This window comes from Toxotes jaculatrix, chromosome 5 (genome assembly GCF_017976425.1).
Source record: "Toxotes jaculatrix isolate fToxJac2 chromosome 5, fToxJac2.pri, whole genome shotgun sequence".
In the NCBI taxonomy this organism is placed as follows: domain Eukaryota; kingdom Metazoa; phylum Chordata; class Actinopteri; family Toxotidae; genus Toxotes; species Toxotes jaculatrix.
This window is the reverse complement of record NC_054398.1, coordinates 4,329,183-4,452,256: the sequence shown is the minus strand read 5'-3', so window position 1 is coordinate 4,452,256 and position 123,074 is coordinate 4,329,183. Positions and strand designations below refer to the sequence as shown.

The following is a 123,074-nucleotide window of genomic DNA, read 5'->3' as shown; positions in this document are numbered from 1 at the left end:
AGGTCAAAAAATTTTTTGACTTTTTTTGTCCGATTTTGACGCCTTACTATACGATGACGTTTTTTTTATCACATTTTGAGGTCAAAAAAATGTTTTGACTTTTTTTGTCCTATTTTGACGCCTTACTATACTATGACGTTTTTTATGACATTTTGAGGTCAAAAATTTTTTTGACTTTTTTTGTCCGATTTTGACGCCTTATTATACAATGATGTTTTTTATGACATTTTAAGGTCAAAAATTTTTTTTGACTTTTTTGTCTGATTTTGACGCCTTACCCCCCCATGACGTTTTTTATGACATTTTGAGGTCCAAAAAAATTTTGACTTTTTTTGTCATTTTTTAACGCCTTACTACACTATGACGTTTTTTTATGACATTTTGAGGTCAAAAAATTTTTTGACTTTTTTTGTCCGATTTTGACGCCTTACCCCCGCATGACGTTTTTTATGACATTTTGAGGTCAAAATTTTTTTTGACTTTTTTTGTCCGATTTTGACGCCTTACTATACTATGACGTTTTTTATGACATTTTGATGTCAAAAAAAATTTTGACTTTTTTTGTCCGATTTTGACGCCTTACTATACTATGACGTTTTTTATGACATTTGGAGGTCAAAAATTTTTTTGACTTTTTTAGTCCAATTTTGACGCCTTACTATACTATGACGTTTTTTATGACATTTAGAGGTCAAAATTTTTTTTTTGACTTTTTTTGTCCGATTTTGATGCCTTACCCCCCCATGACGTTTTTTATGACATTTTGAGGTCAAAAATTTTTTTGACTTTTTTTGTCCGATTTTGACGCCTTACTATACTATGACGTTTTTTATGACATTTTGAGGTCAAAAATTTTTTTGACTTTTTTTGTCCGATTTTGACGCCTTACTATACTATGACGTTTTTTTTAATCACATTTTGAGGTCAAAAAAATGTTTTGACTTTTTTTGTCATTTTTTAACGCCTTACTACACTATGACGTTTTTTATGACATTTTGAGGTCAAAAATTTTTTTTACTTTTTTTGTCCGATTATGACGCCTTACTATAGTATTACGTTTTTTATGACATTTTGAGGTCAAAAAAATTTTTGACTGTTTTTTTCCGATTTTGATGCCTTACTATACTATGACGTTTTTTATGACATTTTGAGGTCAAAAATTTTTTTGACTTTTTTTGTCCGCTTTTGACGCCTTATTATACAATGATGTTTTTTATGACATTTTAAGGTCAAAAATTTTTTTTGACTTTTTTGTCTGATTTTGACGCCTTACCCCCCCATGACGTTTTTTATGACATTTTGAGGTCAAAAAATTTTTTGACTTTTTTTGTCCGATTTTGACGCCTTACTATACTATGACGTTTTTTTATCACATTTTGAGGTCAAAAAATTTTTTTGACTTTTTTTGTCCGATTTTGACGCCTTACTATACTATGACGTTTTTTATGACATTTTGAGGTCAAAAATTTTTTTTGACTTTTTTTGTCCGATTTTGACGCCTTACTATACTATGACGTTTTTTATGACATTTTGAGGTCAAAAATTTTTTTGACTTTTTTAGTCCGATTTTGACGCCTTACTATACTATGACGTTTTTTATGACATTTTGAGGTCCAAAAAAATTTAGACTTTTTTTGTCCGATTTTGACGCCTTACCCCCCCATGACGTTTTTTATGACATTTTGAGGTCAAAAAAAATTTTGACTTTTTTTGTCCGATTTTGACGCCTTACCCCCGCATGACGTTTTTTATGACATTTTGAGGTCAAAATTTTTTTTTACTTTTTTTGTCCGATTTTGACGCCTTACTATACTATTACGTTTTTTATGACATTTTGAGGTCAAAAAAATTTTTTGACTTTTTTCGTCCGATTTTGACGCCTTACTATACTATGACGTTTTTTATGACATTTTGAGGTCAAACATTTTTTTGACTTTTTTTGTCCGATTTTGACGCCTTACTATACTATGACGTTTTTTTTATCACATTTTGAGGTCAAAAAAATGTTTAGACTTTTTTTGTCATTTTTTAACGCCTTACTACACTATGACGTTTTTTATGACATTTTGAGGTCAAAAATTTTTTTGACTTTTTTTGTCCGATTATGACGTCTTACTATAGTATTACGTTTTTTATGACATTTTGAGGTCAAAAAAATTTTTGACTGTTTTTTTCCGATTTTGATGCCTTACTATACTATGACGTTTTTTATGACATTTTGAGGTCAAAAATTTTTTTGACTTTTTTTGTCCGCTTTTGACGCCTTATCATACAATGATGTTTTTTATGACATTTTAAGGTCAAAAATTTTTTTTGACTTTTTTGTCTGATTTTGACGCCTTACCCCCCCATGACGTTTTTTATGACATTTTGAGGTCAAAAAATTTTTTGACTTTTTTTGTCCGATTTTGACGCCTTACTATACTATGACGTTTTTTTATCACATTTTGAGGTCAAAAAATTTTTTTGACTTTTTTTGTCCGATTTTGACGCCTTACTATACTATGACGTTTTTTATGACATTTTGAGGTCAAAAATTTTTTTGACTTTTTTTGTCCGATTTTGACGCCTTACTATACTATGACGTTTTTTATGACATTTTGAGGTCAAAAATTTTTTTGACTTTTTTTGTCCGATTTTGACGCCTTATTATACTATGATGTTTTTTATGACATTTTAAGGTCAAAAATTTTTTTTGACTTTTTTTTCTGATTTTGACGCCTTACCCCCCCATGACGTTTTTTATGACATTTTGAGGTCAAAAAATTTTTTGACTTTTTTTGTCCGATTTTGACACCTTACTATACTATGACGTTTTTTTATCACATTTTGAGGTCAAAAAATTTTTTTGACTTTTTTTGTCCGATTTTGACGCCTTACTATACTATGACGTTTTTTATGACATTTTGAGGTCAAAATTTTTTTTGACTTTTTTTGTCCGATTTTGACGCCTTACTATACTATGACGTTTTTTATGACATTTTGAGGTCCAAAAAAATTTTGACTTTTTTTGTCCGATTTTGACGCCTTACCCCCGCATGACGTTTTTTATGACATTTTGAGGTCAAAAATTTTTTTGACTTTTTTTGTCCGATTTTGACGCCTTACTATACGATGACGTTTTTTTTTATCACATTTTGAGGTCAAAAAAATGTTTTGACTTTTTTTGTCCTATTTTGACGCCTTACTATACTATGACGTTTTTTATGACATTTTGAGGTCAAAAATTTTTTTGACTTTTTTTGTCCGATTTTGACGCCTTACTATACTATGACGTTTTTTTTATCACATTTTGAGGTCAAAAAAATGTTTTGACTTTTTTTGTCATTTTTTAACGCCTTACTACACTATGACGTTTTTTATGACATTTTGAGGTCAAAAATTTTTTTTACTTTTTTTGTCCGATTATGACGCCTTACTATAGTATTACGTTTTTTATGACATTTTGAGGTCAAAAAAATTTTTGACTGTTTTTTTCCGATTTTGATGCCTTACTATACTATGACGTTTTTTATGACATTTTGAGGTCAAAAATTTTTTTGACTTTTTTTGTCCGCTTTTGACGCCTTATTATACAATGATGTTTTTATGACATTTTAAGGTCAAAAATTTTTTTTGACTTTTTTGTCTGATTTTGACGCCTTACCCCCCCATGACGTTTTTTATGACATTTTGAGGTCAAAAAATTTTTTGACTTTTTTTGTCCGATTTTGACGCCTTACTATACTATGACGTTTTTTTTATCACATTTTGAGGTCAAAAAATTTTTTTGACTTTTTTTGTCCGATTTTGACGCCTTACTATACTATGACGTTTTTTATGACATTTTGAGGTCAAAAATTTTTTTTGACTTTTTTTGTCCGATTTTGACGCCTTACTATACTATGACGTTTTTTATGACATTTTGAGGTCAAAAATTTTTTTGACTTTTTTAGTCCGATTTTGACGCCTTACTATACTATGACGTTTTTTATGACATTTTGAGGTCCAAAAAAATTTAGACTTTTTTTGTCCGATTTTGACGCCTTACCCCCCCATGACGTTTTTTATGACATTTTGAGGTCAAAAAAATTTTTGACTTTTTTTGTCCGATTTTGACGCCTTACCCCCGCATGACGTTTTTTATGACATTTTGAGGTCAAAATTTTTTTTTACTTTTTTTGTCCGATTTTGACGCCTTACTATACTATTACGTTTTTTATGACATTTTGAGGTCAAAAAAATTTTTTGACTTTTTTCGTCCGATTTTGACGCCTTACTATACTATGACGTTTTTTATGACATTTTGAGGTCAAAAATTTTTTTGACTTTTTTTGTCCGATTTTGACGCCTTACTATACTATGACGTTTTTTTTATCACATTTTGAGGTCAAAAAAATGTTTAGACTTTTTTTGTCATTTTTTAACGCCTTACTACACTATGACGTTTTTTATGACATTTTGAGGTCAAAAATTTTTTTGACTTTTTTTGTCCGATTATGACGTCTTACTATAGTATTACGTTTTTTATGACATTTTGAGGTCAAAAAAATTTTTGACTGTTTTTTTCCGATTTTGATGCCTTACTATACTATGACGTTTTTTATGACATTTTGAGGTCAAAAATTTTTTTGACTTTTTTTGTCCGCTTTTGACGCCTTATTATACAATGATGTTTTTTATGACATTTTAAGGTCAAAAATTTTTTTTGACTTTTTTGTCTGATTTTGACGCCTTACCCCCCCATGACGTTTTTTATGACATTTTGAGGTCAAAAAATTTTTTGACTTTTTTTGTCCGATTTTGACGCCTTACTATACTATGACGTTTTTTTATCACATTTTGAGGTCAAAAAATTTTTTTGACTTTTTTTGTCCGATTTTGACGCCTTACTATACTATGACGTTTTTTATGACATTTTGAGGTCAAAAATTTTTTTGACTTTTTTTGTCCGATTTTGACGCCTTACTATACTATGACGTTTTTTATGACATTTTGAGGTCCAAAAAAATTTTGACTTTTTTTGTCCGATTTTGACGCCTTACCCCCGCATGACGTTTTTTATGACATTTTGAGGTCAAAATTTTTTTTTACTTTTTTTGTCCGATTTTGACGCCTTACTATACTATTACGTTTTTTATGACATTTTGAGGTCAAAAAATTTTTTTGACTTTTTTCGTCCGATTTTGACGCCTTACTATACTATGACGTTTTTTATGACATTTTGAGGTCAAAAATTTTTTTGACTTTTTTTGTCCGATTTTGACGCCTTACTATACTATGACGTTTTTTTTTATCACATTTTGAGGTCAAAAAAAATGTTTTGACTTTTTTTGTCCGATTTTGACGCTTTACTAAACTATGACGTTTTTTATGACATTTTGAGGTCAAAAATTTTTTTGACTTTTTTTGTCCGATTTTGACGCCTTATTATACAATGATGTTTTTTATGACATTTTAAGGTCAAAAATTTTTTTTGACTTTTTTGTCTGATTTTGACGCCTTACCCCCCCATGACGTTTTTTATGACATTTTGAGGTCCAAAAAAATTTTGACTTTTTTTGTCATTTTTTAACGCCTTACTACACTATGACGTTTTTTATGACATTTTGAGGTCAAAAATTTTTTTTACTTTTTTTGTCCGATTATGACGCCTTACTATAGTATTACGTTTTTTATGACATTTTGAGGTCAAAAAAATTTTTGACTGTTTTTTTCCGATTTTGATGCCTTACTATACTATGACGTTTTTTATGACATTTTGAGGTCAAAAATTTTTTTGACTTTTTTTGTCCGCTTTTGACGCCTTATTATACAATGATGTTTTTTATGACATTTTAAGGTCAAAAAATTTTTTTGACTTTTTTTGACATTTTTTAACGCCTTACTACACTATGACGTTTTTTATGACATTTTGAGGTCAAAAATTTTTTTTGACTTTTTTTGTCCGATTTTGACGCCTTACTATACTATGACGTTTTTTTATCACATTTTGAGGTCAAAAAAATGTTTTGACTTTTTTTGTCCTATTTTGACGCCTTACTATACTATGACGTTTTTTATGACATTTTGAGGTCAAAAATTTTTTTGACTTTATTTGTCCGATTTTGACGCCTTACTATACTATGATGTTTTTTATGACATTTTAAGGTCAAAAATTTTTTTTGACTTTTTTGTCTGATTTTGACGCCTTACCCCCCCATGACGTTTTTTATGACATTTTGAGGTCAAAAAAATTGTTGACTTTTTTTGTCCGATTTTGACGCCTTACTATACTATGACGTTTTTTTATCACATTTTGAGGTCAAAAAATTTTTTTGACTTTTTTTGTCCGATTTTGACGCCTTACTATACTATGACGTTTTTTATGACATTTTGAGGTCAAAAATTTTTTTGACTTTTTTTGTCCGATTTTGACGCCTTACTATACTATGATGTTTTTTTATGACATTTTGAGGTCCAAAAAAATTTTGACATTTTTTGTCCGATTTTGACGCCTTACCCCCCATGACGTTTTTTATGACATTTTGAGGTCCAAAAAAATTTTGACTTTTTTATGTCATTTTTTAACGCCTTACTACACTATGACGTTTTTTATGACATTTTGAGGTCAAAAAATTTTTTGACTTTTTTTGTCCGATTTTGACGCCTTACTATACTATGACGTTTTTTTATGACATTTTGAGGTCAAAAATTTTTTTGACTTTTTTTGTCCGATTTTGACGCCTTACCCCCCATGACATTTTTTATGACATTTTGAGGTCAAAAAAATTTTTGAATTTTTTTGTCATTTTTTTGACGCCTTACTATAGTATGACGTTTTTTATGACATTTTGAGGTCAAAAGATTTTTGACTTTTTTTGTCCGATTTTGACGCCTTACTATACTATGACATTTTTTATGACATTTTGAGGTTAAAAAAAATTTTTACATTTTTTGTCCGATTTTGACGCCTTACTATACTATGACATTTTATATGACATTTTGAGGTTAAAAAAATTTTTGACTTCTTTTGGCCGATTTTGACGCCTTACCCCCCCATGACGTTTTTTATGACATTTTGAGGTCAAAAATTTTTTTGACTTTTTTCGTCCGATTTTGACGCCTTACTATACTATTACGTTTTTTATGACATTTTGAGGTCAAAAATTTTTTTGACTTTTTTCGTCCGATTTTGACGCCTTACTATACTATGACGTTTTTAATGACATTTTGAGGTCCAAAAAAATTTTGACTTTTTTTGTCATTTTTTAACGCCTTACTATAGTATGACGTTTTTTATGACATTTTGAGGTCAAAAAATTTTTTGACTTTTTTTGTCCGATTTTGACGCCTTACTATACTATGACGTTTTTTGTGACATTTTGAGGTCAAAAAAAATTTTGACTTTTTTTGTCATTTTTTTGACGCCTTACTATACTATGACATTTTATATGACATTTTGAGGTTAAAAAAAATTTTGACTTTTTTTGGCCGATTTTGACGCCTTACTATACTATGACGTTTTATATGACATTTTGAGGTCAAAAAAAATTTTGAAATTTTTTGTCATTTTTTGACGCCTTACTATAGTATGACGTTTTTTATGACATTTTGAGGTCAAAAATTTTTTGACTTTTTTTGTCCGATTTTGACGCCTTACTATACTATGACGTTTTTTATGACATTTTGAGGTCAAAAAATGTTTTGAATTTTTTTGTCATTTTCTGACGCCTTACTATAGTATTACGTTTTTTATGAAATTTTGAGGTCAAAAAAAATGTTGACTTTTTTTGGCCGATTTTGACGCCTTACCCCCCCATGACGTTTTTTATGACATTTTGAGGTCAAAAATTTTTTTGACTTTTTTCGTCCGATTTTGACGCCTTACTATACTATGACGTTTTTTATGACATTTTGAGGTCAAAAAAATTTTTGACTTTTTTTGGCCGATTTTGACGCCTTACCCCCCCATGACGTTTTTTATGACATTTTGAGGTCAAAAATTTTTTTGACTTTTTTCGTCCGATTTTGACGCCTTACTATACTATTACGTTTTTTATGACATTTTGAGGTCAAAAAAATTTTTGACTTTTTTCGTCCGATTTTGACGCCTTACTATACTATGACGTTTTTAATGACATTTTGAGGTCCAAAAAAATTTTGACTTTTTTTGTCATTTTTTAACGCCTTACTATAGTATGACGTTTTTTATGACATTTTGAGGTCAAAAAATTTTTTGACTTTTTTTGTCCGATTTTGACGCCTTACTATACTATGACGTTTTTTGTGACATTTTGAGGTCAAAAAAAATTTTGACTTTTTTTGTCATTTTTTTGACGCCTTACTATACTATGACATTTTATATGACATTTTGAGGTTAAAAAAAATTTTGACTTTTTTTGGCCGATTTTGACGCCTTACTATACTATGACGTTTTATATGACATTTTGAGGTCAAAAAAAATTTTGAAATTTTTGTCATTTTTTGACGCCTTACTATAGTATGACGTTTTTTATGACATTTTGAGGTCAAAAATTTTTTGACTTTTTTTGTCCGATTTTGACGCCTTACTATACTATGACGTTTTTTATGACATTTTGAGGTCAAAAAATGTTTTGAATTTTTTTGTCATTTTCTGACGCCTTACTATAGTATTACGTTTTTTATGAAATTTTGAGGTCAAAAAAAATGTTGACTTTTTTTGGCCGATTTTGACGCCTTACCCCCCCATGACGTTTTTTATGACATTTTGAGGTCAAAAATTTTTTTGACTTTTTTCGTCCGATTTTGACGCCTTACTATACTATTACGTTTTTTATGACATTTTGAGGTCAAAAAAAATTTTGACTTTTTTCGTCCGATTTTGACGCCTTACTATACTATGACATTTTTTATGACATTTTGAGGTCAAAAAAAATTTTGACTTTTTTTGTCCGATTTTGACGCCTTACTATACTATGACATTTTATATGACATTTTGAGGTTAAAAAAAATTTTGACTTTTTTTGGCCGATTTTGACGCCTTACTATACTATTACGTTTTTTATGACATTTTGAGGTCCAAAAAAATTTTGACTTTTTTTGTCCGATTTTGACGCCTTACTATACTATGACGTTTTTTATGACATTTTGAGGTCAAAAATTTTTTTGACTTTTTTTGTCCGATTTTGACGCCTTACTATACTATGACGTTTTTTATGACATTTTGAGGTCCAAAAAAATTTTGACTTTTTTTGTCCGATTTTGACGCCTTACCCCCCCCATGACGTTTTTTATGACATTTTGAGGTCAAAAATTTTTTTGACTTTTTTTGTCCGATTTTGACGCCTTACTATACTATGACGTTTTTTTATCACATTTTGAGGTCAAAAATTTTTTTTCACTTTTTTTGTCCGATTTTGACGCCTTACTATACTATGACGTTTTTTTATGACATTTTGAGGTCAAAAATTTTTTTGACTTTTTTTGTCCGATTTTGACGCCTTACTATACTATGATGTTTTTTTATGACATTTTGAGGTCCAAAAAAATTTTGACATTTTTTGTCCGATTTTGACGCCTTACCCCCCATGACGTTTTTTATGACATTTTGAGGTCCAAAAAAATTTTGACTTTTTTTTGTCATTTTTTAACGCCTTACTACACTATGACGTTTTTTATGACATTTTGAGGTCAAAAAATTTTTTGACTTTTTTTGTCATTTTCTGACGCCTTACTATACTATGACGTTTTTTATGACATTTTGAGGTCAAAAAATTTTTTGACTTTTTTTGTCATTTTCTGACGCCTTACTATACTATTACGTTTTTTATGACATTTTGAGGTCAAAAATTTTTTTGACTTTTTTTGTCCGATTTTGACGCCTTACCATACTATTACGTTTTTTATGACATTTTGAGGTAAAAATTTTTTTTTACTTTTTTCGTCCGATTTTGACGCCTTACTATACTATTACGTTTTTTATGACATTTTGAGGTCCAAAAAAATTTTGACTTTTTTTGTCCGATTTTGACGCCTTACTATACTATTACGTTTTTTATGACATTTTGAGGTCAAAAAATTTTTTTGACTTTTTTCGTCCGATTTTGACGCCTTACTATACTATGACGTTTTTTATGACATTTTGAGGTCAAAAATTTTTTTTGACTTTTTTTGTCCGATTTTGACGCCTTACTATACTATTACGTTTTTTTTTATCACATTTTGAGGTCAAAAAAATGTTTAGACTTTTTTTGTCATTTTTTAACGCCTTACTACACTATGACGTTTTTTATGACATTTTGAGGTCAAAAATTTTTTTGACTTTTTTTGTCCGATTTTGACGCCTTACTATACTATGATGTTTTTTTATGACATTTTGAGGTCCAAAAAAATTTTGACATTTTTTGTCCGATTTTGACGCCTTACCCCCCATGACGTTTTTTATGACATTTTGAGGTCCAAAAAAATTTTGACTTTTTTTTGTCATTTTTTAACGCCTTACTACACTATGACGTTTTTTATGACATTTTGAGGTCAAAAAATTTTTTGACTTTTTTTGTCCGATTTTGAAACCTTACTATACTATTACGTTTTTTATGACATTTTGAGGTCAAAAAATTTTTTGACTTTTTTTGTCATTTTCTGACGCCTTACTATACTATGACGTTTTTTATGACATTTTGAGGTCAAAAAATTTTTTGACTTTTTTTGTCATTTTCTGACGCCTTACTATACTATTACGTTTTTTATGACATTTTGAGGTCAAAAATTTTTTTGACTTTTTTTGTCCGATTTTGACGCCTTACCATACTATTACGTTTTTTATGACATTTTGAGGTCAAAATTTTTTTTTACTTTTTTCGTCCGATTTTGACGCCTTACTATACTATTACGTTTTTTATGACATTTTGAGGTCCAAAAAAATTTTGACTTTTTTTGTCCGATTTTGACGCCTTACTATACTATTACGTTTTTTATGACATTTTGAGGTCAAAAAAATTTTTTGACTTTTTTCGTCCGATTTTGACGCCTTACTATACTATGACGTTTTTTATGACATTTTGAGGTCAAAAATTTTTTTTGACTTTTTTTGTCCGATTTTGACGCCTTACTATACTATGACGTTTTTTTTTATCACATTTTGAGGTCCAAAAAAATTTTGACTTTTTTTGTCCGATTTTGACGCCTTACTATACTATGACGTTTTTTATGACATTTTGAGGTCAAAAATTTTTTTGACTTTTTTTGTCCGATTTTGACGCCTTACTATACTATGACGTTTTTTATGACATTTTGAGGTCCAAAAAAATTTTGACTTTTTTTGTCCGATTTTGACGCCTTACCCCCCCCATGACGTTTTTTATGACATTTTGAGGTCAAAAATTTTTTTGACTTTTTTTGTCCGATTTTGACGCCTTACTATACTATGACGTTTTTTTATCACATTTTGAGGTCAAAAATTTTTTTTCACTTTTTTTGTCCGATTTTGACGCCTTACTATACTATGACGTTTTTTTATGACATTTTGAGGTCAAAAATTTTTTTGACTTTTTTTGTCCGATTTTGACGCCTTACTATACTATGATGTTTTTTTATGACATTTTGAGGTCCAAAAAAATTTTGACATTTTTTGTCCGATTTTGACGCCTTACCCCCCATGACGTTTTTTATGACATTTTGAGGTCCAAAAAAATTTTGACTTTTTTTTGTCATTTTTTAACGCCTTACTACACTATGACGTTTTTTATGACATTTTGAGGTCAAAAAATTTTTTGACTTTTTTTGTCATTTTCTGACGCCTTACTATACTATGACGTTTTTTATGACATTTTGAGGTCAAAAAATTTTTTGACTTTTTTTGTCATTTTCTGACGCCTTACTATACTATTACGTTTTTTATGACATTTTGAGGTCAAAAATTTTTTTGACTTTTTTTGTCCGATTTTGACGCCTTACCATACTATTACGTTTTTTATGACATTTTGAGGTAAAAATTTTTTTTTACTTTTTTCGTCCGATTTTGACGCCTTACTATACTATTACGTTTTTTATGACATTTTGAGGTCCAAAAAAATTTTGACTTTTTTTGTCCGATTTTGACGCCTTACTATACTATTACGTTTTTTATGACATTTTGAGGTCAAAAAATTTTTTTGACTTTTTTCGTCCGATTTTGACGCCTTACTATACTATGACGTTTTTTATGACATTTTGAGGTCAAAAATTTTTTTTGACTTTTTTTGTCCGATTTTGACGCCTTACTATACTATTACGTTTTTTTTTATCACATTTTGAGGTCAAAAAAATGTTTAGACTTTTTTTGTCATTTTTTAACGCCTTACTACACTATGACGTTTTTTATGACATTTTGAGGTCAAAAATTTTTTTGACTTTTTTTGTCCGATTTTGACGCCTTACTATACTATGATGTTTTTTTATGACATTTTGAGGTCCAAAAAAATTTTGACATTTTTTGTCCGATTTTGACGCCTTACCCCCCATGACGTTTTTTATGACATTTTGAGGTCCAAAAAAATTTTGACTTTTTTTTGTCATTTTTTAACGCCTTACTACACTATGACGTTTTTTATGACATTTTGAGGTCAAAAAATTTTTTGACTTTTTTTGTCCGATTTTGAAACCTTACTATACTATTACGTTTTTTATGACATTTTGAGGTCAAAAAATTTTTTGACTTTTTTTGTCATTTTCTGACGCCTTACTATACTATGACGTTTTTTATGACATTTTGAGGTCAAAAAATTTTTTGACTTTTTTTGTCATTTTCTGACGCCTTACTATACTATTACGTTTTTTATGACATTTTGAGGTCAAAAATTTTTTTGACTTTTTTTGTCCGATTTTGACGCCTTACCATACTATTACGTTTTTTATGACATTTTGAGGTCAAAATTTTTTTTTACTTTTTTCGTCCGATTTTGACGCCTTACTATACTATTACGTTTTTTATGACATTTTGAGGTCCAAAAAAATTTTGACTTTTTTTGTCCGATTTTGACGCCTTACTATACTATTACGTTTTTTATGACATTTTGAGGTCAAAAAAATTTTTTGACTTTTTTCGTCCGATTTTGACGCCTTACTATACTATGACGTTTTTTATGACATTTTGAGGTCAAAAATTTTTTTTGACTTTTTTTGTCCGATTTTGACGCCTTACTATACTATTACGTTTTTTTTTATCACATTTTGAGGTCAAAAAAATGTTTAGACTTTTTTTGTCATTTTTTAACGCCTTACTACACTATGACGTTTTTTATGACATTTTGAGGTCAAAAATTTTTTTGACTTTTTTTGTCCGATTTTGACGCCTTACTATACTATGATGTTTTTTTATGACATTTTGAGGTCCAAAAAAATTTTGACATTTTTTGTCCGATTTTGACGCCTTACCCCCCATGACGTTTTTTATGACATTTTGAGGTCCAAAAAAATTTTGACTTTTTTTTGTCATTTTTTAACGCCTTACTACACTATGACGTTTTTTATGACATTTTGAGGTCAAAAAATTTTTTGACTTTTTTTGTCCGATTTTGAAACCTTACTATACTATTACGTTTTTTATGACATTTTGAGGTCAAAAAATTTTTTGACTTTTTTTGTCATTTTCTGACGCCTTACTATACTATGACGTTTTTTATGACATTTTGAGGTCAAAAAATTTTTTGACTTTTTTTGTCATTTTCTGACGCCTTACTATACTATTACGTTTTTTATGACATTTTGAGGTCAAAAATTTTTTTGACTTTTTTTGTCCGATTTTGACGCCTTACCATACTATTACGTTTTTTATGACATTTTGAGGTCAAAATTTTTTTTTACTTTTTTCGTCCGATTTTGACGCCTTACTATACTATTACGTTTTTTATGACATTTTGAGGTCCAAAAAAATTTTGACTTTTTTTGTCCGATTTTGACGCCTTACTATACTATTACGTTTTTTATGACATTTTGAGGTCAAAAAAATTTTTTGACTTTTTTCGTCCGATTTTGACGCCTTACTATACTATGACGTTTTTTATGACATTTTGAGGTCAAAAATTTTTTTTGACTTTTTTTGTCCGATTTTGACGCCTTACTATACTATGACGTTTTTTTTTATCACATTTTGAGGTCAAAAAAATGTTTAGACTTTTTTTGTCATTTTTTAACGCCTTACTACACTATGACGTTTTTTATGACATTTTGAGGTCAAAAAATTTTTTGACTTTTTTTGTCCGATTTTGAAACCTTACTATACTATTACGTTTTTTATGACATTTTGAGGTCAAAAATTTTTTTGACTTTTTTAGTCCGATTTTGACGCCTTACTATACTATGACGTTTTTTATGACATTTAGAGGTCAAAAAAAATTTTGACTTTTTTTGTCCGGTTTTGAGGCCTTACTATACTATGACGTTTTTTATGACATTTTGAGGTCCAAAAAAATGTTGACTTTTTTTGTCCGATTTTGACGCCTTACCCCCCCCATGACGTTTTTTATGACATTTTGAGGTCAAAAATTTTTTTGACTTTTTTTGTCCGATTTTGACACCTTACTATACTATGACGTTTTTTATGACATTTTGAGGTCCAAAAAAATTTTGACTTTTTTTGTCATTTTTTAACGCCTTACTATAGTATTACGTTTTTTATGACATTTTGAGGTCAAAAAAATTTTTGACTGTTTTTTTCCGATTTTGACGCCTTACTATACTATGACGTTTTTTATGACATTTTGAGGTCCAAAAATTTTTTTGACTTTTTTTGTCCGATTTTGACGCCTGACTATACTATGACGTTTTTTATGACATTTTGAGGTCCAAAAAAATTTTGACTTTTTTTGTCCGATTTTGACGCCTTACTATACTATGACATTTTTTATGACATTTTGAGGTCAAAAATTTTTTTGACTTTTTTTGTCCGATTTTGACGCCTTACCCCCATGACATTTTTTATGACATTTTGAGGTCAAAAAAAATTTTGAATTTTTTTGTCATTTTTTTGACGCCTTACTATAGTATGACGTTTTTTATGACATTTTGAGGTCAAAAGATTTTTGACTTTTTTTGTCCGATTTTGACGCCTTACTATACTATGACATTTTTTATGACATTTTGAGGTTAAAAAAAATTTTTACTTTTTTTGTCCGATTTTGACGCCTTACTATACTATGACATTTTATATGACATTTTGAGGTTAAAAAAATTTTTGACTTTTTTTGGCCGATTTTGACGCCTTACCCCCCCATGGCGTTTTTTATGACATTTTGAGGTCAAAAATTTTTTTGACTTTTTTCGTCCGATTTTGACGCCTTACTATACTATTACGTTTTTTATGACATTTTGAGGTCAAAAAAATTTTTGACTTTTTTCGTCCGATTTTGACGCCTTACTATACTATGACGTTTTTAATGACATTTTGAGGTCCAAAAAAATTTTGACTTTTTTTGTCATTTTTTAACGCCTTACTATAGTATGACGTTTTTTATGACATTTTGAGGTCAAAAAATTTTTTGACTTTTTTCGTCCGATTTTGACGCCTTACTATACTATGACGTTTTTTGTGACATTTTGAGGTCAAAAAAATTTTTGACTTTTTTTGTCATTTTTTTGACGCCTTACTATACTATGACATTTTATATGACATTTTGAGGTTAAAAAAAATTTTGACTTTTTTTGGCCGATTTTGACGCCTTACTATACTATGACGTTTTATATGACATTTTGAGGTCAAAAAAAATTTTGAAATTTTTTGTCATTTTTTGACGCCTTACTATAGTATGACGTTTTTTATGACATTTTGAGGTCAAAAATTTTTTGACTTTTTTTGTCCGATTTTGACGCCTTACTATACTATGACGTTTTTTATGACATTTTGAGGTCAAAAAATGTTTTGAATTTTTTTGTCATTTTCTGACGCCTTACTATAGTATTACGTTTTTTATGAAATTTTGAGGTCAAAAAAAATGTTGACTTTTTTTGGCCGATTTTGACGCCTTACCCCCCCATGACGTTTTTTATGACATTTTGAGGTCAAAAATTTTTTTGACTTTTTTCGTCCGATTTTGACGCCTTACTATACTATTACGTTTTTTATGACATTTTGAGGTCAAAAAAAATTTTGACTTTTTTCGTCCGATTTTGACGCCTTACTATACTATGACATTTTTTATGACATTTTGAGGTTAAAAAAAATTTTGACTTTTTTTGTCCGATTTTGACGCCTTACTATACTATGACATTTTATATGACATTTTGAGGTTAAAAAAAATTTTGACTTTTTTTGGCCGATTTTGACGCCTTACTATACTATGACGTTTTATATGACATTTTGAGGTCAAATAAAATTTTGAAATTTTTTGTCATTTTTTGACGCCTTACTATATTATGACGTTTTTTATGACATTTTGAGGTCAAAAATGTTTTGACTTTTTTTGTCCGATTTTGACGCCTTACTATACTATGACATTTTATATGACATTTTGAGGTTAAAAAAAATTTTGACTTTTTTTGGCCGATTTTGACGCCTTACTATACTATGACGTTTTATATGACATTTTGAGGTCAAAAAAAAATTTGAAATTTTTTGTCATTTTTTGACGCCTTACCCCCCCATGACATTTTTTATGACATTTTGAGGTTAAAAAAAATTTTTACTTTTTTTGTCCGATTTTGACGCCTTACTATACTATGACATTTTATATGACATTTTGAGGTTAAAAAAATTTTTGACTTTTTTTGGCCGATTTTGACGCCTTACCCCCCCATGACGTTTTTTATGACATTTTGAGGTCAAAAATTTTTTTGACTTTTTTCGTCCGATTTTGACGCCTTACTATACTATTACGTTTTTTATGACATTTTGAGGTCAAAAAAATTTTTGACTTTTTTCGTCCGATTTTGACGCCTTACTATACTATGACGTTTTTAATGACATTTTGAGGTCCAAAAAAATTTTGACTTTTTTTGTCATTTTTTAACGCCTTACTACACTATGACGTTTTTTATGACATTTTGAGGTCAAAAAATTTTTTGACTTTTTTTGTCCGATTTTGAAACCTTACTATACTATTACGTTTTTTATGACATTTTGAGGTCAAAAAATTTTTTGACTTTTTTTGTCATTTTCTGACGCCTTACTATACTATGACGTTTTTTATGACATTTTGAGGTCAAAAAATTTTTTGACTTTTTTTGTCATTTTCTGACGCCTTACTATACTATTACGTTTTTTATGACATTTTGAGGTCAAAAATTTTTTTGACTTTTTTTGTCCGATTTTGACGCCTTACCATACTATTACGTTTTTTATGACATTTTGAGGTCAAAATTTTTTTTTACTTTTTTCGTCCGATTTTGACGCCTTACTATACTATTACGTTTTTTATGACATTTTGAGGTCCAAAAAAATTTTGACTTTTTTTGTCCGATTTTGACGCCTTACTATACTATTACGTTTTTTATGACATTTTGAGGTCAAAAAAATTTTTTGACTTTTTTCGTCCGATTTTGACGCCTTACTATACTATGACGTTTTTTATGACATTTTGAGGTCAAAAATTTTTTTTGACTTTTTTTGTCCGATTTTGACGCCTTACTATACTATTACGTTTTTTTTTATCACATTTTGAGGTCAAAAAAATGTTTAGACTTTTTTTGTCATTTTTTAACGCCTTACTACACTATGACGTTTTTTATGACATTTTGAGGTCAAAAATTTTTTTGACTTTTTTTGTCCGATTTTGACGCCTTACTATACTATGATGTTTTTTTATGACATTTTGAGGTCCAAAAAAATTTTGACATTTTTTGTCCGATTTTGACGCCTTACCCCCCATGACGTTTTTTATGACATTTTGAGGTCAAAAAAAATTTTGAAATTTTTTGTCATTTTTTGACGCCTTACCCCCCCATGACGTTTTTTATGACATTTTGAGGTCAAAAATTTTTTTGACTTTTTTCGTCCGATTTTGACGCCTTACTATACTATTACGTTTTATATGACATTTTGAGGTTAAAAAAATTTTTGACTTTTTTCGTCCGATTTTGACGCCTTACTATACTATGACGTTTTTTATGACATTTTGAGGTCAAAAGATTTTTGACTTTTTTTGTCCGATTTTGACGCCTTACTATACTATGACATTTTTTATGACATTTTGAGGTCAAAAGATTTTTGACTTTTTTTGTCCGATTTTGACGCCTTACTATACTATGACGTTTTTTATGACATTTTGAGGTCAAAAGATTTTTGACTTTTTTTGTCCGATTTTGACGCCTTACTATACTATGACGTTTTTTATGACATTTTGAGGTTAAAAAAAATTTTGACTTTTTTTGTCCGATTTTGACGCCTTACTATACTATGACATTTTATATGACATTTTGAGGTTAAAAAATTTTTTGACTTTTTTTGGCCGATTTTGACGCCTTAATATACTATGACGTTTTATATGACATTTTGAGGTAAAAAAAAAATTTGAAATTTTTTGTCATTTTTTGACGCCTTACTATAGTATGACGTTTTTTATGACATTTTGAGGTCAAAAATTTTTTGACTTTTTTTGTCCGATTTTGACGCCTTACTATACTATGACATTTTATATGACATTTTGAGGTCAAAAAAATTTTTGACTTTTTTTGTCCGATTTTGACGCCTTACTATACTATGACGTTTTTTATGACATTTTGAGGTCAAAAAAGATTTTGACTTTTTTTGTCCGATTTTGACGCCTTACTATAGTATGACGTTTTTTATGACATTTTGAGGTCAAAAAATTTTTTGACTTTTTTTGTCCGATTTTGACGCCTTACTATACTATGACGTTTTTTATGACATTTTGAGGTCAAAAAATGTTTTGAATTTTTTTGTCATTTTCTGACGCCTTACTATAGTATTACGTTTTTTATGAAATTTTGAGGTCAAAAAAAATGTTGACTTTTTTTGGCCGATTTTGACGCCTTACCCCCCCATGACGTTTTTTATGACATTTTGAGGTCAAAAATTTATTTGACTTTTTTCGTCCGATTTTGACGCCTTACTATACTATTACGTTTTTTATGACATTTTGAGGTCAAAAAAAATTTTGAAATTTTTTGTCATTTTTTGACGCCTTACTATACTATGACGTTTTTAATGACATTTTGAGGTCAAAAAATTTTTTGACTTTTTTTGTCCGATTTTGACGCCTTACTATACTATGACGTTTTTTATGACATTTTGAGGTCAAAAATTTTTTTGACTTTTTTTGTCCGATTTTGACGCCTTACTATACTATGACGTTTTTTTATGACATTTTGAGGTCAAAAAATTTTTGACTTTTTTTGGTCGATTTTGACGCCTTACCCCCATGACGTTTTTTATGACATTTTGAGGTCAAAAAAATTTTTGACTTTTTTTGGCCGATTTTGCCACCTTACTATACTATGACGTTTTTTATGACATTTTGAGGTCAATAAAAATTTTGACTTTTTTTGTAATTTTTTGACACCTTACTATAGTATGACGTTTTTTATGACATTTTGAGGTCAAAAAATTTTTTGACTTTTTTTGTCCGATTTTGACGCCTTACTATACTATGACGTTTTTTATGACATTTTGAGGTCAAAAAAATTTTTGACTTTTTTTGGCCGATTTTGACGCCTTACTATACTATGACGTTTTTTATGACATTTTGAGGTCAAAAAAATTTTTGACTTTTTTTGTCATTTTTTTGACGCCTTACTATACTATGACATTTTATATGACATTTTGAGGTTAAAAAAAATTTTTGACTTTTTTTGGCCGATTTTGACGCCTTACTATACTATGACGTTTTATATGACATTTTGAGGTCAAAAAAAATTTTGAAATTTTTTGTCATTTTTTGACGCCTTACTATAGTATGACGTTTTTTATGACATTTTGAGGTCAAAAAATGTTTTGAATTTTTTTGTCATTTTCTGACGCCTTACTATAGTATTACGTTTTTTATGAAATTTTGAGGTCAAAAAAAATGTTGACTTTTTTTGGCCGATTTTGACGCCTTAACCCCCCATGACGTTTTTTATGACATTTTGAGGTCAAAAATTTTTTTGACTTTTTTCGTCCGATTTTGACGCCTTACTATACTATTACGTTTTTTATGACATTTTGAGGTCAAAAAAATTTTTGAAATTTTTTGTCATTTTTTGACGCCTTACTATACTATGACGTTTTTAATGACATTTTGAGGTCAAAAAATTTTTTTGACTTTTTTTGTCCGATTTTGACGCCTTACTATACTATGACGTTTTTTATGACATTTTGAGGTCAAAAATTTTTTGACTTTTTTTGTCCGATTTTGACGCCTTACTATACTATGACGTTTTTTATGAAATTTTGAGGTCAAAAAATTTTTTGACTTTTTTTGGTCGATTTTGACGCCTTACCCCCATGACGTTTTTTATGACATTTTGAGGTCAAAAAAATTTTTGACTTTTTTTGGCCGATTTTGCCGCCTTACTATACTATGACGTTTTTTATGACATTTTGAGGTCAATAAAAATTTTGACTTTTTTTGTAATTTTTTGACACCTTACTATAGTATGAAGTTTTTTATGACATTTTGAGGTCAAAAAATTTTTTGACTTTTTTTGTCCGATTTTGACGCCTTACTATACTATGACGTTTTTTATGACATTTTGAGGTCAAAAAATGTTTTGAATTTTTTTGTCATTTTCTGACGCCTTACTATAGTATTACGTTTTTTATGAAATTTTGAGGTCAAAAAAAATGTTGACTTTTTTTGGCCGATTTTGACGCTTTACCCCCCCATGACGTTTTTTATGACATTTTGAGGTCAAAAATTTTTTTGACTTTTTTCGTCCGATTTTGACGCCTTACTATACTATGACGTTTTTAATGACATTTTGAGGTCAAAAAAATTTTTTGACTTTGTTTGTCCGATTTTGACGCCTTACTATACTATGACGTTTTTTATGACATTTTGAGGTCAAAAATTTTTTGACTTTTTTTGGTCGATTTTGACGCCTTACTATACTATGACGTTTTTTATGACATTTTGAGGTCAAAAAAAATTTTGACTTTTTTTGTCATTTTTTTGACGCCTTACTATAGTATGATGTTTTTTATGACATTTTGAGGTCAAAAGATTTTTGACTTTTTTTGTCCGATTTTGACGCCTTACTATACTATGACATTTTTTATGACATTTTGAGGTTAAAAAAATTTTTGACTATTTTTGTCCGATTTTGACGCCTTACTATACTATGACATTTTATATGACATTTTGAGGTTAAAAAAAATTTTGACTTTTTTTGGCCGATTTTGACGCCTTACTATACTATGGCGTTTTATATGACATTTTGAGGTCAAAAAAAATTTTGAAATTTTTTGTCATTTTTTGACGCCTTACTATACTATGACGTTTTTTATGACATTTTGAGGTCAAAAAATGTTTTGAATTTTTTTGTCATTTTCTGACGCCTTACTATAGTATTACGTTTTTTATGAAATTTTGAGGTCAAAAAAAATGTTGACTTTTTTTGGCCGATTTTGACGCCTTACCCCCCCATGACGTTTTTTATGACATTTTGAGGTCAAAAATTTTTTTGACTTTTTTCGTCCGATTTTGACGCCTTACTATACTATGACGTTTTTAATGACATTTTGAGGTCAAAAAAATTTTTTGACTTTGTTTGTCCGATTTTGACGCCTTACTATACTATGACGTTTTTTATGACATTTTGAGGTCAAAAATTTTTTGACTTTTTTTGGCCGATTTTGACGCCTTACTATACTATGACGTTTTTTATGACATTTTGAGGTCAAAAAAAATTTTGACTTTTTTTGTCATTTTTTTGACGCCTTACTATAGTATGATGTTTTTTATGACATTTTGAGGTCAAAAGATTTTTGACTTTTTTTGTCCGATTTTGACGCCTTACTATACTATGACATTTTTTATGACATTTTGAGGTCAAAAGATTTTTGACTTTTTTTGTCCGATTTTGACGCCTTACTATACTATGACATTTTTTATGACATTTTGAGGTTAAAAAAAATTTTGACTTTTTTTGTCCGATTTTGACGCCTTACTATACTATGACATTTTATATGACATTTTGAGGTTAAAAAAAATTTTGACTTTTTTTGGCCGATTTTGACGCCTTACTATACTATGACGTTTTATATGACATTTTGAGGTCAAAAAAAATTTTGAAATTTTTTGTCATTTTTTGACGCCTTACTATAGTATGACGTTTTTTATGACATTTTGAGGTCAAAAATTTTTTGACTTTTTTTGTCCGATTTTGACGCCTTACTATACTATGACGTTTTTTATGACATTTTGAGGTCAAAAAATGTTTTGAATTTTTTTGTCATTTTCTGACGCCTTACTATAGTATTACGTTTTTTATGAAATTTTGAGGTCAAAAATTTTTTTGACTTTTTTCGTCCGATTTTGACGCCTTACTATACTATTACGTTTTTTATGACATTTTGAGGTCAAAAAAAATTTTGACTTTTTTCGTCCGATTTTGACGCCTTACTATACTATGACATTTTTTATGACATTTTGAGGTTAAAAAAAATTTTGACTTTTTTTGTCCGATTTTGACGCCTTACTATACTATGACATTTTATATGACATTTTGAGGTTAAAAAAAATTTTGACTTTTTTTGGCCGATTTTGACGCCTTACTATAGTATTACGTTTTTTATGAAATTTTGAGGTCAAAAAAAATGTTGACTTTTTTTGGCCGATTTTGACGCCTTAACCCCCCATGACGTTTTTTATGACATTTTGAGGTCAAAAATTTTTTTGACTTTTTTCGTCCGATTTTGACGCCTTACTATACTATTACGTTTTTTATGACATTTTGAGGTCAAAAAAAATTTGAAATTTTTTGTCATTTTTTGACGCCTTACTATACTATGACGTTTTTAATGACATTTTGAGGTCAAAAAATTTTTTTGACTTTTTTTGTCCGATTTTGACGCCTTACTATACTATGACGTTTTTTATGACATTTTGAGGTCAAAAATTTTTTGACTTTTTTTGTCCGATTTTGACGCCTTACTATACTATGACGTTTTTTATGACATTTTGAGGTCAAAAAATTTTTTGACTTTTTTTGGTCGATTTTGACGCCTTACCCCCATGACGTTTTTTATGACATTTTGAGGTCAAAAAAATTTTTGACTTTTTTTGGCCGATTTTGCCGCCTTACTATACTATGACGTTTTTTATGACATTTTGAGGTCAATAAAAATTTTGACTTTTTTTGTAATTTTTTGACACCTTACTATAGTATGAAGTTTTTTATGACATTTTGAGGTCAAAAAATTTTTTGACTTTTTTTGTCCGATTTTGACGCCTTACTATACTATGACGTTTTTTATGACATTTTGAGGTCAAAAAATGTTTTGAATTTTTTTGTCATTTTCTGACGCCTTACTATAGTATTACGTTTTTTATGAAATTTTGAGGTCAAAAAAAATGTTGACTTTTTTTGGCCGATTTTGACGCCTTACCCCCCCATGACGTTTTTTATGACATTTTGAGGTCAAAAATTTTTTTGACTTTTTTCGTCCGATTTTGACGCCTTACTATACTATGACGTTTTTAATGACATTTTGAGGTCAAAAAAATTTTTTGACTTTGTTTGTCCGATTTTGACGCCTTACTATACTATGACGTTTTTTTATGACATTTTGAGGTCAAAAATTTTTTGACTTTTTTTGGTCGATTTTGACGCCTTACTATACTATGACGTTTTTTATGACATTTTGAGGTCAAAAAAAATTTTGACTTTTTTTGTCATTTTTTTGACGCCTTACTATAGTATGATGTTTTTTATGACATTTTGAGGTCAAAAGATTTTTGACTTTTTTTGTCCGATTTTGACGCCTTACTATACTATGACGTTTTTTATGACATTTTGAGGTCAAAAATTTTTTTTGACTTTTTTTGTCATTTTTTGACGCCTTACTATACTATGACGTTTTCTATGACATTTTGAGGTCAAAAATTTTTTTGACTTTTTTTGTCATTTTCTGACGCCTTACTATAGTATTACGTTTTTTATGACATTTTGAGGTCCAAAAAAATTTTGACTTTTTTTTTATCATTTTTTAACGCCTTACTATAGTATGACGTTTTTTATGACATTTTGAGGTCAAAAAATTTTGACTTTTTTGTCATTTTTTAACGTCTTACTATAGTATGACGATTTTTATGACATTTTGAGGTCAATAAAAATTTTGACTTTTTTTGTCCGATTTTGATGCCTTACTATGCTATGACGTTTTTTATGACATTTTGAGGTTAAAAATTTTTTTGACTTTTTTTGTCCGATTTTGATGCCTTACTATACTATGACGTTTTTTATGACATTTTGAGGTTAAAATTTTTTTTGACTTTTTTTGTCCGATTTTGACGCCTTACTATACTATGACGTTTTTTATGACATTTTGAGGTTAAAAAAAATTTTGACTTTTTTTGGCCGATTTTGACGCCTTACTATACTATGACGTTTTTTATGACATTTTGAGGTCAAAAATTTTTTTGACTTTTTTTGTCCGATTTTGATGCCTTACTATACTATGACGTTTTTTATGACATTTTGAGGTTAAAAATTTTTTTGACTTTTTTTGTCCGATTTTGACGCCTTACTATACTATGACGTTTTTTATGACATTTTGAGGTTAAAAAAAATTTTGACTTTTTTTGGCCGATTTTGACGCCTTACTATACTATGACGTTTTTTATGACATTTTGAGGTCAAAAAAAATTTTGAATTTTTTTGTCCGATTTTGACGCCTTAATTTACTATTACGTTTTTTATGACATTTTGAGGTCAAAAAATGTTTTGAATTTTTTTGTCATTTTCTGACGCCTTACTATAGTATTACGTTTTTTATGAAATTTTGAGGTCAAAAAAAATGTTGACTTTTTTTGGCCGATTTTGACGCCTTACCCCCCCATGACGTTTTTTATGACATTTTGAGGTCAAAAATTTTTTTGACTTTTTTCGTCCGATTTTGACGCCTTACTATACTATGACGTTTTTAATGACATTTTGAGGTCAAAAAAATTTTTTGACTTTGTTTGTCCGATTTTGACGCCTTACTATACTATGACGTTTTTTATGACATTTTGAGGTCAAAAATTTTTTGACTTTTTTTGGTCGATTTTGACGCCTTACTATACTATGACGTTTTTTATGACATTTTGAGGTCAAAAAAAATTTTGACTTTTTTTGTCATTTTTTTGACGCCTTACTATAGTATGATGTTTTTTATGACATTTTGAGGTCAAAAGATTTTTGACTTTTTTTGTCCGATTTTGACGCCTTACTATACTATGACATTTTTTATGACATTTTGAGGTTAAAAAAAATTTTGACTTTTTTTGTCCGATTTTGACGCCTTACTATACTATGACATTTTATATGACATTTTGAGGTTAAAAAAAATTTTGACTTTTTTTGGCCGATTTTGACGCCTTACTATACTATGGCGTTTTATATGACATTTTGAGGTCAAAAAAAATTTTGAAATTTTTTGTCATTTTTTGACGCCTTACTATAGTATGACGTTTTTTATGACATTTTGAGGTCAAAAATTTTTTGACTTTTTTTGTCCGATTTTGACGCCTTACTATACTATGACGTTTTTTATGACATTTTGAGGTCAAAAAATGTTTTGAATTTTTTTGTCATTTTCTGACGCCTTACTATAGTATTACGTTTTTTATGAAATTTTGAGGTCAAAAAAAATGTTGACTTTTTTTGGCCGATTTTGACGCCTTACCCCCCCATGACGTTTTTTATGACATTTTGAGGTCAAAAATTTTTTTGACTTTTTTCGTCCGATTTTGACGCCTTACTATACTATGACGTTTTTACTGACATTTTGAGGTCAAAAAAATTTTTTGACTTTGTTTGTCCGATTTTGACGCCTTACTATACTATGACGTTTTTTATGACATTTTGAGGTCAAAAATTTTTTGACTTTTTTTGGCCGATTTTGACGCCTTACTATACTATGACGTTTTTTATGACATTTTGAGGTCAAAAAAAATTTTGACTTTTTTTGTCATTTTTTTGACGCCTTACTATAGTATGATGTTTTTTATGACATTTTGAGGTCAAAAGATTTTTGACTTTTTTTTGTCCGATTTTGACGCCTTACTATACTATGACATTTTTTATGACATTTTGAGGTCAAAAGATTTTTGACTTTTTTTGTCCGATTTTGACGCCTTACTATACTATGACATTTTTTATGACATTTTGAGGTTAAAAAAAATTTTGACTTTTTTTGTCCGATTTTGACGCCTTACTATACTATGACATTTTATATGACATTTTGAGGTTAAAAAAAATTTTGACTTTTTTTGGCCGATTTTGACGCCTTACTATACTATGACGTTTTATATGACATTTTGAGGTCAAAAAAAATTTTGAAATTTTTTGTCATTTTTTGACGCCTTACTATAGTATGACGTTTTTTATGACATTTTGAGGTCAAAAATTTTTTGACTTTTTTTGTCCGATTTTGACGCCTTACTATACTATGACGTTTTTTATGACATTTTGAGGTCAAAAAATGTTTTGAATTTTTTTGTCATTTTCTGACGCCTTACTATAGTATTACGTTTTTTATGAAATTTTGAGGTCAAAAATTTTTTTGACTTTTTTCGTCCGATTTTGACGCCTTACTATACTATTACGTTTTTTATGACATTTTGAGGTCAAAAAAAATTTTGACTTTTTTCGTCCGATTTTGACGCCTTACTATACTATGACATTTTTTATGACATTTTGAGGTTAAAAAAAATTTTGACTTTTTTTGTCCGATTTTGACGCCTTACTATACTATGACGTTTTTTATGACATTTTGAGGTCAAAAAATTTTTTGACTTTTTTTGGTCGATTTTGACGCCTTACCCCCCATGACGTTTTTTATGACATTTTGAGGTCAAAAAAATTTTTGACTTTTTTTGGCCGATTTTGCCGCCTTACTATACTATGACGTTTTTTATGACATTTTGAGGTCAATAAAAATTTTGACTTTTTTTGTCATTTTTTGACACCTTACTATAGTATGACGTTTTTTATGACATTTTGAGGTCAAAAAATTTTTTGACTTTTTTTGTCCGATTTTGACGCCTTACTATACTATGACGTTTTTTATGACATTTTGAGGTTAAAAATTTTTTTGACTTTTTTTGTCCGATTTTGACGCCTTACTATACTATGACGTTTTTTATGACATTTTGAGGTTAAAAAAATTTTTGACTTTTTTTGGCCGATTTTGACGCCTTACTATACTATGACGTTTTTTATGACATTTTGAGGTCAAAAAAAATTTTGAATTTTTTTGTCCGATTTTGACGCCTTAATTTACTATTACGTTTTTTATGACATTTTGAGGTCAAAAAAATTTTGACTTTTTTTGTCCGATTTTGACGCCTTACTATACTATGACGTTTTTTATGACATTTTGAGGTCAAAAAATTTTTTTGACTTTTTTTGTCCGATTTTGACACCTTACTATACTATGACGTTTTTTATGACATTTTGAGGTCAAAAATTTTTTGACTTTTTTTGGTCGATTTTGACGCCTTACTATACTATGACGTTTTTTATGACATTTTGAGGTCAAAAAAAATTTTGACTTTTTTTGTCATTTTTTTGACGCCTTACTATAGTATGATGTTTTTTATGACATTTTGAGGTCAAAAGATTTTTGACTTTTTTTGTCCGATTTTGACGCCTTACTATACTATGACGTTTTTTATGACATTTTGAGGTCAAAAATTTTTTTTGACTTTTTTTGTCATTTTTTGACGCCTTACTATACTATGACGTTTTCTATGACATTTTGAGGTCAAAAATTTTTTTGACTTTTTTTGTCATTTTCTGACGCCTTACTATAGTATTACGTTTTTTATGACATTTTGAGGTCCAAAAAAATTTTGACTTTTTTTTTATCATTTTTTAACGCCTTACTATAGTATGACGTTTTTTATGACATTTTGAGGTCAAAAAATTTTGACTTTTTTGTCATTTTTTAACGTCTTACTATAGTATGACGATTTTTATGACATTTTGAGGTCAATAAAAATTTTGACTTTTTTTGTCCGATTTTGATGCCTTACTATGCTATGACGTTTTTTATGACATTTTGAGGTTAAAAATTTTTTTGACTTTTTTTGTCCGATTTTGACGCCTTACTATACTATGACGTTTTTTATGACATTTTGAGGTTAAAAAAAATTTTGACTTTTTTTGGCCGATTTTGACGCCTTACTATACTATGACGTTTTTTATGACATTTTGAGGTCAAAAAAAATTTTGAATTTTTTTGTCCGATTTTGACGCCTTAATTTACTATTACGTTTTTTATGACATTTTGAGGTCAAAAAATGTTTTGAATTTTTTTGTCATTTTCTGACGCCTTACTATAGTATTACGTTTTTTATGAAATTTTGAGGTCAAAAAAAATGTTGACTTTTTTTGGCCGATTTTGACGCCTTACCCCCCCATGACGTTTTTTATGACATTTTGAGGTCAAAAATTTTTTTGACTTTTTTCGTCCGATTTTGACGCCTTACTATACTATGACGTTTTTAATGACATTTTGAGGTCAAAAAAATTTTTTGACTTTGTTTGTCCGATTTTGACGCCTTACTATACTATGACGTTTTTTATGACATTTTGAGGTCAAAAATTTTTTGACTTTTTTTGGTCGATTTTGACGCCTTACTATACTATGACGTTTTTTATGACATTTTGAGGTCAAAAAAAATTTTGACTTTTTTTGTCATTTTTTTGACGCCTTACTATAGTATGATGTTTTTTATGACATTTTGAGGTCAAAAGATTTTTGACTTTTTTTGTCCGATTTTGACGCCTTACTATACTATGACATTTTTTATGACATTTTGAGGTTAAAAAAAATTTTGACTTTTTTTGTCCGATTTTGACGCCTTACTATACTATGACATTTTATATGACATTTTGAGGTTAAAAAAAATTTTGACTTTTTTTGGCCGATTTTGACGCCTTACTATACTATGGCGTTTTATATGACATTTTGAGGTCAAAAAAAATTTTGAAATTTTTTGTCATTTTTTGACGCCTTACTATAGTATGACGTTTTTTATGACATTTTGAGGTCAAAAATTTTTTGACTTTTTTTGTCCGATTTTGACGCCTTACTATACTATGACGTTTTTTATGACATTTTGAGGTCAAAAAATGTTTTGAATTTTTTTGTCATTTTCTGACGCCTTACTATAGTATTACGTTTTTTATGAAATTTTGAGGTCAAAAAAAATGTTGACTTTTTTTGGCCGATTTTGACGCCTTACCCCCCCATGACGTTTTTTATGACATTTTGAGGTCAAAAATTTTTTTGACTTTTTTCGTCCGATTTTGACGCCTTACTATACTATGACGTTTTTACTGACATTTTGAGGTCAAAAAAATTTTTTGACTTTGTTTGTCCGATTTTGACGCCTTACTATACTATGACGTTTTTTATGACATTTTGAGGTCAAAAATTTTTTGACTTTTTTTGGCCGATTTTGACGCCTTACTATACTATGACGTTTTTTATGACATTTTGAGGTCAAAAAAAATTTTGACTTTTTTTGTCATTTTTTTGACGCCTTACTATAGTATGATGTTTTTTATGACATTTTGAGGTCAAAAGATTTTTGACTTTTTTTTGTCCGATTTTGACGCCTTACTATACTATGACATTTTTTATGACATTTTGAGGTCAAAAGATTTTTGACTTTTTTTGTCCGATTTTGACGCCTTACTATACTATGACATTTTTTATGACATTTTGAGGTTAAAAAAAATTTTGACTTTTTTTGTCCGATTTTGACGCCTTACTATACTATGACATTTTATATGACATTTTGAGGTTAAAAAAAATTTTGACTTTTTTTGGCCGATTTTGACGCCTTACTATACTATGACGTTTTATATGACATTTTGAGGTCAAAAAAAATTTTGAAATTTTTTGTCATTTTTTGACGCCTTACTATAGTATGACGTTTTTTATGACATTTTGAGGTCAAAAATTTTTTGACTTTTTTTGTCCGATTTTGACGCCTTACTATACTATGACGTTTTTTATGACATTTTGAGGTCAAAAAATGTTTTGAATTTTTTTGTCATTTTCTGACGCCTTACTATAGTATTACGTTTTTTATGAAATTTTGAGGTCAAAAATTTTTTTGACTTTTTTCGTCCGATTTTGACGCCTTACTATACTATTACGTTTTTTATGACATTTTGAGGTCAAAAAAAATTTTGACTTTTTTCGTCCGATTTTGACGCCTTACTATACTATGACATTTTTTATGACATTTTGAGGTTAAAAAAAATTTTGACTTTTTTTGTCCGATTTTGACGCCTTACTATACTATGACGTTTTTTATGACATTTTGAGGTCAAAAAATTTTTTGACTTTTTTTGGTCGATTTTGACGCCTTACCCCCCATGACGTTTTTTATGACATTTTGAGGTCAAAAAAATTTTTGACTTTTTTTGGCCGATTTTGCCGCCTTACTATACTATGACGTTTTTTATGACATTTTGAGGTCAATAAAAATTTTGACTTTTTTTGTCATTTTTTGACACCTTACTATAGTATGACGTTTTTTATGACATTTTGAGGTCAAAAAATTTTTTGACTTTTTTTGTCCGATTTTGACGCCTTACTATACTATGACGTTTTTTATGACATTTTGAGGTTAAAAATTTTTTTGACTTTTTTTGTCCGATTTTGACGCCTTACTATACTATGACGTTTTTTATGACATTTTGAGGTTAAAAAAATTTTTGACTTTTTTTGGCCGATTTTGACGCCTTACTATACTATGACGTTTTTTATGACATTTTGAGGTCAAAAAAAATTTTGAATTTTTTTGTCCGATTTTGACGCCTTAATTTACTATTACGTTTTTTATGACATTTTGAGGTCAAAAAAATTTTGACTTTTTTTGTCCGATTTTGACGCCTTACTATACTATGACGTTTTTTATGACATTTTGAGGTCAAAAAATTTTTTTGACTTTTTTTGTCCGATTTTGACACCTTACTATACTATGACGTTTTTTATGACATTTTGAGGTCAAAAATTTTTTGACTTTTTTTGGTCGATTTTGACGCCTTACTATACTATGACGTTTTTTATGACATTTTGAGGTCAAAAAAAATTTTGACTTTTTTTGTCATTTTTTTGACGCCTTACTATAGTATGATGTTTTTTATGACATTTTGAGGTCAAAAGATTTTTGACTTTTTTTGTCCGATTTTGACGCCTTACTATACTATGACGTTTTTTATGACATTTTGAGGTCAAAAATTTTTTTTGACTTTTTTTGTCATTTTTTGACGCCTTACTATACTATGACGTTTTCTATGACATTTTGAGGTCAAAAATTTTTTTGACTTTTTTTGTCATTTTCTGACGCCTTACTATAGTATTACGTTTTTTATGACATTTTGAGGTCCAAAAAAATTTTGACTTTTTTTTTATCATTTTTTAACGCCTTACTATAGTATGACGTTTTTTATGACATTTTGAGGTCAAAAAATTTTGACTTTTTTGTCATTTTTTAACGTCTTACTATAGTATGACGATTTTTATGACATTTTGAGGTCAATAAAAATTTTGACTTTTTTTGTCCGATTTTGATGCCTTACTATGCTATGACGTTTTTTATGACATTTTGAGGTTAAAAATTTTTTTGACTTTTTTTGTCCGATTTTGATGCCTTACTATACTATGACGTTTTTTATGACATTTTGAGGTTAAAAATTTTTTTGACTTTTTTTGTCCGATTTTGACGCCTTACTATACTATGACGTTTTTTATGACATTTTGAGGTTAAAAAAAATTTTGACTTTTTTTGGCCGATTTTGACGCCTTACTATACTATGACGTTTTTTATGACATTTTGAGGTCAAAAATTTTTTTGACTTTTTTTGTCCGATTTTGATGCCTTACTATACTATGACGTTTTTTATGACATTTTGAGGTTAAAAATTTTTTTGACTTTTTTTGTCCGATTTTGACGCCTTACTATACTATGACGTTTTTTATGACATTTTGAGGTTAAAAAAAATTTTGACTTTTTTTGGCCGATTTTGACGCCTTACTATACTATGACGTTTTTTATGACATTTTGAGGTCAAAAAAAATTTTGAATTTTTTTGTCCGATTTTGACGCCTTAATTTACTATTACGTTTTTTATGACATTTTGAGGTCAAAAAAATTTTGACTTTTTTTGTCCGATTTTGACGCCTTACTATACTATGACGTTTTTTATGACATTTTGAGGTCAAAAATTTTTTTGACTTTTTTTGTCCGATTTTGACGCCTTACTATACTATGACGTTTTTTATGACATTTTGAGGTCAAAAATTTTTTTTGACTTTTTTTGTCCGATTTTGACGCCTTACTATACTATAACGTTTTTTATGACATTTTGAGGTCCAAAAAAATTTTGACTTTTTTTTGTCATTTTTTTACGCCTTACTATAGTATGACGTTTTTTATGACATTTTGAGGTCAAAAATTTTTTTGACTTTTTTTGTCCGATTTTGACGCCTTACTATACTTTGACGTTTTTTATGACATTTTGAGGTCCAAAAAAATTTTGACTTTTTTTTTTATCATTTTTTAACGCCTTACTATAGTATGACGTTTTTTATGACATTTTGAGGTCAAAAAATTTTGACTTTTTTTGTCATTTTTTAACGCCTTACTATAGTATGACGTTTTTTATGACATTTTGAGGTCAAAATTTTTTTTGACTTTTTTCGTCCGATTTTGATGCCTTATTATACTATTACGTTTTTAATGACATTTTGAGGTCTAAAAAAATTTTGACTTTTTTTGTCCGATTTTGACGCCTTACTATACTATGACGTTTTTTATGACATTTTGAGGTCAAAAAATTTTTGGAATTTTTTTGGTCGATTTTGACGCCTTACCCCCCATGACGTTTTTTATGACATTTTGAGGTCAAAAAATTTTTTGACTTTTTTTGTCCGATTTTGACGCCTTACTATACTATGATGTTTTTTATGACATTTTAAGGTCAAAAATTTTTTTTGACTTTTTTTGTCTGATTTTGATGCCTTACTATACTATGACGTTTTTTATGACATTTTGAGGTCGAAAAAAATTTGATTTTTTTGGTCATTTTTTGACGCCTTACTATAGTATGACGTTTTTTATGACATTTTGAGGTCAACAAATTTTTTGACTTTTTTTGTCCGATTTTGACGCCTTACTATACTATGACATTTTTTATGACATTGTGAGGTTAAAAAAATTTTTGACTTTTTTTGGCCGATTTTGACGCCTTACTATACTATGACGTTTTTTATGACATTTTGATGTCAAAAAAAATTTTGAATTTTTTTGTCATTTTTTGACGCCTTACTATAGTATGACGTTTTTTATGACATTTTGAGGTCAAAAAATGTTTTGACTTTATTTGTCCGATTTTGACGCCTTACTATACTATGATGTTTTTTATGACATTTTAAGGTCAAAAATTTTTTTTTAACTTTTTTTGTCCGATTTTGACGCCTTACTATACTATGACATTTTTTATGACATTTTGAGGTCAACAAATTTTTTGACTTTTTTTGTCCGATTTTGACGCCTTACTATACTATGACATTTTTTATGACATTTTGAGGTTAAAAAAATTTTTGACTTTTTTTGGCTGATTTTGACGCCTTACCCCCTTATTATGTCTTGAATTCTTAAAATGGCCTTTAATGTAATAAATAAACCAGACGGGCAATGTGATTAAAGGAAAAATCAGAAAATATTTTATTTTCCCTCTCGAAGTTCAGATAAAGCAATCAAGTTTTAAAACACAAATAAAGCCATATAAAACCTGTCCTACAAATGAACTGGATAATTATTAACTGTGTCCAAACATCTGCACAAAATATTTCAAAAGCACATTTTACCAAAGATGAAGCAACATGCATGATGGAGCATCACGTCACCAGGATCTAAAGAGAGAAATAAGGAGTCCAAAAAAAAACAAAAAACAAAAGTGAAGCTATTTGTCAAAAAAAAAATCTCAAAAGAAAGCTTTCTTTGGTATGATCTATAAAAATGAATAAAGTCATTAAGTTTTCTGCTTTTTTACTGCTGAAAAAAAAGTTTTTAAATGGTCATGTCTATTTAGACAGTTGCACTGTTCAGATTTAAACAGCTGAGGGCTGGCTGGTTGATTCTGAGCCCCACATTTCTGTGAAAACACACAGTCTGGTGCCATTTTGTATCACACTAGAAAAGCACATTGTTGACTCATTATTCTTTAAACAACAGACAGAAGTTGTTATACACACTGAATGTACAGCATTTACTGTTTTAAATAAACATCCCGTGTCGCCATGCTGTGCCCTCCGGGGGCACAGATAGAGTTTCATCTGAAGGACCAGCTGTCCTCGTGTCTGTAAAATTCTGGGTCCTGCCCAGCAACTCACTCACAGTCAGACACTTGAATACACTGTGAACACTCACATACACATTTTTACAAATCTCAAAATTCAACATTCCTGGCTTTAATCTGGCATAAAGACCGTACATGTTAATAACAAAAAGAGGCAGCTCCATCTCTCCTGGAGTTTAACATCCGCTCGTCTTAACATCAAACTGAGCTGAAAGAAAATTGGCACTTTTGAACTGTTTATCCACCTCGAATGACGACAGATACACTGATGTAAACCGCAGAGACTATCAGAACGCAAACTGAGTATTTTCAGTCTGCACTCTGTTAGGAACACTGTGTGGCACAGGAGGCCATTTGAAAAGTAACTGGATCAGCCCCAGGCACTGCTGAAGGAGTAACATGGGCAGAAAGGTGGCTGCTGAGAAGGGACTCCAGTTGCAATGCTGCAGTGATAAGGTTCATACTGTGTCCCAGACCAGGGGCTGGATTCTCCAAGTCCAGATTTCTTGACGCAGTATGTACTTCTTGACATATAACCAACACGGCCTGACTCTTTTCAAACCTCCGTCCAGAGGACACACACATGATGTTCTTTGCGATCTTGGCATGATAGAAATATTTACACTGATTAACTGTATTTAACCCGGTGCTTTGTTTGCCAGTCTCACACTCTAAACCTGGGAATCATGCAGCTCACTGGAGTTTCTGATTGTCACACTTGGTCAGTCTCTTACAGGCAACATTTTAGTTTAAAATGTTAGCTGTGTTCATTGTAAGGCAAGTAAGTTTTTGAGGTGGAGCAGCAGGTTCAGCAGAACCTCAGGTTCATGAGCTCGTTTCTTCAGAGGACTGATCCCTTGAATCAGGGGTACTTGGTTTCTTTTTAACTTTCTCTGAGCCTTGTGGAGTCTTATTGTAAACCAACATGTTGTGTTGTGTTTCCATTTTGTTTCGTTTTTTTCCATCAACACACATGGTGTTCATCCTTGGGCAGTGACAAACATGATGAGTGCTTTTCTGTCCTTACAAAACATTTGCAAAGCTGATTTAAATATTTGTTTAAATATTTTAAACAGTTTAGATCCATGTTTACTGAGGGCCCACTCATCAAAACACTGCTCTTCAGCACAACTGGTGGTCAAAAGTTCCACACTGTACCTTTAAAATGCACTCGTTTCTTTTCCCGGACTTATTTTTATTATTGCTTCTAACGGATTGTAACAGCTTAGCTGTGTCCTAAATCCATACTACAGTACACACTGATTCTAAGCAGGTTTTGATTCTGTAGTGTGCTGACTACAGTGACAAAAAAAAGTATATTTAAAACTGTTTGTAAAATGCATCAAAGAAAATTAGAACTAATCCAGGAAAACCTCAGAAAAGGTTTTGCTGTCTCTCTGTGAGGGTGAACTGGCAGTGTCATTCTAAAGCTGCAGTCTGACCATCTTTGCCCTGTCAGTATTAATGATTAGATTTGTTGCCTTTTTGTATTATAGCTGCACAAATTAGAATATAGTCTCTACTATATATGCAGAATGGATTTGGGACACAACTCTTAGAAATGGACTGGATTTAAAGCTGAGCAGTCCATGAACTTCTTTACTGGTAGATTCAGTCAAAGGGAAAATAACACTGTAGCTTCTTTGTGCGTTCAGACATGTGGACATACAGTTAAAAATGTACCTGACTGAGTGCCCAGGAAGGTAACAGAATACTGGAGGGCTGTGCCTTTGGTTTGAGAACGATCTATGAGACTATAAATGCTCATAACCCACTCCAGGTAAACATGGCTCTATTATCTGTAATGTTTCCTATGTGGTTGAGGTTACAGTTAGGTCTCTGAAATAAAGCGTGGCAGAGTTTACAAATCCCACCTTTCACAGGGATTTTGTATCTGAGGAGGAATGAGAAGTATTCTGATCACAAACCATTCCTGTTTCTTTTCCATCCTCGTTTTATCTCTCTGATCTGTTGTAAAAGAGTTCTGAAGGATAAAGGAGAACTCTGCTTTCAGATGAGCAGTCCCTGAACAGACCTGCTGTACCCCAGACCCAGGTCGTCTGAGCCCACGTGCCTTTTCAGCTGTGTGGCTGCTGCCTGTGAGCTTCAGCAGGAACATGAGGTACAGTTGTGTCAGGGAGTATGACAGTTCAGATCCTGTGGTGATTGTGCTGGTTAGTCCTCTGAGTCCTTATTGTCAGAGTGAGGAGTGTACTTCAGTCGAAATGTCCCTGTCAAACACAACAGAGAGACATAGTTACTGTGCTGAAGCTTTGCAAAGGTCAAATAAGATGCTAACGTTTCAATTCGAGCTAAAGATCTGCTATTGATGCTGGAATTCTGTTTAAAAAAAAATCATCTGCATTAGACCCGATCACAAAAAAGAAGAAAGAAAATTAATCATTCAAATTTGTATTTTACATGTGAAGAGTTTTGTTTGATGTAATGCATAAGTGGAATATTGTTTAGTAATCATTTATTGCACTGCAATCAGTTTAACTGTTTTATGGACATTTTTTTTTCTAAGAACACTCTTCTGTCAAAAAATGGGTTATGAATAAAACCCAGTTGTGGTTATAATTTTATCATTTTCTTGATGTAAGAATTAAAAAAGTTGCAACTTTACAATCTTAAATGAATAGATGGGGCTAGTTTTCAGACCAATCGGAAGCAAAGCTGTGTGAAAAGTAAATAAGATGCAAACTCTTCCACTATATGTTGAACATTAGAGGTAAAAAAAAGTAAGAAATCAACATTTCTAATCTCAAAATTTGTGTTTAGGCACAAGTGTTTGTTGATCAGGTGTTTTTTGTGATCATTTAAATATACAACATAAAGACTTTTTTGTGTTGTGTTGCTTTTCTAACAATGGTAGTTCAATCCATCAGAGAATATTACCACTGATTGCCTCAGAGAAAACATGAGAGCAATAATAACAATCTGTTCAAAGCTCCCATGAGACACATTTTCATCTCTCAACACACAAATAACAGGAAATGCCTCTAATGTAACAGAGATCATTTTTCTCCAGAGACATCCTGGTAACAGAAATTCATTCATGGACACGTTTTCAGTGTTTAATTATGATCAATAATATTAATTACAATCATTGTCTATTGATTATAGTTAATCAATAGGAAACGTTACAGCAGCACACGTCATACTCAGTTACTCTTTATTTCACTAACCTTGCTGTGCTGAATCCATGGGCGGCTGTTTGCAGTCCTCTGCTCTGTGTCCATTGGCACCACAGTTATAACATGACAGGCTCCCTGCTGCCCGTTTCTGGCCTCCGTTTCCCATGATGCCATGCGGCTGGTAAAAGCCAAAGCCCTGCTGCTGGTCATGTGACATGGGACTGTGGCGATAGAGGGGCGGAGGCATCATCATCGGGTATGAGAAGGGCGTGGCGCCGGTGCCAGCGGTGCTGGATGAGGCTAACAGGGGGCTGAGATGGAGCAGAGGACCCAGGGTGAAGAGGGAAGGGCCGGCCGAGAACGGCTGCAGGTAGCCGGCCGCAGCGTACCCAGGCAACGCCCCGTAGGTGCCGCAGTTCCCCCGACAACCGCAGGAGCTGCAAACACACACAGACGGGGTGTGACCTGAACTTTGATCCAATGAGGAGGCAGAGGATGGGAAAGGGGAGGGACTGGAGGTAGGCTGGGGAGAGTAGTAAGTGTTGCCAGGTACTGCAGCCACAGGAACACTGCTGGAGGTTGCCATGGAAACAAAGCCACCTCCACCTCCACCACTGGAGCTCCCAGACTGTGAGCTGGACTTTGTGGAGGGACAGGAGGAGGACAAAGAAGTGAAGGAGGAGGAGGAAGAGGAAGGAGGAGGGTAAGAGTAGTATCCAGATGGAGAGGGGGATGAAGAGGATGAGAGGTGGAAGTGGAGGGGAGGGTGGGAGACGTGGTGGAGGCTGTTGGAGGTGGAGGTCAGAGCAGAACTGGTTTCTACCATCAAACCCATGGCACCTCCTGCCAGGCCTCGACAAACCACAGAGTCCTGGAGCGCAGAGGAGCCATCCACGTTCAGCCCAGGGAACAGGTTCTCCAGCCTCACCCCCATCCCCACACTGAGCCCCGGACTGAAGCCTGCAGCAGCAGCAGGGAGACCCGAGCCCAGCGGCTTAGTCCTGTCCTCCGTGCACAGCGGAGGGGGTCGGGGCTTGCGCGGGGAGGTCAGGATCCGTGCTGGGTTTGAGACCGGGGAAAGAAGGGTCTGGGGGTAGCTGGCCTGCGGGTGGTAGGGAGACTGCGGGAGACCGAAGGGGAGGTGGGATGAGCAGGAGGGAGGGAGAGGAGGAGCTGGATCAGTCTGGACGGGTAGGACCTGGGCTGTGGGGCGACTGGAGCCTGTGGGGCAGCTGGAGTTCAGGATGAAGAGGCAGGACCGGTCCTTATCTGGTCCCCCTCCTGCTGCATCTGGACCTGACACACCTGACACACCTGAAACACAGATGCAGGGTGATCTGTTGAAAAGCTGATGTGAATGTCTGTACTAGTGTAAAATTATTTGGTCTCAGAATTAGTAAACAGACAGAATGGAGCAATAAGAAAAATACTAACGCCCCTGTCAAGCTTCAAAAGTCATAATTTCCAAAATTTTCCAAAATTCATCTGGCTTCTTTGCGTTTTTCAGGCTTATCACTCTATAATAATTCAACAGTCCTGTTAGAAAACTTACGCCTGTGAATGTCTCTGCTCCTGTCGAAGGTGGAGTCACAGCAGAGCGGTGTCCGCGGTGAGCAGGAAGAGCTGGAGTAGCCCGAGGACGAGCTGCTGTCTGTGGAGACGGGGTGATGGTGCGGCACAGCATCCACCTCCACTCGCAGCTCTCCTGAAAACATATTTGGACTGTTAGGGTTTCACAATCATACAAATCCATACTTTCACACTGAGCGTCTGCTCGGGAGTAGGTCAGGGATTTAGTGCCTTGCTCAGAAAACAGCAAATCAACTTTGCTGAAAAAGATTTTGTCTGATTTTTCTCATATCTAAACAAGCAGCCTGAGACAAAGCAGCTTAGTTACCTCCAGTGGAGGTGGGGTGTGTTGAGGGTCCCATGTGACTGGAAGGTGTCACCCTGGCGATGCCGCTGCAGGACCGCTTCTCCATCTTCATCTCCCTGCTGAGGACACACACAGGGAGTTTGTACCAAACAGTAAATTAACAGGGTGGAAAAAGAGATGTTTGATGCATGTTGTGATTCATCTTGTTTAGTGTACTTCATGTTTTTGTAGAAGCAAATTTTACCATAAATATAGGGTGGCAGATGATTTTTATAAGCTTTATATACTTTTACAGTTATTAAAGACAATGTCCTGTAATGACCACCAGGTGGAGACACTGTCCACTCAAAAGGTTCTTCAGCATCTCAGTTGCTCCTTTAAACACATCTGCAAACCCAACACATGGAAAACCACTGCAGGAACTTTCCATTGTTTCTTGTTTTAGCACGCATACACACACTCACACACACACACATGCTCGCAAGCACACGTGTACGCACAGTGTTGTCACCTGTCTAATGGAAACCTGTTGATACTGGGGATGGAAACATGATCAAGAGATAATAAGAGCAGGTTCAGGTGTGTGTGTGTGTGTGTGTGTGGGCGTGCATGGACGTGTTTGGGTAATTTAGAGAGATGAAGCGTGAAAACACATTTGCTTGCACGTCCCTGTTTTTGTGTTTTTCCATGCGTTTGTGTTGGTTATCTCCTGCTTTAAGAACACGTTATCTCTCCAGCCCACCTACAGCTGGTTAACCATTGACACTGTAGGGACGGTTACTGCTCTGTATTTACTGTGGAAATCAGCAACCGATCAGTTTGTCTGTTAATCGTTAATAGGACAGAGCATCTGCTAACTTCACCACGCGCTGCCACACACATTTACACGGTAAAAAGGACCTGAAATGAATGCCAACACTTCTATTCTTGTTTTACAGATAAGAATTAGAGCTTATTCCTAAAGTTGCAACTTACACATCGCTCTGTATGTAGAGTTATGTAAAACCATCCACGCCAATACTGAAGTTAAAACTATTCTGATAATTTGAATGAAAAATCTATTATACAAGCAGAAAACAAATATTCCATTGGGAATTTACCTGCTGGTCAAGGTTTGAGTGGGTGCAGGGACAAATTTGTATGTGCAGAGCAATCACAACAGAGCAGTTTCTTTTCAAAGTACTTTGTGGCCCTCAGTTCAAAATCTGCTCTCAAGATTTTCTCCAGATGTTCTGGGAGATTCAGAGCACTTGAGAATGTGAGAGGATGTATGGTAATTCAGTCTAAAGTCCATTCAGGTGATCAGTGTCAGAAAAGCTGAAATGTGTATTCACATGATGTAGCAGTTTCCCCACTGATGTAATTTGGATCTATTAACAGTGGCTTATTGAACTGTGGGACTTTTCCACAATGAGGCGACACAGGAACTTTATTTTGTACAGTAATTTATAATTTATACCTTAGTTTCAGATAACAACACAGCTTTGCAGCCTCATCGCCACTTCTACTTTCTGGGGTAGTGAAAGGAAAAGTTCTTCAAACTTATTTGCTTTATCAAGAGTGAGGTGAGAAGATTGATACCACTCTCACAACTGGATGAAGCTAGAGCCAGGAGGTAGTTAGCTCAGCATACAGACTGGAAACAGGTGGAAACAGCTAGCCTTCATCTCCCCGAAGCTCAGATTTACACACACCAGCTCTTCTAAAGTGCTTACAGATTAATTAACATGTGGTTTTTGTTCATTTGATCCACACAAAATCAAATTGAACAAGAAAGATACAACATGTTAATTTAGTGATCTTTACAGGTGCTGACAGGCATATTTGTGAACTCTGGACAGAGCCATGCTAGATTTTTTACTTTACCTTGCTTCCATTCTTCAAGCTAAGCTAACCGCTTCCTGGCTCTAGATTCATATTTACTGTCCAAGCATGAGAGTCACATCAATCTTCCCACCTAACTCTCAGCAAGAAAGCAACTGAGCGCACGTCCCAAAATGTTTAAATTTGACATTGCAGAAAAATGTTCGCTCATCATTCTCTGCATGTTGCAGGTTATTTTTCATTAACATGACTCTGTGGATGGTGTGTGCCATCAACTCCTCAAAACTATGTTTTGAGGAGTTTCACACTGTTCACAACTGAGTGACACATCATCCTCCCAGCATAAAAACGGTTTCAGACAAAAAAAAAAAAAAGACTAAGAAAAACTGGATTCAAGATTTTTGCAGCTTACTCTACTGACTTTTGTAGCTCGAGCTGGGTCTTGAGTTTCTTCTTTGCTCCTTGGGTCAAGTCGTACTTGTTTAAGTCCTCCTCTGTCAGCGCTAAAAACTGGTTACACAGGAAAACAGAATCAGAATGTGTAGAGCAGTTCCATAGAAACACACATACAGGTTAAATCTGAATGAACTTTCACATGACAACAGCTGGAAATACAGGTTTAGTGGATGTAAACTTAATGTTTTCTTTAAGATGTCTTGCATGAACAAAAGACATGACAGAACCTGAAGCTGACCCACCTCCTCCATGGTGAGCTGTTTGAAGACGGGGTAATACTTATGGAGCCGAAGCTTGCGAAGCCAGTCCAGGATGCCGTTCTGTTCTGGAGTGTTGGGCTGAGACTGAGATGGTGGCTGGGTATGAGTCTGAGAACGGGACTGGGAGTATGAAACGGACTGGGAATGTGAGTGGGACGTTGGCTGGGAATGGGACAGGTGGAGGGACTGAGGCAGAGTACTGGACTGACTGCTGCTTTGTGGATGAAGGTGGTGTTGGGAGTGCTGCTGAGAGTACAAGTGCGGCTGACTGTGCTGGGGATGCGGCTGGGAGGAGCTATCACCTCCGCCTGCCATAGAGCTCTGGCTGGGCAGGGACGGCATGGGGGGAGGGAGGGAGGACAGCTGGGGGGAGTGTTGGGGAGGGGGAATGGAGGGAGGGAGAGGAGGAGGAAGAGGAGGTGGCAGGGAGGAGAGGTGAGGAGTGGAGCGAGTCAAGACAGAGCTGTGGGTGCTGACGACGGGCTGGACGCTGGCTACTCTGTACACTGCCCTGAGAGAGGAGGGACAATCAGAGGCGTCACAAATGATGATGATGATGAAGAGGAATGATATAAAATCAAACAGAGAGTGAAGGATCTTACCTGTTGGCTCCTCTGTACTGAACCATACAGTCAACATCTGTGAGAAAAACAAAGGACCTTCATCATTTTCACTTTCACCAAAATCCAGGTCGTCTTGCAGTCAGCATAAAAAATCCTGTGCATTGATTAATTCCCAACAATGTAAGTCCTATCATTTAATGCACAGTAACAAATTAAAAGAAAAAACCTGAATAACTGAGTAGAGAAACATAATATAGAGGGTACCCAGGCTCACTGAAAAGTATGAAGAGTATGAAAATGATGGGAATCACAGTCCGCAGAGCTCTGAAAGTTCAAAGTCCAGTATCATCCAACATATTCCAATCCTAAGAACCACAAATGTGTCATATGAAGAAGCGCACTGATTGGTCCGTGGGTCTGACGTGACAGTGAAAGAAGTGACCAGCTGCTGTGGAAACTATAATATTAATATTATTGCATAATTGCAATCTGGCAGATATGGTCAACTTGTGGAAAATGGAACAACGGAGGATCTAAAGTTATGTTTATTCATAAAATAAATATTTATAGATGTGTCTATGAATAAAAAACGAATCGCAGAAACACACCTACTTTTGTCTACATTTTCTTCATCAGCCAAAACGCTTCTCTTTTCTTCCTCTTTACTTATTTTGTCTTCCAAGTTTATCTTGGCTCCTTTAGCAAAACAGAGGTCCAAATATTTGTCCTCCACAGCTGGACAGTCGTGGTTATTCACACACCTTTATTTCTGAGTTATTTCTATCAGTCCCATTCTGAGACTGCAAGTTGCAGTACAATCAATATCACTTTTTCTTAATCCATTAATCAATTACTTCTATATATTAGAGACAGTTGAGATGTTGCACATCATATGTAGATGCTGTCTCCTCACAATGACACTGGAGTGAATATGTCCTGTTTGGTGAATACAACAAATTGGGGACATAGACATTAGATTCATCCTCTGCTTTAATGTTCTTAGACTTTCCTGAAGCCTTCGATATGGAGGCTACATTTTCAGTTTCAGGATTTCTATCAAAAACATAATTCAAGCTTTGGAAATAACTAGCAAAGTTCTTGTGCTCCACAAAGTCATACTGACTGGTGTGTAGGATCAGGAACTCCAAAAGAACTGCACCTGATGAGTCTGAGGACTGACAATAAAGCCACTGATAGTGTGAGGTATCTTTTGGTTTCCTCACACTCAAGCTTCAGAAATATCAAATGACAATAACATAAAGATGCAGACTGTATCAGTGTGATCTGCTGTGTGTGTATTGAAATGAGCCTATCGAACAGAAGCACAGCAGCAGTGACCCATGTGTTCAATGCAATCAATGTGATATTACAGCCTCATATTCAGCCCGTGGAGGATGGACTGTGATAGACTGTGGTGGAGGGAAGAGGTCTGTGTGATTGTGGTTACGCATTACAGCAGGGTTAGACACATTCATATTAGCCCTGCTTCCCTGGGGTCTCCTGTGAGTCTGGAACAATCACACACACACACACACACACACACACACACAGATACACAAAAAGGTACACTCAGAAACACACTGTACTGCACTGCTGGCTAAAAATACTCTCTGGGATGAAGTCACACTCATAGAATCGAGACACACACACACACACACACACACACACACCAACATGAGGTCACCACTCTCTAGGCTTCCCAACACAAACATGCCACGCTGAATTCCCACACCAGACTAAAATAGACCCCATCCGCTCCCTCCAACACCTCCAAAACACAAACTGAAAATCCTGCCTGCAGTCTCACCTCTCTCACTTCTTCACTACCACCAACCAGGATCCAGACTCAGGGCCTTGTCCTTTCCATTACCTCTTTTTTCCCTCCCCTCTCTCTCATCTCCAACACCAGAACCCAGACATGAAATCTTTTATCTTGCCCCTCTTGCCGTGTCCCTTCTTGGCACCTTCTCTCCCTGCATCTAAGAATAGGGATCTCCTGTTTTATATCCCTGGTGCCCTCTATAAAAACTCTCAGGCTTTATAGACTCACACTCATGACATCAGCATCACCCCTACTGCTCTACATTTTTTAAAAGAAAGAAACAGAAAAAAAAAATCCAAGTCCAAGAAAGAAGACATCATTGACTAAAAAAGAAAGTAAAGACTCACTAGAGCTGGAGGTGAACGGGCAGGTCGGGGCTACAGGAGCTGTGGGGGGAGAGGATGATAAGGGAGGGAAGGCGGAGGGGAGGGAGGAAGGACAGGTGGGTGAGAGAGGTCTGGTGGAGGTGAAGAACAGCTGGACGCTGTGGTGTTGGAGGACATGGCCAGGCAATGCTGTCAGACACCTGGGTGTGGGCAGAGAGACAGGACAGCGGGGAGTCAGACACACACAGGGAGGCCACAGACAGTCAACTGGATTTAAAAACTACAGGTAGAGATGCTTCAACTTATGAGAACGTATGAAAAGACTCCACATTACATCCACCTGCGATCATGGAGGTGGACTGAAGAATTAGCTTTGAGTATTACATATTAACAACAGACAAGAATATTGATTACCTCTACAATACTGTTTGTGGTGTAGATGTAGATTAATGCAGTACTATTCTCAGTTTTAGTAAAAGGCAAAACAGCAGTGTTTCACTGCGCTCTCAGGCTGAATGTTTAAAGACTGTTTCACCTCTGACTGTCAGTGATGTTGGGTGTGGGCTGAGGTGTTCTCTGTTGCCAGCAAGGTGGAAAGTTGGCACGTGAAAGGTGAAATGTATCAGTGCTGACACGATCAACTTCCAGTGAAATAATCAAAGCAAAAACAGGTCTTCTGTGAAAAAAGGTCACATTCTAATATGATCTAAGCTGTGGCGCTCCAAAATGGCAAAAAGAGGATGTTTGCATGTGAAAAAAACAACAAAACAACAACAAAAAACTATATATTTCACATTTCCCCTTAACCAAAATTCATCCATTGTTCATCAATTAGCCTTACTTTCCTCAGCGATGGCACACCACCAGAAGAAGCAACACCTGTCAATGGCAAAAGACAAACAGGTAGGCTTATGGGTCTCACCTGGGGTCCAGCTCTATGGACTGAGGGAGGAACTTCTCCATTCCTTCATCAGGAAATGCTTGTGACAGCTTAGAGAGAAAAGTCACATGTGTAAGACAGACGCGTACTAAACTGAGCACATTGTGTCACTACATAAAACCTGTCTAATCAAACAGCTTTGACAGTTTATATAATTAAAATTGGAAGTATTATTATTAATTCAGAATACATTCATTCATTCATAACTTTATAGACCCCAAACACTTGAGAAATGTCAACAGTAGAATGACGCCTGATAAGGCTTGAGATCATCTCTATCAGGGAAAGTGTGATTCCATGGTCCTGACCTGGGACAGCAGCTCCGTCACCTCCTGCTGAGTTCGGACGACAGATGACACAAAACCATCTGACCAGCTCACCTGGAGGAGCAGGGGAGAGTGGAGAGGAGGAGGGAAGAGAAGGAGCAGAAGTCAGGAGGTGATGAGTAGAGAAAGAAAGAAACAGGTGGAAGGAAAGGGTAAAAACATGAAGAGAAAGTCTGGAAAAGTGAGCATGTATGTGTCTGCATGTGTATGTGTATGTGTGCTGTTCACACTGTACTGACCTCGAACACGTATTCACTGGTGTCTTCAGACTTGTGTGTGCTGACTCCTCTCAGCACCACCTTCTCAATCCCCACTGAAAGAAGAGCAGCCTGTTTCACAACTTTACACAAAATCTGTTCACATAAATCTGTTCATATACCAACGAGCCAAACTCGATGTGAGACCTAGATGTGAGAGCTGCTTCTCTTTTCTTTTAATTTCCGCAGATGAAGATTTGAACCACCACAATAACTTGGAGATCTCTGGCTCTGCAAACTCATTGTCCATAACCATGAGTCACTGAACATTTCGTCCAACAAATGAGGCAAAAATCTTGCCAACAACTTTCCCATGTATGTACATACTGTACCTGGAGGACACACTGTACACTCTGATTTCCCGTCTGGACAGAAACTCTGTCCTGGCTGCGTTGCCAAAGCCCTCCCAACAGCTCCTACTGTACGGCTCATTCAAGATGCTGCTCTTCATCTGGGATTCAACTTCCTCAAACTCTGCTTTCTGTCCAGCCTCACCTGTGCACTACACACAGTCTGCCTGACTGCAGCTATTTGTATTTAAAACACTGGGGCTGGCATTCAAGACTACTGCAGTCAGGACCTCTTCATACTCATCCAGCACGAAACTCTGATGCAGAATCCTTGCTCTCGTGATCCCCCCACCCCTCACACTCACTCCCAGTCATTCAGTGTAAATTGAAAACATATATTAAATCCATCTCTCCTTTACTTGTATACCCACAATAACATTCTCTCTTCCACATTGCATGCAAGCTTGTCTGCCTCAGGTGGAGAGGCAGGTTGGGGCTGCTCCACTGGCATTAGAACCACGTCATTAGATAGAAAATGAGTTGAAATGGTGGGAACGCTTGGGTGTGTGTTTATGTGTGTGTGTGAGCAGAAGGCCTCCAGGTATCGATTTAGACGTATTAGACTTCACAGCTCTCTGTCTGAAACCACATCAGGCGTGCAGGGACAAGCAGCAGGGGAGGGGAAGACATGAGGAGACAGAGGAGATGAATAAAGAGAGGGATAGAGGAGGAAAGAGAGAGAGTGGTTACTTTCACTGCACACACACGCGTACATACACACACCCCTCACCACCTTGCTGTGTGCCTGTTGGGCAGCAGCTGTGGAAGGCTCTAAATGCAGTCTGTCATTCACAGTAATCTTGGCTGCCACACACACACACACACACACTCAGACAGTTTAAGAAGTCCAGCCGTGTGTGACGCTGTTGACGTGATCAAAAGAAGACGTTCAGTTATCTGAAGAGATAATACACTGATAAATACCACTCATGTTTCCTCTGTGACTTTATTACTTTACAGCTGCAGTTTACATGTGAAAGCATGTGGCTCATTCTGCCTGACCTGAGGTAGCAAGTGTAAACACACCCAGGGAAAACAGCAGGGCATGGCATATAAACTTAACTGTGTGTGTCTGTGAGAATGTGAATGTATGCTTCCCTGCATTCGTGTTTTATGCGTTTTGACACACTGAATACGTGTGTTGTGTGAGTATGTTTTGTGCTGGTGACAGCTATGTGGTGTGACCATGAGGTAGTGAGATAGTTGAGTATTGTGTTACAGACAGAGGCCCGGGGCCAAGACAATAACAGACTGGCTGGGGGGGAAACATGCCCAACCTTAAACCACATACTGTACTGTAAACCCTGAGACACCAGCCGATCACTGGGTCATTGATTTTAAATGGACGATGATGATTATAGGTTTCCTAGTTGATCAATTTGCCTAATGAAAACCAAGAATCCAGTGTGAGTGCGACTGTGACCTAGCATACAAACACACAAGTGTTTCCCTTTGCCTGTAGACCTCACCTCATTACTGTGTGGTTGTATACAGACAGTATTTAAAATTTTCCTCACTGTCCTGTCAGAGCTGCCAAACTTTAACCAAAGCATAAGTCTAATCAGCCAGAATAATCATCTGTGGAGTTTTAGGGCTTTTTCGTCCTATTCATGAGCAGTTGCACTAAACAACGATATTTGTATATAGACACTAAATTAGTTTGATGGATATACCAATGTGTATAAAGTTCCTTCAATCACTATTTTTACATCAACCGATTCAAATGTCTAGTAACAGTTATTCTAGCCACTAGTGGCTAAAAGTTAATTAATGCAACTTTAAAGGGTCAATTCACACAAAAAATACCTAAATAAAAAACAAGCTAAATGGCTGTCACTAATAGCATCTAGAAATGTAGACAGCTATGGTTTTATTTGCGCACAGTTTTAAATACACAGCTCTGAGATTTGTTCTACCAGTTAATACAACAGAAGGATTGAAGGGAGTTTCATTTGTGATATTCAAATCATCGATGAATAAAACTGAAGACCTTTTATGACAAAAATGAATGTTTATTTTTTCACTTAGCACAAGCACTAGATGCATGATGACTCTTATTCAATGTGTTGAGCTCAAATGTAGAGACAAATTTTAAAGTTTCATCACGACAGGGATGCTTGGTGATGAGTGCTCTGACGGATCACCCTGAACCTGAAACCACGTCTTTAAGTGACATGCACTACAGTTCTCACACACACACACACACACACACACACACACACACACACACACACACGCACACACACACACACACACACACACACACACACACACACCCCTAACCCTTAGGGCAGCATTCTTTAAGCTTAGTTGTAGTGTTCAGATGTGCCAGCATGCTACATCTTGCTCAACTGGGCTTAACTGGGTGTACAGCACAATGCCGATACGCACAGATGGAGAGTGGGGGTGAAACCATACGTGCATGCAAGAAGTAAGTAAGAGAGAGACAGTGAGATCAAGAAAAGTAGAAAGTCACAGAAAAGCACAGTGGAGAATATTTCTATTACGTAAGCCCATATGTATTGTAAATAGTGCTGGTTTGCTGTAAGTGTTCTTGTAGGAATTAAGCAACAAACTAGAAATGTAGTAGATACATGAAAACAGCACCTTCTGTAATATATATGCTCCAGTAGCTCACCTTTTCCTGTTTTCCCCTGGTGGGTTTTTGTTGGTGCTGCTGCATCCAGGCCTTGTCCAGCCGGTAAAGAAAGGGGCAGATGAGGAGGAGGTGGTGGAGGAGGGGGAGGAGGAGGAGGTGGGAGGTCTAGAAGAGGAGGGGTGAGGTCTTGGCTGACCGCTTGGTCTCCTCGTCCCATGGTGACCCCTGAACTCAGCCCTGACACTGTGCCGGCCTCTCTGCTCTGGCTCTGCAGTAGAGGGGCGAGAGATCATTTAGCAGCAGAGAGGTTAGAACCACAGAGCAAAGGTCGGGGTTTCTGGGGGTCAGAAAATGGTCTGAGCTCCATGGCTAAGAATGAATGTTATAAGTAACACTGTTAACACTGTGCTACACTACAGAGAAATACAACACCATAAAAATCTGCCTTTCAAATACAAATTTTACAAGGACACGACAAATCAAGTCGCCTGTCAATGACACCAGCTAAAGCGGTGATGAATAACTGTGTCAGAAAAACCAGCAGGGAGACTGTATGAACATTTACATGCTAAGTGGCTAATGTTACCTACTCAGCCTTAAGAAGGGCTTGTTTGCTCGCTGGAACATGTGTGGTACCAATATAACAGTGACCTCAAGGTGCAACCCTGAGGCAGAGCTATCCAATGGAAAGTTTGTCATTGTGTCATATTTATTATTCAATGTGAAATATGTCTCTGCACAGTGAACTCTGCTTCTGCAGAAACAGACCCACACTGCACCCCCCTCCCCACTTCTCAACCAGTTGCCTTCACAGTCACAAAAACCCACACAAGGCGACATTCAACAACCATCTAGATGAATGCAATGCTTAAGCTCTGTGCTGTCACTGTTTGAACGAATTCGAAGACTAAGCAAAGCACTCTCCAGGGCTGGCACAGTGCTAAAACAAAGTGAGGAGAAAGATCTGGCAGCGCAGAGCAAACCAATATTTAACCAGGCCCGTCGGCTGAGAGGGTGCTCTTATTTATAGCAACAACCTCGAGGAGCAGTTTTAGGGAGAAAGAGTTGACGTCCAAATGCACATTTAAACCTGGAGCTGCCTTTTACTGCTGAACGAACTGCTGCTTCATTTGAAACTGGGCTTGATATGTTTTGTTCAGGAGTACCTCTGCAACTGATCCCAGATCTCCAACCAAGCCTTTCTAACCTGGTTCAGGAAATGAAACTGGCAAACTATTATCACCCCCTAAAAATCAGATTTTAGTCACATAGGGAAAACTCCAACTTACAATACTCCTGTATTAGTAATTTTTCTAGATTTACTTGAACCTTTCAAGAATCCCAAGAGAATAGGAGAGATATTATTGCTTCTAAGAGGTTTTCCATTGAAGAGCTGCTCTTTGATTTGAAGAGATTACCACCAAAATTTGACACTGACCTCTTTGGGTTAACAATGTCAACATTATTTTTTTTTTTTGAGGGGAAACTTTAACTTTGATTTTTTTGTATGCAACTTGTATTAGTGAGGCTCTTTAAGACTGCACTAATCAATGTTTCAGTATGAACAATGGATCAAATGATTATGGACAATGTGAAAGGAGCTGCCCATAGTGACAAACTGCCGTTTCAGTGTCCTTCAGCTCATTGTTTTGGTTTAATTCCCTGCAACTTTAATTTTCTGGTTCACTCTCACTGCTCTAACCAGTCATTTCCAACCACAGCCAGCCGTTTTCTCAGAAAACCTCAGTACTTCACATGATGCATTCACATTTCTTTGTATACAGTAGAAGCCAAAAGAGCCAAAAAAGAGAGTGAATATTGGACTTACATTCGTCAGGTGTACAGAAATACTGATGCTAGATGTATAAACAGGCAACTGTTTGCTAACAATTTCGTCATATCAACTTTAATGGGTGGTAATATGGCAGCGTTGTGTTTACAGCTAGTGGCGCTGCAGCAGCCAAAAAACATCCATTAAAGAAGGTGTAAATAGAAAAGGATAAAAACAAAAAACTGCATAATTATTATAGTATAATTACCACAGATTTTTAAAAAATAAACTATTGTTCATGAAGTTAATGCATGTTTTACTGAAAGCAGGACATTAACGTGGAAATTCTGTACCACAAACTGTCAGTCTCTAACACAAACAACACAGTTTGTAAATCCCTAAAGCCCACAAGATTATGAAATATTACCCCAACCCAAAGCCAGTGCTATAAACAATTTGTCACTATAAAACAGTGTTTATACTTTTAATTGCATATTACCCCTGACATGTAAACAAAGCAGGGAATTCAGAGCCAGTGGACCTATTTGAGAAACATACTTCTGTCTGTCACGGAAATTCAACCACTGTAGTTCATCTGGAGTAGTTCATGTGATTTCAGTGAGATTTTATGTAAATGAGGGTAAAGGTTTAATCAATCATTTACTGTCTCCTCCGATGTAGTATGCTCTGTCTAATGTATGGAATGTGGACTGAGTGAGCATTTTCAGTCACTATACTACCTGTAATCCATTGCTGTGTTTAAAAGCAGCTGGTGGTAGATGTGTTGTGTTTCTGTATCTGCCCTTGTTTAATTTATGGTTATTAGTTGTACTTTTGGAATTCTCTAAGTCATACAGTTCAGCACGAAAATCCCTCCAAATTCTGATTTATAAAATTAAAAATAAAAAGATTACGTTGGCATTGTGAGCGTGCAGCTGTCTCTCCTTCTTAAGAGGGAAAACCCAATATGTGCTATTGCATAGAATCATACGCACACACACACGCAAGCAAGCACAGCACGAGGCAGTAGATCTGAAAACAATTAAGTGAGCTACTGCCACATCCGCACGTTACTCGCCCAAGCTGCCAACTCTCTGCTCTGTCTGCAGACTGTAAGTGAGGGGAAGGAGATTCTAACTCTGTAACACTGTAGGTGTATGAAGTAAAAACAGCACTCCTGAGAACAACGAAGGAATTAGTAAGAAGGATTACGAGGAAGAAACAGAAAAAAAAACAAAACAAGAAATGTGGAAATAAAATAAAGATACATTCCAGATATTTGTGAACCTCCCTGAACACTGCAACTGAAACAACTGAAACTATAAAAACCCAGACTGTGTGCTGACAGCAGCTCCTCCTCCCTCTCCTACAAAAGTCAGCTTAACTCTGCTGTTAATTCTGACACCGGCATTGTTTTTATAGATATATAAAGCACTCGTATAATAGGGTGATTATGCAGGTCTGCACAGGCCCCAACAGATGTGGCCAGCATATTATATGTGCTGCTCATACCACTGCAACTTCTGCTGCTAGATCCCGCTGGAGAAACCAAACTTCAACTGCTTTTCCTCTGGAGTGACTGTGCACCCAGCTGCTTTGTGTTAAAATAAGCTTATGCAAGTTGACTTAAAATCCTGGAGGAAGAACTGAGTGCAGCGACCGGTGCAGCACTGAGATGTGTCTTACGTGCTGTGGTAGAAAGTAACCAAGCACATTTACTCAACTGCACTTACATACAATTTTGAGGGACTTTAATGAGTATATTTACATCTTTATGCATCTACTCAAGGCCAGAAGGAAACATTGTACTTTTTATTCCACTGCATTTATCTTATAGTTATAGTTACTGGTGACTTTGAAGATTAAGCTCTTACATAGAAAACTATGTTTTGAATCTACGTATAAAGAATCGTTAAAAATAATACAAGGAGTAGTTAAAGATTAGCCCCACCTCGAGCTACAGCATTAAAATTCTGACTAAATGTTAAAAAAAAGACATACCTTTTGAAGGAAGATATAACACAATCTTTTTCTTACAAATAAAAAGTTAAACTGAGCAAAGCACTTGCTCCATTCCCTGCACAGGGGTTTGGCTGTTACAGCTTTACTTTATTCTGTTATGACCAGCAAACAAGAAATCCACAAGGCAAGACATGTTTGCTGTTTCCTGCTCATGGCTCCATTCCACTTCTTCTCAGTCAAATCGCCTGATGACGACTTTTTAAGCTCAAAAGATTTTCGGGAAATGAAGGAAAATTCAGTGGGCCATTATCCTGTAATGGCCACTTGTGGTCACAGTGGCAACTGTTTCCAAAGAAAGCTGCATTAATTGATTTAAACGGCCACTTGGGGCAGTATAACAAGTGTTGTGGAAAATGTGTTAGCAAACAAACTGCCCATTCACGCAGACACAGAGGAACATTCACTTTCCTTTACAGCTGTGTTTCTGATCACCTGACACAATCCTGTATTCCCTCTCATTTTAGCTCTGTTTTGGTTTTCACCAACTTCTGAGCCACTTTTCTGGCTGATTAGCTGTTAAATGCTCCACTATGTTCCCCAGCTAGTTGCCAACTTCATCTGTCTGCCATCTGGTGCTGGACAGGTAGTGCAAAATAGATTTATCAAGAGTTTGTTTTTTTTTTTTACACTTTGAAGTAGCTGTCTGATGTGTCTGATGAGAGCTGTGAGAGTGGACCAAAACACGGAAGTTAAGATAAAGCCAAAACAATAAGCTAAAAGACACTAAAACACTCTGTAGAGCCGAGAGATTGTAGAGACGGATAATCGTTTTTTGGGGGGGGTTTCTTACTACGAGTGATCCCTTTCACATTACTCATAGGGATTTGATTTATTGTAAATATAAAAATATGGATTAGTGCAGCTTTAAGTGAAGGTTTTGAATATTTCTTCCACCACTGATTATGTGAGACTTCACTGATGGCTACTACTGGACCAGTAGTCAAGGCTTTCATACTTATTTCTGTTACGCTGCCCCCAGCCTCCTAGCACTGTGGCTAACATAGACCTTACTGCAGTAGAGATACACACAGTTACAGCCTTCAGCTATTGTGCCAAATTTATCTACAGTAGGTGACAGTGGGTCCAGCTAAAAGCTGCTCTACTGTAGATAATGTCTGCGACTCCTCTGGTTTACAATGAAACCCTGTCATTCCCTTCAGAGGACTGAGGGAAGGAATGAGAGCCAGAGAGCGAGAGAGAGCGAGAGAGTAAGAGCATTTATAACTTCCTGGGGATTCACTGGAGACACACACACACACACACATGCATGCACTCACAGACACAGACACACACACACCACAGAGGGGTTGATTTCAGCATAGAGAAATGTGCTGACCTGCACTAAGCAGGAGCCAAGGGCAACAAAACACTAAATACAAACGCTCCTCTCTGAGCTGGGTACTTTCCCTTCAGTGCTCACACATGTTTAAACAGTGTGCCTGCTTTGCCTCTGTGTGAACACCGAAGTGTGTGTGTCTATTTCTTTTTTGAAAAATAGAAACAATTTAACCGGTGTTTTGTTTCTGTAACTTTGTTTTTCCATTTTTCTTTATCGCACTCACTCCGATAGTTTCTTTCTCTTCCAAATGTCTACGAGTCCTGATCCATGTCTACCTAGTCCTTCTTCAAATCCCTGCACAATGATCCCAGATCTTGCTGTAACAGATGGTTAATGAACCACTCATTTTCCTGCATCATTGGGAAATCCCCTCCTCTCCCCCCGCCTGTGATCTCCACCTTTTATTACAACACATCCCGGCGGAGGGACCGCATTTGATTGTAAACAACTACAGACTTTTTCTTCTCTCTTCCTCTTCCATCATCTGTATTTGGATATTTTATGGTTGACCACTGATGTTGTTATTAGAGACAGTATTTGTTTTACAAGAAGAGTGCATCTCTTCACATTTCAAAACGTGACGGGGGTTTGGCTCGTCACCAAAAAAAATATAAATACATTTTTTTAAAAAGACGGATGGTTTAAACTCCACATCCAGCTTCACTAGATCAGGACTAGTTATTGGACTTGTCACAGAAAAGTGGTGGGAACTTAAGAAACTAATTCCAAATAGGGGAATTCTGAACATCTGGTGACACTTACACAAATCCTGCTCACACATTATGAGGGTTAATGTAAACAGTATGTGTTTTATGTATGACAATGGTGATTCACTGTACTACACTGCCTCTGTTACATATTAGCACAAACATATCTGATTTAGTTAATGTCAAAACTAAATAATTATTTGGCCTTTCTCTTTTCAATAATATGTTCGTCACGTATCACATGTCTGGCTTTACTGATGCCTGAGCCGTTCAGTCTGGAGCTAATTCATTAAAACTTGTACATTTGCAACTCAAAACACCTGTTAATTGTTAGCTCCACACTTTTTTTTCTAACAGACAGAAGATTAACTCAGTAGTTTGCAAAGTTTTTAAAAATAGTTTCGACAACCTATGCTGCTGCTGGCTACCAAGTTGTCTTCTTCCCACCTTTTGTTGGCTCGCTGCTACATTTCTTGGCAAGTTATAGGCACAAAATGTTAGCATGACACGGTCAGGACTAGGTTGTATTGTGTAGCCACGTGTTTCCTTATGGTCATGCTAATAGAGCCCGAGATACAAATACAATAGGAACGAGCAGATGAAAGCCCTGCTCCTCAGCACCAAAACTCAACAGAATGCCTAATCCATTACACAGTAAATTATCCACTTAACTTCCACTACAGAACCACGTTGTAGACAACAGTCTAAGAGTTGACCTGCAGTTCACGTTTTTCTTTGACTTTTGTTTCGCATTTGATTCGTGTTCTGAGTTTGTGGTTTGATTTGCAGGCTACATAGATTAAATTCAGTGTCTCATGCTTTATATCTACATTTAGTTTTAGATTAATAGATTTCAATAGAAATTCAAGTTCTACATGAGTCATAATTTCATATAATTTAAATTTAAGAAAGGATCTTATGGATGTATTAAACAACAGATGACAAACCCAAAAATGGTGGTCCATTCACTTGCTACCAGAATCAGCTGAAGACATAAACTGACTTTTAGCCAGTTAGCCTAATTCAAGCTCCCAAATATTAATGAAAAAGGATAAAACTACCAAAACCACATATGGCAATGAAATCCTCCACGTATATACTAACAAAGCTGACAAATTCTGACTATGCTCCCTACCCTGTGCCAGCAGGTGCAGTGCGTGTGGCAGGGTTGGCAGGCAGACAGAGGCAGGTAGGCAGCGCTGGCATCAGGCAGGGAGCAGGCAGCGGGGGACAACGAGGTCAGAGACAGGGACACGGTCTGATGGTGAGAGTGGTGATGTGGTTGAGTGTAAAAAACGGCAGCTCGATCCCCACCAGGCCCTACTGCTTGAGCCTCTCCTGCTCCTCCGCTGCTCACCTGGAACAAGCAACAGGTGCAGTAAGAGGCCCTGAAAAGTACAATTATAACTACCTGTAACAGAGCTGGTAAAGATACAGCAATTCTTGTTTATAATCTGTTCATCAAAAGGGATGAAAAGGCTTTTTGCTGCCTTGTGCCGACACTTGTTTCACCATAAAACAGTGAAACCATATATTAAGTTTAAAAAGTGTAAATGATTTGATCCTGTCATCACAATAAATCACAAGTTATTGCTCGACTTTCTGCCCAAACCTTTAGCAGCTATGACTCAGTTATTCTGGATGAGCTGTAGTGATTATGTCTTGTGATAAATCAAAACAAACACGATCTCTTTTAAAAACTGAAACTTTGAGAGCCTTGAAGCTACAGCTGCCAAAAGAGGAAATTTATCGCAGAAGCTATAAAGATGATGGATTTATCAGAAATCAATATGTTTTTGTTTTTAATCTGACCTCAGCTGTGGCCGAGATCCTGAACTCCTGTTCACTGTCAGTTTTCACCTACAGGCAATGTAATTTACTCTATTCACCACTGAATAACATGACTGAGGTCTGTTGTGTTAAGGCAGCCTGTCATTGACTATGTCTCACCTGTAATTTTGGTCTATAAGTAACATGTGAGTGCGCTGAACTCATTTGTAATATACTTCCTGTGCTGGCTTCAGAAAAAAAGAAAGTTCTGTTTGTCTTTCACCTGCTATGATGACTGTTTCTTTTTCCTCTGAACAGGTGAAAACCTCACCTGTGGCCAGGGGCCCGGTGGATGGGCGGAGGTGGTGATAACTGAAAACACAGGGCGCTGGATGGCAACGCCCAGTGCTCTGAATTTACAGGGCACCTTGTCAGTACCTTGCCTGCAGCACGTTCACTGTGACACCTGCTCTTTATCAGCTCTTCCATCAAACTTTTTGTTCAGACAATTGGTAACCACATGTTCTCACTCAGCCATTCAACAGGACCTTTACTTGTATTTTGTTTATGCCATTCACACACCAGTAAGACCATACAGGACCGTTTTTGGAGCTGCTTTCACTTCCTCTCAGAGTACCCACATAAAAACACACTGAAAGTCTCTTCCTCTGTGTAGGGCTTGCATGTACAGTCTGTTTCCACAGACTGTACATGCAAAAGTGTATACTGCTTATCACTTGTGCTGTTAACTAACATAATTAATTTTGAATTAATTCAACATTTTTGAATGGAATAATTCAAGTTCATTTTCCTGTGTTTAAATAGAATTTCTGTTTCTGAGCATATACATGTTGAGAAAGGGTTATATGTATGTGTATAAAAGCTGACTAACATTTGATTTCATAATTAGTAATGTTGTAAAGCGCCATCTGCCACTGAGATTTTTCAGCTTCCCTACATTGATACCAATGAAATGGTTTCTTAAAATAAGGTGATGTGTTTAGAATGGGAAATATATGGAATTATTTACCCCACTAACAGATTTGATGCCTATAAAAACAAGTGTTTCAGATTGAATAGAAGTTAAAGCTGGTCCCCTGGCTCTGTACTCTCCATGTGAACTTCCTAGTGGCTCTCCACTCGGAGCATCCCTCTCACCTGCAGGATGTCCTGGATCTGGCTGAGCTGCTGCCTCAGCACCTGCTTCTGGTGGAAGCTGAAGGCCGGGTGGTTGGAGGCCATGGTGAACAGCAACAGGAACTGCTCCTCTGTTCTCCCGTCGTTCAGCGCCAGTCCATAGTTATTGATCACCGTGTCTATGTGTGTCAGTGTCCGGTACAGGACCCCCGCTGCCTCCCGGTTGTCTGAGCCGAGCAGAGCGAGGGACACCAGGAGCTTGCTGCGCACCACCTCATCAGTGATATTGGTGAGGCCCGACAGGTCGGCCGGGTTGTTAGCTTTGATCTCCGCATCCCGGAGGGAGTGGTAGTCCTTGCGGGCCAAGTCCTCCAGGCAGGAGCCGATGAACCGGAGTTCAATGGGAACGCAGAGGTCCAGCAGCCCGCACAGGAACTCAGCTCTCTGGGCTGAAGTGAGGGAGGAGAACCAACGGTACACCCCCTCCCTCTGGACACAGCTTCGGCTCTCCACCATCCTCATACATCCACTCAAACGGTGTCTGAACTGTTATTGGTCAGACAGCACCTGGAGTTAAAGTGTCAGACTTTCAGCTGAGAGTGAACTTGACAACAAAGGGAGCGCGTGTGTATGCTGCGTGTACGTGCGTAATTGCGCCGGCGCGCGTGAGCAGCGCTACTCTCAAGTGGCCATAAAGTCAGAGCTTATTTGTCAACTTTCACTTAAGTCAGTGACTGAAGCTGTTTCTCACTTCACACTCTCAATGTTTGTCTCCACACACCGCGGCCACGGCAGTGAAATGGAAGAAGCAACAGTCGTTTCCTTTGTTGGCGGACCAGCGGCGACGGAGCAGCAGGCCTTTCCGAACCATAATCCAAACCAAAAGTCGCCTCCTGTTTTTGTTCAGCGCGCAGCACGGCAGTCAGGAGTCCCTCCGCCGTGTCCCCGTCCGCCGGTCGGACCGCAGAGGTACAGAAAGCGTTCTTGCAGAATGACAGGGAAGATGAAAATACGCCGCCCCATTCAAGGAGACTCAATCATACAGACTTTGTGATCGGAGCCGCCCCGCTCTGCTGTCCCGCACTGCACAACAGTCCCTTCCTGTAGAGCTGCCCCGTCCTCATGGTCTCCCAAAACTTCAGCAGAAGCCAAGTCACCAAGTCTCAACTGTGAGCGGGACTGTGTTGGAGTTAAAGTTTAAAAACAAAGCTAGCGTGGCCTAATGCTGCTGCTTCTACCGCTGGGAATAACATTATAACATTTCCTAGACATTACCTCACCGGACTCCACTGTGGGAAAAAAAAAATTCTCACCGATGAAACCAGAGGATTTGTTCAATGTCCATGAATGAATTTAGTGCAAAACGTAAGCTGTACGTTCCCTGTAATCTGCCATGAGTCCTGAAGTCAAAGAGAAAACAGCTGTGTTTAACATTATCCCAACTCTGGCAGCAAAACCAGCCCACTATACCGAAATGTCTGCTCTGACTGGCTGAGAGTCCTGTCTGTAATCAGTGCCTTTCTCGTGATTGGTCCACAGGGATATCCGCTACCCTGCTATTTCACATCTTTTTCTCATGCGCTCATACATATCTCAGCTTAGTTATTGGAGCTTTAAAGTGCCAGATACACGTGTATTTGATGCTTTAATGATAATCTCAACATTATGAGACTTAGTGTCGACATTCCCGACGACTAATTATAAATTATTACTTTTAGAAGTATTACTTTTTGACTTTTATGCGGAAGCTTATCAGAAATCACGGCAAACGTAGCCTGCTTTAGCTTAAAAAAAGAGGAAATCGAATTAGAAAGTTGGCGACAGTCACCACTGTTCAAAAACATTAAGACACTGGGAAGAAATACTGTCATTACTGTTGTTAGTTTTTAAAATACCAAAAATAAAACAAAGTTCACCACAAAGTCACAAAGATGAGTATCAGAGCGTCTTACCATCTAGAAATATGATTTTGGATGTAGGGATGAAAGACGTGCTTGTGTGAATTCATGGCAGTTCACTTAAGCCACGGTATAGATTAATATACTTTATCTTTTACATGGCAGCAGCTGTTATTCTACACGGTAATCCTTAGTATATTGATAGACTACATTTAAAGTTAACTCGGTGTTATTGTTAAAAAAAAAAAAAACCCTTAGACCTGTTATTTTGTAGTTCATATCTATGACCAGAAGATGGCGGCATAGATTCATGTCATAGACTGTATATGAAGATGTTGATGCAGCAGCTCACTCGCTGATGGATGATGTGTTGGCACCTGCCCATACCTGCACACAGATGAAGAAAACATCACAAACTAAAAATTATTCAAGACTGTTGGTTAAACATAAACATAGACAGAGATTAACTTGGTGTGATTGTGATGTGTGTTAGCACTTTCATCTTTGTCTTTCTTCTACCTGTGTTACTCTATCATCTCCATCAGTACAGCCCCACCCCTCCTGCCCTCTCATTGACAACGTTGGTCTCTAGAGGTAAACCCCGCCCCCAAAGGACAGACTCCGCCCCTCCGCTCACAGGAAAATTCAGTTAACGTTGCTATAGTAACCATACCCCTCCCTCCCTCCCTCCCTCCCAGGCCTGTACCACTCCCTTTCTGCATCAGGGATGCTGCCTGATGCACAACCACATACACACACACACACACACACACACACACACATGCACACACAAAGTATGAAAACACACAGAGATTAAAAACACAAGAGCCAAGAGTCATTTTCTTTCCAACACTTTCATTATTTTCTCCACATAACTCAAAAACAAAACAGAGTAATTCCCAGAAACATAAAGAAAGAAAGAAAGAAAGGAAGGAAGGAAGGAAAGAAAGAAAGAAAGAGAAAGAAATATATAGAGAGAGCTTGGCATGCTGTAGCATGCTGCGGACTAACGGGGTGGCGCAGGGCATCGTCACCAGGCTGATGGTATACAGCAGAGCTTCTTAAACCTGTTCTGTCTGGGACCCAAAATGAAATAAAAAATAGATGGTTCTGCCTCTCGGGGTGCAGGCACATTAGACTGAACTCTTGTTATAATGTGGGGAAACACCAGAAATGAATCTACTGCTGAGTTTGAGTTTCGATCCATAGTTTGTGAAACGCTGTCGGACAGAAAAACAACAGCGATATACTCCCTGCCCCCCGCCCCCCGCCCCCCGCCCCCCCAACCCCGTAAGTTGTTACCAATGGCAACGGGCTCAGCCATCCCATCACGTGGAAGGAGGAAGATGCACACACATGTTCACACACTCTGACGAGCATTCATGTGCACACATGCAAACAAACACGGAGGCTGGTCTGCCAGATGGGTGAGTGAGACACACACAAAAACCCAGCGCTTTCAGTTGACTATAAAAACTGACAAATTGTTACTGGTATTTCTGACTGTACTTCAGTCACTGAAGGTCTTGGATTGGTGGAGGAGAAGCTGAGGAATGGAGGCAGTAAATCCTGACCTTGACCCTGGCCGCTGCTTCCTACTACACTACAACACACCTGAGTCGCTAAAATTCTCTCAAAAAGTGAGTTCAGTTCTGCATGGACTATCTCTAACCCCACATAGAGACTTCAGTTGGTTTCTGACATCTGCTGTTTTACTCAGCTTTTTGCTGCTGAACAGGCTGTTCTCCAGACACTGCTCCTATCAAAACCTAACATGTCGCATGTGCTTCTGAAGCTGGATTTTTTTTGGCTTTCAGATTCAATGCACAACTAAGATATTACAGTACATATGCATGCATTGTTGTAGTTTTATCACTTTGAGCTACAAAAGCAAGGCATGTGGCGACTAGTATTTTTTTTTCAGACATCTTGCAAGTATAGTATAAAAGATGTTGGTGTCTTCAGGTTACGTTTTGAAAGAAGCAGTCAGAGACACTGATTTATCAGTATCACGTTGTCTTATAAGCTGTATTTCTGGTGTTATACACACTTCACTGGAGTCAGTATTTCCTCTAAATTCTTCTGCTAGTGGTGCAGTAGGCGCAGGCCTTTGCCAAGGATGGTCATCCTTGAACTACCACCAACTCAGAGGAAGCTCCATCCTCTGACTGGTGTGTGTGGAGGTGGGAGAGAGTAGGAGGGAGAGACTGAGAGAGCACAGCTGTCAGCTAATGCTAGTAGGCTAGATGTGGATGAGCAGTGACTGCGTCCTCATGAGATGCTCTTGTAAAGTTCATGAACAGCGTGAAAGGCCACTGAGCTACTTGGAGACCACGCGCGCGCACGCGCGCGCGCACACACGCGCACACACGCACACACACGCACACACACGCACACACACACACACACACACACACACATACATTAACATACATTAACATACACTGATGGAAAAGACATCGCAGGTTGTTACAGATACAAACACACATTCTGCACAGACATGTACACTGCCAACATACAGTATGCAGAGATACAAGCATGCACACATTTGTTCTCACACACACACACACACACACACACACACACACACACACACACACACACACACACACACACACACACACTCCTTCTCACTCCCTACACAAAATGAAGAATTACAGGAAACAGACATCAGAGCGAGGACAGATGAATGAGAGGGATAGGGTAAATGAAATGAGCGTGTGTGTGTGTGAGCATGTGTGTGTGTGTGTGTGTGTGTGTGTGTGTGTGTGTGTGTGTGTGGGCACGAAGCCATCAACCAACCATGTATCCAGGCAGCACACACTTGGCAGTTCAAGCAGCACAGACACACAAACAGACCTTGAACCATCAGTAACAACACCTGGGCAGGCACCTGGGCAGGTGGAGGAACCAAAAGGCAGGAGTTATATAAAGAGGGGTGGAGGGTTACAAAATAAAGAATATACCCATCAACATATTGTACATGAGAGAAAATGTTAATAAATAAATTAGAAGTTACAAATCTCTTGAAAACTATGATTTGAAGATGAAAAAGTCTGTCTCGTCAGTCCTGTCTGCAGACAGTGGAAGCAGACATCTTGCTGTAATGTCAGCTGCATCGCTCATGGCCTGGGCATCAGACCGATCCAGCCCATGTGAGTCTATATGTGAACTATTGAAGCTCACCTGAGTCCAGTTTCTGGACTATATTATCTCCCGCTGGTCCAGATACCTGGACTGGTTCGCCCCTGTTTCGTCCACTTCTTTGAGCTACGCACTTCAGCATCTCTTTCACGACAACTGGACCAAGCTTATCCGAGGTTAGCCCGGGTTAGCCACCTTTAGCCCAAATGATGGCGGAGCCCTCTTTGGTCCTGGTCTTACTTGAGCCAGTTGCAGTCCTCTCACCAGGAACACGAAGGGGCCGCAGATTTGTCATAATACTCATATGAATTTATAGTTGTTGTAGCATAGATAGGCTGACTCCGAAAGCAGTGCTGTCTTTAAATAAAAAAGTGGATAAACAAAATAGCCACTCCAATGTTGAGCAGAATCACCATGACAACCAGGATAGAGCTGTAGGCCTGCGTGGGAGAGAGAGAGAGAGAAAGAGAGAAAAGGATAGTGTGTCAATAATAAGGACACACACACACAGAGCTGTTTTCACACATAGATTATATCTAACCTACAAAATGCATTCAAACGTACACACAATAATTAATATTCATCCATTTACCTTTCGAACAAAAGCATGAAATAACAACAATACATCATGAATACGTCAGCAAACATGATATAAAGTACAAGAGGGTTAATTGAGGAGAAAGTAAAAGGGAACACAAACTTTTAAACCAACCAAGGCTTATATGTAGGCGGTGAGGTGCTTTGTTTTAATGCAGTTTTAAAGAACAATACCACTGTTTTTGACATTAAGGTCAATGACTCTCCTCTATCAACATATTCCTATGAAATTGTTGGTGATTTTTAACACCACGTTCACTGGACCTCACATAACTGCACGGGCATCAATCATTCCACTGCTGTCAGCTGAATTCTGGTAAGTGTCACTTCAGCTTTTATTACTTACATCCTACAGCCCTGGGGTTTATAAAACCTTTAAGAAAAATACAAATGAACTCAAACACACAGGTGTCAAGCTAAATACAATTCTGTGACATTTTGAAAATGCAGGATTTTCACCTGACAGGCACAGTATTCTCCTGTACTGAAGAAATGTTGATCTTGGTTTTTGTGCTACTGTGGAGATGCTAAAGCTGGTGACTCTGGAGCTTTTTACCAGCTGATGTTCTCTTCAGAGGAAACGAATAAATGATGAATGATAGAGTCGTGGAAGTTAATAAAATCGTCACTTAGTGTAAAGAATAAGGAATAAGATGTATATTGAGTGAGTGACTCCTATTAACAGGAGAGCAATTTTAACAGCAGATTTCAAGTGATTGCATGACTAATCACATGTACAGTATCAGAGAGAAAGAGATCTAGTGTCAGAGAAAGAGGTTTACTCAACGTCTGTCCCATAGTTCATACATACCAGAAATTCCTTCCATGTTTTTTTCCGCAACAGCATATTTGATTATTTTTTGTTAAAAGTTAATTTGATTTGTGTCAAATTCTTCAAGAGGTACGCCAAAAACGGTCCCAGCAGCAACAATGACACATGTACGCAGTGCATTGATGAAGGAGCAATTTGCATCTTAAGATAAATAAGACAATCCTGTGTTGATCCCACAGGGAAGTCCACCTTCTCTGACAGGGAGAGGTCAGAGGTCAAGCTTTGCTGTAGAACAGCAGTCTGGAGCTGGTGGGGAGTCCGTGTCTTGCTCAGTGACACTTCAGCAGATGCTTGCTGACAACCTGGGTCATGTGGGTGAAGGCCAGTCGTTCTGACCACCTGTCCACTCTGGGTAAATATGTGAAAGGGAATCTAGTATATTCACTGACATTACCATCGATGCAGCAGCATTTTTTTTTCCTTTTCTTTTTTTTTTTTTTTAAAACCCCATGCAGAATCTCCCCCTTCTGTGAAAATCACACATTTTACTGGTGTTAACATAGAGTATATTTAAGTCTTAATAAAGGATTAATCAAAAGAAGAGGTGCAGAAGAACTATGTTTTTAATTAAGTCTACCACTAAAATAACTTCAACAATAGCTGCAGTGGGAGTGGGAAAATGGGACTCTGAGTAACATTACACACTGATATTAAGTTGCATTAGTGCAACATTGTTGTAAATGAATCTGTCCAGAGTGGCTGCTAACGAGGTTTCTGCTGATCAACCCGGTGATAGGCTTATCACAGATCTGTGTCATAGTGATTACCAGGCCACAGGTGGATGAAATCCTCTGATCTTCCCACCTCTATTTGGAAAGAAAGGTGTGTAGTTTTTTTTATGTGGCCACACACTGTGTTTGGACCACCTCAATATGCAGTGGTACTCCTGACCTATACATATTCATAGCCATTTTCTGTGGTTTTTACACTGGAGTCTCAACCTCTGACAAGTGGTTGACTGATTACTGTATAATTAGATTATTTTCAGTCTGATTATTTCATTTGTGCCAAGAGAGGATACTCATTCACAATTTGTATTTTCACTGAGTAAATCATTTGGAGAGTCACAGATCTTAAAGACAGGATATGTCTGCTGAATCTTCTTTCTTGCCCAGAGTAAAAAAAGGTTGATGTGTTGTTTTTGCTGCTCAGTGTTTGTATTATAAGCGTTAAACAAATGAAACGTAACATGTTAATTAGTGAGCTTCAGAGGTGCTGTAAGGCCTATATCCAGAGCCAGGCCAGCTGTTTCCCTCTGTTTCCAGTCTTAATGCTAAGCTAAGCTAAGCAACTGATTGCTGTAGTTTCATAAATAGCCTGCAGATATGAGAGTGGCATCATGGAGCAGCAAATATTCCATATTGCTTTAGAAATATTGAACAGCCCAAGATCCAAGCGAGTTTTTGGGGGAAATAAATGAAGGTGTGGCAGTTTATGTTTAAGCACATCATCTACCATTGCCTTTTAGTGATTTAGTGATTGGTACAACACTCTGAAATCCACATTTTCTACCATTATTTCTTCAATCCTCAAGTATGACTAATTGCAAGTGTGACTGATTGCAGACTTGCCACTAATATTTTTTTTTAAATTAATAACTGTTATTTACTTTTCTACAACAGAGCTGGTTTACTCTTAATCCTTCTGGTGAGTAAATCCTGAAAATGCACACAGCGTAGAGCAGTACTCCTCAGGGATTGGAAAGATCAGGTTAAGTAGATTCACAGTACAAAATGTGTGAGCCCCTATTTGGTGTCCTTTCCCCCACCAAACACCTTTTAAACAGAATGTATATCATCCTGAGGATGGAGTGCTGGCACAGAACAAATCATTTTTCTGCTTTTCTGGCATCTTCCCCTGGCCACAGACAGCTGCCATTACAAAACATTCCTGTATGTTTTATATTAACAATGACTCAAATGACTGTGTGATGTCAATAGGATCCATCACGGTGACAAAATTACTCCCAAACTCTGCAGCTTTACCTTTGCTTAGCTTATGACTTATGGGCAACAAATTCATTCTTCTTTATTTCACTTTCTCTACTCCCATCAAACCCTACTTCCAGCAGCTGCAGGTAGCTGACTTCAGCAAAAAATCTCTAACTGTGCTCCAGCGGTCCAGCACCAAAATGGCAGGCATGGCTAGCGACTAGCTGGTAAAGAAAGTGGAACATTTAGCTGCTGAGGAGACCAAAACAGAGCTAAATACCCCGTGAATACTGGGTATTCATCAAGTGGCCAAATCCACATGAATGTTAACATTTTGCTGAATCGTTGTAACGTGTAGCCATAGCAGCTTTTACAGTATAATAGTGTGTGAGCCTCTAATGGTGTCAACTTGTTGTACAATTCTTCTGAACCCAAATGATTGAACCACAGTTTCAATCTGGCTTCTCATGCTCATCACCGCAAAGAGACAAAAATGTACTTCTGATAAAGGTAAGCACGTTGTACTTTTTATCAGAAAACATATGGCACAAGATTTGTGTGAGGCTTTACAGGTCTGAACTGGTTTTGCTCTTATCGGACTAATATTTACTTGTGGACATGAACCTTGGTCTCCTGCATGAGAGTAACACACTACACCACCTTCTCCTACCCCTACCTCCATCTCTCTGCCTCACTCACATAAAGAGCGCACTGCTTCCTGCACTGGCACTGAACATTGGCACTGGACAAATGTCGTGAGGCACAGAATCGTCCTAGGGAGAGCACTGGACTGAAAATCCTGTACCACTCAGTGATGTTAGCCTTACTGGTAAACTAAGTGTATTCATCATATTAACTTTTTTTTTTAATATCACATTAATTAAAGCATAGCCTTACAGACAGATGTTGCACAGTCACTTAAAATCCTTGAAACAAAATATCAAGCCCCAAGGTAGTAACCCTGGTTTGCTTCCTGATCTTCATCTGAATTTTGATGCTCACATACAAAATATCACAAACACTGCTTTTTATCATCTTAGGAAATACTGCAAAAGTACAGCCATATCTCTCCCACGCATATACTGAGAGACCTGTGCATGCTTTTATCACTAGCAGGTTTGACTACAGTACTCTGTAGTGCTTTCTTTTGTTGCCTACCCTGTGAAAGCTTTAGATAAACTGCAGGGCAGCCAAAATGCAGTAGCACGTGTGCTGACGAGTATGAGAGGACAGACACATCATGTGGACATCCACCTGTTTAAAATTCTCTCTGGTAGCAGATTCGTCTTTGTATATTTTGAGATTCTGCTCTTGGTTTTGAGATAACTCATTGGACTAGTGACTGATCACATGGTTTAAAGATGCCAAATCTGTTCATTCACCCGACACTGGCCTTTCGGTTGTTCCATGATCTACTGCTGACCATTGAAGAACCAGGCCTTAGTGTATATAATCCTCTGGGCCTCAAACTCTGTTGACATTTTTTCTTGATATCTTACAGACGTGTTTATCTTAGAGTCACTGGTTTATCTGTTCATCCAGCCCTCATATTTAAACGTAATTTTATTTCTTTACTTTTTAGATCTCTCTGTCATTATGTTAAGTGTCTTCTTCGGTCTTCCTGTCCCATGATGAAGACTAGTTGATGTCTTTGAGTGGACACAGAGGTACAGTGCTATTTTGGTACAGAGGTTTCATGCTACAGTGGATACAGTGAGCGCGTAATCATCTTTTTACTGTTTCTGTATAATGCACAATCTTGCACGAAAGGCACAATATAAATAAAGATCAATTGACTGATTGATTTAGAGGACCTGTGTGTGTTTGTGTGTGTGTGGACTTTCTTTACTATATATGTGGGCTCTTAAAACCAAAAGCCCACTAAACTTGTGGGTTCTGACAGCTTTGCAGGGACCAAAACGGTGGACCCCACAGGTTTAAATGGCTGTTTGAGGGAAAAGACTTGGAATCGGTTTAGGGTTAGGGTTGGGCTTAGGCACTTGGTTGTGATGGTTAAGGTTAGGGTAAAGGGCTCGGGAATGCATTACGTCCATGACAGATCCCTACGAATATAGTAAAACCAGGATGTGTGTGCACATGTGTGAGAGCAACCCCAGTGTTCCCATGGTGTTCGCAGCACTCCCTGTGTATATTCATCTGAGTGTGATAGTATCTGTGTATGCTGTGAACCTGTCTTACACAAATCTCACTTGCTTCTCTGCGGCTGCAAACACACACACACACACACACAAGCACCCCACCTCCATCCACCCCCACCCCCCTGTCACTGACACACGCCCACCGATTGGCCGCTGTTGAAGCAAGGCATAAGCTGTTCCCTAGCAACAGAGCGCTGGTTAACCAATAGGGGGCCTTCTGTGAGGAAGGGGCTAGTTTGCCAATCTGCTGTTACTAAGGTGCAGAAAGGACCGCTGAGGTTCTCCCTCCGCCTGTGTGTGTGCGTGTGTGTGTGTGTGTTTAAGTCTTCATGTTGTCATGTTGCAGGTAGTAGCAGCCATTAACCTATTAAATTAACAGACTTAACTCAGAGTCATCACACTGTTTCAGACAAATTTGTATCAAAGTGAGCAAGTTGTGTGAGGAGTGTGGGACTGTATTTAACAATGCACACGTACACAGTGTGTGTGTGTGTGTGTGAGAGAGAGAGAGAGAGAGAGAGAGAGAGAGAGAGAGAGAGAGAGAGAGAGAGAGAGAGAGAGAGAGAGCTTGTATTCATAATGCGTTCTGCTCAGTGTATGTCTGTAGCGTACGACGTGTGGTTTTCACTTGCTGCTGATTTTCCTGTTGGTTTCATTAGCTAATGCTGCGGCCGCATTATCATCCAGGATTAGTTCGGTTGGGGCCATCCACCAGCCTGAGTCAAGACGTAGCCAAAAAATTATATTATAACAACGTAATCCCCGCTGCTTGCTCATAGCACACACACAAAAAAAAATCTTTCTTTATTTCACAAGGTTAAACCTAGTGCCGCTCCCGCAGGATTATCTTAATATGTGGGATAACATTGTGTTATGTCACTGGGGATGGGATGTATCCTCATGACAGTGGGCAACAAATCCTTTTAGTCAAATCAATGTGTGGCAGTGACATGACAGATATGACAAATGCACCATACAGCTGCTGTCCAGTGAGACATTAAGGCCAAACAAAGACACAGAGAGAATCAAACTACTCAAATTTAAACCTGCTATAGTCGATATTTTTATATTGGATAAAAATGACTACATGTAAAATGAAATGAGTTGCTCTTAGCGGTGAACCCGCAGAGAATTATCAACTGACTCCGCAGCTCTTGTCAGAGCTCTGTAGCAATTTTAAGTCACTGCTTTGGTTTCACAGCCTGCAACTTTAATATGTTGGTTCACTCTCGGAGCTCTCATCAGCAGGCAGCTGTTTTCAGTTAAAAAGCTCTGATGAACCCTCTGTCACCACATGCCAAGCACCAAATACCAGACAAAGTTAGTAATTAGATGCTGAACATGGTGGAGAATTTAGCCAGTAGATATTTCCCCTACCAAAACCGAGCAAAGAGTAGAGTGAATATTGGACTTAGATTCATCAGGTTACCAGACACAATTGCAAATGAATGCTAATGTTTCTCCATGTCTGCTCAGAGTGTGTAAATTGCCACTGTTTGCTAAAACACTTGCAATATCAGCTTTATAAGATAATAATGTCAACAGAACACAACTGTGTTTTCTATAGTAGTGTGCTTCCAACTTTGTGGCAACATTTTGGTGAAAGCTCTTTCCCCGTTTCAACGTGACATTGTCCCTGTGCACAAAACAGGCCCATAAAGAAATGCTTTTCCTAGTCTGGTGTGGAAGAACTTGACTGGCCTGCACAGAGCCCTGACTCTGATGCCCTGATGAACTGGAACGCGAGCCAGGCGTTATCGCCCAACATCAGTAGCCCATCTTACTAATTCTCTTGTAGCTGAATAGGAGCAAATCCTTGCAGCCAGGTTCCAATATCTGGCGGAAAGCCTTCCCAGAAAAGTGGAGGCTGTTACAGCAGCAGATTATTGCTCATGGTTTTGGAATAACATGTTCATCAGTCACAAATGGGTCAGTCATAAATGGTGTAATGTTGTGGTGTCTATGTGCTTCAGGCCATATTGTGTAGCACGATCAGTAAAATGTTTACTGACTACTTCCAATGTCGGCCTGTTTGCTGCTTGCTGTATTTACTAAAGGAAATCTAATTTTTTAAATGTCACTCCCAGGTCTGCGTCTTTGTTTTGGCCATCATTCACAGCAGCTATTACCCAACAGGTTAACTGTGGAGATGCAGAGATCTAGTGACGAGATTTCATCTTACAACGGTTCATTAGGCTTCGCTACACAAACAAACAAGACGGGATTTAAACAAGTCCCCGCTTTAACCGTATCATTTAAACAGTGAAAAATTAAACTGAATATTAACATGTGTTTTGCCCAAATGGACGAGCAATGAAACAGGCGTGTAAAATAATATGACCAATAAGAATGATGGCCTAATCAACACAAACAACACAGTAACAGGATTTGTGCAGACGCTGAGTTATTATCTTATTACTGTATGACTGCAGCTAAACCATTGCAAATTAACAAACAAAGAGAACATGCTGACGGTGCCAGTCAACTTTGCAGCTGTTTGCCCCTGTGTGTGTATTAAAACTGCTTTCAGTACAAATATGTCAGTGTGATGCTTGATAGGATAAATGAGGGAGTTCATCACTGTTGCTGAAAATCCTCTGATCAGCTCATACTGTACATCTGACACATAACACAGAGTGATGCTGATACCCACTGGAGCTTCAGTACTATTCAGAACTATTTAAGATTCAGCATTAAGTACTTAGTTGTTATTAAATCTCACAGCATTAGGTGATGAGCTGCTTATATGTAAAAGATAGATAATATATGAAACTGAGATCATTTTTTTACAAGAAAGAAATTAAAGTCAAACTGCAATTTTGTTTGACAAAAAAATAAAAAATTAATTCTCTTGGCTTTGTTTTTAAACTGGGAAATGTTTGTGTTGTTGTTTTTTGTGGTAATACACTCACTGTAAAAGTTTTACACATCACACTGACAGAGACTGAAAGCAACAAAAGTCAACTCTGCACTGAATGTTTGGATAAGTGAAATCTAAAGTTCCAGCCACAGACTGTTCCAGATGATGATGAAGACATTCAGTCCCAGTCATCATCAGTTTTATGAAACACTAATCTTTCCTGGTGCAGCTTTAAATTTGCCTTTCAGAGCTGGTAAAGTGTAGTACTTGTATGACAGAGATGCGTTGGTCAGCGCAGTGTGAGTCTTACCGAGTTGCCTTTGCTATGCGTGAGGCTGTGGTCCTGCTGCTCCGGTGTGATGGGTGAGGACTTCAGAGGGGGGGAGAGGGTGAGGTCCCGGCGCAGAGGCCGTGAATCCATCTTCTCCCCCGGTCTGTCCAGCTTGTGCACTGATTCTTTAGCCCCCTCCTTCCCCTCCCTCCCGTCCCTTCCTTCGCGGTTCTTGTGTCTCTGCCGCTGCACAGCGTGTGATCGCCCTTCTCCGTGCGCGTGACTGTGCCCGTGCCTCTCCTCCCCGTGCCCATGGGGCTTGTGGATGGTGGAGTCTCTGGGCTGTAAAGGCTTCATCTCCATCTCGTAGTTGCTAATTTTCTCCTCGTCCTGCTCCAGCAGCCGACCCCCCCTGCCGTGCACACCCCTGTGCCCAGACGTCCAGGAGGCAGACGAGGACGACTCCGTCCACCTGTCCGCTCTGGCCTGTCTGTGATTGGATGAGCCGTGCTCCCGTGACTTGTGATTGGAGGAGCTGTGTTTGTGTCCGTTGGTCCGACTCGCCCCTCGCCCACTGAGCCCACCTCCTCCTCCTTTTGACAACATCCCTCTCCTCTTGTCCTCGCTCCAGCTGTTGGCCCGCGGGTACTCCCCCTTCCCTCCTCCCCCACTGCCTTCACCTCCTCCGCTACCTGCCTCCATCAACACCTGGATCTCTGTCTTCCCTCCTCCCCCACCCTTCTCGCTCCTTTCTCCCCCCTCCTTCGCCCTGTCTCCGTGGTCCACGGCGCTCTGCCGGTGGAAGCGTGCGCTCTTGCTGCGCTGGGACGGCCGGGCAGGGGGAGGCGGGGTATGAGGGGGTGAGGAAGAAGGGGGGCTGAGGTCAGGGGTGGCAGCGTCGTTAGAGGGGTCGTCAGATGCTCCACTCTTCACGTACAGATCGGGGCTGTCGGCTGTGCCAGCGCTACTCGACAACCCCTCACCCTCCATTTCGCTGGACACCTGACGCTTAGGACGCTGCACCTCCATACCTGCAGGAGGACAACGGACATTTCATTTAAGGAGGAGGTGAGGTGAAGTGTCATCACAGGGCACTGCTTTAAACGCGTTTAAAAGTCATGGCAGTATAATAACACCCGCTTCTTGGTTTTAACAATTTTATTATATCATATTATTTAGATTAAATGTATATATTTTTAATTAGTCAACAAGAGTTGCACAGCTGAGACCTGAGCCTTTGACATTGTGGTTTTGTGGTATATGGGTAAACCATTAGGCCACTGGTCAGCCAACATGTTCACCACCCCATGTCAAATCATGTATTTATGGCAAAATGGTGAATATTCCAGCTACTTTCTTCTTTGAATGAAGAGCTGCACAGTAAGCAGTTATTACAGCCACAGAGCAAGTGAATCGAGTCCAGATTCCACTATACATGAATTAGATTAAATGAAGTTGTGGTCTGGCATCGATGATTTCTGTCTGTCATGATGATGTCTGTCTCTCAAATCAAATACATGTTGCCTTATTTGAATGGCTGGATGTGTTGGAGACCTGTCTTCCAGACTGCTGGCTGAAGGAATGCAACATTAAAACATAAAAAAACAAACAAACAAAACAAAAAACATCTTTGTGATTTAATCATTTTTGACATTTTTCTACAGCAAATCTTACAAGTGAGGAAAGAACCTGGGATAAGGAAAAGGGAGTACCTAAAAATCTCAAACTACCTTTTCTTCAGCAAAGAGAAAAATAGATAATCCTCCCCTTCTCTGACCCCCACTCCCCCCTAATCATTTCTGTTCAGTCTGTTAGTTTTTATGTGCGAACTGATGCAAAGGAAACAGTAGGGTAGAAGATGACGCCCAAGATATCAACAAAATGTCAGCACTGATGCTTGTTGACACAGATGCCCTCACAATAACATGGACAAACAGACAGCCGCTGAGAGCTGAATAGATGGCAAAAGAACAATCACTGTCATCTCAGGTATGTGTGTGTGGGAGCGTACAGTATGTGTTGTGAAGTCAGTGTGTGTCTGTGTGTGTGTGTGTGTCACGGTGCGTGTTCTTGTGGGCTGGCTACCTGCAGTGTTGTACAGATGTGAGTGACAAAGGCAGAAACGCAAAGCTGGAGGGTGGTTGGTACTGACCTTTACCACCAGCCCACACACACATACACACACTCATGTATGTGTTTTGTTTATTCACACACGTGTACACACACGTGTTGTTGTGTATATGTCTGCTTGGCTGCCTTTGCAGATTATGGACCTGTGTAGAATATGGGCATATATGTGTGAGCTGTGAGTTTGATCAGTGTGTGTGTGTGTGTATGTGCGCTTACCGTTTCCTGGGTGCTGGAAGGAAGGGGAGAACTGCTTGGCGGTGACCCTGGCCATACGGCTCTCCTCCTGGGCTTTCTGAGCTGCTCCTACCGCTGCCTCTGCTTTACCCTGCGCATGGGCCGTCCTGACACACAGACAACAGGGAACAGAGTACAACGAATGAAGAAAAAAAAAGATGAAACTTTTAAAAATGAGAAAAGAATAGAAACAGTCTGTGGTGTCCAAAACTAATTCATTTAAGAACAAAGTACAGCAGGTTAGTTGGATGGAGATAAGGAACAGAACAGAACAGAAAACCATTGTCCAAAAATACTGAAGGTAAAAGAACAAAGCAGGAACTGAACTCTGGAACAATAAAACTGCTTAGAGCGCACCACAGTGATGGAGGGGTTTTTGTGGTTGAATCCTGGTTTACTCAATACGCATCCAGTTCACCCCCATTAACTCTGCATTGGATTCTCGTGTTTGTTGCCCAAAGGGTTATGGAATACATTGCATTGTGAACCCATTCCTTTGATGGTTGGAAGAAGAGTTAGAAGTTCAGCTAACTGTAGGAATCTGTTTGGCCTCTTTTTGACCTGGTTGGGTCCCTTTTGAAAACAAGATGGTTTAAAACCTTTAATATCCAACCCACAATCAAACAGCTTGACAGGGTGGACACAAGTTAGTGTACAGCCGCACAAATCTGACAGCTCATCTTTTTCTCCCCGTTTGGCGTTCCATCCACATTAGGCCGACATTTTTCTCACCTGTTTCAGAAAACGATCTGCAGGGCCGGACACACAACAGAGGTGTGCCCATTAACCGTTATTTTTGATTGATGTGATTTTTCCAGACGACTTTTATTTGATCAGCGTTCGATAACAGCAGCGCAGGAGTTAATGTTTGCCTGGTTAACAGGTAGCTTCTAGAAACTGTGACTGAATCCCTATGTGGTTGCCTGACAACACAGAAAACGTGTAAACGAGAGCAAATAAACGAAGAGCTCTGCTGTATTACAACACAGCATAGGTGAACAGGGTTGAGAAAAGAGGCAGGTAAGTTAAATGTTTTCCTTTTATTTGGACATGCAGTGTACACACATGTAAATAACCTGTGTAGACACACAGAATTATCAAACAGTGTTTTCAAATTTAGCCACTTTAGTCTGGATGTAGCCTATAAAAATAAACCTAAAAATAAGAATTTTTCACATCGACAGAATACACATGTTGATTTATGTTCCTTTATATCGGCTTACATCAACTTGTACAGCTATGCTGATCTTATCCATTTTTTAGCCACCTTTCTGTTACTATTTCTCATGAATGCTAGGTAGCAAGTCAGCTGTGTAAAAAGACGACATTCTTAATTTCACCGACTAAGCTCTGTTTCTCAAACCAGCTTAAAAAGCCACCAGAGAGCATATTACCAGAGTTTTATGAATCACCAAACAAATCTGAGATGTGATCAGTGATTTGGAGGTTCAGAAGGTTAGTGTAGATGTAGGTTTAATGTGAATATATTATACTAAATTAGGCGTGTTTGTATTTGTATAGACACTATAAACTTTGGTTAAAAACTTTGACACTGTGCTTTGGTGATCACTGTAGACCTTAATTACATCCAGGACCTTTCCCCCTGTGATTACAGAACTTAACTAATACATCTACTCACAATCACATCACTGTTGTGTCCATATAATGCATTTATTTTCAGGTCTTGTTATTAAAAGAGCACGCAGTATACACAGCTTCATTTATATTTGAGTTATCTCTTCTGTTGTGTCTTGTTCTGGCTAATGGATCTCATTATAAAAGACACCTGAGTCAGAGGGATAGAAACACACATACACGCTCACAACAGCATGTAGGCATCTACACGTATGATACCTCACACAGTGGCTATAGGAGGACAATTACTTCAACACTACAGAGTGATGAGGTACTATGTATTCACCTGTTTACAGGCGCTGTAATCTTTTGCTTGAAAATGGGTTTGCTATCACAAAATAATTCACCTCACTGTCTCTCTGCCTGCCAGGCTTTTCACATCTCCTTCATCTCTCTAACGGCTTAGCCTCCTTTTCATATCTCTCCTGCTCTTTCCTTTATTTTTGCCCATTTTCCTTTCTGCCTCTCCCTAATTGCTCCTTCCTTCTTCATCACAATCCCCTTTTCATCTGCCTCTTGTCCCACCCTCTCTTTCTTTCTCTCTGGTTATATCAAATAGATCTTTTCTCTCAATTACAGCCCTCTTCTCACCTTCGTCTCTCTCTCTTTCAACCCGCCTGTCTTTCGAAGGGCTCTCGACTCGTGTACAATAGCCTCCCCAGCCCTCCCTCCCTCTCTTCCTCCCTCCTGCTCTCCTCTCTCTGGACAGTAACAGTCTTGATGCAGTGTTGCATGTCGATGGCTATTGATTTTTTCCTCTCTGCCTCTCTGTTTCTCTTTACCCCTCTCTGCACTCTCTGCCAACACCGCTATGCCAGGCCCACAGTGTACTCAACACCACCATGTGTGTGAGTGCACGACTGTTGGTTGAGGGGGAGGTGAGGTGTAAGGAGGGAGAAGAAGACTGTCTTACTGTTTCACATGAGACAATCACATGTCAGTTTTTTTTTTTACAGAACATATAAATATTTACAAGATTGAAATGTCATGAATAAACTTATTCCCATGCAAACACACTAATCTTGCACAACCTGCTCTCACCTTACTACCGTACTCAGAACACAACACGAAAAACTCCTTTAATCTCTCTCTCTCTCTCTCTCTCTCTCTCTCCACTCTCTCTTTCTCTGCTTTATCCATCCATCCACAATTTCCTGTCCCACTCCCGTCTTCCTCGGGAACAACCTGTTTCTGGATGAATCGACTGCTTGGAGAGAAAAAAGCTGCCTGTTCAAAGGGGCCTTGATTATACAACACAACATCCTGTCCAAAAGAAAAAAGAGAAAGAGTTTACAGATGGAGGGCAAGACGAGAGAAAAGGAAGGAGAGACGGAGTGAGGTGATGAGGAGGGAGGAGAGCGTGTGACAAAGGAGAGGTACAGAGGGTGAGCGTGTAATGGAGAAAGCCACGGGGAGAGACTGAAAAGGAAGAAAGAAGATGGAGTTAAAAGGTGTTACGTATTCAGCATCAATGAATCATTACCAGATTAATTGTGAGACAGTGTAATTACAGTGGTGCCTGAAAGACTGACAATCTCTACATTAAAGCAAAAGGAGAGGGGGGAGGACAAGCAGCAATGTCGTCTTTATGACAGGAAGGCACAGGATTTGTGGGGAATTTATGTATGGCACTAGCTCTGAATGCCACTGGTATGAGACACGGCTGCATGTTGTCACTGCTATAGTTTCAGATACGCCTGGGTTATGATTCAGTATTACCATATATCTACTTTTAACGTGTATCATGTCACAACACAATGTGTTTAGCATTTTATAAAACTCTGTTGTCTACTTCATCAATTCCAAGCAAATAGTGGTGAAATAATTAATCAGTGTGTCAGAAAAATTTACCGCAATTTTGATTATAGTGTAATCGAGTCTAAGAGCGCTACAGCTGGTGCTGGTGGTTGTGAGGCTGTGTAGGCACAGTATGGTGTTTTGAGCTCAGTGCTAATGTCAGCATGCTTACATCCCCACATTGACAATGCAAGCATGCTTTTGTTTAGCATGTATTATATTAAGCATGTTCACCATTTGAGTTAAACCTTAAGTACAGCTGAGGATGATGGGAATGTTGTTAGCTTTGCAGGTAGCTGGTCATAAAATAAAGCAGCGGAAAAACTGATTTTGGCCTTTGAAATGACAACATGTTTATTTAATTAACTCACGCTAACTTCTTCCATCCTTCCATTTTCTATACCGCTTGATCCATCAGGGTCGCGGGGGGAGATGGAAGCTATCCCAGCTGACTATGGGCGAGAGGCGGGGTACACCCTGGAGTGGTCACCAGTCAATCGCAGGGCCGACATACAAAGACAGAAAACCACACACGCACACACTCACACCTAGGGGCAATGTAGAGTAGCCAGTTAACATAATGTGCATGTTTTTGGGATTGTGGGAGGAAGCCGGAGAAAACCCAGGCAGGCACAGGGAGAACATGCATACTCCGCTGAGAAGAGCCCAGACCAGGGTTCAGACCTGGAGCCCTCTTGCTAACTTCTTGAGTTGGATAAATCTTTCTATAGATGACTTTAATGTTTCTAGGGGATTTGCTTTAAATGGAAAATCCTGTAAAAAATATGCACGATAGTTATGTATACATGATATTGTGCTAAAAGGGTAAAGCTAGTTAGTCTAGTATTATAGTACAGTATTATAAATCAAAACTGTATTGAACCCAGTTTGGCAGCAAGGTGCCAGATATGCTAACGTTTGCAGATAAATATCCTGTTTAATCCATTTCTAATTATTTTATCGTGTGTTTTGATAAGGCTAAAAACACGAGAGGAAGAAAAAAAACACAAGATGAAAGAGATACAAAGAGGAAGACACACAAGCACAATGAGGTGAGGTGAGGAGAGAGACAGGGAGAGAAAGTCTAATCCAGGACTCAGGCAGTAAGCTCCTCCATCATGTCACGCTGAACCAGCTGATGATGATGAGGATGATTCATACCTGAATATCTAACAGAGCTTTCCGGTTTGCATCACGGCTAATAGTTTCTGTGTGTGTGTGTGAGTGTGTGTGAGTGTGTGTGTTGGGCTTTAGGCTTGCTGATGAAACGAGGTCACAGGATTGCAGTGAATGGCTCCGTCCAGTGAGTCACTGGTGTGTTTATCTGGTACTAACTAATCACAGGTAGCCTGATGCCACATCAGTTACATCAGCACATGTGATCAGGGCAAAGCAGCCTAGTATCATATACACATACACGCATACACACACACACACACACACGCACAAATCCATGATTTACTGTAACACTGGACAGCTGACACAGAACTTCTACCAGCTGAGGGATTCTGCTCTGGATTTGACCTTTGACCTCTGCCTCCTGGCATGGACCACACTCACACATCACTGTTTAGAAGCTGGATGAATATTCTGGAACCTTTTTAGAAACACACACACACACTTCAGGAAGTAAGAGAAAGAGCCACATCATCCTTGAACCAGTTTGCCATGGGGCTTTCATTTAGTTCCAAGAAAAAAAATATCTGCAGCAATTATCCCGTGACTGTGTTTCACCTCTCAGGGCTTCTCCTGGTGTTCCACAAGGAAATACCCTGCTGTTCTGCTCTGGGACACAGAGAGAGAGAGAGAGAGAGAGAGAGAGAGAGAGGAAGAGAGAGGCTGTCCTTTCCTGGGCTATGCTGCTGTCTAAATCTGGGTTAGACATTTCTGTGTGTGCATGTGCGTGCAGAGGAGTGTCAGAGCTGGTAAGAGCTGGTTTACAGGCCAGGCTTTAAATATATGTACAGTTGGGTTAGGTTGTAGTGTGAAGTTGGATTTCTGCTATCATCCAAAAAAAAAAAAAAGAAAACAGCAACCTGCATCACCTACCTGTGTCTTGGCAAATATTCAGACCATCACCACTTTGTTACTCATCGAATTAGTAAAATCTGCATGTTACCTCCTGCTCCTGCTGACAAGATTCAGCAGTGTGGCGAGCACCTCAAGCTGCTTCTGTTTCAAAGAGCTGTTCTCGGAGACTGAAAAACATGCTATGGTTTTTAAATCTGGTATAAATTGTGAGGTTTGACTATTTCTAAATGTAAATGTCAGCTGTTTCTAGGGAGATAATGGTAATCATTAATGAACAATAGAAAAGTGTGGTGAGGGACAGATCATCTGCGTACAGTAAAGAGTGAAGTAAAAGTCTTCTGGAGAAGATCAGAGACTACTGATGTATTATTCTGCGTTATTGAATGTATTTTAATGTTTTAATTTATTTACTCCTTTATTTACCTTTGTCAGAAAGACAAGAATTGATTGCAAGTTGTTGTTAACCTCAGCTCTAAGATTACTGGCAAAACACAAAGATCCCTTGCAAAGCTTAATGATTGACCCTGCACATGCCCTCTATGGCTACGCTAAGCTAGCCATCAGCTTAGAGGAATGTTTTCTTTTTTTCCAGTTCTATTTAAAACAAATAAAAGGGAGTTTGGTTGTATTCCAGAGGCCATTAGACTGCCACAGGACAAGAAATGGTTTTCCCTGTATATAGAGGGATGAATAGAGTTGTAGTTTGACAGTTCTTGACATAATGTGACTTTGTGGTGTTGGATATTGTTGGCGAGCTAAAGAGTGGCCACCGTCATCAATCCCTTTCTGTCTCAACTCCTTAAAACATTGTGATATTTGTGTTTTTAGGCTGCCTCAAATTGTTTTGTTTCTTTAATGAACTGACCCTAATGATAAACACACATTTGAGGTTGTGGATCATGGACAAAAGAAATAATATTGATCAATTTCACACCGAGAAAGAAACAGAAGTTTCCTGTGTGAAAGTCCTGTGTTTTGTCGTCCCACCTATCCACCTCAATCTCCTCCTTAAGTGAACTTTGTTGCTCTATATACTACTATATATCACCTGACTTCCTCTTTTGCTCTGTCATAATTACTATGGCCACTAGAGGTTGTCTAACAATAAAACATAACTATGAGTCGTAATAAGCTGCTTGCACAGTTGACCTGTGGGATTGTTTTTTTACAGGACAGTCAGAAAATATCTGAACAGCTGTTGTAAGGATTATCACGACATTTAGTTCACATTTGATGCATTTAACTCAAAGCACCACTGTGCCAATAGCCCCACAAAGCTGATAGCATGGATTCTTGTTTTTCTCTCTGCTACTCTGACTGAACTCATGAAATAAGTTCATTCAAGTACTTTTTGTATTGAGATCTGGGTTTATCTGCTTTAAGCATGCATAAAGTGGCACCCTACTTTAAACAAGGACACTCTGTCCCTCCCCAAAAATAATTCAAGGCCCCCCTTGTGCATGAGCTCCTGCCCTCCAAATATCCAAGCATATCTCCTCAGCATAGATTAGCTTAAGTTTTACAGTCTTTAGACCTGCCAGAGTATTTGTATTTCTGTTTTGACATCTTAACCCCTGTCAGATCCACCTGTGGGCTCAATAGCAACTCATGTTTTTCAATGAAACATTGTTCACACCCACAGACCTAGATTTTAAATTCTGGTGGAGACCCTAGAGGTTGTAAAGATAATGTCAGGCTGAGTTTTGGGGAAATGTATAAATTTAACACAGCTGAAGCAACAAATAGAAAATTACAATTTGATGCAATGCTGCATCCAGAACAAGACAGAGAAAAAACAGAGACTGTAACAAAACGAGACAGAGAGAGACGTAACCACTAGATCAAGGACAGTCAAGAGAGATATAAGAGACAGATTTGTAAACCAACAGACTGACAGAGAAGGAAACATCCTTATGGGCCAAGACAAACAGAACAGATAACAGAAACCTGGTGAAACTAATGAGGAATAGTCTGAAGAGTCTCAACATCAATAAATAGCTGGCACACAATCAGATAATTCTACCACAGCAAATGGGACGTTTATGGGAATGGTTGTAAATTTAAGAAATACAATCACTGTGAGATTCATGCTACAGTTGACCATTTGCTTACTGTAAAAAACATCACAATCAATTTGAAAATCAAATGATGAATACTGCATAATTTTAAGTACAGTCATGCGCTTGTTTGCGATCTTATTGTAAAAGGATCAATATCAGTGCCATCTCTGTGTACCCAAGAAAAAGGTCCCAGACGTGCCTAGCTTAGCATAAAGACAGGAAGAAGTGGGAAACAGGTAGCCTCCACCAAAACAGCAAAAATCTGTCCTCCAACAGCTGACATGATTTACCTTGTCAGCTAGCTAACTAATATTTCTGTGTTGGGGTTTGATCACGGTCAGGAAAGTGGAAAAAGCTGGAAAGTTCACTTATAGTACAGAATGAAGTTAACAGGCTTAGCTTTTATTGAGCAGTAAATGGATTTTAATTAGTTTCCTTTACTGTATCTGCTTGTGTACATGTGTATGTGCACAGTGAACAGCTTAGGTTAAACACACCCATGACCGAACTTTGTGATGAATCACAGTGTCTGACAAATAAATGGTGAGACAAATACTTTATCACAAGGAGAATTTCCACCTTAAGAGATAAACTAATGAGTAACCTTAAAATCCTTATCTCTAGCTAATTGTGCCCCTCTGTCGTGCAGGCTAACCTTCTGAACTGCTAGTCTTTGGCCAAAAATTACTGTATCCCTCATCCATGAATGAAAGAGGACCTACTGGTGGATACACACAATAAAAAAGCAATTGTTTTTGGAAATGGTTCATTTACTGTGTGTTTCAGCAGCCCCCGCCCCCCAGCTGAGATTAAACTCACATTTATTATTCCTGAAGTTCTAACAAGGTCAGTGAACATAAAAAAAACTTTTTCTCCTCAAGCTTTCACTATAATACGAAGTTGAAAGAAGAAAGTGGAGCTGCTCTAGTAAGTTCAGTTTAAGGTTCATGGCATGTTTGCATTCAAATAAAGTGATAAAATATCCATAACTCTTGTCTCTTAGTCATCGACAGTACAACACAATGTACTCTGTTTTAATGAGGACTGTGTTCTGAAAATGACTGCTCTACATTAAAGGGAGTAAATCAAAGACATATCAGCATGTTATTCCATGGTATGTTGACAGCATATAATCACGAGTTTACTCAAAACCAAAGCTGCAAAACCACTGTAAAACATAATTTTATCCTTAGTTCACTCACTATGGCCTAAACACAGATGTGCATGTTATGGTAAATAGCATCAAAGTAGTGTTTTACATAGGTGCAAGGTCTCATAGTTACAAAACCACAATTTTATTTTATTTATTTATTGTCAAATAAGTGTTTATATTTGTGTTTGAGAACTGGGACAGAGAATTTTGAAACTCTTTATAGCAGGGTGCTTGACTTTTGTGGGGTTCTGTGGAAAACTTTCAGGATCATTACAATATTAATACATTTTCTGATAGTTTGTCCCAGCTGGTCTGTGCTGAGTACAGCTGCCTCTGGACAGAACATTTTGCCCTGATGTGTAAAAGACACTGTTACATTTTCAATTTGTCCCTTTCTGTGGACAGAGACGTGCTAATACCAGAAACAAGAACTTCATTAAGAACCATTTGGTATCTCAGCGAAACACACTGGAACTGGGTGAGCCTGTGTTAACGTTTGTCTACCAGTACAATTCATCTGACACGCAGAAGCATAATCAATTAGTCAGTGTTTCAAAGTTCACTGAGGTACTCGCACATGCAACTGATACAATTTCTTTATGCAGCACTCAGTGTGTTCATATACTGTACGCCTGTTGTCTTGGTGCACTAGTTTACCAACTGAATTCTAACAGAATAAAGTTGAATTGAACTGAAACATAGTGAGTGTATATACACAGTTAAATCTTTTAGAAAATGTTTAACTGTGAAATCATTACACAAAATTTGATTTAACATTCTGATGTGCTGTAGATACACATTAAAGCAATAGCTGACAAATTTTGCTAAATATTTTGACAAATATTCTTATTTTCTTTCTGGTTGAGATTTGCATACGACTGATTTGCATAAGACTGACCACCCGCATGTCTTTCCTGTAAATATAACGCTATAGTAGCCGATTAACTAAGCTTAGCTGGGGGAAAGAGCTAGTCTATTATCTGTCTACCTTCTAAAGCTAACCAATTAAAAAAAAACATATGCAGTTTTTTCAATCTGTACAAAAATACGTAATTTTATTCAACGCTGAAATCTTCACTAGTTGCCCGGCAACCTAGCAATGATGACTAGACTTCAGGAAGTTACTGCTGGCAACCTTTTCCTATGCAGTTTATGCTAGCAACCCAAAAACAGTCCAGCACATAATTCTCTGTAAAACCACAATTATCATTAATGCTGTATAAGTGCACACTGTTTCTATTACAATTAGGCTAAAGGTGACAAAGCTTTGGTCCACCCATCAGGATGTTTCTGTTTATGTTGAAGGCATTTTACCGTCCGTTCATTGTAGGTCTATGAGACTGTTATTGTGGATACAAATCACTAATAGTGATAACTTTAACTTTAAAATGTAGCATCATGAAAGACGAGAGAGACCTCATCACCATATTATATAACAACTGAGTGACTGATATGTTCTTTACCTTCCCTGTCTGTCTTCTTTCTGTCTTTATCTCTTTCGTTCCTTTTGACTTATCAACAGAGTGAGGTGAGCTAGGTAAGCAGCTGTAGCACTCTGGTCATACTGCCCTCAGCAGAAAACTGTCATCAGGACTAATAGGATTGGATCTTCACTGATTCAGCTCATGTATCCTCTTGCATGCACACTCTTCAAACACAGGCATGTTCAGCAGCTGCATTCACATTGTACACAAGTAAGCTTATAAGCATATAAGGAGGAGCATGTTTCTGTGTGTGTGTGTGTGTGTGTGTGTGTGTGTGTGTCTAGTTCAGCCTCTCTGCTCTCTCCGGCTGCCTGCCAGCATTGTTGGCATAATGCGGAAATCTCTCTCTCTCTCTCTCTCTCTCTCTCTCTGTCTCTCTTTGTGTCTTGCTCTCTCTCTTAATCTTACTTTTTTCTGTCTCAGTTTCTTATTCCCCTTTTTATCTCTTACTCCCACTTTACACTCTCCTCATCACACCATTTCTTTGTCCGTTTGTTTTTGCTTTCTCTCTTGGTGTTTTCTCTCTCTCCATCTTAACAAACTCAAACATTTGAGCCTTGGCGCTTGTAGAAAACAGGTGATCTACTCCTGAAAACATGCAAACAGGATCCAAAACATCCTCCATACTCACACATACTGTACATTACAGTTATTGACCATAATGTCAGTGTGCAACATCATTGATCTGTTCCAAGGTCAACTGTTAATCAGATAGTAAACCTAACCTCTTTTCAAACAACCACTTCATTCACTAACTCAGTGACACTAACCCGCTGTCTGAAGCTGCTTTCTCTCTGCAGCCATTTGTCCCAACTGTTGCTCACATTTCTCTTTATCAGCATTGCACAGGTTGTACAACATAACCCAGTCGAGGCAAAGCAGCGAGCTGGTTCTGTGAAGCTAGACTGTGTCTTTCTGGATAACACTGAGGTTATAGGATGAAGGTCAGATCAGGTTTGAAAGAAATATATGTCTCATGACTGAGAGTGACATCAGTCTTCTCATCTAACTTTAAGCAAGAAAGCGTATAAGTATTTCCCTAATCGGTGGAATAGGATTCAGACACATTGCTTTGCTCAGGCTGATCTTTGTAACATGATCCAAACTATTCACCCTGATAGTTTTTACATTTTCTAACCTGAACCTTGCTGCACAGCACCAATCTACAAATTAAGTTTTAAAAACAGCAGCCACAGCCACAGTATCTGTGGCCCTATAACCTTGTTCCTTGAAACAACAAGGGCTGGGACCAAAATGGGTCATAGGCCTACTTCTGATGGGTCCCCATATGGCAAGAGTATCAATGTGTATCCATGACTACAGGTCCCAGGACAGCTAATTAATTTCTGCTATGAGTTCTGAGCTGAAAAACAAAAATTGTTGCTTTACATTCCTGTCCAAAAGTTTCTTGCTGCTGCAAAGAAGGTCAGGGCACGCCCATTAACATCATGACCCCGGCTGTGCTCATTGTTTTAGTTGAATGAGCAGAGTTATAATGAGAGCAGGCTCTCATTTCCATTCAGCAGAGCAGCTTCATCAAAGTCTTAACAGCTCCAGACGGTCTCGCTTCGCTTGCTGTTTCACTTGTACCGTAACCTCCTTAACCCTACTTTCACCTTAACCTTAATCCTGTTCTTAATCTGTCATTGATCTCAATTATAATGTGGAATGGGGCCATCCACAGGTGTTTACAGGCAGAGCCTTCTCCCCCAATGATTCAGACAAACGGAGGCCATCACCGGGGTGTGGACACTGATACAATACAAAGACAGACGGATAAGAGAGAAAGACAAGGATAGTGAAATGGAACGTGACACACGTGGAGAAAGAAGTAAAGAGAAAATCAGCCTAACTCAGCCATTGTCATGACAACATTACCTTAACAGCACCGGCCAACCACAATCACAGCTTCAGTGGCAAAACAAATTAAGACCCAACCCCAAACAAAAACAGACTAACATGGACTCAGTGTCAATCTGTGTGAATGAAGTTAAATGAAACGGCAATTCAGTCCAATTATCAGACTAATAAGGAGAATTATATCCTTCAACTGTGAAAAACTAGCTTTGTGGCTAAGGCAACAGAGATGATGTGTTCTTCTCCAGGCAGACAACAAACACTTTTCATTATGCTTCCTTTGAGTCATCAGTCTTTTGTTCTTTGAAGCAAGCCTCTAAACTCTTGGTTTTAAGTATTTCTACAAAATATTTGTGACTAACTTAGTAATTATTTGTTAAGAGCACAACCATCGAAACCTCCAGTAATCAGGACTGGGTGGGTTTGTTTGATCAGAGTTCACAGACAGTGATTCAAACATTTCTGAATCCCGAAAGGTGCACGGATATATGACATAACATTACAGCACAGCATAACCTGGTCAGCACACAACACACACACACACGCCACCTCTTAACTGGGTGGAGTTTTGCTTCAACTAAAGGTTTGGTGAGAAAGAACAGAAGACAGACATCATACGGACTCATCCACAAACCAACATAAAGCCACTACCTTGACAGCGCGATCTCAGCCTTCTGTCGGGCTATGTCGGCGGCCTTCTGTGCTCCCTCCACGGCCCGGTCCACCTTCTCTCTGATCTTACTGGCCCGCAGGGGGATCAGGTTCTTCCTCTTCCCACTGACCAGGATGTTCTGTTTGTACTTCCCTTCCTCTTTTGTGCCATCAGGAAAAGTGGTGCAGCCATAGCCGTGGCGCTTGTTACTGAGCCATTCGCCCTCGTACTGCAGCCCGTCTGACCGCCGACTCACACCGAACCCCGTCCGTTTGTCGTTCTTCCACTCTCCGCAGTAGGTCTCTGTCGCCGTGGCATCCACATCGTCGTCTGCGACAGCCAACTCTGCGTCTGCATCTCCGAGACTGGAAAGGTAAGAGGTCACATTGATTTGGTTGGTGCGTTCAGTCGACAGTCCTAAATATTTTTTGAGTCTAACAAGCTTTGAGAGGAACTGAAACAGGTTTGACTGACGGGTAAGGTATGAGAACGCTCCCACATTGTGATTTAAACAGACGCAGTAGTACCACACTCGGCAAACTCACAGGTTCACATAGACAGACATCCTAACGTGAGACTGACATCAATCATCACTTAGACAAGAAGCAAATAAAGGCTTTTCCCAAAATGTTGAACTATTCCTATAATAATTCTAGAGAGTCACGATCGAATCCATGAATTCCAACTTTCCCTCATTTCTTTGTTCTTATACACTGAGAAAAGACCAGTTCTTAATGTAACTCTCCTTCATGATCATTTAACATCATCATTTAACATTGACTTGGTTTCATCTTGTCTCCTCAGGGCCCATCAACACATCACTGGCCCAGCGTAAGATGTATTGCTATAACATGCTTATAATATACACCAGAAAATGATAAATCACTTAATAACTGATTAATTCCGATACATTACATAAAATGAACTGTAAATGTTGTACTTTATCTTGCATTCATGCAGGAGCTCTTACAGAAGCTTCTCTGTACATGTTTACAGCAGCAGAATGGAAAAAAAAACCTGGAAGTTTCTCTCCTTATCAGCCTTGCCAGTAACTAATCAGACCTAATAAGCTGCTGTCAGCCACATTGCCAACAAACAGGTTGAGAGTTGCTGACACTTGGCGTCTAGTAATTGGTGCCTTTAAAAATAAGCCACCTCAATCCCACATACTTGGAATTTGACACCAAGCGTTTCCAGTGGTATGCAATTGATTGACCACATTCAGTTCAAATAAGCTGTGGTTTACATGATGAAAGAAACAGGCTTTTACTTGTCATTTGTAAGTCAGAGGCCCCACCAGGACACCAACTCCCTGACAGAGCAGAGAGACCAAGGTAACAGGCTTCTCACTGGGTGACACAAAGTGAAACCAGTCACTTTTTTCCAGGCACCAGGCCAGCTGACCAGTAAACTGACTTTCGGACCTCTAAGCCACTTTGGACCACAATCCATTTTAAAGACACTTAAGTAGGTCAGGTGCTTGGTGCTTGTTGTCGCCTTGAATCTATGTCCTCCAGCTGAAGGACAGTTCCCTTTCATTGTACATTATCCCTCCTTGTCCTCTCACTCCACCTTTCTCCCTACTTTCTTTCGTTTCATTATCTCACGACACTGTTGCCATGACACACTTCTCTCCAAAGTCTCCTGTTATGTAACTACTTTGTTTTTTAGGCTTCCTTCACTCATTTTCAGAGGGACAGTAGAAAGAGTGCAAAGTCAGTCAGTACAGCCTGTAGGGCTTTAAAGTCCCGTGAAACAGGCTTGAAACGGCAAAATTTGTCTATGCTTTGACATACTTCTGTATAAAACAAGTTGCTGGGTCCAAGAAACTTGATGACTCTCAGACTTGGGTAAGGGTGAGGTGGGTTGCCTTAAATGGGATGGAAATTCTGTATGAGATGCTGAGTACACATTTTTGACATTGCAGAAGAAGAGTGTGCTTTTGACAAAATAATGTGTTGAAAAGCCTGTTTGATACATATTGTGCGTACAAGGAGAAACCAACTGTCCGACAACAATGTCATATTGGACGACTCTGCAGAAACTCAGTTTAAATTCAAAGACAATTTTTTTTCTGTCTGAAGCTTTTTTTGTTTGTTTGTTTGTTTGTTTGTTTGAATCTTATTTTGATCACCTGGCCTGGAGCAGGTGGCAGTATGGTATCCCCAACCCCACCCCTTTCATCATCTTCTGTGGTTATTACCTGATAGTGGAGTTGATATCAGATGCAGCAGAGGAGACGGTGCTCATCCCAGCCTCGCTCCTGAATGAGCTCTGTTTAGATCTCTGTGAGGCCAGAGAGCTCCTGGACTCAGACTTCCTCAGCTTGAGGCCAGACAGGATGGACCTCCTGAACAGCCCGCCTTTCCTCTTCCCCTTCAGCAGCTCAGCCTCGCTGTGTGCCATCAACACGAATCCTCCACGAGACACCGCGGGGCTGCTGCCGCTGCTGCCTGTGCTGCACATGGAGACACTGGTGGTCAGAGTGCCGGGAACAGGAGGAGGAACAGGAACCACCGCCCCGGTCCGGTCCAGCAGAGCTGTACCGTTGCTGTGCTCTGAGCCGGAGCGGAGGGAGTTTATGGAGGTACGGAGTGGGGAGCGGATGACGGCCGCCATGCCGTATGGGACACTCTGACGAACTCCGTAGCCATGCCGCATCCCACCAACCCACTGACCCTGAAATGTTCCTAGAGAAAGAGAGGAACAAATTTAATACAAATTCTACACATATACTCATGACGACCACTATAAAAAGACAACAATTTGATGCTCTTTGATACAGGTGACAAAGAGAGCAGGACGTGACTGTAGAGACAGAGGTGATAAGTATTTGGAAACATAAAGGCAGCCCAATATTTCCACACATGTAGCTAAATTTGATATTGTTTTTAAATCATTGGACACCTGATGAAAGTTACCAGCACTTTCATACAGATGACTAAATGCAAAGTTTGTAATTTACTGAGCTTCAAAAAGGGGAAAAAACTGCTGGTTTCTGTTTTCTATGGGCTCAGACTCAAGGAATGTTGCACTTGCAGCCACACTCCAGTCAGTGAGGCCATTAATGATGATAACATGACGATGTAACATCAGTTGTTAAAAACAAAACACATGTTGTGAGAGTGATTGCGGCTTAATTTCCACTGTATAGAGTTGACTTCCAGATTCAGAGCACATCACTTAGCTTTTTTTTTTTATTATCTGTCAGAAGATTTCCACGCTTAGCATACAATGCCAGCTCAGCATTATCAGGGCTGCCCTGGTGGTCTGGGGGTTAAGGTGCCGACCATTAGCTGCAAAGTCTCCAGTTTGTATCCAGCCAGAGACCTTTGTTGCACGTCATCCCCCATCTCTCTCTCCCTGTTAGGCCTTTATTTTGACACTTCCTGTCAAATAAAGGCCTAACATGTCCTGTCTTACAGGAGAGTGGTTCCTGACCTTTGAATTGCCACCCACATCTAAGATGTGATCAGCAATTCAAATAGGTCTGGTGTTGTGCCCATTGATGTCTGTGTCAGTCGGTTAGTAAAACAGTCAACCGAGTCAGAGCTGAAAAGGTGGGATTAAGAAGGAGGACTTCATCTTCTGACATAGGCAGCTTTCTGTCCAGGTACACCCATGAAACAGAAACACGTTGACATGTATGGATGAGATTAGTCCACATACAGAAGCAGCAACTCTTAAATCAATATATTTCTTTGCTCAGTGTGATACATTGATCAAAGAAACCATCCTGGAAACTGTTGGTGCAGCTTTCCTGCCAGCTGAAAATAATGGCATCCAGATGATTGGCTATGAAAAAACAAAACAAAATTAGACTAACGTGACCAGAATGTTCGTTTCAGTTTGATTATTGGATTAAACTTGTTTTAGTCTGGTTTCAATACTTTTATAACTTGTCTTACTTTATATTTTTTCTCACATTCCTATTCCTGAATAAACGTATGGGGTAAATCTGGCCATGGCTGGATGAAAGAAACAACCTTTTCTTTCATCAATTTTTTTCCTCTATTTAAATCTAAAGATAGAAATGTTTCTATAATAACTAAATATAACTATACTAACTATAACTATACATCTCTCATGCATATATTGGTAATAAAGTCATTCTTATTGACTAGACATTATGATTTTTGACCTGAAAAAAACTTTGAGAAATACCACAAAACTGCAATTATTCAATATTCAACTGTTCCCTCTGTGATGTGCATACGGTCACATTTTTAATGAAATAATTTGAGAGTGTAATAAACTGAGAGGTCGTACATGGGAGTGGCTTCCTCTTGTCAGTCCATATATTCCCATTCATTCACTCCATGTCTCTGCACTATCCGCACTCACTGCTGCATAATAGTCCTTGCATCTCCATGTTGCTGAAAAGTAGGGCATCTGAGTGTGTGTGTGTTTCCGTCATTCCTCTCTCTATTACACACACACACACACACTCAAACGGAAGTGTGTGTTCCAATTGGAGTGCAAGTGATCCATCCCGCCTGCCCGTACCTCTGATGTAACAGCACTCTGATTCATTCTGTAGCAAACGCACTCGCTCCAACCAAACTCCATGACCATATAAGGACTGCAACCACGTTCTCCGTCTCTATCGCAAACACACACAAACATTTCCCTTGTGGGCTCAAGTGTCAGTGAAGTGGGAAGTGCTGAATGAAGCCAATCTTATAAGCCAATCGTGTTCTTGCTTACGTTCTAAGACACACTCAGACGCACTCACACGGGAGCAACAAGCACATAAAAAAAACTTGAGTGAGAAGTGGTGTTCTTTCTGAACCTGCCTTTGTCATTAGAATGATATGCTGCCTCTTATCCCTCATACACATGCACACAAACAAAAACAGAGTCTGTGTCATAGACAGCTGGCCAGCACATCTGGCCAGGCCTTTGTAATCGTGTCAGCACACAGCTGCACGACCATATGACAGACAGATCAAAGAACACACATGCACACACACACACACAAACACACACCCGTGCAACAGCGTGGCGAGATTACCATTTCATTAAATGGACACCAGAATGCTTGAGCAGGAGGCTGAGACAGAGGACAAGAGAAGAAGAGAGACAGCCGTGGGCACCCAGAGACAGACAGAGCATCAGCCGTGTCTCTGTGTGAGAGTGTTTGTGTTGACGGTGCAGAGAGGTGAAATCAGATCAAAATACAAGTCACATTTCTATTGATGAGATTACTGAAAAGCTGGGGTTTATAATGAGAAACACTCCAAGTAAATGCAGTTGAACCAAAACAATAGCTGTGTCCTACACCCATACTGCATACTAATTCTATCAGGTTTTGAGTGTACTGTGTATTCACACTGGAAAAGTCACGAAACTGTTTGTATGCACACTAGAAATGACAGATTTTGAGCTTTGCTTTTGATGCACACTGCTCTCTGTAACGTGCATCAAAAGCACTGCTCACAGCTCACAGAAAGAAAATAACAGAATCTAAGCCATGAATTGTGGTGAAGCTCCAGAAAGAACCTCAGACAGTAAAAATAATGATTCAAATTTGGGGAAAAATATTTTGCTGTCTCTTTGTGAGGTTTCACTGGCAGCTCTTAAAGTCAGCACTGACGAGGCTGTGCCCATAGAGCAGTAACAGAAGGTTCCTGTAACAGCTGATGCTGTAACAGAGGGTTAACTGGGGTTTGCCTGCTGCCTGTCCATCACAGCTCCTCACGGCTTGTATTTCACTAATGACATGTAATTTAATGGTTTCCACATTTCCAGTATCACAAAAAAACACAGTTTTTGAGCCTAATGTCCAAAAAGATGCTGGCTGCAAGAGTAGAGTTGTGCTCAGTGTTTTAAAAAGCATGCTTGCGCTTGGCACAAAAAGTGAATCTTGCTGTATTTTTATCTACAGGTTAAAATTAGCACCACACCACGCTACATTTCCTTTCTGCCATTCTCCATCTCTCACATTTGATGAGGATTGCTGCTGTGTGCGTGGCTGCACACTCGGTTCTCACAGTCATGTGACATGGCCCGGCTAATTAATGTCAGGGCATAAACGTAATATAAAAGTACTTAAAACATTTGGTGGAAGTGATGCAGCCACCCATGTTTTGTATTTATGTAATTTTATTATCTATATATTTTTTAAAGGAAACAATTTAGCACTTGTTAGTACTGTAGTATATCCTATTATAAAACTGTCAAGTATGTGGATTTCTTTTACTAACTGCAAAAACAGTTTCCTATAAAGATCAGTATGTACTACACACCGTATGCAGTTAGTACATAGTATGAAACTGGATCACAGTAAATAACTATACATTGTTAATTGCTATGTGGTTGTTTTGTAACTAACTAAAGATATTTTGGGTAGGAATCAGCAAAAAATGTGAAATGTACAGATGTAGTGTGTCCCACATTTTACACGTGTATTTTTCATTTGTAAAATTCTGGATAATATTAAACTAAGTTTTAGAGCTTTATAGCTATAGCTATAATTATTCTGTAAACAGTAAGAATACCCCTCGGTGTAACACAATACGGTTCAAAAGCAGCACAAACTGCAGCCTCCAAAATGACCATAAAGTTGAATCAACACCTCTCTAAAAGACTTTCAACTAAAACTGAACATTGCAGCCTTCAGGGAGGCGGGATTCATGCCGGGGCTGCTGTAGCAGACTGCATAAGTTTTACCTAGGTGTACCTGAGAAACTGGCATCTGAGTGTGTCAGTGAATGAAGATACGTGAAGCAATGTGTGGGTTTTTGCTTTTTCATGATTTCTTGGAAGCGTGCACCACCCTCAATCGGTAATGCCTGGGTAGATAAAATATTCAGTGAGACACTACACTGCTTTTCCAATGTCTGCCTGTCGCTCTCCATGGTGCTGAAAACACAGTCTGAGAAGCAGGAAGCCGGTAGTGATTTTCCTTCAAAATCAAACCCATTTACAGTTTTTATGTGAAATCAGTTCATGACATGGAAACTCTAGAAAACATAACCATCTGCCAGAGGTTCAGACTTTATACAGTCAGAAAGAAACACTTTCCCTACTGTCTGATAAGAGAGGCATGCAACAGCAGATTGAGTTCTTCCCCATCTTGTTATTTTCACTGTGATCCTGTCATAGTTGTATTGAAAAAAAAAAAAAAGAAAAACAGACTTCTGGATATGTAAAGGCCTCAACCCCAGGCCTACAGTTGCGAGGAGAATCCACTTCACAACTCGCATGCCAAAACGATTTCACTGATTCTGCCTGGAGGCCAACAGGAAGTGCTCTGAAATCATATGGGCCTGTAACCCTGGCCGGGGCTACTGCGGGCACGAGGCAGCCGCACGGAAAGAGTTTACGCGGAGAGATCAAAGCTGCGGAAACATCACAGAGGCACAGCGATTTGATCACGCGCCAGCCCCCAGGCTGAATTCATAATTGTCTCTTTAGTAAATGCACGCGTCTGTTCTCTGTTTCTAGGTTAAAAACCGTGTCTCTTAGGGTCTGTATTTCATTCTAAGGATACAGCACTGGGAGACACTTGTCAAAATCTGTAAATTCAGCTTGTTAGTTTGAGGTGTGCTGCTCTTTTTTCTCATTAGAGCATCATTTTTTAAAACTAGAATACTGTTCAGACTTTGTATTCTAATGACAAGGCTTCAAAATTCAGTCACTAGTTCCACAGGAGCCAAAGTTTATAGCTCACGTGCTTCTGTGTTCTTGCGTAGTAGCCTAGGCTACTACTTTACACCACAACATATTCAACTGTAAGGGACAGCGGTAAGAAAGAGGAGGCATGGAGAAAGACGGAAGGAGTTGAAATTTGTTTTTTAAAATTAATTATTAATATGTTGTTTCACCATGTCAGCACTTGCATGTCTGAGGAACGTCTGGCTTTGTGTAAGTGAGAGAGACGGGGAGGGAGAGAAACATCAGACAAGGCCAGGTTTCTCAGACATTTTTTTCTTTATGTCTCAGATCATTTGAGCCAGTGGAAGTTTCAGTTTAAATCCCCAGTTCTAATCCAATATAAACAGATATCACATACATGCAATAATAAAAATAATAATAAATAAGGGACTGTGCAAAACAATTGGAGCTTTGAAATAAAACTGCAAAACCCTTCCCCCATTATCTCAAAACAATTTAACAGCACTGGTAAAAAAAAAAAATCATGCACCGTTACTAACTACAAGAGGCAAACCATAAAGAATTTACGATGCCGTATCCAACCCCCAACATTTAACCTTACCATGTTAACAGAACTGTCTTTTCCAATACTTTATAATTAATCTGCAAATGAAAATGTAAATTATACATAACACTTGGGTGAGAAAACATTAAAAGACCCTCCCCTGCTCTTCCAAAAAAGAAAAGAAAAAATCTATAATCCTCCCCCCTTTCTAACCCTCCTTTGCCAGTATTAATTTTCATACATTCCCTAATGATCAACAGTTTTAGAAAGGTTGCAGTACTATGCTATCTATCCCAAGTGCTTACCAGGCAAACGCTCTCATTAGTATGTCTAGTTAGAACTGTATCAGCAGTGGTGCAGGGCAGACTTCCAAGATAGATATTTTAGAGTTTTTATGTTTCAGACAGCAGCGCTAATCCTCACTACAAACACCAAACCACTCCCATTACATAAGCTAAAGCCTGCAGTGGAGCTGTTGTGGTGGTGGAGGAAGTGCGTATTTGCAGTGGCCCTGAAACACCACACTCACACACCTTCACAAAAGCACAGTGCAAGTGACACTTCTGAATACTGCCTTTGCTGTACAGTGCGTCTGTGGGAAATGACTTTTTTTCTGAACGGATCGGTATAATGTGAAATTCTTTTAGAAGACAGAGGTCAATCTTGTCAGCTACACATGTATGTGTGTGTGTGTCTCTGAACAACTGTAATCCTGTAAGAAAGACTAAGAAAGACAGACAGAAGCAAATTTGCTGTGATAGTCCAGAGGATCAAGTAGCCCAGATCAGCCAGGGAGAAACGCAACAACTACACAGGCAAACGGAAAGACAGGTGGTTTAACAATAGACAGGTAGACAAGATAAGTGAGAGGCAACAAGCCATACAGACATACAGGATAAACCGCGAGACAGACACATGGCAGATATAGTAGAACAGGAGGCTAGACTACAGTCAAATCACTGAACACTGAAAGCAAGGAAAGTCAGCTCAAAGCTAAACCTCTGCCTGCATAAATCACTGTGTGGGACCATTATCCGTTTAAGAGATTTTGCTTGGGCCTCTTTTCTGTCTGAGTCCTTCAGATTGCCATTTGAGGATTATTTATCTGCTAAAAATTTCATGAAAAAGAAGGTGGTAGCCCATAGGGTCTGAACATTTCAAAATGTTCCCTGCTTGTCATTTTGTTTTGTTTTGTTTTTTTGTGTGTTTTGATGACCTCATAGTAAATTATAGTTCAGCTATTTTTTGTAAACACAAACAGTTTTGTCCAACTATAACTGGGTTGTCTCCATTTAAGAGTTTTTGACTCACAGATAAATTACCTATATTTAAAAACTCAAACTAAAAAGGCACCCAGGACAGTGGGAGGCAAGGATACCTCAAGTTCTCTCAATAAAAAGTATGAGAATGAAAACAAAGTCCTCATGCAGCTCATACTGTACTTATCACTGTAATTGTGTCTCAGCAAAGAGCTACAACCAAAGTAAACACAAAGCAGCTGGAGCTGCCACAGATTCCAAGAAAACACACACTGTAGCTGCTTAGAACAAGTATACCAAGTAGTGAGGATGGATTTAAAGGTACCCTGTGGAGTTTTGTTGTCTATAAACAAACTTCTTACCAAAACAGTGTGTTCTTGAGGCTTAAAAAAAACTTTTGAACGCATTTTCTTCCGTCTGATTTTAAAAGTATTTTTAATCTGACACATACTCATTAACAGAGTATGAAACGATCATTAAGTGTAACAGTCTCTGCTCCAGCCAGGAAAAAAACAACCAACTTTAAAATAAATTTCCAGAAAATCAGCTGTAGAAAACGTGAATTTAATGTCTGTTTGTGTTCACCACTGCTGCGACTGTTAGGAGTTGGGCACATCAAGATAAACAAGACATGAGGTCGCTAAGTCTCCAGTCGGGTGCCATTAAACCACCGCAGAAAGACATAGCAAAATGAAATTTACAAGGACGACTGTAAAACCTCACACACGTAGAAAATGTGATGAATTCTGGGATTTATGTTTCTTGTATTAATTAGAAGGAGGTTACAGTCCATGCAGACCTCGTGTTGTCATCTGCTGCCATTTTTAGTCTCTTCAGCGGAGTGGAAACTTGAGAGTGCGTCATCACTTATTCCCCAAGTTGTTGCATTTTGTTTTTATCAGCGCACATGTTTCTACCTCAGCAAAGCAAAAAACTTTTCTTTTCTTTTTAAATTCAAAATGTGCATTAAACAAGAGGTTGAAAACACTCTTTTGGTTAGGTGAACGTATGGAAGGGGTAGAAACCTGCAGTGTCATTGACAGCCAGGACTCGACAGATAGTAACACAAAAGCAGGAAGTGGCAAAGCAAAAGCAGCTCTACAGCAGGTGAACAACATGAAGAAACTACCTTTGTAGACCTGAGTACTGTGTTTACAGTACTCAGTGATTTGATAAGCTACTAAAAAATGTTCCTCAATACTTCCAGTCTGAACATAAACCAACCACATGCATGTCTGAGTGATCCAGGGAAACATGTCTTAGTTAGAGGATGAGAGAAAACGGAGTGGCATTGTTAGCTGAAGAGCTTCCTCCCACACACTAAACTGGACTCAGAGGGAAGCAGGTTTTTGACTTAATTTGGCTTCTCACTCCAAGTAAAAACCACCTATCGTGTCTCAGTGTAGGTAACGATTTCTGTAGGTGCTGTGTGTATTTAGACATGAGAAGTGAATTTATTATGCGGGCTTACATAACGTGGTCAGAGCTGGAATAATTACTGCGCTGATAGCAGTCTTTAGTGAGCTAGCAAGACACGTTTATGTTGGACAATTATAAAGTCGTTGCAGAGTATTTGCCAACAGCTGGAGGGACAGGAGGGATGTTCCAGGATACTTCTGAGCTGTCACCAGCCTCGTGTAAAGAAGCATCTGTGACTGGGTGTGACTTGATATAAATGCTGTCACTGAAGTCAGTTTCTGTGTGTTTGACACTGTGTGTGTGTGTGTGTGGTGCATTAGCTGGTCTTTAATCTTTAGCTGTTACCACTGTTGCTCACAGTAACAGCTGTAATCTCTGACTCTCCCTTTGTGATTTCCTTCATTTCTCACTAAAATGATTACTTGCTCTCTTTCTGTGTCTGTGTGTGAGTGTGTGTGGTTGGTAATCAGTCAGCTTAGCTCCTCATCTCAGTAAACAATTAGCCCGGAAGGCCAAGCCAGCCAATCAGAGCCCAGTAGAGCCGGCTGAGCAGCCAATAGCAGTGAAGAACACTGAGTCCCCCCTGTGACACGCTGACCCGCTGCATGTCGGCGAGCGTTGCTATGGAAACCCTACTGTACAGAGCGGCTCCGTGATAATGCAGTGAAGCGAGGGAGGAAAGAGAGAGGTGGGAGGAGAGGAGAGAGGGATGTTAGCAAACGTAGGAGAGGAACGAAAAAGCCAAACAGCAGCGATAAGATAGAGGAGGAGTGCTTCCTAGAAATGTGTAGTTGGAGGGGAGAGTGGGACAACTTTAGACCTGACTGTGGGAAATGTAGCTGGCTCTAAAGTGCACAGCGTGTTCCAGAGGCACGTAGGCGGCAGAGCATCTTTGAATGTTTTGGCTCCCGACTCTTTCTGCCTTGGACATGACAGAGCCCTGAGGTTGCAAAGGTAGACTGTCAGATTTAATCTGAGAGTAACCTGTGTTCGGTCATATCAGATGACCAGTTAAAAAAACTATGGCCTCTTCATGGCAGAGTTTGTTTCAGAGTACCAAAGGTATTTAGACATATTAAGATCACATTCAACAGTCCTGTCATTTTCATTTCACAATCCAACAGTCCTAATAGGTGATGACAATTAGTCCACACAATAACTGCCCACCTGTCCACCCTGTTTAGTGAAAACTTTGGACCATAACTGTTTTACTAACTCAGACCTTTCTGTTGTTCTGATGTTAAAGACAAATGTATGCTGTTATAATAAGGACACTGTGTACTGTTGGAGCTAGATAAACACTCATAACTAGGCCAGTCTCTGCTGCATTTACAGTATGTGGGTTCAAATACTTCACAGAGCTACAGTCTACCACACGTCCCTCGCTGGGAGGTTTTCTTATCACTTTTTTTCTTTTTCGCTCTCCATTTTTATCTTTCCCTTTCTTTCTCTCGTCCCCTGATTAGAGTATCGCTCATAGTAATCATGATAATCATCCATCCAGCCAGGCATCTTTTTTATTATGTGTTCATCATTTAACCGATCCATTCATCCATCAATCTGTCGATCCATCTTTCCCTGCCTCCGTCTGTCCGTCCATTCCATCTGTCTGGTTATCTATCAAGCTGACTTCTTCTTCTTTGTCCCGATTCAACCCCTCATTCCAGTCTGGTCTGCGGATGTTATCGGGCTGCTCAGGAGTGTGTGTGTGTGTGTGGTCCAGACTGGCATTGTAAAGCAGCCTGCTAGTTGTAGAGTTATGTAACAAGGCTTTAACTGCATGTATGCTACTGTCAGCTCTGTTGCTCAACTCACAAACATACTGCCAGATTTTGTGTGTGCATTTTTGCACGCACAATGTGTATGCATGGCTTTGTGCGTGTGTGTTTCTATTTTTAAGCAGGAATCCATATGGTATATGTGTCTCATTAACAGTGACTCAACTGAGCCCTGAGACTCAAAGTGCATTGATGATAACACTGATTTTGATTTCCGGGCAAATCTTAAGCTAATTTAAAAGATATTCTACAAATTAATGGTTCTTTCAAATGTGCAAAATCACTTAATTTTTTATGTAATGAATAATGTAACATTTGCAATAATTGATATTTTAGCTTTTACTGCAATCAAATGAAAAAAGAAACCACAGTCACAGCTATATTACATGCATTTAAATGGCCAGCAGTTTGAAAAAGAAACAGGATTTTTCTGGCCATTTCCGTCAGAAAACACTACACTTGTTTTGGCTGTGTTTTTAGTGATGCTAGCAGTGTGGCTCTACAGATGGTAACGTAGGCCTGTCAGCCAATCCACCACTTTAGTCCTGACTAAAATATCTCAAGAGCTATTGGATGGACTGATGTGAAATTTGTTACAGGTATCCTTAATGTCCAGACGATGAAGCCTAAAGAACAATAGTGTTCCACTCGCTTTTCCTCGAGGAACATCATCAAGTTCACATTTGTGCTTTTCAGTGAAATGTTTCCACAACTTCTGGATGAATTTCCATAAAATTTAGTAAAGACAGTTATGGTCCCCAGAGGGTAAACTGTAATAACTCTGATCCCCTTTCATCTCGGTCCAAATTTTAATTTATGCAATACTTTGAACAGATACCTGATAAAACTAATAACATTCCCTCAGCTGTATATTGTGTTTAATGCTAATTAGCAAATGTTAGGGTGTTAGCATGCTAACATTCTAAACATTATACCAGCTTAGTATCAGCATGTTAGCATGCTGTATACCCTCAGTGGGGATTCAGATAAAAAAAAACCCTATGATGTAGGACGTAACAAAGCCTTATCAGATGCCAAAACACTACACGCCGGTTTATTATACTCACAAATGGGATTTTACCACTGAGAGAAGTTATCACAGTAGCACATTTTATCTTTTCTTTCAACGACCAAGCAAGGTAAACGGTAGAAATTCACATTACAGATTAATCTACCAGGGATGAGGGCTTGCTTGTATGTGATTAGCCAATGCAGCGTCTTGCCCGATTACATTGCACTGCAGCAAAAGTTGAGCCTGGTTCAACTTTTTTGCCGAACAACCCTGCATTGTCCTCTGCATTGGCCTGCTAATCTGATGGACTAGCTCCCCTCTCAAGAATGAAAGAGATGCAATTTTTTATGCAGGGTTCAAGTCCTCAGAACATGGCCTTAGTCTTTTTTTTTTATCTAGACAATGAATACCTAAAACCACGACTTCTCATTTGGAGTGAAAGAACAGTTGAAAATTAGCCTGCTACACTGCCACATAAATGTGGATCTTTTTCCGTGTAGTTTTGCTTGATGAAATATTTTACATTATACCAGAGTAATTAAAGCCCATACAGTAAGGACTGCCATGATAAGAGGGGGAATAACGGTGAAGACATGGATTTGATTTATCGAGCCTTTCTATTAAATCATTACAACAGTGTGATCTGTTTTCTAAAACTCTTTCTTTTCTTGAGACTTGTTACTCGGGAGCTGGTGTTCTCCTCTGTCCTTATAACCTTTTACTCATCCCTTAAGACTGCATGGCCTGAATTGAAGGCCTCCAAACACACAGCTTGCCTTCATGCAGCTGAATTAAGGGGTTTAGACTGGAAGAAAGCGAGGAAGAGGAGGAAAACATAAAAAGGAAGAGTCAGGGACAGAAAATTAGAGAAGAGACTGAGAATCATTTTCAGTGCCTGTCCTCATGCAACCCCCTGCCTCTGCATGAATGTGTGTGTGGTGACAGGGCACGGCTGAAGAAAGGATGACCCGAGAAGACCTCTAGGCAAACTCCTTTTACTGTACATCTGTCACCTCTGTAACTGTCACCAGCCTGTCAATCATTCTTCAGTAACAAGTCGTTTTCACAGAGGACAGTTGTCAGTCATTCTTAATATCGCTCTTTGACAGGGTTCACACATCCTCCCATGCTGTCACACACTCACACACAAACCCTCCCCCAAAACACCCACATTGCATCTGCCCATGTGTCTCTACCGCCCCCTCCCTTACCTCCATCTGAGTACGTCTCTGTTCCGTATCCGTCTTGCAGCCCATTGTTCCATGTCCCCTCGTACTTCCCACTCGTCCCGGTGCTCTCCCGTACACCATAGCGTCCCTTAAAGCCGTGCGTCCACTCGCCCTTGTACACCCAGCGGCCTTTATTCTCAACACCCACTCCATGTCTCTTGCCCTGAGCCCAGGTACCCTGATAGGTGTTACCACTGGGCCAAGTGTAGACGCCCAGCAGCTCGAAGCCATGGGCCCAGGACCCACAGTACTCGCCCTGGCCTTTGGGTCCTGTGCAGATCCCGTGGCCATGCGCCTTGCCCTCCTCCCACCCACCGCAGTATGACCCCCCATCGTCAAAGTTGAACCTGCCGCCAGTGGACATGCATGAAACAGGTCTTGGCAATTCCCCTGAAGCCTCGACAAAAAGAAAAAGAAAACAAAAAGAAAACAAAGGGAGAAAAAAGAAGGACAGGTTGGTGCTAGAACCAATCCATGGAGCTGAATTTAGAGTTTGTTGAGGTCAGGGGGGTGAGAAGGAGGAGAAAGCTGGGAGGGACAGGGAGAGAACTCCCACACAAATCTGGAAACGCCACCCTCTGTTTTCAGCCGGCTTGGAGAAGAGAAGGGAGAAACAAGGTGAATAACAAAACTTGGCCCCTCACAGGAGTGTCGGGGGTCTCCCGGCGTGGTGGAAAAGGGCAGCGTGATGCCGTTCACACCATCCTCTTGGTGGGCTCTTCGTAGCTCTGGCTAGCACTTCCCAGCTTCTCTGTGGCAGATGCAGGTGAGAGAGGAGGAGAGTGGGCCCAGAGCTGCCATTATCCTCTCTCAGCAGGAGATGAAACTGTCAGGCAGCTCTGCCGGCCTGCCATCAGCCTGCCTACACAGTCTACGACACAAATGCAGAACTCTTCCTCCTACTCCTCTCCTGCTTTCCGCTCAGGCCCACTTCTTCTGCCGCCTCCTACCTGATGATGCCTCCACCTCTCTGGGGTATAGAGCCAAGAAGTCTCCCTGGTGGCAGCCCTTCAAACCTCCGAGCTTCGAGCGTAGAAGCCACCCTGATCAGCCCTGAGGCCCCAGCTGGAGCTGTGACATGTTGTGTGATAAGAAAAATGTTTCTTCTTTGAGTCCGCTCCCAATGATCAGACAGAAAAAAAAAAAAAAAATTTAAAGTCGGACTACGTGTGGCTCACTTCAGGCTTCACCATCATCTTCCTATCCTCAGCCTTTGCACACACACACACACACAACCACTGTGCCTGATCGCACAGCGAAGGAACACACAAACATGGAGAGAGGGAGAGACAGAAAAAATGGGGGGAAAACACATAGGGTAATCTGCTTGGCTGCTTTTTCTGTTTGTCCTGTGGTGCTGGAGAGCAGCAATGCAGTCACCTGCCTTATGCACACACACACTATATGCAAGCGCACACACACACACTTTCTGACAGCAAATGCACACACGCAGACAATGAAAATAAACAACTGAATTGATTATTTCTCCTCTTCTGCTCCTCCTCTCCCTCTCAGTCTGTCTGTAGGTCTTTAATCCACTGCGTCCATAAGTAGTTTATCCTCTGCGTGGGTTGCCTTGAGGTTGCCTGCTTGATGAAGTAACATCCATCTATATGATCCTGTTATGGTGTGTTCTGTCCTCTTCAGCATCTCCTGCTTGTCTCCATGTTTCCCTATGGAGCGCCGGCTGACGCACAGCCTGCCTGCTGTCTTGGTCTTACAATCTCTTCTCCTCCTATGGCTGGATCGCTCAATCTCTCTCTCTTCTGCTCTCTCTCTCTCTCTCTCTCTCTCTCTCAGAAAATCTGCTCATTAGGGAGGACTGTTCCAATGCAGCCAACCAACCCCCTCCTCCTCCTGCTCAATAGCACACTCCAGCTCTTAAAGAGACACACACACTCCACACAGAGACAAGCTTCACTCTTCCTCCCTCACCTGTGGCTTTTATCATTCACTTTAGCCTTTGTCTGTCGTTCTGCGTCCTGCCTCAGTCTCAGCTTGTTGGCCTGAGCTGAGAGTCTAAAGATGACTGTAGTGGTAGAGATATAAATTTTCAGTCACCATACAGGTGAAGGTTGAAAAAATGTTTGTGAACCACTTTCCTAATAACATCAAAAAAAGCTATTGAGGAGACAGGAGATAGCAAACCTGGAGTCCAGTCACTGAAACCAGATTGGATGTGGATCAAGCTGGAAAGGGCTGCAAAGTCATCTCAAAGAGTTTAGATATTCATCAGTCCAGAGTCAGACAAACCATCTATAAATGGAGACGATTAAGCTCAGCAGATACTCTCCCTAGAAGTGAGAGTCAAGCTAAGATGACTCCAAAGGCACAAAGCAGAATGATCACTGAGGGAAAAAAAGAGTAACAACTAAAGGCTCAAAGGAATCTTTGGAGCTGGTTAATATCTTTGTTCATGAGTCATGGTGCATGGAGCATGGTAGTGGTGTCCATGGCAGGACATCACAGAGGAAGCTGCTGTGAACTGTTGAAACTAAGGTTGAACTGTTTGGGAAGAACATACAGCACTGCATACCTACAATGAAATATGGTGGAGGGAGCATCGTGATTTGGGGCTGCTTTGCTGCCTCTGGTCTGGTGAGTTTGTCATCATGGAGGGGAAAATGTTTATCAAGGTATCTCACGGGTTAATGTCAGGCTGAAGCTCTGTAGAAGCTGATGCACCTGCAGGACCCAAACCCCTGGGGTTTTGGACTGGCCCAGTCAGAGCCCAGACATGAAGCGATGCTGTGGAATGACCTCAAGAGAGAAGGTCTTTCTGTTTGCCTATAACCAGGTTTGTCTATAACGCCAGAGGGTTCACATACTTTTTCTTGGCATTGTGTGATGATAACAGCCAGTAGCTGGGTAGCTTAATTTAGCACAAAGACTGGACACAGTAAAGAAGCTATCTTGGCTCTGTCCAGAGGTAACTAAATCTGTCTACCATCAACTTTAAAGCACACTAGTTAACATGTTACGTGACAACAAGCTTCCAGGAAATTGCTGCTTCTGGCCAAGAAATAGTCTGGACTGTAAAATCTCTATTTGCCATTTTTTACATACAGGATTTTATTCCAATTAAACAAACAAGTCATAATGCGTGAACTACAGGAGGTGCTGGGAGACAAATAATGTTTTTGTCTTCGAGCAGAACCACGTTAGCCGTTTTCTCCTCAGAGTAGTGGCAGTAGCTGTAGTGTAGTGCTGTGTGTATGATAGTGTACCTGTGTGTTCAGCTCAGCTTCTCACTGGTCTCAGAACAGGAACTTTAGTTCTTTCTGTTATTTTCCTTCAGTCTCCTTTTCTTCCTCTTGTTCCTGGTAGTGCTAGATTCACAAAGCCTATAGGGGAAAGTACAAATTTTATACAACACACACAAACACATTTAAAAACCAATGTTATATTTAGAAAGAAATTAGTTTCAGTGGTATTTAAGGAGCACCACTGACAACCTCCATCCATCCATTTTCTATTCTCCTTATCCTCTTAAGGGTCACAGGGGTGCTGGAGCCAAGCCCAGCCGACTTTGGGTGAGCGGAGCACTACACCCTAAACAGGTCACCAATCACAGGGCTGACATATAGAGACAAACAACCATTCACACCTATTCAGAGCCTAAACTGCATGGACTGTGGGAGGAAGCCGGAGAACCTGGAACCCACGCAAGCACGGGGAGAACATGCACCACACAGAAAAGCCCCGGGCAGTGGATTCAAACCCAGGACCTTCTTGCTGTGAGGCAACAGTGCTAACCACCGAACCACTGTGCCATCCCCCACATTTTCAGATGAACACTGTAAGCTATTACTGGTGGCTATTGAGGAGCTTTGCCTTCACAGTTGAGGGCTGAAGGGCGACTCATCGCGAGAGACAAATTTGGTTCTGTGCTTGTTGTTACTGAGCTCTCTCTGTACATGGAGACATTTGCAGTTGAAGCACGTCACAACCAATACAACCAACCAATACTTTGATTTGCAGTTTTGCTGCACTTCAGGAGCAAATGTCTCCACAAAGGGACAAGTCATGGACATATTAAGAAGATTAGATACTGTGTTCTCAGATGCCAGCAGGGGGCAAATGCCTGAAAAATTGTCCAGGGTCCCTGAAAGTCTAAATCATGAGCACAAGCGTGTTTCCTGCTGGCTCCCTGCACATGAATGGAACAAACATTATTAACTGACTTTTTTTCAGCCCCATGAGACTTTTATCTCAATTTTTTTTATAATAAACAGTCATGTCAGTGGATTTGTAAAGCTTCTGTATGTAGCTGTGGCCACTATGTCAAAATCACCTTAGCTGAGATTCAGATGGAAACAAGTAATGAGTTTACACTATGCAGGGGGCTGCACTGGTGGGGGTGAGTTGTTTAAAATACTGGTTAGACAATGAAATAGATCCAAAAAGTCCAGTTTGAGTAACAGATTCATGTTTTCAAAGGCTTATCAGATGCCAAGACAGTAAACAACAGTTTGTAATACTCACAGTCAGGATTTTACAAGTCTGGAAAGTAAAAATATCAGTGTCATTGATTCCACAAGATGCTGGAAACTTTCCTCTGAGGTTCTGCTCCATGTTGACATGAATCATCACATCATTTCTGCAGATTTGTCAGCTGCACATTCAAGCTGCCAGTCTCCTGTTCTACCACATCCCACAGGTGTTCTACTGGATTCAGGTCTGGAGACTGTGGAGGCCACTGAAGTTCACTGAACTCACTGTCGTGTTCATGACACCAGTTTGAGACGACTTTAGCTTTGTGACATGGAGCGTTATCCTGCTGGAAGTAGCCATTAGAAGATGGTGAACTGTGGCCATGAAGGGATGAACATGGTCAGCAGCAATACTCAGACAGACTGAGACATTCAGACCATGACTGAATGGTATTAAGGCCCAAAGTGAACCAAGAAGACCTTCCCCACACCATCACACCACCACCACCAGCCTGGACCGTTGACACAAGGCAGTTTGACTCCAAATTCTTTGGACCAGACTTTTTCTGTCCTGTGCTCAAGGACATCTCAGGAATGCTGGAGGAATGAAATGTGAATTAACACCCTTGTTCTGTATCCTGGACCTAATGAGAGCATTTTGTGCCAATGTGGATCACTTCACTGATGTTTAGATCAGAAAGGGGCAGAAAGGAAAAAAGCAAGTGATGACACTAAATCTCTGATGTGGTTAACTGTCCTTTAAACCACCTCTCCCTGACTGTACCCTCTCCTTCCTCCTCACATCACAAAGTGCCTCTCTCTCCATGTCCTCCTTTTCCCGTTCTGCTCCTCCCTGCAGCTGTCCTCTTGCTGTTGTTGTCCTTGTCCTTCTGTCTGCCAGTGTCTGGGAGAGCTAAGCCAATTCCAACCCAGATTACAGTAATAAAATCACTGCGAGGCTGGGGATTAAGGCTTAGGCCTCTAAACACACTGGTAGTAGAGAGAGAGAGAAAGAGAGAGAGAGGAAGAGAGGGGGAGGAAAGCAGCGGAGCAACATAGAGAGAAGGTGAGCAGGTGAGTAAGCGGGCGGGCAGGGTGAGGCGTGGTTAGTGTGATTTCCTGACCACAACAAAGGGATTAGGATTTAAAGTAACACAAGTGTGCATGCTCACAAATCCATGACATCATCTTAACAGAGTCAATTAGCGATACACACAGCTCTGACCCAACCGTGGATAATGATTACTGGGTCGTTAGAGATGTCCTTATACTGTAAAGAGCAGAATACAGGTCTCCATTCAGAATTTAACTCACACACAAAAGTTATGACTGTTAGAAAATCGTCAGATGTTCAGAATTATTTGTCAAAGTCATTCCAGTGTAAGTTTGTGTACGTTCAAGCAAGACTATGTAAAGTTAACTGGGGAGCAGCAGCTTCTGCAGCAGCAGGAGGTAATTACAGGACCCTGACCCATTCGGTTTTGCTGGGTCATCTCGAACATCATCACTGCACTAGCCAGCAACCGTGCTCTCCACCCATGTCAGGTCAGCATGCAGCCAATCTGATAACTGTTACTGAAAACATCTGAACCCATCGCCCACCCTATGTGCTAAAATGCAGCTGCTAGGAGCCAGATTTACACTGACTGATGAAAAAGACAGTGACTTACCCAGCATGTCTTTATGTCTCACTAATGTTACAATGCACTGCACACCCTGCAGAAACATACAGACTGGTGACTACAGTTACCAATTCTTGCTGACGGCTGGTAGTAATATATCATAGTAGTAAAATAAGTAATGTCGTAGCTGTAGGAAATTAGCTCTGTTGTTTATGAGCCAGGTTATGTATCGACAAGATGAAGAGCTAACGAGCAACCACACTGATGAAAGGCATAATTAATCGAAGGGGGCGATAAAGGGATACATCTGGGAATAAATGCAATCACTTTAAGTGGTAATATTATGACAAAAATGAATGGAGTTTTGCTGGACTATGATAAACTGCCACTTCAACACAGCAGCCAATGGAAAGTAGAAGCCAGTGTTGGACATCATGCTACTGAATGAGTAAAGCAGATGTCCTCTTGTCATCTTTTCAGAAACTGTTGCTTCTCCTCTTTCCATCGTGTTGTTGGTGGAATATGGGCTGTTCTTTTCTTGCTCTACTGTTTCTCATTTTGGCCTGTAGCCAGTTTTGCTCTTTTCTTCTTCCATGTAATATTAACCACTTCAGTTAGTGGTGGTTCGTTCATGTCCCCCCTGACACGTTTGTCGTGGTCACCTTCCTTTTTGTTCTTTTGTTCGTCCTTTTGTTCTTTATTGCTTGGAAATCTAACTTTTGTTTTTTTTTATGGGAAAGAATAATAAGGAAAATTAACATTGTTTTGCTTTAAATTCTTGGGCAAATTGTTTTCACTGATGTCGACATATTAAAGAGGATGTAACGAGATTATATAATTAATCCAGCACCGGAGACTGATGGAATTTCATTGCTGCATCCCACCAAGACAGCTTTTCTCTCCCCTGCTCCTCGTGTGCTGTGTGGTGTTTTTATCAGCTGAGAGAGAGGTGACAGAGAAGTGATAGAGAGGGGGCGACATGAAATAAGAGCCCCCATCTGTTGCTGCCCCAGTTACTGTGTGAACTGGGTATGCCTGCTGGATTGTCGGTTTCAAGACAAGCTACAAAAATATTTTGGCGGGGTACCGCCTGCTGTGATTCTCTGGAAGGAGGGGACGGAGGTTTAAGGACAGTGCAATGATCTCATAAACTCTTTGTCTGAAGCATACTGACCTCTTCATTCCTCCTCTACAGGTACATTTACCGTGGTTCAAACCAAACAAAAATTTTGAGATTTTTTTTTTTTGGTTGCTTTGGGGGAACAGGGACAAGCTGCTGTAAACACTACAGTTGCTTATTTACATATTTAGCAGTCACAAGCATCAATGCCGTTCATTTGGAGTGAAGAATGTCCAATATTCATTCTCTGCTTTGCTCAGTTTTGGATTCCAGTGGAATTTCAGAGCTTTTTTCTGTGAGACTAAACCAGACTGTAAAGTTGCAAGCAGTAAAACCAAAGCATGGAGCAGGAAGACACTAAAACTGACACAGAGCTAAAGAGAGCGGAGTCCAATGATAATTCTCTGTGGGCTTTGTCACTATAAACGACACCTTTCACATACATTTGATCAGTAATATAAACAACAATTAATATATAGCAGCTTTTAGAAAAATCTTTTTCTCATTTTGAGGCATTACATTTACAATTAACCCTGTGAGCCCGTACGTATCATATATGATACCCACATTTCTGGGACTCATTGCATCACCATCAAGCATAAACTTTGCATTTAACCCTTTTAGATGAACTCTTATGCTCGTATACTGACTCCTGGTAGACACTCCTCACTTTTCTAAATGTTTTGACATGTGTGATACAAACAAAAAATATACTTAGAATTTTTTTTTTTTAATTTTTTTTTTTTACATTTTGTCAAAGGGACAAATAAAGAGTTCATATTTGAAAAATTAGAATTTTCTGACCATTCTTTCATAGTTCAGGTCTCACAGGGTTAATATAGTTTTGCACTATATAAATAAAGCACCCCAATTAAATTTTAAAATCCTCTTGGATTCTGTTTTTATACTAGAGGAATGTGTGTACGACTTTTATTAGCTTATGTACTTTTAATAGTGTCTGTGTTTCACTGCCTTAATGTTCATTGTTTCACTAATGTGTGTGAGGACTACAGTGTGAATTAAAGCCTGTATAACACCTCACACCCTCCGGGACAGAAATGGTTTCTAACCATTATGAATGTCAAAGGCCAGTGTCTCCATAGTGGTTTCAGCTGATAACAGTCAAGCAAAAGAAAATGTGCTGAGCCTCAGTTAAAATGTTCCTTTAGGCAGCCTCACCCAGCAGCTCACCGTGTTTGCTCACCATCTGGTCTGTCTGTACAGTGTGTGACATCTCCAAGCAAGTGAATAAGGGTGCTCCTCTGGGTGGTCAATAAGTACTGTGCTAATAAGTAAGGTGCTTTGGCATCGGGCAGCTCAGGATCAAAACACTGTGAAACACCAACCAGACTTTGTGTAAAAATAATCAAAGATGTGCTTACGTATATTTTGAGTTTCCAAAAGGGAACTGAATGTTTGTGTGTCCCCACTTTTAAGGGATTAACAAATCTACACAGCCAAGAGTGATTCAGCTCTCATGTATATGTAAAGATAAAACCAAGTCTGACTGTGTACTGTTGCATTATAATGCAAACAATGTAAAGAAAAAGCTAGAAATATTCCTCTGCCTCAAACTGACTTAACCGTATACAAGTTTCTCTCTCTCTCTCTCTCACACACACACACAACTGACGTATCACTGACGATTACACACTACGTGCCCCCACGTCAGCAGTGTACCAAAAAAAAAAAATCTCTTCTCTTTAGTTATTTATAAAGTCTTTTTTTGTCCCAGAGTTTAAAAAAAAAGAGAAAAAAAAGGGAGGGGGGGGTCGCGGGAAAAAGGAAGAGAGGGGCTGCCAAGGAGGGAGAAGTGAACGAGAGGAAGGCAGCCTCATTCTCATCCATCTCTCCTTTTCCTCTATTATTCATCAGCCTCTTCTCATCTCTCTTCAGCATGCTGATCGAGGATAAAATAGGTCACAGAGGGATGGGCTGGTGCTCGCTCAGTGACTGATGTCTTCCCTGACATATCGTGCACTCGTCGTCTCCTCCTCATCCTCCTTCCCTGCATCCCTCGCTCCACTTCCTCTCCCTTCTGCCGCCACCACTGTCTTGTCATGCCATCTTTCTCACCTGCTCTCACTCTCTCTATGAAACTGCCTCCCCCTGCTCTCCATCCCCCTCCCATCTTTGGATGATTCCTAAATTCTGTCATTCCTCAGCTCAGCTCACCATCTTCTCTCTCTCTCTCTCTCTCTCTCTCTCTCTCTCTCTCTCTCTCTCCCCAGTCTCCTCTTTGCTTGCTGTAGAGGAGTAAAACTCAGACAAAGGAAATGTGTTGCTGCTGACTATCTGCAGGGGGCACACCAAACCATCATATCTATAGATCTTTATATAGCGAGGAAACGAGGATCCAGTAACCAAGTGGTGGGAAAAAGCTTAGTTGGCATGAGAAAGGAAGAAAGGCTGAATCATTTTTTTTTATCTGAGCTGTACTACCTGCAGTACTTTCCTGTACTTTCTGTTCAAACCTCCAACAAAAACCTGTGGTTGGTATTAAAGTACAGTCTGTCAGTTTCAGGTCAGTGCAAAAGGAAAATAACAACTAAAGACAATGAGCCCTGACATCAGTGTTATTTTTTTTTTAAATATATAAACATAGTTGGTTTTCTTGTATCAGTCCGACTCCTCAATATTAGCAAGTGTCTAAAGCAGTCCAGGAGTAGCACCATCACCTGTGTGACTGACTGCAGTGACAAACATGTCCACCAGATGGAGACAAATCCTATTTAGAAATACATAAATACATGGCACAGGATGGATTTGGGAATTTATCTGTATTGAAAAACTGACTTCAGAACAAAATGTAGATTGTAGTTCATTTACTTATTTTCTCTTAATTGTTAGTTACTCCAGTTATTCTGATGTAGCTTCAGAAGCTCCGTAGCAATTTTGTCTTCACTTTGTATTACCACTTTCTGAGCTGCGCTCATTATAATAGGACAGTGTTTGTTGTAACGTGGAGAGCAGCGTCCTGTTGTAGCAGGACACATGCCGCCTTTTGGGTGCATGGAGGCATAAACAAGATAAATAACATGTTTAAACCCCAACGGACTTCAAAGCTGCACCAATCAATATCTTTATGATAACTATGCATCAAATGTCTACGTGTAACGTGAAAGACGTTGCTCATAATGACAAGCCCACAGAAAACTGTTCCCCACCTTTACTCCCCACTGGAGAGTTTTAGTGTCTTTCAGCTTAATGTTTTGCTTTTTTGGGACCCAACTGTTTTGATTCACTCTCACAGTTCTCACCAACCTGCTGCAGCTGTTCTCTGATAAACCCACAGTACATTACCTACCATACAACAAACAGGAGTTTGCGTGGAGCATTTAGAATTACAAGAGCAAATATATTTGTGTCAGGAGATGTTGGAGACTAGAACAGAGCTAAAAGTATCGTGTTTATTGGACATGAATTCCTCAGGCGGCCAGAATTATGACTCCAGTGCTAATATTGCTCTTTACCGGCTGGATGTGTGAACTGTAGCCACTGTTTGCTGACATGGCAACCATCACAACTTTACAAAGAGATAATATGACCTGTGGTTCACCACTCTGGTCTCAAAACTGACAGCAGCAGTATGTAAAAAATGACATTATTTAGTGCAGTCAGTGAGTGGTTATTTTATTGAAAATGAAACCGCTGATCTTGAAAAACCGTGATAACACCTTCAACGTACTGGTGTACCCACTGATCAAAAATAGTTAATGAAATCAAATTTCATTGGATCAGTTGACGATAATAAAATGTTTTATGTTTTGTTGAACTTGAATTACTGCATTATTTGTAGTAAAATTACAAAAAACTCTTTACCTTCGCGCACACACACACACACACACACACACACACACACACACACACACACACATTCAAGCCACACAGAGTCTCCACTACTGGTCTTCATAGAAGACTTTAGCCATGGCGAGGGCAACTTTGGCAACCTTTTTGTCCTTGGCGTCTGTGCCCATGTTAGCTCGTGCCACTCCTATCCAGTACTGCTCTGTACGGATCTGGTAATCAGTCACCGTCTCCCCCTCCTGCACTGCTGGGTGCTCTCCTTCATCTGCAGACACAGGTAGAGAGGTTAAAGGCGCATGTTAAAATATCATGGTCATATTTACTGAGAACAGCTGCCGTCCATATGTTTTTTTCTGCCAAACACAGACAGTTTGTTTGTTTACAAAAGTCATTCTAGTGTCTGATTCATTCAGCTACAATGCTAAACATCTTTCAGGAGCGCACAGACACATGAATACACACAGCTACAGATAAGCAGAGTATGACAAACAGACTGGCAGACAACACAGACTAACTCTTTTGTGTGTGTAACAGAAAATACAACTTTTGAGGCTAGAATTAACCAGGCCACTGGTACCAACATCAGAAACACAACATTCAGTGTTTTTGGAACTTGACTTATTATTGGGGAGTTCAAGTCAGGATTATAGCTCAGCCAGCACTGTATATCTGAAGCCTACACCTCAAGAGTTTTGTTGATCCTCTAAGTTTTGATCAGGCACCATCACCAGGTAAAATTGTCCGATATTTTCTTTATAACCAAATAACAACCAGACTAATGACACTCCCACCAGCCTCTGCTGACTTGTGTGTGAATCAGCTAATGTAACACTGCAGTGCTACAACCAGAGCTGCCAGGTTTGTGCAAGACAATACCTGGTTCTTGCAATGTGTTATCTAACTCTATGTATCTCTAAGAAGGCAAAAATGTTTTTACTGCTATCTCGAACGGCCACGCTGGAAGGCACAGTGAAAAACCGGCTATCGCAGGGAGGAGGAAGATTTCCACACCATCTCTCCTTGAAGGAATTCATAGTTCATTGTGCTCCACAGTTCACATGAAAAATGACAGAAATAGTTGTGTCAAGGCTAAAAAAAAAAAAAGTAGTGTGAGGGGAGAAGATAAAATGTGCTTACTTTTTCCCCTCCTCACAGCTGGGCTTTCACCGAGTGCAGTGGGTGTGAACGTTGGATTGCCGGTTTCAGAAAATTCAAGAAACTGTCATATGCAGCCACCCCAACAGTGAGGTGGAGGTGGTGGTGGGGGTTTCTCAAGACCAGCTGACAAGCATGTCCCTTATGGGGGCTTTAATGGTTTCACAACCCACCTCAAACATGTTTGGATATTGGTGAAGCAATTTCTTCTAACTTATCGAAGACATTTCTGTGATAAGCTTTTGTGACATTAAAAATAATGAAAGACATTTTGACTTTTTACTGATTTAAGTAAACGGGTGAATTATTAGTGCCTAACCTCACTGCCTAACACCATATCATAATTCATTTTGGGGATGTTTTCATGTGCTTCATCTGTTTACTGTGGTTTACTGTGTTTGTTGCTCATTATAAATCACATGACAAGGCAAAGAAAGAGACAGATGAGTGTGAGGGAAAAAAGGCAGTATAATCCCTTGCCTTCCTCGTCCTCGCTTTCCTCTTCAGACTCCTCCTCCTCTTCGTCCCCTTCTGCTCCTTTTGCCTCCTCCTCCTCCTCCTCCTCCTCCTCATCGTTCTCTGACTCAGACTCTTCCAGCCACTCCTGCGCCTCTGTGGAGAAAGAATCATAAATCCAAATGAAACCACACAGCCTTCTCTCCCATCTTATCATCACTCCAACTCCTCTCCTGCGTCAGAGGATACTCAGACGGGACAAATCCGGACATACTGTCCTCTTTAGGTTACCTGCTGACGTGACACTGATTAAATCTCACATCATTTCTGTTTTCATGAGTTACTTCAGGGTCTTTTTTGCCTGGACCACATCAGCCAGCCTATGAACAGGAATGTCTGTGACTGACCACTGGTCGGCCAGTTGAACATTTGGAGTGTCACACTGACCATACACAGTCCAGTCATATACTCAGTTCTGACATACTCTCAGTGACTGGCTCACTCACTTGGATCCATTTCAACCAGAGTCTCCCACTGGTCCATCTTGTGGAGGTCCAGGCAGTAGAGGTCATTCAGGGTGAACTGGCGGTCACCAACCTCAAACATCCCCCCATACAGGTAGAGTTTTCCCTGACGCACCGTTGCCATGGCGCTGGACCTCGGGCAGGGCTCCACCAGGGGAGCTGAGGCTGAACCTGAGGAGATAAAAACCTATGTCTGAATCTGAAATAAGCAGAAAGATGAAAATCTGAATCTAAAAGGACAAAAAACATAGGATTGTGCAACCTATCAATATATATTTCTCTATTTTTATACAATTCAGTTTTATTTCGTGTGTGTGTATAATCTTGCCATCATCCTCCTCCTCTTCCTCCTCCTCCTCCTCTTCTTCCTCCTCCTCCTGGGCTCCAGGGATCACTTCCTTTATGGTCATCACTGTGCCGTCCTCGGTGACGATCTCCTTGATGACCTCAGTGGGTCCTTGAGATGCCGCCTCCTCCCCCTCCTCCTCCTTCTCTGCTCCCTCTCCCTCTGCTCCACCCTTCTTCCCCCTTCGTCGTTTCTTCTTCTCTGTCTTGTTTCCCTGAACGGACAGACAGACAGAAACCAAACAATAAAGAACCACAGATGTGGTCACAGGCCAGAGATGCCAGTCAGAGCATCACTTAACACATGTAAAGCATAAATTATTATGGTAAACTAATAATTATACAATATTATAAGAGCCGACTTTGACAGGAAGTCCAAATATGACCTATTTAAAAGCTAAAGGTAAACGGATATCATCAAGTATTAGCAACGTCCACGTACGAATGGAGCAAACTGTCCTGGTGCAGCCTGTTGCTGCTGAATCCAGGAGTTTGTATTTTTTGATAAGATTAATTTGATAAAGTGTGGCAGGGTTTTCCTGTGCGTCTGAAAGGAAACACATTCCACTGACAAGAAAAAACGCATCACACCAACCTGAATGAATTTCATTTGGTCCAGTTCCACTGGGGAGTTTTAGTGCAGGCGACTGTCCTCTGATTTACTACCCAGGTAGATTTTGGAACATCTATTACGTCTTACTTCCCTCCTCCTGATTGGTCACGGCTGTTTGCCTGACAGTCTATTTATATCTCTAGAATTACGTGGTCTGTAAGTTGTGTTGACGATTGGTCCTGTGACAGAAACGTTCACTTTTTGTCGTTTCTTTATGTTGTGTAACATTTTAAACATGGAACAAACTGTTTCTTTTGCATCTTAAAAGCATCTTCTACAGTCAGTGTTTTTCTATGAAACAAGTTTTGGCATTAAAAAAAGGGCTGTTTAAATATGGGGATAACAACACACAGGTACATAACTGATCAAAATTAATTTTCTGCTAGTTGTCTGACTGATTAACTGACCTGACACCAGGAAAACCAGTGTTTCAGTATGTTCCAGTGTTTGTATGCATGTGTTTCCATACAAACTTGCCAAAAGTTCATTCGAGCAGCAGTTAGATCGTGGTGTTGGAGCTCACCCTGAGCAGGCCGGGGAACCAGCGGTTCTTCACTGTGTCATACAGGTACAGGTCGTTGTAGAAGTCACCCTCCAACGTCTCCTCCTCTTCCTCATCACAAACCCCGCCAAACAACACCGCCCGCCCCGCTGGGCCCACCGCCAGGGAGAAGCCAGAGCGAGGAGGGGGTTTGTTACCCGAGGGGTTCAACCTGGACCATGACCACTTCTCTGCAGGGCAGGGAAACAGCCAAGAGATAATAAAATAACAGGAAGGATAGTAACTGGATGATTTCTATTAACGTTTATCAGTTGTACTGTCTTAAATTATTTTTCTCTTTAACAAGTTTTTTGTACCTTGGCCATCTTTACCATCTCGCTTCAGAAGAAACATGTCAGAGTGGATGGTCCCCTTCTCTACATCCTTCTTCACTCTCTAGATAAACACAAATACAATTATTAGGTAGGCGACATTTTTTAAAAATGCAATGTATGATCAATGTGGGGGGAGGCATCAGAGAACACACTCACCACTTTAGAGTATCCCCCGTAGACGATGACGCCCGTGCCGTCGGGTGTGGAGGTCATCTGACAGGCGGAGCGCGGGGAGGGGGCGGAGCCTGATGGAGTAAGGCGTGACCAGGAGAAGGTGTCCAGGGAGAAAGAGTAGACATCATTGTAATAGATAAAATCCCTGTGGGGATGGGAGGGGGGGGGGGGGGGGGGGTAGTTTAATAATCCAAACTTAAACAAGAATATTTCTGTTTAATCATCCTGATCCGCGACACTTTATACCAACTGATGCCAAATGGACAAAAGAGGTCAAAGGTCAAACATGGATGAGTCCAGTTTTCTCTAAAAAGAACAGTGAAGATTAACCTACGATCATACTTACTTACATTCTAGTTCATATGTTTGTTTGCCTTCTTTATATGAAGTTGGCTTGGGTTATGTGATGGTCACCAGCATCACCATCAAACAGACCAACTGTCCTTTATTATTATTCAGTAACTTCTGCCTACCTGGTGCTCTCATGGAAACCTCCAAACACCAGCAGCTGTCTCTTGCTGAGGACCATCCTGTGTCCACTGCGACCTGACGGACCACCAGGCGCCCTGGAAAAAAAAAAACAGTCATTTCTAAACATAAGCACAGCAGAGGTGCAAACGCATCAAAGGTGATGTGATGTGTGTTTTTATGGTGGTTTTTGCTCTTTACAGCTACAGCAACTGCTGTTTGTACTTTTAAAAGACAAAGCTTAGAAACAGCACTTATAAACTGGTTTCACAGCCAAAACAACTAAAACTGTCACAAGGTTATTTCAATTCAGCTTCTGTCCTTTTCAGTATGTTTGGTATTTGTAACGCTGTCAAGCGACATAAAGAGTCTACAGTAACAAACGACCTATGCTTAACAAATAAGCCAATTAAGGTTAAAACTACTGTAAGACTGAATTTTTACATAAAACATGAGGGCTGTTAAAAATCGTCCTCCCATAGATGAACCTCTTCAATTTTCTCAAAGCCAGGAGCTTATTTTTTTTGTAAATTTTGCTTATTTCATTCCCCATGACTCTGTTCTGTGTAGTTTTTTTTATATAATAGTATTTTTAGTCACCCTCAAGAGCCCGAATTCACACATTCAGTCTGCTGATCGTTACTTCCATTTATCCAGTCCTTCGTTGATTATTACATCTGATTTTATGACCCTGTTCACGTACTTGATGTTCTCCCAGGTGTGTGTAGCCAGGTGCAGCACCCAAAGGTCCTTGTAGTGGTAGAACTGTTCCCCATTTGGAGAGGCAAACTCTCCCCCGAACACCCAGAGCTGGCCCCCACCCTGGGGGACTACCACCGCCTGAGGGGAGGAAAGAAAGGGCGGAGGGAGGGAGGAGTGAGACAAAGGGGGAGGCAGAGGACTGCATAACCAGAGTGAGATAAGGAGGTCTGATGTCCTCAGATTTAATTGGTTTTCTTGCAACAGGCCATCAGCCATGATGACATTGCTGATACGTTTCAAAGTTTCCCCCTGATCTGTGCGACAGCAGTCTGCCCCCTTGTGGCTGAAATGAAGAATCACATCATCGATCACATTCAAAATTCAGGGACCTCAAACCAAAATGCCACAGCGTACTGTAAATCACATGTACTCAAATAGGTGAAAATGCAGGGTTTGCAGCTGGATTCTAAATCAGAGCAAGAAACCACTGTGATGTTTCTTGAGGATCTACTTTGTGGGCTTACCTGGTGAGAGCAGCGTGGTGGAGGAGGGTTGGGGATCTCTGATTTAACCCAGCTGTTCTTCTTGATGTTGTAGAAAAACAAATCGTTGTACAGATACGTCTGCAAAAAAGGCAACAACCGGTTTTTACACTGGGAACTTACTCAGGAGAATTTCTCCAGTAAAATACGGACACGCCAGGAAAAGAAGAAAACGTCTGCATCAAAGCTCAAAACCTGATAGACTAATTACCTCATTCAGTCTTTCATCTTACACATTTGGAAAATGTATATTCAAAGAGAAAAAATTAAAAATTCACTAAAGAGTGTTTTTAACTACCTTCTTTCCATTGAAGAATTCTCCCCCAAACAGGATGAGTTCATCTTTCTCCGGATGGGCAGAAAAAGACGCGCTCAACCTGAAAAGCACGAGGAGACGTCAGAGGCTAAGATAAAAACATTCTCCCAACATGACTGTCTGCAAAGATTCATGTATAACGTTACAATCTGCTGCTTTTCAGCCACACAAGCAACATGTTACCAGGGATGGCAATGTTGGTGCGTTGGTCAGTCAACCAAGACTGAAATATAATAACTATTAGACTGACTGTCATGGCATTTTGTACAGTACTACATTATTACATTTTCAGTTTAAGTTATTTGGTTTGGTACATCTTTCAAGCTTCTCCTGTCTGGATGGAGATTCAGATTTCCAAAGGCCAAGTCTAACAGAATATAAGAAACTCAATACTTAATGTGAGCTACTTATGGGTTTGTTTGATGGTCTGTATTTCACTCTGGCTGAAAGACAAATTTAAAAATAGAGACGATAAAGCAGAAGCTGAAGGTGGAGACAGTGCAGTCTTTCACCTCGATGATGGAGGTGGACACGTTGTCTCTACAACCTGGGTCTTCTTAGCATCCAGGTTCTGAAACTCAGCGATCAGAGCCTCCAGGTCTTCCTGGAGACAGAAGGAAGGAAGGAAGTAGTTCATGTTGTGGGTCCAAGTGTTGTTGTAGACAACACTCTTCGCACTGATTTAGACTGGGAGTTAAATGTTCGTAAACACATACAGTAAACAATGAACAGCTCGAGAGCACAAAATAGTTTTCACTACATATCAACATCCATTTAAGAGTAACAACAAGCTACAACGCTAAACATCTGTTACATAACACATGTAAAGTACAAATATTGAACATTTAGCGCAGGTTACATGTTACCTCTTCTCGTTTAGACCTCTTTGAAACCTTTTTCTCCATTTTCGCTGCGGTTTTCTCCGCCCCCTTCACCTTCTTTTCCTTCTTGCCTTTTTTCCCCATTGTAGCTGTGATGAAATGACAATTACCTTTTAGATTTAATGCTTTTTTAAAATCAGTGATCTGAATGAAGTCGGTGCCACATGAAAATCCAAACAAACTCGCATGTCGACGGCCGATCTCTTTCCTCTGGAGAGTGAGATTTACTTCCGGCACCAAACGTGGCGGGAGATCGGTGCGTGAATGTCACAGCGCCCCCTCCCGTGCTGGAAGACTCTCTGCTCTCAGCACAGCACCACACCCTGGAGCATCCAGCATGATCTGACGGCAGCAAAGAGCAACTCGTTGCGCCCTGACACATATCTGAAATAAGAGAGGTTACTTTCATGGTTGGATATTATTTATTCTGAACAAAGACCCAGAAAGTGAGTGAGGGAAGGTAAATATTCAAATTTGGTCTGAAAAGGAAGGAGAAAAGAGGCAAAAGGCAAAAAAAAAAAAAAAAACAGCTCAGGGCAGTTGCTCGCTTACAGCCTTCTATGTATGGTTTCTTCCTCTCCAGTATGTGAAAATTGTCAGTACTGTATATATATATGCATTTACTTCAGGCTCAAGCAGGAAAGAGCAGCCTTTATTTTACAACCTAGGGAGGGACCTTACACACTTTGTTTCCTCATGTTCATCACAGCAACTTGAGTGCTGAATGTGTTTGAATCCACGTGTCTGTCTGCAGTGTATGTGGAATGTCACAGAGAGAAACCGACAGGTGCTAATGAGCGGTAAAGAGTCGTGACACCCTGAAATGGCATTTGTTTATCACCAAAACCTCTCTGACAGGCTGCGCACAATGGTTTTATGGAAGGTGCTGTAAATCAGGGAGGCATTTTTTTTTTTCCCAAAGATAAACTGAGCACAGTGAAGATGCAGCAAAGATAAGACACTTTAAAAACGGATGGTAGTTCACTTTATAACCAGAAGAAGGCAGATGTGTGTTTCTCTGATGCCAGCCATTCAAAACCTTTACCTTTACAGATAACTGGAGCCACAGCCTTACAACAGCACAACCTCCTCCAGGTGTGCTGTGTTTTACTGTTTGATAATTAGAGGTTGAGCTGAATCTTCTAGTGCCTGACACTGGAAGAGATAAAATGTCAAACACCTGGATACTGAGCATGCTTTTTTTTTTTTTTTTGGTGGTGGCTATTTTTACAGAGAAATATTACCCACTGCAGAATTAAATGTGCAAGATGACTGATACATATTGGACATATTGCTTTCACAATACCAGTGAGGATGTCTCATCTATGCTTCCGCTCCTTTCAATGGATCAGACCTCTCAGGTTAAATGGAACTGTTATCCCTCATCTCCGTCACTGGTAATTATTTCATATCTGTTCACAGTGATTAAAAACGGAGGACACACTGTTTAGAGCTGACATATGAATTCATCGAGGCCGGTTTCTGCTTTTCCAGCCATCTGTCAGCACATTGTGATATTCATTTTCCTTCCCAGCATCTACAAACACTCACAAAAGCTCAATCACACACATATACACTTGTATCAGCTGACTACACACACACACACACACACACACATATAGCACATGACTGCTCTGCCCACCACTCACTCCTGACTGCTAACCTTTGTTGCTTGTCTGAGGCGCCCTTTTGTGCGCGTGTGTGTGCGTGTGTGTGTGCATTTGCACGTAAGTCAGGGACAGAATGTGAGTGAGCTTTTACTTGTATTCACAGGCATATTTAATATGATCTTTCCAGTGTGTGCATGTGTCTTAACATAGCAGAGAACATATGGAACCACATCTTCATCTCCTCCGTCTGAGAGTAGCACAAGTCCTCCTCTTGTGCTGGTGAAAGTTTTGTCGAGCAATCAATTAACATGATGAACAAAAGTTTGGTTGCCTGTTTGCATTAACCTTAGAGGCTTCATTTACTTCCAGTGCTGCAGGAAAACTAATTTCTTCACCCCCCCCCACCTTCCTGGGAGCCAGACCCACTAAAATGTCTGATTAGGGTCATGTGATGGTCCGTGAGACAGAGCACCACAAGCAAGTACAGAAGATTCATTTCCACCATGCCCTATAGGCAAAGACGTGGCACACAGGATGAAAATGATACTGGTGTGATCAGGTCACACCACTCTGCTGCTGTAGCAGATCAGCCGACAGGGTAACACATGGTGAATACTCCTTCATCGAGCCTCTGATGGTCAAAAATACCAGAATGGTAATGCTCAGAATGACTGCCTGTCTCATACATTAGTGGGTGTTTGCCACAGATGCAGGTGATGCTTTTGTGAGCAGAGTAATAACCACCTATCATAACAGGTGAGTTATAATTTATATATAAGGAGAATAAAACTCTACAACTGTCTTTCAGCTAATGTCACTGTTTAAAGGACATTTAGACGAAGTGAAATGTGGCAGGGAAGAAAAGTTTCCTCTGCCAGTTAATGTGAATTTCAAGCAGCACACACAGGCATGAACCAGTAACCGATACTGATTAAATTCCTTCATGGAACATCGCATTAGCAAGTTTCTCCCACTCTTTCTTAATATCAACATGCAGGAGCTGACTTGTGGCCACACTTGACTTGGGTCGACATGACTTGATTTATTTGATTTTACTCGACTTGATGTGACTTTAACTGATTTGACTTGATGAGGCTTGGCTTTTATTTGTCTTTGCTTGTTTAATTTGACAAGACTTGGCTTGTCTTGAATTCATATGATGTAGATTTGCTAGACTTGATTTGTAATAACTTGGCTTTGCTCATCATGGCCGAGTTTGACACGACTTGATCAGCTTCAACTTATTTCAGGATAATTTAACTGATCTCGACAACACAGGTACTTTTCAAGCTCAAGTCAGTGAGCCAAACAGGAACATGGACAACTTCCCTGAACAAATGTTGTTTACTCTAATGAAGACATAAGAACAGATGGCTGCCTTGCACCTGCGCCCCTCACGCACACACACGCACACGCACGCACGCACACACGCACACACACAAATGCTATTGTGACTCAGCATTGTTGCGTCAATACTGCCCTCAGCACCGTGCCTTCTGCCTGTTAGTCTGAACGTCTGGTCGTGACTGATGCTGGATGGAGAGAATAAAGGACAGAGGTGATGAGATGAGCAGAGATTTTAGCACCTGAATAGATGGGAAATTACCCAGGCTGCTGCGCACACACAAACCAGGAAGGAGGAAAACACAAACAACTGCAGACCATCATGGAAAACTGATCATTCTGTTGCTCAGAAACAAAGCTGACGATCTTCAGGCTCGTGTTTACTTTCTCAAGTAGAAGTAATTCACATACAGTCATATCATTGTTCTTGTGGAAAACTTGCATATACAGAACAATATTCATGACATAATGCTGGGCTTCTACCTCTTACCTATTTATTCTCTTGCTTTCTTAATCCCAAATATAATAAAATTCAACTTTTACCTGAGCCTTCCGTATTAACCACCTATCTC

General features: G+C 38.8%; 3 protein-coding genes across 8 annotated transcripts; all 3 read right to left on the bottom strand.

The window, feature by feature from the left end:
• Positions 1 to 33,825: 33,825 nt before the first annotated feature.
• On the bottom strand, positions 33,826 to 59,326 carry zcchc14 (zinc finger, CCHC domain containing 14). Of its 4 annotated transcripts, none has more exons than XM_041037675.1 (14): positions 57,950 to 59,326; positions 56,157 to 56,378; positions 49,222 to 49,450; positions 46,216 to 46,289; positions 45,959 to 46,030; positions 45,633 to 45,700; positions 44,732 to 44,910; positions 42,602 to 42,638; positions 41,982 to 42,510; positions 41,696 to 41,793; positions 39,481 to 39,578; positions 39,136 to 39,288; positions 37,635 to 38,897; positions 33,826 to 36,677 (listed from the first exon to the last, which is right to left on the bottom strand). In XM_041037675.1, exons 1-14 carry the CDS (start codon positions 58,448 to 58,450, stop codon positions 36,622 to 36,624), a joined length of 3,579 nt encoding a protein of 1,192 aa, XP_040893609.1. In that variant the 5' UTR covers positions 58,451 to 59,326; the 3' UTR covers positions 33,826 to 36,621. The 4 variants fall into 4 exon arrangements, with proteins under 4 accessions (XP_040893609.1, XP_040893610.1, XP_040893611.1 ...); XM_041037676.1 differs by having other exon boundaries at positions 41,705 to 41,793; XM_041037677.1 differs by having other exon boundaries at positions 37,635 to 38,888; positions 41,705 to 41,793.
• A 3,972-nt stretch (positions 59,327 to 63,298) lies between these two features.
• jph3b (junctophilin 3b) lies at positions 63,299 to 101,878 on the bottom strand. Of its 2 annotated transcripts, XM_041037691.1 has the most exons (6): positions 101,497 to 101,878; positions 88,857 to 89,343; positions 86,653 to 87,018; positions 73,967 to 74,091; positions 71,660 to 72,651; positions 63,299 to 63,410 (listed from the first exon to the last, which is right to left on the bottom strand). In XM_041037691.1, the coding sequence occupies exons 1-6, from the start codon at positions 101,876 to 101,878 to the stop codon at positions 63,330 to 63,332; spliced, it is 2,433 nt and encodes an 810-aa protein (XP_040893625.1). In that variant the 3' UTR covers positions 63,299 to 63,329. The 2 variants fall into 2 exon arrangements, with proteins under 2 accessions (XP_040893625.1, XP_040893626.1); XM_041037692.1 differs by lacking the exons at positions 63,299 to 63,410; positions 71,660 to 72,651; positions 73,967 to 74,091 and having other exon boundaries at positions 86,649 to 87,018; positions 88,857 to 89,111; positions 89,190 to 89,343.
• An 8,421-nt stretch (positions 101,879 to 110,299) lies between these two features.
• On the bottom strand, positions 110,300 to 119,744 carry klhdc4 (kelch domain containing 4). Of its 2 annotated transcripts, XR_005894061.1 has the most exons (14): positions 119,534 to 119,744; positions 119,180 to 119,271; positions 118,650 to 118,728; positions 118,334 to 118,432; positions 117,811 to 117,947; positions 117,113 to 117,205; positions 116,622 to 116,784; positions 116,448 to 116,526; positions 116,113 to 116,321; positions 114,960 to 115,191; positions 114,614 to 114,802; positions 114,132 to 114,263; positions 112,522 to 112,761; positions 110,300 to 110,317 (listed from the first exon to the last, which is right to left on the bottom strand). XR_005894061.1 is itself a non-coding variant. In XM_041037714.1 (13 exons), the coding sequence occupies exons 1-13, from the start codon at positions 119,630 to 119,632 to the stop codon at positions 112,589 to 112,591; spliced, it is 1,776 nt and encodes a 591-aa protein (XP_040893648.1). In that variant the 5' UTR covers positions 119,633 to 119,744; the 3' UTR covers positions 111,543 to 112,588. The 2 variants fall into 2 exon arrangements, 1 of the variants encoding a protein (XP_040893648.1); XM_041037714.1 differs by lacking the exon at positions 110,300 to 110,317 and having other exon boundaries at positions 111,543 to 112,761.
• Between the last annotated feature and the right edge of the window lie 3,330 nt (positions 119,745 to 123,074).

Coding starts and splice junctions, on each gene's coding strand:
- zcchc14 (XM_041037675.1), bottom strand. CDS start 58,450: ATGAGGATGGTGGAGAGCCGAAGCTGTGTCCAGAGGGAGGGGGTGTAC. Junction 46,031..46,215: donor CCAGTGAATACGTGTTCGAG/GTCAGTACAGTG, acceptor CTGCTCCTCCAG/GTGAGCTGGTCAGATGGTTT. Junction 41,794..41,981: donor AACAGCTCACCATGGAGGAG/GTGGGTCAGCTT, acceptor CTGTGTAACCAG/TTTTTAGCGCTGACAGAGGA.
- jph3b (XM_041037691.1), bottom strand. CDS start 101,878: ATGTCCACTGGCGGCAGGTTCAACTTTGACGATGGGGGGTCATACTGC. Junction 89,344..101,496: donor AGAGACGTACTCAGATGGAG/GTAAGGGAGGGG, acceptor CTCTTTCTCTAG/GAACATTTCAGGGTCAGTGG. Junction 63,411..71,659: donor CGCATAGCAAAGGCAACTCG/GTAAGACTCACA, acceptor TCTCCCACGCAG/GCCTACAGCTCTATCCTGGT.
- klhdc4 (XM_041037714.1), bottom strand. CDS start 119,632: ATGGGGAAAAAAGGCAAGAAGGAAAAGAAGGTGAAGGGGGCGGAGAAA. Junction 116,527..116,621: donor ACGGGGGATACTCTAAAGTG/GTGAGTGTGTTC, acceptor GTGTTTATCTAG/AGAGTGAAGAAGGATGTAGA. Junction 115,192..116,112: donor GGTTCCCCGGCCTGCTCAGG/GTGAGCTCCAAC, acceptor CTGTCCGTTCAG/GGAAACAAGACAGAGAAGAA.